Source organism: Spea bombifrons, chromosome 8, assembly GCF_027358695.1.
Source record: "Spea bombifrons isolate aSpeBom1 chromosome 8, aSpeBom1.2.pri, whole genome shotgun sequence".
NCBI classification, from domain to species: Eukaryota; Metazoa; Chordata; class Amphibia; order Anura; family Pelobatidae; genus Spea; species Spea bombifrons.
Window position 1 is genome coordinate 6,310,060 of NC_071094.1, and position 144,179 is coordinate 6,454,238.

At 42.4% G+C, this 144,179-nt stretch overlaps 5 protein-coding genes and 1 long non-coding RNA gene across 7 annotated transcripts; 4 read left to right on the plus strand and 2 right to left on the minus strand.

Annotated features, from left to right (window-relative positions):
* Positions 1 to 12,791: 12,791 nt before the first annotated feature.
* On the plus strand, positions 12,792 to 21,676 carry MIGA2 (mitoguardin 2). 2 transcript variants are annotated; one of them, XM_053472824.1, is made up of 16 exons: positions 12,792 to 12,875; positions 13,979 to 14,201; positions 15,320 to 15,530; positions 16,303 to 16,412; positions 16,864 to 16,975; positions 17,210 to 17,343; positions 17,490 to 17,604; positions 17,902 to 18,002; positions 18,271 to 18,386; positions 18,641 to 18,713; positions 18,807 to 18,893; positions 19,023 to 19,121; positions 19,252 to 19,386; positions 19,894 to 19,947; positions 20,216 to 20,332; positions 21,490 to 21,676. In XM_053472824.1, the coding sequence occupies exons 2-16, from the start codon at positions 14,106 to 14,108 to the stop codon at positions 21,490 to 21,492; spliced, it is 1,563 nt and encodes a 520-aa protein (XP_053328799.1). In that variant the 5' UTR covers positions 12,792 to 12,875; positions 13,979 to 14,105; the 3' UTR covers positions 21,493 to 21,676. The 2 variants fall into 2 exon arrangements, with proteins under 2 accessions (XP_053328799.1, XP_053328798.1); XM_053472823.1 differs by lacking the exon at positions 21,490 to 21,676 and adding an exon at positions 20,888 to 21,116.
* Positions 21,677 to 24,049: 2,373 nt separating this feature from the next.
* On the plus strand, positions 24,050 to 29,118 carry DOLPP1 (dolichyldiphosphatase 1). Its single transcript, XM_053472837.1, has 8 exons — positions 24,050 to 24,270; positions 26,563 to 26,663; positions 27,055 to 27,139; positions 27,361 to 27,460; positions 27,761 to 27,859; positions 27,943 to 28,071; positions 28,182 to 28,271; positions 28,801 to 29,118. Exons 1-8 carry the CDS (start codon positions 24,195 to 24,197, stop codon positions 28,835 to 28,837), a joined length of 717 nt encoding a protein of 238 aa, XP_053328812.1. The 5' UTR covers positions 24,050 to 24,194; the 3' UTR covers positions 28,838 to 29,118.
* Positions 29,119 to 30,872: 1,754 nt separating this feature from the next.
* Positions 30,873 to 41,836, minus strand: CRAT (carnitine O-acetyltransferase). The gene is made up of 14 exons (XM_053472822.1): positions 41,531 to 41,836; positions 39,205 to 39,465; positions 38,609 to 38,727; positions 36,873 to 36,926; positions 36,621 to 36,786; positions 36,192 to 36,366; positions 35,825 to 36,003; positions 35,280 to 35,380; positions 35,028 to 35,147; positions 34,681 to 34,803; positions 33,840 to 33,975; positions 33,685 to 33,747; positions 31,984 to 32,121; positions 30,873 to 31,891 (listed from the first exon to the last, which is right to left on the minus strand). The coding sequence occupies exons 1-14, from the start codon at positions 41,555 to 41,557 to the stop codon at positions 31,676 to 31,678; spliced, it is 1,878 nt and encodes a 625-aa protein (XP_053328797.1). The 5' UTR covers positions 41,558 to 41,836; the 3' UTR covers positions 30,873 to 31,675.
* Positions 41,837 to 42,200: 364 nt separating this feature from the next.
* PTPA (protein phosphatase 2 phosphatase activator) lies at positions 42,201 to 59,425 on the plus strand. The gene is made up of 10 exons (XM_053473290.1): positions 42,201 to 42,319; positions 43,370 to 43,479; positions 45,672 to 45,758; positions 48,741 to 48,866; positions 49,198 to 49,315; positions 51,371 to 51,470; positions 51,637 to 51,761; positions 52,164 to 52,264; positions 54,905 to 55,012; positions 58,707 to 59,425. Exons 1-10 carry the CDS (start codon positions 42,295 to 42,297, stop codon positions 58,779 to 58,781), a joined length of 975 nt encoding a protein of 324 aa, XP_053329265.1. The 5' UTR covers positions 42,201 to 42,294; the 3' UTR covers positions 58,782 to 59,425.
* A 16,290-nt stretch (positions 59,426 to 75,715) lies between these two features.
* Positions 75,716 to 77,374, minus strand: IER5L (immediate early response 5 like). Its single transcript, XM_053473638.1, has one exon. The coding sequence runs from the start codon at positions 77,257 to 77,259 to the stop codon at positions 76,345 to 76,347; it is 915 nt and encodes a 304-aa protein (XP_053329613.1). The 5' UTR covers positions 77,260 to 77,374; the 3' UTR covers positions 75,716 to 76,344.
* Positions 77,375 to 116,822: 39,448 nt separating this feature from the next.
* Positions 116,823 to 117,716, plus strand: LOC128503411 (uncharacterized). Its single transcript, XR_008355242.1, has 2 exons — positions 116,823 to 116,896; positions 117,327 to 117,716. It is a non-coding gene; the product is annotated as an uncharacterized LOC128503411 (long non-coding RNA).
* The last annotated feature ends 26,463 nt before the right edge of the window (positions 117,717 to 144,179 follow it).

Consider the following 144,179-nt stretch of genomic DNA (forward strand, 5'->3'; position numbering starts at 1 on the left):
TTATCGAATTTGATTACTTTGTGTATTTTTTCATTACTAATTACAATGTTACAAACATAGAATGTGACAGCACATCAGCCCGTTCGGCCCCATCTAGTCTGCCCGTGTCTGGCTGTAAAGACTCAGACCTTAATCAGTCGCTGGTCTCACCCTAGATTCCGGATATTTTTATGCCTATCCCATGAATGTTTAAATTCCCTCGCTCTATTTGCCTCCGCCACTTCTGTTGGGAGGCTGTTCCACTTATCTACCACCATGCTGACAAAAACAGTTACCATTTTTCAAGTAGAGCAGAAAATCTTTCATTAGAGGAAAACATTTAGAGTCGATTCTGAGAAATGGGAGTAATAGATATTGGTTTTTTGGGCAGTTAGATTATATTGGGAATACTAGCTTTAAATGATAAAATGAGGAGACAGGGCAAATTTCATACTCTCAGTATTTCTAGGGGTCCTGCATCCCTATAATTAGCTAATTACAGACTGCCTAAACCTTATGCCTTCTGTACATTTTATTTGTCATTATGTCCGATGTACATTCTATTTGTCCTTATGCCCTGTGTGCATTCTATTTGTCTCATGTCATATATACATTCTATTTTTCCTTATGTCCCGAGTACATTCTATTTGTCTTTATAATTACGTACATTCTATTTTTCCTTATGTCCAGTTTTCAATCTATTTCTCTTTATATACATTCGTTTTGTCCTTATGCCTTACCTACATTCTCTTGGTCATTATGTCCTATGTACATTCTATTTCTCCTTATGTCCTATGTACATTCTTTATGTTCTCATGTCTTATGTACATTCTATTCGTCCTTATGTCCTATGTACATTCTATTTCTCCTTCTGTCATATGTACATTCTTTATGTTCTCATGTCTTATGTACATTCTATTCGTCCTTATGCCCCATGTACATTCTATTTGTCCTTATCCCTTACCTACATTCTATTGGCCATTATGCCCCATGTACATTCTATTTGTCCTTATACGTACGTGCATTCTGTTTGTTAACATAAAGAAAACCCTTTGTCTACTATGGGGATACTTTTCACGTAACGGGATTATTCCCATCATTACAGAGATATGTGGTTTGGCAATACTAGTCGAAAAATCAGACCTCTGCAGGGGGCCTTCAGCTCCATTGTAAAACCCACAGGAAGGGTACCAAACCGCCTCCTTAACCCCTCGAGCACAGTTTCAGTGTCAAGAAATCAAACAGAAATAAGAAAGAAAAAAAAAGTAAACCTTTTTTAACTCTCGGCTATCAGGATCCTTTACACACCAGACGATTACATTAATAATAATAATAAGCGCGGCGCGGAGCCTGTACTGCATGACATCATAAACGTCCTAGATTAAAGATGTAATCCCAGGAATTTATTACCGATAATACGTCAGTAAATTGCCTTAACCCTTGCAGTGCCATCATTTTATGTAACCTAAACAGGGCTACAGAAAATACACTGACTTGGTTGCCGCATTCAGAGACTTAGTTACTAGTCCACTAAAAAACGTTTATCCTTTACTTGTCTGCCAGTCCTTTACCCTTTTTACTGCATACGTTACTGGACACTTTTATTTCATTTTATCTGAAATCAATGTGGCCGAATACCTGTGTAAGTATGACTTTAAAGATTAAAGTGTAGTTGAATGGTGGACTGGAATTTCAGTAGAGGTGGTAGGCTTTTTTTAATTTTAAAATAGCATGTGGTTTGTGAGATGTACGGAAAAATGGGCAGGCTGGGCGGGCCAATTCACTCGGAAAGTTACTGTGGGAAGGGACAGTCTGTAGAGGTATGGCTCAGTTCTAGCCGCCTAAGTGACTCCTTGACTGGGCGCCAGGTCAAGACCCCTGGGAAAACAGAACTCCTCTTAATGAGGTAATTAGGCCCTCTCTGCAGTTTAAAAACTCACGGTATGCATCCACCGAGAAGCCTCTATAATGAAAAACAGCCCGGCCCTGGGGTGGAGGGGGGGTAGAGCCTTCAATCTCTCTGTCTGTAGGTGAAAGTAGGGCCAAGATTATTGCTGTGAATAACCTCTGAGGTTCTATAAAAGCCAAGTAGACCCGGGGTAAAAAAAAATGCGGTTATATGGAATGATGGCACAAACGTATCAGATTTAAACTTTAAAGGCTGTTAAACCCCATTTTTAAGAAGAAATCTTGCGTTACTTTCAATTAAAGGTACCGTTCCTCGTAGATTTAGAAACCTAAAAACAACACAGAAACTTTTAAGAAGCCTTTTGTGCGTCTATGGCAATAGCCTATCAGTGTCTGCCTTTTGTGTGGCATGACAATTAAGCATTCCCTGCAAAAACGATGAACGAGGCATGATAAAAGAATTACTTTACGAAGGGTTTGAGCTTCCAAAAGCACAAGGAATGATGTTTTTGTTTCTTTTTTGTTATAAAAGTGGTGGGGTGGAACAGCACCTTTACCCAAGTATCCTACGAGGCCACGACGATGATGATGATGATGACTCCGTCTTCAGAATGGTCATTAAAATTAAGCGTTCTCCTCGCCATAGGAAGTGAGTGAGGATCTAAGGTCCTTGTGATCTGAGAGCCGCGGCCGCCTGCTCCAGTAATATGTGGTATGTATACACAGCGCTTCACAAAACAGACATTAAACAGCGGGGAGTCTTAGCAGGAAAGTACAATATAACTCAAGGAATTCCTGCTCAGAAGAGCTTATAAAATACCTTCAAAGCGCCCTTTAATAGCAGATCATATGTTGGAGAAAGCAGGCCCATCTCAGGTGACAAATGAACTGAACGAGTTGACTCCTCGCCACATTCCTCCACCTTAGAATAATCCCAGGTCATAAAATTAGTTAAACCAGGAGAACGTTTACATCCCTACATATGTCTGATCTGGACGAAAGTCTTCGCCCGATGGTAAGTTGGTTAAAAATGATCTCTCCGCTCATCGACTAATGAAGAGCCGAACCTACTGATTGGTTTCCCCTCGTGTGAAGAAGCAAGTTGGACCTCGAGATGGGGGTTTAAACCTCAAGAAACTCCACTGTTTTATTGAATAATTCCCACTTCCCGAAAAAGCTCATATTTATTAACAAAGTAGAGTTTCGGACCTTCCTATTTTTGCGGTTTCATATAAACACTGTCTGTCGAAACCTCCATGGTGCCTGTTGTTCTGCAGGAGCAACAGTCCCTTTTTGGGGATCCCAATCCAAGGGTCCCTTTTTCCTCCACTGATGCCCCTCTTTTTCCAGGAGCTCGGAATGTTTGCTGGGTATGAGGGTATCGCAGGGTTCTACAGGCCCCTTTTGTCCATTCATCCAGTAGAGCATTTGTGAGGTCAGGCACTGATGTTGGACGAGACGCCCGATTGTTCCAGTTCATCCCAAAGGTGTTCGATGGGGTTGAGGTCGGGGCTCTGGGCGGCCGGTCAAGTTCTTCCACCCAAACTCATCCAGCCATGAGTTTATGGGCTTTGCTTTGGTCTCTGGGCCACAGTCATGCTGGAATAGAAAAAGGACCTTCCCCAAATTGTTCCCACAAAGCTGGAAGCAGAGCCTTGTCCAGAATGTCTTCATATGTCCCCATTCCATGTACCAACACATTTTGGACAGTGCTACGCTATAGAATAATGAATCCCCAATCTGGAGTTAATTCAGAAAAGGGAAAGGAGAGTTTGTAGGAGAGCTGGTATGAAGGGCCAACACTGGCAGGTTTCTCAATCAAGAAGAGCTGAGTTGGCCCCTGTATAATTCAATTTGTATAGAGCCTCGCTGATTTAATGACACATTATACAGGGCCAGCCAAGCTTTTCTTGGAACAGAAGTTCACTGGGGTTGGATCTTCGTAATGTATAGCGAGGTCAAGGAGCTGAAATCACGACAGGGTATATGATATCTCTGTGTATGCAGCGGCTCTGTGTAGTCTTTCGGAAAATCTGCACTTAGCCCAGAACAGATGACTGGGCTTACACATTGTAATGACCGGGAACAGCAAGTTCAGGGTTGTTTCACATTTACACAGGGGGCTTAATAAGAACTATTTACAACCTCAGTCCCCCAGCCCGATCCGCATCATACATCAAATGTTTAATCTGCGTATGGCAGCTGCTCACTGCAAGCGCTGTGCGGTAATCTGACCGAGCTGATAATGACCGTGATAAAGTGGATTAGTCCCCTGGGAAGCCCTCTGCACGCTCCCCGGGGAGCCCATTATCTGCAATGAAACATAACCTTCCTGTCACTTGGACCTGGCATTCTATATTCTATCTAGATATGTGTAGCTATCTATCTATCTATCTAGCTATCTATCTATCTATCCATTCATATATGTGTGTGAGTGAATGAGTGTGAGCGTGTGAATATGTGTGAGTGGGTGTCCATATTATAGGGTGTTAATACCTCTACATACAGGAAATTTTTGGCTAATCTATCTTCTACAAGAGGTAAAGAGGGTAGTGCTCAAGCGAAAAGTTTAAGAGAGTTACCCATTATTTACTAAAAACTAATATGGAATTATGCCCCAGGAGGAGTCTTGGTGTTCCACTGGAAGGGGACTTCATCTGAAAGTCTACCTTGGACAAGCTGGACAATTCTGAATCCTCTGAGTCTTGCTATGTATTACTCACGTCCATCAAAAACCATACATTGGTTCAGAGATCACAAGAATAGCATTAGCCTACCGAAAGGTTCACTTTTTGCCCATTCTTTGTGACTATAAATATATCCTGCAGCTTATAGAACTATAAAACGTTATGAAATTGAATTGTCTTCCCTGATTTCAAACATTCATGGTATGGCCCATGATAAGGTTGACCTCTTCATCAACCAGTATGGTCATCGGAGTTCTTTGAGCCAACTTCATGGAGGTTTTTTTTTTTCCTGGGGTCCAAACCTACCTTGTATCTGCTCTCAATTGGTACTCACGGGTCCGGGCATGAGACTATCTGAGACTTTAGAACCTTAGAGATAATTTGTATCATTATTTCTGATTATCTCTGGCCGCTGTTGCTGGTAACAGTCACCCCCTTTAATCCCAGATCCTCTCTGTACCCCCTCTGCCTAACATCTTTCTTGATCCCCTCTTCCTGGAATGCCTCCCGCCCTTCGAAATCCTGATACCTTCCCCCCCAACGGGGAAACAGGAAAAAGTACAAGGATGAAGAAGAAGTTTTCTAAAAAAAAAAAAAGAAAGAATCAAAGCCGCACATATTGAATCCAGATGTTTTCTGTGCTCGCTGCACCCTCCACCCCCTTTCCTTGCAATTTAATTAAATTCCCCCAGACAGCCTGAAGTTTTTTTTTTTTTTTTGTTGAAATGATCAAATTTCCCTGGCTCCACTCCTGAAATGCCCCTTCTCCCCACCCTTCTGATAAATGGCCAACTGCATTCTTCCTGAAATCATTCCTGCCAAAGACCATTCCGTCCCAGAGTCCTCTGCTCCCGGCAAGAATTCTGAAGTTTGATGGCATATAGCTCCCAGTAGACATCCCTATGGAGCCTGGCGTTAACCCTTTCAACCTTTTTCTTCTAAGGCCAAGGAATCCTTTCCAAGGGAATGTCAAACTTCCATGAGTATCAACAATGTAGCAATTGGCCCATGATGGAAAGAAACCTTTCCCATCGCCTCGCAATCCATCTTCTTGCGTTGGGGAACGGCGGTCACCTGCATCATTAGTTCGGCAGAATAATGGGGTAATCAAAACATAGATACAAACACATATGTTGTGTTGAAATATTCCGATATTGCCTCAGGTTCATTGGAGGGTCAACAGAGGAACCGATGGCAGATGCAGACCGCCTGACCTACCACGTCTATAATAGAGCCATGGTTCGCTGCTAAAACCATCCTTTCAACCGGAGGGTTAAATATATTCCAACACGTGTCAGTCAAATGGTTAATAACGATTTTTTTTTCTTTCTAGAGGGGCCAAAGACACATTACAAGAGGTTGAGATCACTGCAACATTTATCTGGAACTGCAAGGGATCTGAGAGGGGTCCTCCCAGGTTTAAAGGGATGGGTAGAGTAATAGGATCCTTTGGTAGAAGTAGTTGATCTATGACAGCGGGGGGTTTCTGCACGACCCCCAACTACAGTGTAAATCCTACAAATTCAACTGTAATACACCATTCATCTAACGCAGTCCAGGAGAACCCCCCCCCATCCTCTGGTTCTAAATGATGTCTAAACCACCCATTGCAATTATGGACAATCCTTACGGATGACATCATCATGAAGCTGATGCGATGGAGGACCCAAAATTGTAAAAGCTTTACACTGGGGAAATCCCAAGGAAGCAGAGGTTTTTCTTCCTGGGAATAAATCCCAGCGCTGTATACAGTAATTACTCCCCAGCTCTGTATACAGTAATTACTCCCCAGCTCTGTATACTGTAATAACTACCCAGAGTAATAACCCCCAACACTGTATACAGTAATAACCGCAAGTGCTGTATACAGTAATAACCCCCAGCTCTATATACAGTAATAACCCCCAGGGCTGTATACAGTAATAACCGCCAGCGCTGTATACAGTAATGTAGGTCATTATTAACAAAAACCTGGTTTTATCTCATTTTGTCCCAATAAACCCCTTTTTTCTGTAGATCTGGAGGCTCCATTGTTGTCAGTCATGTGATATTTTGAGTGACCTCCCCTGATGAATCACCACACTGAGCTGATGCTTTACGGCAATGCTAATGAAGTCTGTTTCTCCATAGACTTTCATTAGTCAGGGTGTCTGGCTGGGTGACTAAGACTCCTCCATTCTATTTTTCCCACAGGCAGTATGATATGGAGTCGGGGTGTTTGTTTAGTAGATCGGGGCTCAGATAAGAAAGCGAGAATCATACAAATGGCTGATATGCAGCCGCCTGAATAAATTATGGAGCAAAAATTACTCCTGGCTTATAAAAGAAAACAGCGCAACTCGTTTGAAAATGTATTTTTATCTAATATTAGTAATACATATTTTTGGCTGAAGCTCCCCTTTAAATGCAATAGCTTTGTGTTCTTACACCAAGATACACCCTCATCTTTGGCTCCTGTCATCAAAGTCATTTGTAGAAAAAAAGGGCTGTGAGATTATTCCAAAATCTGGCTAGCGAGTTCTCTTTGCAAAAACAACCGGATCTGTCATCCACCAACTGCGCCCCCCCCCAAGTAAACATACCCCGGCTCCCCCCCCGTGGCTATGTGTAACAGTATGTCATCTGACACATCCCCGCCATACACAGAAAAATCATACCGCACCTCTATATAAGTCAGCCAACCCCTATTACTGCCGGCGCTCCATCGTTTCAGCTCCGCCGGTTATTGCTGTCTGACAGCCGCACGAGTTATTTCAGGGGTAAGAGAGCAGTTTGCGATTAGTTTTATTAAATTATCATAAAAGCCTTTTACTTTTACTGCCCCCTCCTCCTCCCCCAATTACTTTACTCGCTTGGTTTATGACTAAAACAGCATTCTATCAAATGATAGAATGGGATGCTGTCAGGATCTCCTTTAATGACAATGGAGGGCCTGCTGGCCAAGTAGTAGCGGCGGCATATAGGGCCAATCACCCAATGGTAGCGACACTGCTCAGCGGTCCGCTTGAAAGGGAGATCGCTATGGAGGATTGTGCCGAGCAGGCGGCGCACCTTTAACGGGATAAGGAGGGGCAGGAGAGGAAGTAGGAGGGAAAGTGGGAGGGGAAGTCGGTGGTGAGTGGGCGTGGCTCCACGGCTCTGAGAAGGTGGAAAGTGACCCGGAGACTCACGTAAAGCAATGCTTCACCCGGAGACTTTGAGTCAAACCCAGAGAGATAGGGTTAAATTAAAATGCACTCATTCTCACACCGCTGGTCGTTAGTAGGTTAGAAGGTGACCACATTAGTCTTTTTTTCAGGACACACAAAAACTTAACATGTTACCGATCAGTGCTCTCCTGCAGGATGCGGCATTTATAACTTATAATTACTCATCTGCTCATTCCCTGCTGTTTTTATACACATTATCGGGGCTTTTAGGGCCTGTAGAACCCTGCGATCCCCTCATACCCAGCAAACATTCTGAGCTCCTAGAAAAGAGGGGGCACCAGGGGAGGAAAGAGAGGCATCAGGGGAGGAAAGAGAGGCATCAGGGGAGGAAAGAGAGGCATCAGGGGAGGAAAGAGGGGCATCAGGGGAGGAAAGAGGGATACGCGGATTTGGGTGTTAAAGAGAGACTATCTATACTAAAGTGGGGTACACGGGAGGCATGGCTTTTGGTGATACTGAATGTTAGAAATTGGGTTCCGACACAATAGCTACTGAGTACAACCTGAGATTCGGTTTCAAAAAGTAAATGCTGGAGGTTAGAAAAAAGGTAATATTTTAAAACGAGTATGAAATGTTTGCCCCTCACAGGACTCCTGAAAATGTGATTCTTAATAGAAGTTTGTTATAGTTTGATAGGAGATAGGGGATATTTTCGCTCTGGGGATTACTACAAAATAAACATGGATGGTAACGGCGTACGGACAATCCAGGAAGGATGCCTGATTTTTTGGGCTACTACCAACAGGCATGAGATCCATTCACAAACATCCGCCTGAAATGCTCCCGGCGACTTTCCTGTTTGCGCGACCCCCTTCTTATGTTTTGTTTTCTTTTTCTAACTCGAAGTTCCCCTCCTTTCTCTCCTGGCTCCGGACCATGCGAGAGGTGGCAGGAGCCCAGCGAGGGAGGAGGACCACCAGAACCCACCCTGTATCCTCTGTGCTGCGTGCCCAGCATATGCATGAGACCCGTTGTACAGAGCTACGGAATATGCTGCCGCCATGCAAAGAATCATACAGAATAAAAATATTTTCTATGTAAGCTCTTGAATGGACAGTGGAGCCCATCTCTATGGGGGGGCGATAACTATGCATAAACCCCAAATCATCCCTTCAATCAGCGCCCTGTCTCCAATCGAATGCACCGACTACTGCAACGGGCCAATCAGTTGATTCGATCAATGATTTTTGTGATCAAAATTTAACGAGGGGGGGTTTATACCTTGTGTGAACAAGAGGTCATAATCTAAAACTAGTGTTTTAAGAATAATAGAAGAAAGTTTTACTTTACTAAGAGGGTGGTAGATAAGTGGAACAGCCTCCCGTCAGAAGTGGTAGAGGCTAATACAGTGAGGGGATTTAAACATGCATGGGATAGGCATCCGGCTCCTGAATATAAGACGAGACTGACGGCTAATTAAAGTTTGAGTCTCTACAGCGGGGGAAAAACGGGCAGACTAGATGGCGCCGAATGGGTCCGATCAGCCGTCATATTCTATGTTTCTTTTATGCCACCGCTAGTCTGTAGCCGCCCATATGGTACTCGCCGACCCCCCCCCCACACTCCAAACTTGCACATAACATTCTTTAATTTGTGGTTTTGTTCCGTAATGTAAATACATTCCCCGCCAAAGCATATCAGAACATATCTGAAATTATATTGGATGCCCCGGGACTTCTGGCACATGCTGTTCCGCTCCATCATAACCCTTTCACTGCCACTGGCCTATAAGCGGGGCAGCCGTCTCTGTTGGGTGCCGTGCGTTCTTACCCGCTGGAACGCAAAAAGTTAACAGGAACATTTTTCCTTCACTAAGGTTTTTGAAACACATAAGTAAAATATACACCCGAAATACATTTGTCTTGCAAGCCCAAAGTTGAACACTAGCGACCTCTACAGGCGGCCAAGCATAATATTTATTTTTAAATATATATCTTTTTTAATTATTAAGTTTGATTTTTTTTAAATAGATTTTTAAATATAACTTTTTGAGATACAAAGTATTACGGAGGAAAAAAAAGAATTTTTTTTTGTCTTTGGGTGACTGGGGTGTAAATCCAGAATTTGGACTAAAAATATATTCTAGATAAATAATCTGAGGCATTTAGAGTCATTGATATAAAAAGTGACTTTAGTGGAGAGTTTTAAATGCTCCATTCAGGAGGAACAATTAGTTGGTTTCCATGCTGATAAGAGCAGCGGTCATTTTTTTTATACATAAACCCAAAACCACACAGAAATGAGAGAATCGAGTATCGGATACTGTAGGTTGAATCACTTAAATACTCTAGATCGTAAGCTTTTTAGTTCATGAAGACAAAAACATACTTTTGGGGTTGTTGGCCTGCATCGTACGGCAGGCTAATACCTAATGCATCGGTTTGTGTTAGGCCGTCCGTTCTAGTTTTGTCAGATCCTTTGAATGTAGGCACTGTGAGAAGCGCTGCGGAAATTGTTGGCGCTATATACGTAAAATATAGCATTTTAGGTGGAAAAAAAATTAATTCTTTATTTTTCATATTTCGGAAGACTGTGCTGGGACACTACAGTTCCCCCAGATATTCACATTTCCTCCTCCCCACCTTTGCCTTTTCTGCATGGTTTGGGGAGAAGGAACAGATGAAGAGCAGAAGTTACTGATGGAGAGCGCCACCCAGTGGTCATTGCCAGTCATTGCTGGTAGTATATGTTTTCCCAAATCGTTTTTATATTTTTATACTGAATGAACCCATGTTATGGTGTTTACATATTAAAATAAATAAACATGCATTAGAGACCTTATGTGTGTACCACAGGAGCAGCTACCTTCCTGATCTCAGGATCTGTATGATTCTTCCTCCACATTATTATTGTTATTATTATTGTTGTTATTATTATTATTGTTATTATTATTATTGTTATTATTATCAGTGCCTATCCATAGACAAGCAGGACTTGGAGCGATATCGAAACATTCTTTTGCAATATTAACTATGCAGAACGAAGTGCTTTCTCAGAAGTGAAACTCATCAGAGACATTCTTAGACTCTGCGGAGTGTCTTTTACGGTAACAGGGGAGGCTTTATAAATGATAATGTGATTCTGGTACAAATTGTGAAAAGTGCTCATACCAGGAGGCGGTAGATAAGTGGAACGGCCTCCCAGCAGAAGTGGTAGATGGTAATACAGTGAGGGGATTTTACGTGCATGGGATAGACATATGGCTCCTGAATCTAAGAGAAGATTAACGATTAAGGTTTGAGTCTTTACAGCAGGAAAAATGGGCGACTAGATGGTCTGACGGGGTCTGATCTTCCAGCAGAATCTGCATTTGTTGCCATAGTAACCTGTGGTATGGTTGCTATCTGTACAAATAATGGAACTATTTTGGACCCAAAACGCTTTTAACTAATTAACATCCACCAAGAACTTCTGGTAATGGCTCCAACTGAGTTTGATTAAAAAGTTGGCGACGGGTTAATTCTGAAGAGAATCTCCAGGAGATATTGGAGTTTCAGTTAATAATGGATACATAATAGAGACCGAGAGAGCGTGAATCCCCAGCACAGAGCGAGTGACTCCGTCGCAGGAGCACGTCAAGAAAAGCTTACAATCTACAGAGAATACATAGCGGAGGCACCATCCACTTTATTACATGGATATATAGAGCGCCAGCAGATTCCGCAGCGCTGTTACAATAGGGGACAATTAAAATAAAGAACTTACAATCTATCGGGAGGTCGATGCTGAATGAGACTCCAGACAAACGCTTATTCTGTCTCATGGAGAATAGGAACCAGTTGGGTGCATAAGTATATTATGCCTCCCAAGTGTCCCTCTTTACGTGCGACAGTCTCAATTACTCTTTTTTCCTCCCCTGATGTCCCTCTTTTCTTTTGCCTCAGAATGTTTGGGGAAATGAGCTATCGTAGGATTCTACAGCATTAAAAGTAGCAATATTTTGTATAAAAACAATTGTTTCTATACCCCGTTGCCCACGGCAACCAGCAGGCTAAGTGGAAGGTAGAGGGCAATTTCCCCCCCCACCGGAGGCACTTAAAAAATTTCTCAAACTGCGCCGGTCCAAGTTGGACCACCTGACCCACAAGAAGCGGGGGCGCAGCGGAGTCACGTGACGTGATGTTACCACGGCAGCGGGGTGTGATGATATAGTGAGGAGGTTTTAATGCGAGTGCGTATGCATTAGTGTGTGTATGTGTGAATGTGTGTATGTGTGTGTGTATGTGTGGTAGTGTTTGTTAGTGTGTATGTGTGCGTGTTAGTGTATGTGTATTAGTGTGTATGTGTGAGTGTGTGTTAGTTTGTGTGTATTAGTGTGTGTGTGTATGTGTTAGTGTATCTGTGAGTGTGTTAGTGTGTGTATGTGTTATTGTGTATTAGTGTGTATGTGTGAATGTATATGTGTGTATGTGTGAGTGTGTGTATGTGTGTGTTAGCGTATATGTGTGTGTAAGGTGTTATTTTGTATGAGTGTGAGTTAGTGTATATGTGTGTATGTGTGTATGTGTGAGTGTGTGAGTGTGTGTATGTGTGAGTGTGTGTGTGTTAGCGTATATGTGTGTGTAAGGTGTTATTTTGTATGAGTGTGAGTTAGTGTATATGTGTGTATGTGTGTATGTGTGAGTGTGTGTATGTGTGAGTGTGTGTGTGTTAGCGTATATGTGTGTGTATGCGTGTTATTTTGTATGAGTGTGAGTTAGTGTATATGTGTGTATGTGTGTTAGTGTGTTAGTGTGTTAGTGTGTTAGTTTGTGTGTGTGTGAGACTGACAGGTTTGGCCAAGCTGTTGGTCCTATTGACCTTTTACCATCTTTGTGTCACTTTAAGAGTTGCCACGACCCCGCTCACTGACGCAGATCCGCAACCAATGAAAGAGCACACCATCCAGGAAGTCTTCACTGCCCTTCTAGCGCAAGTGCATGCGAAACCAAAGCTGTTCGTTGATTGGTCTACCTTGGAGCATGGGGATTCGGCAGCAATTTCTCATTGGCTGCCGGTCCTGACGCTCCTGGACAGTACCCGCCTCTCCTTGGCGGCAGCGTTCGGCTGCACGAAGCTGGAGGAGACGCTGCCCTTCGGGAGAGAGGAGTCGGTGAGTGACTGGATACGGACCAAGGGAAGTAAGGAGGCGCACAGGGCCGTCTGCTGGTTCCCATGGAAACAGAACACTGTGCAGCCAGTGGTTGTCATGGCGATTATTCCATGTGTTTGTGAATATGGTGCTTTATTAATGGCCCCTTAATAATCGCGGGGTTCATGGCTTCCTCCAGCCTGTTTTACCAGTGAACCAGCTGCTCGGGGATTGTCTCTGACAGCTGATCCATCTCCGTGGGGCGAGCATCGGATTTGAAGCACGGTGTAGTCATATAGCTCTGCTGTTTGAGCTTTCAGGCAATGGATGTATCCCAATGTAATGTAAACATGAACAGGATATAGAGGGTCAGAGGCTTAGATGGAATGTAAGGAAAGTTTACTTTACTGGGATGTAGTAGATAAATAGATCTACCTCCCAGCAGAAGTGGTAGAGGTTAATACAGTGAGGGGATTTAAACATGCATGGGATAGGCGTATGGCTCCCGAATCTAAGACGAGACCGAAGTCTGATTAAGGTTTGAGTCTTTACAGCAGGAGAAACAGGCGACTAGATGGGGGCCGAATGGGGCCGATCTGTTGTCAGATTCTGTTTCCGTGTACATGGAGAGGGCAGGAGGGTGAGGTAGTTCCGAAGCGTCCTCTTCTTGCCATCCGGTTCTTCATTTACTGGGTAATGTCAAAATGTTGCCTTGTGCTAACAATGTTTCTTTATTTGTACAGCGCTATAGCCTATGTTGGCACTTTCCCTTTCCATTATATATATATATATATATAATACACACATACATACAATTGGGATCATTACTATCAATCATACAGCGCTATGGTATTTGACAGCGCTATATAAAACAATAAATAATAATAATATAAGGTCCTGAGATGATGTCAGCGTTGTATTTTGGGTGGGCATTGGTCTATTTACACTTTAAATCTAGGGTTCTGCAGGGGCAGCCGACATGTATCGCTCCTGCCGGTGTCCCAAAGATCGCTCCTGCCGGTGTCCCGCTGATGCTCGTCCAAAGGCCCCGAACGTAGAGCCAATAATTTAGGGTGTCTATCGGGTGCGAATGCAAACCCCCAATCACGGTTATTCTTCTTTAGGTAGCGGAGATGGGACGCCCGAACCTCGTTATTGTATCGAATGCTCTGACTCGGACGGGCAGTAATCCACGCCTGCAGTAAATCCAAGCGTTCTCTTCTGAGTCTTCGGCCCCCCCGGCTGGTAACGATGGCGTTCCAGAGAGCGGAGGGGATGTCCATTATCCAGGCGCTCGCTATGACAGTGGCAGAAATCCCCGTGTTTCTCTACACAACCTTTGGACAGGTAAATACGTCTTATCTTCTCTGTATGTACGGGACGAATCTCGCTGTAAAGAACCATGAAACCTGTGCCTGGAACACTTAATAAAACGTAACCCGGGTTCTGTATGTCATACGTAACTAAAAAAAGGTAAAAGCGCCATTCGCTTTTTGGGGGAAAAGAACTAGAATTGTACAGCACTGTGGAATATGACGGCGCTACATAACACAATAATAATAATTTTATGTAGGAAATCAATACACATTATACACACGCTATTCCAGGAGGCGTTTGGATGCTCTCCAGATCACCTGTCTATATGCTAGAGAAGCTTGTGGTTCGGCTTTAATGAGCTTCTGTTGGAACACTTTGTTTACTTTGTTTCTGTAAATAAAAAGCCTAGTATTCGCCTAATAAAAATAACATGAAATGGATCAGAAATCCAGCGCAGATGGGGTTAATGTTTGAAATTACTGTTGTAGCTGGAAACGGCTGATTTTTAATGGAATCTCTCTCATCACTCCTTTGTCACTCTCATCACTCCTTTGTCACTCTCATCACTCCTTTGTCACTCTCATCACTCCTTTGTCACTCCCAAAGGAGTACATCAAGCATTGTTCTGATCTCCTTTTTCCCTTTGCTCTGCCTGATGCAGATGATGCTGTTGGCAAATATCCTGCGGTTAATGATTTGCATAACGCAACACGGTGAAGACTTTAAAATGTAAAATTAAAAATGAAGTTAATATTAATATAAACGTTGTGATAGAGTCTCATTAAATCAATCAAAAGGAAAAAGTACGGTTTGGAGTCTCCTATTAGCTTTCTATACGTCTTGTTTTCGCTCTGTTGGCGGCAGGAGCTGACTTATTGTTTTAATTGTTCAGTGAATACTGTTTTATGTTTATTGTGATGGTGATCTGGAGCAGCTTCCCAGCAGAGGTGGTAGAGGGTAACACAGTGAAGGGATTTAAACATGCATGGGATAGACATACGGCTCCTGAATCGAAGACGAGACCAACTACTGATTAAGGTTTGAGTCTTTACAGCAGGAGAAACGTGCAGACTAGACGGGGGCCGAATGGGGCCGATCTGCCGGCGGATTGAATGATTCTATTAACGTGGGGTTTCGTGTTATTGCAGTCCACGTTGTCCCAGCTCAGGCTGTCGCCAGGACTGCGGAAGGTCCTCTTTGCCACGGCGCTCGGTACGGTAGCGCTGGCTCTAGCTGCTCATCAGCTGAAGCGCCGAAAACACAAGAAGAAGCAGACGGCGGGCGACGGAGGCGGCTTGAAGCCGGGGAGCGTTCCGGCAGCCGTCTTGCCTGTCAGACGTGCCTCTTCCGTAAAGAAAGGTGAATCCTCCTTACACGCTGACCGTGCTTTTATTCATTCAGGAATCTCGCACCACCAGATCTGCACAAATAATCCAGAATCCGGTTTCTCTGGGCAGCGAGGAATGCGTTGATCCTAATAAACATTAATTCAGATTATAAGCAGGCGGATTTCGTTTTAACTACTAAACACAGTAACTGCAGAGCGTTCATCCTAAACCCAGTGCCGCAAAGCCATTTATTACTTAAAAAGCTCATTTCTTGAGTAGTCTGGGAGCTGGAGATGAACCCCCGATAGTTGGGAGGGGGGGGGGGTTGTAGCAAGCAAGGGGGCAAATGAATATGGTGGGATGCAGTTTAAAGGGGGTACAACACAAATTTCAAGGGACCCCTCAGCTGTCATATATATTAAAGTGCATATGATGGTTTGTGCCCATTAAATGTTAATTTATAAAACTGTATCCTTGTGTATCCAAATTAGAATGCTCTGTAGCCAATGGGAAGTAAGCAAGGCAGAGACGCCTCCTCTCATTGGCAGAATGCAGTTTCCCATAAAACTCCTTTTTATTTGGTGAAATACAGATGGGGGTATATAAAATATTAAGTTAAAAATATCTCTATATATTTATAGCTTTCACAAGCTTTTGCACATTTTTTTTTCTTGCGTTTTTATTAAAAGCCTCCGTTAAGAACTTATTTTTTCCATTTCCTTGCTTTGTTTCTCTGCCATCAGACATTCAGCTTGGCGCTCGTCCCAAATATCTCCGGTTATGACGCTTTATTTGATTTCCAGGTTACCCCCGCAGGGTGCAGAGTCCGGGCTGTAAGAGTAATGATACCCTGAGTGGCATTTCCTCCCTCGAGCCGAGCAAGCACTCGAGTTCCTCGCAGAGCCTTGCGTCGGTAAGACCCGTGGCACCGCATGCCGACATCTTTGTATAGTTACACATTCCCAAATCTGTACATTTTACAAGATAAAAAAGGGCACTAAATTCCTATAAGAGTTTGAGCCCCCCCCCCGTCTACTTCCCTGCTGATGCCCGCCGGCCGTCCAGAAGCTGGCTGTGTCCATTATTAATGAATCCCAATTTACTACTTAAGCTGCTCGTTACTTCCATGGCTCTTCCTTATGGAGGAAGCCCAGTGGCCGTGGAAACCTTTTAAAGGACGGGTGAAGGCAAGGGTGGTCGGTACAAGGAAGAAATGCGTTAAGCAGGTCGGGCCCTATAGAATGGTGACCTCTGACCTGCCGGAGGGAAAATAACTTAACTTAAAGGCAGCGATGGGACCTGTTACTGGTACCTACTTGGCCACGTTTTTGTGCTACTGTATCCTCTTCGGCTTTGACCGGTAGGTAGTGGCTGTGAACTCTTCCAATGCTACGGCCGAGGCGACGTGGGAGACCCGCGAAATGGATGAACCCTCGTTTGGGGAAGATGCCAATGCAGAAAATCTATACGTCCAAGGTCAGAAAACCTTTTTAAGGCTTATTCAGGGGTTATAGATTTTATAAGGAAGTGCTTTTAACGCCATAGCAGCCGGTGGAATGGGCTAAATCAGCAGGAATGTTACATTGGTTGCTATGGTGATAAGACCATTGTCTGAAAGTAACTAGCACTGTTTCTATGTGTGCCAACCATTGGTGGTGTTTCCATCTCGGCGGGGACCCGTTCCCCAGTAACTTTGTATTTGGTCTTCAGGGATGGAGCTGTTTGAGGAAGCGTTGCATAAGTGGCAACAGGCGCTACACATTGGGCAACGGTGCAGCTCAAATACCCCGACGGCTGAAACTAGCGAGATCCTCAACGAAAGCGCATCCATAGACATGACGGAGGTCGGTATTCAGAAGATCTGGGCGTCAGAACCAGTATGGTTTCAGCTTTATTAACAAGCAGTTAATGAGACATTTGCATGCGCGGGCCGTCACTTTAAATGCCAAATAGGGCAAATCATTTATTTAACCTGCCTTATTTCTTATAGGATTCCCAAAGCAGGGAATTCGCAGGCAGACTCGAGGCCCTTCTGCATCGTGCCTACAACCTGCAGGAAGAATTCGGAACAAATACCCCCCAAGACGGCCTGCTGATGGATTTGGGTAAACCTTAAAATCTTTCTGGTATCGGCTACCTGACCTAATTTGCATGGTTAGTCCTCCCCGTGACCCCGCACAGTTATGCTGAGATATAACGTAATTACGCTGTTTGAATATGATTTTAGGTCCATATATACATGTATTGTTGTTGTGGGGCTAGGAGTTTCTCAACCTGGCTAAAGTATTCATTGTTTTTATTAATTAATAATTACGGTACCGATAATAGCTGGATTGCTGCCACTGACTACGATGCGCTCGGCAGTGTAATGTCGCACCTGACGTTGTACTCTCCCAATCCAGAAGGAGCTCTGATGTTCCCCATTTCAGAGGGCAAGAGGCCGTTGCGCATGGATGATGAATGGAGTACCACATCCGATGAATCCTTTTTCTCTGCTGCCGAGGTGACTACCACGCAAGGTTTATTGGATTATCAAGACCAAGCGCACGCTGCATCTCTAGGGGCAGAGCTGGAGAACAGCGCAAAAACATTTGAAAGCAACAATACAACAGATTTTTTTTTTTTTTTTTTTTTCATAGAACATTTGGTCAAAAATAAAAATAAAGTGCATGCCTCTGGACCTAGTATTCATTGTTAAATTAGAAGATTAAACTCCCAAACCTGGCTACAGAAGAGTTAATGTCTTCGATCTCCCTTTTTTTTTCCGCCAGATCTTTAATCCTTCGCAAATCAATGACCTTCTGCCGTCGCCACCAAAGCCAGCAGCTGCTTATGAAGAAGCTCTGAAGTTGGTCACAGAAGGAGGAGTATCTTGCAGGACACTAAGGTAATGAATATATATGTATATATTGCAAGGAGCATATATGCAGGTTTTCAGACTAAGTGCCCTGGAAAATGTGTGTTTTAAAACTGATGACATAATTTGTGGGCTGAGGGGGACCCTCCCAATTGACTTTGATACTTGGGTTGACAAAGTTCCTCCTTTTCAACTCGCAAGACAGCTTTGTCTGTAAGAGCTTCTATCTAAAATGTACCTTGAAATCTTGTTAATGGTCTTGAATTTTGTGCTTTGTATTGTAGGACAGAGTTGCTGTGTTGCTACAACGACCATGATTTCCTGGCCAAGTTGCACTGCGTCCGTCAGGCGTTCAAGGTGACGGTGACCGCGCTTCCTCCGACCCCCAGCTCGCTGCTGTTTCTGTGTTTGTCACAAGCGTAAATGTTTGTTTTTGTTTCATAATTGCAGATTCTGCTTCAGGATGAAGGAAACCGGTTGTTTTTTGGTGAAGTCGGCAAGCAGATGGTCACGGGACTCATGATTAAAGCTGAGAAGGTATAAATGGGATCACGCGTGTCCTTCCCAAACTTCAAAAGCCTCCGTGGTGTATTTTATGCCCCGGAAAAGATTGTCGAATGTTCTCGTTGCCTAATAAACTTGTCATTGATGTTTTAAATCCTCCAGAACCCAAAGGGATTCCATGAAAACTATGAGGAGATGCTGCGTTATGCATTAAAGGAAGAAACATGGCCGACCACCCAAAAGGAACTTGAAGGACGTGGGGTAAGTAAAGCTGTCCATCACTGTCATGTGTATGTCCCGTCTGTGGGTTCTAAGATCCATTGTTCTGTGACGTATATATACAATGATATATATATATATATATAATTTCTTATTTGCGTTGCCTTCCCAGGTGGTCTGCATGAATTTCTTTGACATAGCGATGGATTTCATACTAATGGATGCCTTCGAAGACCTTGAGAACCCACCCTCCTCTGTCATTGCTGTGTTACGGAACCGTTGGCTTTCCGACAGCTTCAAGGAGACTGTGAGTGGAATACGTATTAGAAACGCAAAGCTTTGTCAGAAGCTACCAGAATATGTCACAGGCCAAGGTTTTTCTGGAATCCTTTAGTCAAAGTTTAGACTTTTTTGGGGCCAACATAGGAAAAGATGTGAGGTCTCCTTGACGTTTGGGACCTCAGAGGTCTCTTCTGCAGATGGATTCAAATCAAACCTATGAGACCGTTGCATCTAAGGAAATGTCCTAAACGTGCAAACAGGTCTAGTTTTTTACCATCTATAAAACCTTTGTCACTGGAAGTTAACCTATATCTTCATCATGCGATATTTTAAAGACATGTTTAGTAAAGTATTTCAAACTATTTTCCTTGCGTGCTCTCCTCTGAACGTTCCATTTTCTGAACTGTTATAACCAGATGTAAAAACCTGTTAATGTGCCGTTGAAAAGAGATGCCAATCGCGTGCCGGAACGGCGGAAAAATACATTTCCATTTTCTGCTACTTTTTGCCAGGTTTAACTTTTTTTTTGTAGGCATTGGCAACTGCCTGCTGGTCAGTCTTAAAAGCTAAAAGAAGGCTTCTAATGGTAAGTATATCTCCCATAGTGGTAAATAACAATTATTCATCAGTTGTCATATGCATGCAAATAATGCTTTGTGTTAAAGACAAACATGGGGCTAGAAATTATTTAAAAAGTGATCTTTTAGTATGGATAGCTTTTTTTTTTCTTCTCTTAAAGTACAATTTAAATAAAAACTAACTTTTTTTGTAAGTCATCTGATCTGTAAAACATAAGGGGTGATTTGCTTGAAATAAAGAATTTATTCTTTTACACAAACTTGTTTTTAACACAGGTTCCCGATGGATTCATATCCCATTTCTACTCCGTATCGGAGCATGTCAGCCCCATTCTGGCATTCGGTTTTCTGGGGCCTAAAGAGCAATTGACAGAAACCTGTAATTTCTTTAAGGTAAGCCGTTTGCTGATACTTCAGGCTTCTTGAATTCAAATCTATATCAAGAATCTTTTTATTTCTCGTCCTAACCTAAGCATTTAGTCTGGTGAATAACCGCGTTGTGTTAATCGTGCCCTTACAGAGAATATTTATTAGTTAATATTTATTTGTCCAGAAATAGCTGGCAAACCATTGTTCTGCCTCCAATGCCATCATCAACATCATCCCATGACATCATCCAAAATGCTTTGCTTAACTCTCGAGAAATGCGTCGGCGACTGATTCGTCCAATCAAATCGACCAAATCCGACATTTTACAGTTCGGAACGCTCCGTGCAGAATAAAAATCACAAGGAAATGTATGTTAACCCCTTCTTCTCTGCTTCTGCATTATTATTCCTTGTGATTAAGTTGCTGATCATCCCTTTCCATGTGTGGCCTGCAAGTAAACAAATAGCGTTGGAGATGTTCCTGAGCAGGGTGGCAATAGAGGGCTGGTTTAAATATCGGCGATAGGCAGTTTAAATATATTATGAGGTCTGATGGGTCCCCCCCCCCTTTTTTTAACAGCACCAGATTGTACAGTATTTAAAGGACATGTTTGACTTGGATAAAGTGAGATATACGTCGGTCCAGTCTCTGGCGGAAGACGTTCTCCACCTCTCCCGAAGACGGAGCGAAATTCTCTTGGGCTATCTGGGTGTAGATACTTTGCGTGAGGCAAACGGAGACGTAACCGCTGGAAATAGACTTCTAGAACATGGTGTTTGATTATTCTAACGCAAAAAAACTCCCAAAACTTTTAGAAAAACACCAGTTGAAACATGGAGATTGTGGGAAACCTTCCAACTTCTGGCCTTCAACTTAGATCAACAGATTGTACAATTCTTAAATGTTTGTTTTTTTTTATCGACTGGCCAACCTGATCGCTTGGCAAAAAAAAAAAAAAATTTGTAAAGTTCCGACGTTGGATTTAAAGCGAGACCACGAGGTTTGGGGGCTTCCCTTTGCACAAGCTTGCTCTATCCTCCTCCTGCCGTTCTCTGGATTCGATATGAAGCAAATCGTCATTCTTTTAAATCATCGTTTCAATCAGAAACTATTTTAAAACCAGACCTTTGCCAGCAGAGAAATCGAAGTCTTTTTAACCCACGTTTTGTTTTATCGCGCAGTGACTCGGCGGGAGCAAAATTGTAACCTGTACGTAAATGTCGCTTTAATTCTGCACCTAAAATGTGAATGGAATGTTTGATGGACTTTGAGCGAATTCATGTATTTAATGCACAATCTGCGCGTTATCGGCGCTTCTGGACACGTTCTAACCATGTCTTCTCACCAGTGTAGACGCCGGTTGGCCGTGTAATTAAAGCCGGGATTTGTCGTGAATGCACGCCTCCGACGGACCAGCCGGAGGTCTGTGTGTTGATCTGCGCTGTAGGCTGGTAATCTAAGATGAAGGATTTGTATTGTAAGCAACGTAACGTTAAGTGCAAGGAGTTTGAATCATGTACGGAGGCTCCTGGCTTTTTAAGGGCTTGTCTGACGGTGTCCGTGTTTTGTGTGCTCTTCTATCTTTGCTCCACGGTTCAAGAACCATTAATTCTCTCTGGTATGTTAAGCTAATAAATCCTTATCAGATGTGTTGGTTTATATGGCCTATCAGTGCATGCTTTCGTGTCACGTGATCATTTAAATGTCCCCCGGATAAATTATGAATGAGGAAGAATTTTACACAGTTAAAGAATTTATTGGGCGATCAGCAGTACTATGAATGGTGTTTCTAATGTCGCACTTAGTCACAAAAAATAGTATATTTATAGCAGCTTTAACGGCTGATTGTAAATGGAATCTCTTCATAGGCCCACAATGGCCCTTTTATCACTCCCATCACTCCTGTGTTCCAATGGCACATTGTGTTCGCTGATTTAATTTTAAAAGGCTAATTGATCGTTGGAAACTCTCTTGCAATTATGTTACAGCGAAAAATGTCCTTGTTTTCCATTAAAAAAAAGCTAAAAGACCCCAAACTTTTCATGGGATGCCGGAGTTCTTCTGGAATGATCGAGTTCATTGCTGAACCCCTGGATAGAGGAGGAGGCAGTAGAAACCATAGATGATGCTTAGAAATATTGGGAAGTTATTCACTTGTCGTCATAAAGAAGGACTTTACTGTTACTTTAAACCTTGAGGATACAGCAACATTTGTACTAAAATATTAATTTCCCAGGGGATCAAGTGCTGAGAATGTCTCTGTCTCTTTAAAGATGCCTAGCAACTATATAACATTTTAGTAAAAGAACAAAATATTATTGTGTAAAAATAACAATTATTTTGTTCAGGATGCTCTTAAGTTGCTCGATAGTGAATTTTATTTGCCCAAATAAAGTGTATCAAAACACCTTTTTAATGTAACAAAACCATATTGTTCTAAATTGGTGCTTTTTGGGCTGTAAATTTTCAGTGAATTACCGTGTTTTTAGAAAAAAAAATGATTTAATTATTATAATTCTCCTGCTGATTGGATCATACCATTGGTGGGTTTTTAGACATTTTTACATAATGTTCCCCATTGTTTCCCGGCATGGAGGACTCCACATGATCAGGAATAACTTTATTGACTACGGTAAAATAACAAATGGCAAGGTAGCTACCAACTCATTAAGACGTGCTGCATGTATGTTTTTGGAACGTGTCTCAGGAAAGTCTGTAACTGTTTAATTCGTCTGCTGGATGGATACTCGTTCGGAAAGGAATCCGTGTTCCTGAACATGTGAAACATTTTAAATTTGTATTTTTAATTTAAAATTTCTGGATCAATGATCATATTAATGTTTGTAATATGTAAAAACACATCTGTGTGAATGTCACTGTGTTCTACGTCACCTTCAAAAAAGATGGCGGGTAGAATGAATAAAGTAAAACTCTGACGTACAATATATCTTATTTATTCTGTCTATACGATATGTTTCACGTTCCGTTTTTACACAAATTTATGACTTAATTTTAAAAGCGTATTGTTAACTGTTCTTTTGCCCCAAAAATGCCTACGTTCCACACCTGCCAAGGTTTGAAATGGCCAAAGTTGGGGCACTTTTAGTTAAGGGGTATTGTTAGAGGGGTAACTACACGTTGGCGCTTTACAAAGACCTTTTTAATAGCTATTTATGTAAATAAGCGAGTTATTTAGAAGAATATTGTAATTTGATTTATTAACCCATTTCCTGCTGTTTCTATGCATGTTATTGGGGCTTTTGAGGCTGTAAAACCCTGTCATACCCTCATACATTCTGAGCTCCTAGAGAAAAGAGGTATCAGGGAGGAAAAAGGACAGGTTATTAATGATGTAATGCATGGAGAATATTGAAGCATAAAGCTTTATTTATATAGAATACAGTTAAGATGAAATGGCTGTGTTCTCAGGCTTCTGTCTTAATCTGAGGGAAATATGCTCACTAGTCCCTCATAGAAACGCAGATATGTGGTTGGGGAGCCTTGTAGAAACATGCAATTCCCGCCAGATTGTCCCTATTTTTCTCATTTGCTGAATACTGTTCAGTCTTTCCTTTCATTGGATGCTAATTACCCCGGTTATTGAAACCCACAACTCCTATTGCTGGAGTCTCCGAGCAATAAAGCCTTTTTCGGTTTATGATTGGGTAGTCAAATACACTGCCATGGGATTGGCTACGTATCTGGCGTATACGCACTGCCGTTGCGTGGCTCCCGTTCCTTCTTCTTATTGGTTGTGCTTAATACCTGCCCAGCTCTCGGATTGGCTTTGCTTGACGTATCACCTTACATTGTCCTCCCATTGGTTGGCACCTCCTCCTCGCTCTCTCGTTATTGGTAGTTTCCAAACGCCCGGTATCCGGGTAAGATGGCGGCCGTGGAACAGTGCTCGGTCTCAGCTCAATGGCGTCCGGTTTCTCTTACTCACGTAGAGTATCCTGCCGGTAAGAATTTCGCTTACGTTATCTCCCGCTTATACCTCGGGACTGTCGTTATATACATGGGAACTATCGAGGGAGGGGATGCAGCTGCGAAATAATGAACTCTGCGTGGGGATTATTGAGCAGTACGCATGCGCAATGCTGGTCGCTGCCAATAGTGAACCAACCTGTTACGCATGCGTGATATGTCAATGCAGGAGAATAGGTACCTGTGTTTCCTGGTGTGTGTCATTATATCTGTCTTAGTGTATAGATCCACATTATATATATATATATATATATATATATATATATATATATATATATATATATATATATATATATACACACACACACACACACGTTTAACTTTTTATTGAGATATTGTACATACACTCGGTTTAAATCTGTGCTGTATAGTTGAAAGAGGGTGGAAGAGAGAGAAACATATAAATAAATGAAGTACAGGGGGGAAGTTTAATGTTAGAACAAGAGCCCATGATCTAAAACAGGAGGTTCATAGGTTTAGATGGAAGGAAGTTTTAGTCTGTTTTACTGAGAAGGTTGTATATAAGTGGAACAGCCTCCCAGCAGAAGTGGTAGAGGGTAATACAGTGAGGGTATTAAACATGCAACGACTGATTAAGGCTTGAGTCTTTACAGCCGGGAAAATGGGCAACTAGATGTGATGACTGGATCCTTTTATGTTGCCAGCCTTCCACCTGGTAATGTACGGCAACCATTCATACTTAACCGAGAAAACTGCAGCGATCTCCATGAGACCGGGGTGGATTCCTTCAGATGGGCCCGACGGCTCCTTAACTTCTCGGGACATAAAGCGCAGTTTTGCAAAGATTGTGGCTCTGAAAAAAAGCTCCAACTCCTTCAACTCGAATACATCTAATTAGCCCAAAAGTTAAGCGCGGACGCCCGTGGGCAGCGGGGTTGTGCATGCGCCTTGCGCTCGTGTTCTGTAGCCACCTGCACTCTCCCTAACATATAAAAAAATTAAAGGCTTTTAAATTGTAGTTTTCTTCTTCTTCTTAAAGAAAACCAGGAGGTGGCTGCTGTCCTATAACCACAGAAAGTTATAATGCAACCCTCCTGCATTATAAAATATGTGTGTATATATATATAATTTTTCGTATGGTGGGTTTCTTTATTGCTGCCCGTGCAGATGTTCCGCTCCTGCAGCGTTAAGGTCGCTCGCAAGCAAATAGATTTTGTGGCAGATGAGGATCGCAGATACAGAAATTTGAATTGCAAATAGTGATGTCTGATATGAGCTTCCGTCAGGCTGTATGATCGCTGAAAAACTTGAGAAAACGCCCCAAATGGTTGTAACGCAGATCGTTGTTATTCTAGCCGTCTCGTGGCTTAGAAGTAAAGACGTATGTTTGTTCTTGTTAGATAGGAAAGGTGATCTGATGTTACGAGCCCGGTCACCTTTAGTGGCCTAAAGAGGTGAATCTCTTTTATGGGGAAAGTCCTATGGAGAGAGAAAAATATATATTGTGCGTGACCCTCAGAGACCCCTAGCGTGCAGCAGAGATCCCCCCCGGCGCATCTTATTTTGTTCCAATAAACTGCTACAGATATATCTAATCTGATATTACTTATAAAAACATTAAAGCTTCCTGCAACAGAGGTTTTTGACATCTTAGGGTCATGAGGGTCCCTTTAAGCTTGGCCGCTTCTCCTTTAGGTTTGCGAGCTCGGCGGTTTCCCTTTCTAATGGCGTGACTAAACTATCTCGTTAAATAATTCATAACGATGTTCTTATCTTTCCCGCAGCAAAGCGAGCCCCTCGCGCGTGCGGCAGAGCGAAGACTAAACTGTCTGAAGCAAAAAGCATTGGATCGTTAGCGGCGCAAGTCTGCTTAACTGTATCCTGATACGCACATGACTCACGCCGAACCAAATCTTATCTTATCAGCTTCTTTTCTGGCCTCTTGCATACATTCCTTTTGATAAACGCATCGTGATATCTGTAAAAAGTAGTTCTGGTGTAAACATTAGGAAAATTGGTCTTATCACCATAGTAACAAGTGGGACGTTCCTTTATTTGCAATGGTGATATGATCGTTTTCACACCGGAATCGCCTTATTCAGCCTTGGGTCTTTGCTTTTGTTTAGGATAGCCTCCTGCCTACCCCTTGAATGTGTACCCCATAATGTGTACGTATAGAATATATACGTTATGGAGTATATATATTCTATGTATGCATGTTTCTGCGTTAAGTTGTTTAGAACACGTTATTCTTTTCTAAAACAGGCACCAATATTCTGAATCCGCTACCGTTTTGTTCCTTACAGGAGATGTATACGGGCAGCTCTTAGCCTACCTCAGCTTAGGACCAATCTTCATTCTCATTAGTTTTGGCACGCTGATCATATTTAAGAGGGAGCTTCACACGGTGAGTCCTTTTTTTTTTTTTTTTTTTTTTTCTGCTCCCCTGATAATTTAGGTCATGATAAGACTGAGACTCATTCGGCTTTACGCATCGCATGACACGAAGTCAGATGATGTCACGGCTTCGTAACTTTAAGCCTATCGGAAATACAATCCCCGTTGGCTTTTTATTGGGATTTTACCCAGTGGAAACTCGGTCTAACAAAACTTGGCTGAGATTTTCCATATCTTCAGGTCAACTGTCAGCCCATTTTGCGTTGGTCTCCGGTCCATCTGGAGTAATCTGTCACCTGTGGGCCTGGGTAAATCTCAGTGATAATTACATCCATCACATCTCTACCTGGGCCAACTCCCACTTTAATCAATAAACCACTTTCTGACCTTTTCTGTTTCAGATTTCCTTTCTTGGAGGTCTGGTACTCAATGAAGGCGTAAACTGGATGATAAAGAACATAGTCCGAGAGCCGCGGCCGTGTGAAGGTACGTAAGAGCCTGGCTGTTGAAGCTGACCTTTAAATGGCACAGGAAGTACAACATGTCCCCTTTAATTTAACTATCTAGTCAAACATGGCTGACGTTTTCCAAAAGATAAATACAATTTTGGTGGTTATACGTTTTCGACTCCCAGGGATCTGAATAGTAATCATCTAGTTTGGACTAACATAATAATGTTGGTTTTTTTTTCTCTCCTCCTGTCCCAGGAACGCACGCAACAGTCACCACAGAGTATGGGTTACCCTCCAGCCATTCGCAATTCATGTGGTTTTTCTCTGTGTATTCATTCCTCTTCCTATACTTAAGGTAAATCTCTACTATAAAAAAGTTATCGCCGAGGAGCATTAAAGTAGGAAAAGTATCAAGGTAGCCGTGTTAGAACAAAACGCATTAGTTCTTTGTTTCTAACATGCAACAGTTAAAATGGCATCTACTAAACTACCTAAAATAGTAAATATATATAATTGGTGAATGGCCAGGGCTGACAGATTGTGGAGAAAATTATACGCACCCCTCAAATAGTAATAATTTTAGGATCTGTATGTTAAAAATGAGTATCTTATGAATACATGAATACATTTTTTTTTAAAATTTGTTTCTTTCTAGGATGCACCAGACAAACAATGCCCGTTTTCTTGATCTGCTCTGGCGACACATACTGTCCCTCTGCCTGCTAACGGCGGCCGGCCTAGTCTCATATAGTAGGTACGCGCCCCGTCCTTAATACTCAGCTTTTCTTGCATCTGAAGAGTTGCGGTTTGCACCCGCTGATGTCTCTTCTCTTGTAGGGTGTACCTGCTCTATCACAGCTGGAGCCAGGTGTTATATGGCGCTGTGGCCGGGGGTATCCTGGCCATCGGCTGGTTTGTCATCACGCAAGAAATCCTAACGCCGCTGTTCCCTCGCATTGCAGCATGGTAGGTTTCGCTGCTGGTTCTCAAATGTGTAAATGGCTGCATTTAAATGTTTCAATGTGTGACGGTAAGTAGTAGATGGCTTACTTTTCCATTTCCCCCTCTGCCCACAGGCCAATCTCTGAATTCTTCCTTATCCGTGATACCAGTCTCATCCCGAACATCTTATGGTTTGAGTACACCGTCACTCGAGCAGAAGCCAGGTAAGACTCCTCCATTTGTTTCTTAGCTTTAAAATCTTGCTGCTTTTCAGTGAAAATGTTTAAGGGTCTGTGAAGTTTTACAAAGGCTCCCACTGCCATAAAGAATCTAAGACGTCTCTTGAAACGAGGCTCCGAGCGGGCTTCTCGATTCCTTATGGCGGTGGCATCTTGAGGCTAGCTGTCTTGCTGCCATACTGCAGAGGTCAGAACAGCGAGAACCCGCTAAGGACCATGGGATTTCCAACATAACCGTTGGATAACCCCCTAAAGGTCGCTCCCAAACTACATGAGCAGCTTTGTGATGTTTAGATGACCCAAGAGATATATTCTCTGCAAAAGACTTGTATGTTAAAGCCATTACCTCTAAGTTGCTCTGTTAGGTTGGTTGTTGTAACGGCCACCTGTGCTCAAGTAGGTACTGTGCTGTTATAGCGAGTTCTAGTAAGTTTGCTCTGCAGTCTGAAGGTAATAAACCTTATGTTTTATCCGGCATCATGTTCCAAACCCTTTATTTTCTATACCTTTCTAGAAACAGACAGCGGAAACTTGGTACGAAGCTTCAGTGAGCCACAGACAAGACAACTGACGGGGTGGGGTGTAGCCAGTAGGATCCACGAAAAAACGGCAGCCGAAAGGAACCGATGCCAGTACAGCCCATGGCGTGGGGAGGAACATTAAAACTGACGGACCAAACGAGGGACTAACCTCCACTGGATTCGCCATGTGTACGGCTTGCTCACAGCTCTCCTCTGCATGTCAGATCTGGGGGCTAACGCTCTCACATGCACGCTATCCGAAGAACCTTCTCCAATCGCTCCACTAGAGACGAGGGAAACGGGGGGTGGGCGAGGGGGGGCTTCATTTTTTTATTTTTTTTTATTTTTTTTTTTTTTTTTTTTTATTTCTTCCAGATGATCAAATGAAATGCATTTCCCACAAGACATTTTTTAGCATGAAGATCTACCTTTATTTTATTTATTCACCTACGTAATTTGCTCTCTCAGTTGAAGTCCAATGGGTTGGGGTGGAAGATACTATGAATATCTAGCAGTGTTTTTTTTATATGCTTACGTTTTTTTTTTTTTTGTCCTGCCATCGGGATAACCGTTTTTGAAGTTTTACTTCTCCCGCCCCCCCCCCCATGACCAGGTGGCTGAGCCCTGGCAAATATTCTACACATGTGCTCTTAACAGCATGGGGCAGCCACCAAATGATTTTGCCCCTAGGGGCTTTTTCTATGCTCAAGGGTGACTGTTACTGATTGAGTGAGGAATGGAGGGCTTAAAGCAATTCCTTTTGCACTTTGTACAAGATTTCAAGGAAGAACTGACCTTTTTTAACACTAGTGATTCCCCCCCCGTTCTTGTGTGTGGAAACGTGAAATGGAGAGCAAGTTGTTTTTTCCCCTTTATTTCTACATTTTGTTACTTGTCCTTTTCTCCAATGATGAGCGAACCGACCATAATCTCTACCATCTTATGCGGATAAACCTTGGACCTTACAGTGATCATTCAGTAACCCCTTTGGTGCTGACCTTCATAGTACCGTCCAATCGGTGACTTTGAGCCAGCATTGCATGGATTTATATAAAGCGGACCCGTTTCTATCCTATTTACCGTTGCTGCTGCTGCCTCATCCGAGATCTGTAGAAAAAATATCCAAAACTACAGAACGATGATTCGAGAAGCTAACGCTCAGAAAGTCTCCTCATTTTGTGAGGTCCTTGAACTATTGCCCCTGCAAGGATCTGCGGCAAGAAGCAAAAGTGCTATTATAAGGTATATTCGTGTTCACTTGGCATTTCTTCTGTGCCCGAAAAAATCCAACTTTCACAACAAACTCCTTTCTGTATAAGTGTGTCTGTGTAAATGGGTAAAGCTTTGCAAACAGATCTGTCTTTACCAACTACCCGTTACAGCTCCTTGTACTTAATAAACCTATTTTAAGGGGTTTACAGATTAAAATAAGCAGCATAGATGATGTATTGGATCCTGCCGTACGCACCTGGCATGGATTTGGACGTAATTATTCATTCTATTATGTAAGAATGTCTCCAAATATTTTACAAGCTTAGCAAACGGATCGTACAGATTCCTCGAAGCCCCCCTGTGCATTCTGCAGGATACGGCCAGTACTTGACCAAACGCAGATGTGTTGAGCGGGTTCCAAGGGTCCACTCACCCTCGCTCTAGCAATCTCGCACCTGGATCAGCTCCCACCTGTACCGCGACCATTTTGCTTGTTCTGTGTTGTGACCTCATGTCGAATCTTCAGTGCTTCCCCCAAATGTTAGCATTTTACTCCTCTGTGGGGTTTTTTTATGCATTTGTTTATTGATCAGAATACATTTTTTTTTGTTCTTTTAAAATAAAAACCAATGCAAATAATGTGGCTTTTCATTGTGTATATGTGTGTAAATACAAGAAAGTCCCAAACAATAAATTTTTGTACCTCCTACTCAACCTCTTTAATTTTAGAAGCAAGATTACCTGGAAGCCGGTTTATTTTTTTATGACTATTCTACATTTTGGGTTTAAAAAATGCTACCTTCGGTTTGAATCCTGGCTGCGGACGTCATTTGGCTACCCCCAGATAAACAGGTTTTTTTTTTTCTGTAAGTGTCTGTTTATTAGAAATGATGGCATTTAGACATTTCAATCACAGTTTATAACAAAAGTAAACATTTTTAATTACAACAGGCAGAAAGTCCAAGGTTAACATTGCACTTACCATTTCGTAAAGGCCTCGATCATGTCTGCGTGAGCAAAGCTTACAGAGCACCGGTCGTGTAAAAGTGAGTCCCTTCCGTGATGAGACGAACGGGAGTGTGAACATTTAGGGGTGAACTCCATCACAAACCCCCCAAACGGCTGCACGTCTCAGTTGGTGACACTTTCGGATTACTTTAGATCTAGAATCTTGTGACTTCACCCCTGTGATCCAGAGTCCGCTTTGCGAAACTCGGCCCTTCACCTCTCGGGAACACAAAGCAGCTTCGAAGCCGACTGTGGCCACGCGGCACCAGAGGCAGTGAATAGACCCCTTCAAAAACTCCATCCAAAGCGTAACGTATCCGATAAACAAATGTTCGTTATGCTGCGTAGATATTTAGTGCGTTAAACAAATGTAAAATTTCACTTTTCCCAAAATTAAAATTAGGCAACTAAAAAATAAATCACGTTACAATTTAAACAAGTTAGAGACGTCGCGTCTTTCCCGTGTTCGGGGAGTTATGTTACTCCCCCTGCCGGTTGTTAGTATGCAAGTTCTCCCGTTAGACGGTGACAGCTCCTAGGCCGCTGTGGCCTAAAATCCTCTGTTATGATTGGAAAAAGTGTCCAAGTTACCATGTCGGATTGTGCTGTATTGGCAGCAGATTAGTACGACTGTCCCGAGCTCCGCGCTCAGAGTTTGGATTTGAGGGTGCGTTGCATTAGCTGCTGCATGTCGGAGAGCGCTCGCTCCAGGTAATGCGCCAGCCGCGCGGCGTTTGTTTCGGCGCAGCTGTTGAAAGCCGATACGGCGAAGTTGATGTGCTCGTCCATCGGGTTATAACAGACTCCGTAACCGTCCGGAACCACCGGTCCAAAGCACATCACGCAGTCTGTTTTGGCGGGAACCTGTGATTGCAACCAAACAGCAAGTTACAGGAATACAACGTGACGGGAGCTCGGCCGTCGTTACATAGCGCTACTCTCTGCCGTGCTCGTACCTGGCTAGTTGACAGGTTAAAATGCATCGCCATTGCATATGAGGTGTCCATGAAGATCTCTGGGATGCTGACCAAGTCTTCGATAGCTTGAAGCTTTAGTCCCAGGAGGTGCCGGTCTATTGCATTGCCGGCGATGGCCTGCGGTAGGATGGACATTGTTAGGGATATTAATGAGACAAAATAGGCAAAACCAATATTTTATCACATACGCAAAATAACGACGCTACCAAATATTGTAGTACCACATCCACAATATGAATTTAAGGAGATACCCTATATTTTATCTCCGATCCTAAATCCTTTCAGATCGCCGAAAATTATAATTCAAATCAGATAGATATCACCAAGATAGTCAATCAAAAATATTTATTGTAAATACAATTTATAAAATCTATATATGAGTCAAACAGTGCATAATATAAAACACAAAGTTCTTAAAACATGTCAAAAATGAATCAGTTCAAATACAGTATATTATCGATAGTTATCAATATGAGTTACTACTTTATGAGTCTAACACACAATTAATTTCCATCCCACTCAGCAACCAAAAATTGATAATAATCAGGGCAGTAATAAAAATATCACTATCCCTCTAATATTAGTTCAACTAATATATGTCTAAGAGTATTAGTGAAGTTCCTAATAGATACAAATAATGTCAAACTTCATCTATAGGTAAAAATACCTTTACATTATTGTTATTATCACGGGTTATAAGCTGCAGTCTCACAAGCCGTCATATACAATAATGCAATATAGTACTTCCCAGAAACAGGGAATTCTATTCGAAGAAGACAAAATTCATCTCTATTCAGAATAATAAAACAATTATAATTTCCACCACTTGTTGCTGTTGTCCCACCGGTCCTTGTAGAAATTAATCCAGGTTCATTGGCAAGAAATTAAGTGGAAAGAATATAACTTTCTACCAGTTATATAGGTTAGAACTCAAAGTAACTCCAAGAGTGAAATATGGTGCCAGAATCTTAAGATTCCAATTCTCTGGGGTAAATTTGGTGAATAAGTCCGTCAGGGTCTGTCCATTTCAGGGTGCGATCTTAAGGTCTTTTTTTTTTTTTTTTTTTTTTTATTAAAGACATAAGCTTTTAAAGACAGGGCTTATTATCATAGCCTCCACCTCTTGATTGGAATTCTCCAATCATAACGGTGGGTTTTACCCATTATAATTAGGATTTCTACTCATATTTACACCGTTGTAATTTCTTAATTTACCCGTGAGAGACGCTCTGGTCTAAGAATTAACTTAAAACCATTACATGTGTGTTTGGAATTTATCCTTGGTCACCCTAATCGCCAAATGTTACTTCCTAGATAGTAACTCAGGTCTTGGTAGTCTTCCTATGTATCCCCCATTCTAAATTACATTTCTCAGGATATGCAGTGTCTACTCCTTAACCTTCTCATGGAAGATAACATTAATTGTATCATATATACGCTGAAACATCATTATACGTGAATACTTCTTTGTTCTCAATTACAGAGGGAACAAGGACAAAAAGAAAATAATCACTACATGATTAAGTAAAATAAAATGGCTCTGACTCCATTTTGTGTTCATGTAAAGTACAGAATATATGGAATACATGTTTTCTATCATAAAATATCTGACAACATGAACATGTAATGATATCAAAGCAAGTAAACGGCGTGGGGTTCCTGATACATTACATTACTTACCATATCGGTATAAGCACGGTGAGCTTGTACGGCCCGTCTGAGCAGATCAACTTTTTCTTGGTTCTAAAAACAAAGTAACTATGGAGTAAGATGAACCGTACGGCATGATGACTACATGCAGACAAAACACTATGGTACCCGTGCCGTGTTATCACCTGTACTCCAGCGTCTTCCATGCCCTGAACAAACTTCAGAGAGTCCACAGAAGCGGAGCGAATGGTATCCGTCCTCCCCAAGCGGAACATTCGGAGCGAGGCACTTTCATACGTGGCGCATGGCCTTCCGTACATCCTTCAAAAAAGAAAATTTATGTATGTTGTAATCGTTCGCACGCGTGCATATCGGGACTTTAGGGTGTTGGATTAGGTAGACGTGGGCTTTAAAGAGCTCTTACAGACTGGTCAATGCCTCCTGGTCCACCTCCGTTACCCAGTCTGAGAACAGCCACTAAACCATCAAGTTATAAGACTAAATACTAAATAAGGAGGTGCACACAAGCAAAGACAACCAAACAAAATAAAAACAAGCAAAATAAAATAAAAAAATACAAGACTTCATACAAAAGAGCAAAAAAATATTCTCACAAAAATACAAATAAATATAGGACATTTAAAAAATGGACAACTCTGGCCTAGAAGAAATCTAACCATTCACCAAAATGTTTTTTTTTTTTTAAAAAAGCACATTTTTTTTATAGAGCGTCAGCAGTTTCCGTAGCGCTGTATTTACTTAATCATTTTAATGAAACTTCTTTTTTAATATCCAGAATAATATGAAAATAGAAGTTTCATTAAAATGCTTGTTAAGTAAATACAGCGCTACGGAATCTGCTGACGCTCTATAAAAAAAAATGTGCTTTTAAAAAAAAAAAAAAAAAAAAAAAAAAAAAAAAAAAAATCAAAAAAATCACAATGTCCTTGCCAGTGTTATAACAAAAGCTATATCAACAACATGTTGGGGACGGCAATAAAGCTCCCAAGAGCTAGCAATTCTTACCTATAGTAGGCCAGCTGAAGTGCTACCTGAATAAACGCGTCTGGGCTTAGCTTCTCCGATTTGGGGACGTTTTTTCCAAACTTGTTGAAAATGAAGACTTTCACGTCCAAATCATGAACCATTCTATTAAAAAATAAATACAGAAAACATGTATATGAGGGGCTAATTTGTCTAAATTGCTTCCATGACCTGTTTGGCCAAGGCCTTAATGCCCCCCCAGACCCCAGCTCTCATCCATCTGTATGTTGGGGCAATTGTTTTGGCAACTGTAGCTGCACAATGGCTTGGGGGTCTATGTGTTGGCTATCTGTGTTTTACCCTCTCGGCCCATCGTTATTTGCACTGACATGTTAAGATTCTGCTTGGCTTTCTCAATGTCATTCTTGACTTCAGGAGTGATGTTAAACCGCAGCTTCTTAGGCATTGGCAGAGGGATCATGGGTGATCTCACCAGCTCCGGCTTCCTCCTGCGTTCAAACAAATACACCCGGGTTACAGACTTGTATGAAAAGAATAGAAATATTCCACATATACATTTTTATATACACTCTATAGCTTAATATAAAAAGTTGTTTTTACTATAAAAACGAGCTACGTACGTGAATTCAACGACGTGATCCAACAAGGCAGCGATGGGGGGTCCTTCAGCAGGCGCATGTTCATACACCAGGCCACACGAACCATCCTCGGCTACTATAAACTGGCAAGGTAAGGAGTATAAAAAAAAAAACATATAATTCAAGGATATACATTTGAGAGATACAGCAAATATATCGGAGAAATTACCTGCAGGACTAGGCTGGGGGTTAAATGGCCAGATTAACGTCAATGGGTTTGGTCACGTTAGATACACGTAGCCGCGCACTACATTCTTCCATCGGTGTAGATGTAGCGTGGTAGTGGCTGGTGTCCAGTAGGAGGCTGCCCCTACATTACTACATTAGCCGAGGGTTGGAGGTGTTATCAGGCATCAGCCCACCCAGGCATTTGCCTAGTACACCAGATAACTAACCTTTATCCACAGGTGCATGAATGACAAGGTACCCCCTTCATACCTCAGCCCTTATGCAAGTGTGTGGATCAAAATTTGAGGTCCTCGTCAAAGACATCACAAGTTTTCCTAGTAAACCTTTTCTCCACGAACCTGAAGGGTTTTGTCAAACCACCGGTTTCCGCTGTTCCACCGGCTGCCTCCCCCATGCAGCATCTGAGCTGCGACTCGGCTCCTGTAGAGCTCGTCGGACACCCTGGGCATGGGCGCATCCAGACAGACCGTGAAGATGCTTTTCTGGATTGATCGTACAGACTCCTTATTGATTTTATCTAGAGAGAGGGAAATCACCATCAGCTTCAGGAAAGATCGAAGAACCAGACATTAACCAGCGACGAGAGGACGCCACCGCGATATTATAAAACTTTTAGCGTCTTTTAAGGGACAGCATGGTGCCACCCAGCAAAAGATGCATGGAATTTATTTTTAGGTTTCAAATCAGGGGTCCTTTCCGCCCTACCTTTAATTAAGTTGTTGTAGGCCTTGGCCCAGCTGTTCCGGTGGTTGGTTGTCAGGATGCCGATGGGCTCCTTATTCGTTTGCAGGGAAGTTCCCCAAATTTTCTCCAGCTGAATGAAGATCTGATCGGAGGTGAGAGGCGTCCTGTCGCTGTTATACACGTCCAGCTCAAAGAACTGCCAGAATACAGAATAAGAGGTTTATTAACAGGTACAGAAAGACAGAGACCCCACCAGTAGGTTTGATCCATGCATTTGCTGGCAGGTATGCTAGGACAATGTATAGACATTCTTGCCCGTTTCAAGGGCACCTTTGTGATTTGTGATTCTATCCGAACAGTTCCGGGTAGAACCGATTCTGTTACATTTGGATTCTTATGTTGTGTTCGACTTGAATGACCAGGTCACTGTCCAGGTATATAGAACCTTACCTGGAAGTTGTGGACAACAGTGATATGAGTTGGAGGCTTTTTCACTTGACTGTAGTTGACGACAGAGTCGTGTTTTGGCCCCGGAATCCGACAAGAAGATAAAATCTGGTAATACTGATTCATGCAGAGCTGTTTTCCTCCAAGGTATTCCACGGGCAGAGTTTCGCTGCGGGTACGGAGAAAACCCATTTCAGACACAGCAGTGGAAGACGGACGTGTAAAAACCTGCGGATGAGGTACCACTCAACTCACTTATCTATCATCGACTTGAAGTCCAGGACACCTTCGATCAGCTTGGCTGCGAATCTGGGAAGGTCAAACATCCATAGTTAGACACTGAAATATGTAAGGAACGAGAAATCAGCAAGTCAGCCATAACTCATAAATCAGAATGAGCTGGAGAGGTACAGAGGTATGAGCCAACGGCACCTAAACATGTTAAACACTCCGGTATGAAGAATGGAGCGGTGGTCCAGATTCTGATTATGCCACAGTTACTTCTCACTCTTCATGCGATCCCAGACAGACTCCAGGACTCCTTGTTCTTCTTTATGCTGAAGATAGTTCTTAATGACTTTGGCTGTACGTTTGGCTCGTTGTCATCATGCAGAATACATTTGGTTTTGCATGATGGATAAGTATCTGCCTGTACCTCTCAGCAACGAGATCATTAATCCCGATGAAATCTCCAACCTATTTGCATAAATGCCACCCCAAACTTGCAAGGAGCCTCCACCATGCATCACTGTTGCCTGCAAACACTCATTCTTGTTCGCTCTCCAGCCCTTCAGCGAACAAACTTAAACATTTGGACTCACCAGTCCAGAGCATCTGCTGCCATTTTTCTTCACACAAGTTCCTGTGTTTTTGTTAATAGTTGAGTTGCTTGGCCTTGTTTTCACACCAAAGGTATGGCTTTTTGTCCAGAAGATGTAGATGGGTGATGGCAGTAGAGGGGTTTATTGTTTTCTGCCAGTGTTTAGCTGATGGTACTGCTGGACATCTTCTGAAACCGAAGGGAAGTAAGCACGATGTGTCTTTTTATCTGCTTCACTAAGTTTCCTTGGATGACCACTGCGAATATGGTCCTCAGCATCGTCGGTTTCTTTGTGCTTCTTCTAAAGCAGGGGTTCTCAAACTGCGGCCCTCCAGCTGCTGCAGGACTACATGTCCCATACTCCTCAGCCAGCCCCTTAGCTGAAGGAGCATTATGGGAGATGTAGTCCTGCAGCAGCTGGAGGGCCGCAGTTTGAGAACCCCTGTTCTAAAGAGCTTGGACAGAACATCTGGAAACCCCTGTCTGGCTTGCTGATGCAGTGTAGCTACCCTGTGAGTTGTTGCTGTGCTGGGTGTTGCCATGGTCTGTAGCTTTTGACATTAAACGGTCTTCAGCAATGTCACCTTGTTAAAGTTTGGCCGTTCCTCACCCAGTTTTATTCCTCCTACACAGCTGTTTCTGTTTCAGTTCATTATTGTGTTTCAACCTACATATTACATTTATGATCACAAGCATCTGTTTGGTATAATTGTTTAATCATACTCCTGACTATATTCCCTCTCTTTGAATTTTGTTACATGATAAAAAAATGTCTATTTTTGAAAACATTCTAACTTTACAGCAAATTTTACTAATAAAAATAAATAAATACACACACACACACACACACACACACACAAGTCAATGGGTGTTTCTTTCATGTGATAAGAGGGTTATGAGGCGTGTGTACTGCTGGTCTAAGGCCATTTGGAAGCGGGCCATGTGACGCCAAGGTCTGGAGAAGGGAGGTGTGGTTGGGGTTTGTTCCTCGATCCGTGTTAAGAAGTGCCGTTGGAGGGTATAATTAGCTGACCCACCCTCCAGCCAAGCTTTGGAACGAGTATGGGAAAGGTTACCCTGAGCAAAGTTCTCACAAATCAACCGCCTACCGTTACGTTACCAGCCAAAGGTCCTGTGCAGAGTACACAGGGGTAACTCGCAGACACTTTACCTGAGCTGGCCCTGTCGATCCAAAAAGTCTTGTTTCGGCAAAACCACACCAGGACTGGAATGGACCACCACGGGCATACGGTATTCCAAGTAGGCTGTCTGCAGCCACCACTCAGAAAGCTGCCGAGAACAATAATAATAATCGTTACACCGAATAGTTAACCAAAGACCCTCAAGTACATCTGCAAGGTCAAATCACCCAACGTGGGCACATTCAACGAGGGGATTCAGCCCCGAACTCACTAAACTTCCTCAAATTCTATTTATAACTGGTTTATTAAACTCAAGCACTGTTTAACGTTCTTCTTCCATACTACAAACAAAAAATTTAATAAATAAATACATTTACCAGTAAACTTTAAAACTAGATACTCAGATGTAACATAAGGGAATGTTACTTGACTGACAGTGTAGTAGATAAGTGGTACAGCCTCCCAGTAGAAGTGGTAGTGGTTGATACATGCATGGGGTAGAGATGAGGCTATCCTTAATATAAATCACATCCCCAATGTTGTTTGAGAAGAAGCCAAAACTTGTGCTTAAAGGGATAACAACCGCCCCCCACTGGTATTGGTGGCCCTCTACTTCTGGCATTACCCAGTTTTCGGTCTTCCTGGCCCTTCTCTCCAGACCCTTCTGCAGCCTCTCGCCAACTCCAGACGTCTGGAAGTCCTCCACCAGCTGGTTGGTGTTATTCCATTCCTCATGGCTGACCAGAGGCTTCAGGGCCACCAAGTACCGGTCCAGGGTCTGCTTTAGCGGAGGTACCGGCAGACGGGGCAATCCTTCCTGGTGTGCCAAGTACCTGCCCGGCAGCTTCACCGACGACACGGGCTTCACCAATCGAACCGGTCGAGCCTGGAAAACAAAGTCCTGTCGCTTAAACGGAGTACAGATCACACACACAAATCTCTGAAAATAAATGAATTAAAAAACTTCTTGCCCACACAGCTTACAATCAGAACTCAGAGTTTGTACCGCAGAGAGGTAACGTTATATGTAGGACTGGTTTTAGAATTCCGGAGGCTAATGGCACATTATAAAAAGCAGTACCAAAATCCAACCGACCCACAGGTGTCCCCAAAAAGGTTTCCTGCGTGGGGTGCGGCATTAGAGGGATACGTCCTCCTCTTGATTTATATGTAGACAAAAAATACGAACAAAACCTCTACCCTACACAACCAAACAGCCCACCCAAACCATTAACGGTTATTGGGGTCCCCAATTTGACAAAGTCAACTCGACTCCTGACCCAAAATGCCAATAAAGCCAAACAGATTGACAGGACACACTCAAACCCCGAGCCGACTGACAAACTTGATTGACAGGAGACACTCTAACCCCGAGCCGACTGACAAACTTGATTGACAGGAGACACTCAAACCCCGAGCCGACTGACAAACTTGATTGACAGGACACACTCAAACCCCGAGCCGACTGACAAACTTGATTGACAGGAGACACTCAAACCCCGAGCCGACTGACAAACTTGATTGACAGGAGACACTCATACCCCGAGCCGACTGAAAAACTTCGGCAACTTGGCCTGATAGGAAACTTGTGATGTCCAACATCATGGAACTGAACACCAACTCAGCTCGATGCGAATAGATGATCAGCTCAGTTGGCTCTGTAGTCCGATCGAGTGATCCCTGCATCTCGACCCGTTAGCGAGCGGGTACACATTATACACAGGCACAAAATAACAACCTATACATGAAAACTGTCCTGTGACGTGATAAGGCATTCACGCTTCCCACGCTGCGTGTGTATCGAGATTTAATCTATAGATTGTAAGCTCTGTTGATCACAAGCTGATCTCTAAGTCTAATCGTTATGTTATATACTACTTGTCTTGTCCTGTTCACCTATTGTACAGCGCTGCGGAATATGTAGGCGCTATAAAATACAACACACAATAATAAAAATAAATCGTGACTCCGCCGTTTGATGTTTTTGCTCCGTCTCGGCTCAGATCTCCGACCGTCGCTCAAGGGTACGGGGAAAAAAATAAAAATTGTAACACAATACATCGGGAGAATCTCTGCTATTCGGCAGTAACATAACACAACAGATGTACAGCACCCCCCTAGGACAGGCTGTGCCTGCGCGCCATGCTATTCCAACTCACTGTCAACTCCATGTAATCCTTCAAACAAGCAAGAAGAGTAACGACGGCTTTCCTTACGGACCCCACTTAACAATACGCGACCCCCCCCCCCGTGATGTATCGTGAAGGTCCCATTTAAGAATTAACCTCCTCAGCACCAGTAAGGTGGTCACAACGCGTCTATAACTCCTCTGTGCAACTGTCTCTCCGGGTCTACGATATTTTAACCCCCGCAAAACTTCTTACTTGGTTACCGTAAAAACAAATAAATAAAATAATGATAATAAAACAAACAAAAAATAATAAAAATATATATATATATATATATATACACATACACACACATTTAACCCTTAAGTGCCACAATTGGTGTAAACACATTACAAATAATTCAAAACATTCCATGCATACCTCTCTAGTCTGAAAAGGTTTAACGGCACGTGAGTATGCGTTCAAACGCTCATAATAATAATAATAATAATAATAATAATAATAATATTATATATATATATATATATAGATAGATAGATAGATAGATAGATAAATATATAGGTACAAACACGCTAACGTATTATTAGACTTTTGACATCATTGTCAACATGTTTACAACATAAAAAGGTTTCTCCGGCGATCACATAAAGCCGCCAGCTCCCTGCAGACCCTCCAGGTGAGATCATCCAGGTGCTCAGCTTTAAGCAATGGAGGAGGGAAAGCCAGGCCCTGCATGCATGTCATGGGGGACCCCAATAATAACCCCCCCATTATATAATAACCCCCCCAACCCCACAAAGAGAGGCAGCTCTCTGCACTCACCATGCTTTTTGCAATGAAAGCCAACATATCTCCTGTGGGGAGAAGCTTGCCCAGAGCCCCAGTCCAAAGTCCCTCTGTGAGTTGGGAGCTGTCACTGTTGTGTTGATATGTCAGTCACAAGGACAGTGTTACATCGGGTGCACAGTAACTTCATTCCTGCCCTATCAACACAACTGTGTGCGTTGCCCTGAGAGGCCAGGGAGGGGCGCAGCGGCCATCTTTGAGAAGGGTGCAGTTCCTCATTCTTTTCAATAATATCGTTACGTAGTCACCTCACGGAGCTGAAGAGGTTACAGGTTTGTGTTTCACGCTTCACATGACAGGAAACATTGCGTAGAAATATGAAATATTAGAAAGGAAAGGACAGGTGCCAGTAGCAAACATGGCGGAAATTCGGAACACGGCCGCCATGTTTGCTGAGGGCAAGCATGCAGCTTCCTCATATATTGACTGCGCGGGGGGGTCCTAGCTGACGTTACAGACTCGATGTAGAAGTGGAATTGCCCTTTTAGCTATTGAAGACGCGATGTTCAGTGGGCGCCATCTTGGTAACTGGCAGATGAATGGGCATAGCGTATTAGAGATTTTCATTATTTTTCCGGGGTATATGAGTGTCTCTATGGAAGTTTCTAGCCACCCAGAGGCAATTTTTATGGTATTTTCAGGGACTCGGTAGTTGAATTCCAGGCCGAGGGGGCGTGGCTGCCCGGAGAAGGGGGTGAAAGGTTAGAGGTAAAAGGTGAAGAGATCCCGGCTGCAGGAAGATGGCTGAGAGGGAGCTGCAGACAGGTCTGTCACGGTGGGGGGGAGTCAGGACCCCCCAGCTACAATTAAATATATGTGGGGGGGTCATTACTGTAGAAATTGCCCCATGACAGGGTTTATGTAATTCTACCCACAGAGCACACTGGGTTCGTGTTCTTGTGATAGAAAAGCATTGAATGTCTCTGAAGGTGTGTGATCATCACTAATAGGCTGCAGCAGCCATGGCTGGACAGCTGAGCTTGCAATCTAAGTGAATTTAGGAACCAGGGCTTGGCTGAGCCCAGACCTGAAATATGATTGATTTACTCACTTTGCCGATCCTTTAATACCTGACAGGGGTGTAAATAATGCTCATTAATGCCTTAATTCCCTTAAATTATATGATGATTCCGCGTGTCGCTGCTCAGCCTGCGCGTTAAATACTCTCCGGTGATCCTTCTTATCCCGGATTTCTCCAATTAATCTATTCTTCCCAATTAATATATTGAAATGAGTTAATAAATTGCCCCCGGAGTACAGAAATCTCTAGTTTCCTAAAGATCCCATCATCCGACCCCGCGTTATGCTTTTACAATAAAACATAAAACACAAAGTCTTCTGAGCTGTTCTGCCCCACGGTGCTGAAATACCCGGCGTGGGGGGCATTAACCACCCGATTTATTCCAGTCTATAGACTTCGTCGTACGGTCTATTCACTAAAGTGCTTGACTTCACTATACATTATGAAGGTCCATCATCAATATACCTCAGCTGCGGAAAGAGCCTGGCTGGCCCTGTACAATGCATACTTAAATATGAGAGATCTTTAACGTCTCCTCGCTTATTAAATTATACATTATACAGGACCAGCTCTACTCTATTTGCCTACGAGTTGAATGGAGTTGAAGCTACAGCTCTTCTGCAACCCTTCTGCCCAAGCATGGTGTAAAACACGTTGGGGTAAATTTGTTTCTTTGGGAGCCGGTGATCTCCCCCATCCTACACGGGAATGCAGCATACGTGTCACGTGTTCCCTCATGTTCTGCCTTCGATGTCTGGTTATTTAGAGCTCTGACTCTCTCTCCTGTCCTGCAGCTTCCCGTTCTGAGGATGAGATGCCTCCATCTCTTGTCGGCCATTGCTTCATCATCCCAAAGAAGGAGATCAGCACGGTCCCTGACATGGCAAAGTGGAAGCGTTCACAGGTATGGAGGCAAAAAAAGTTACACATCTGTTAACTGGATTCTAATCTAACGTATCCATCCGCCGCGTTTCACATTTGTTACGGGGTTTATGGGGTTTTATTTGACTGTTTATCCTCGTTAATTTTCCGGGCAGCATGCAGTCTGCGTCGCTGACTTTCCTGAGCGCTGGATGATCCTTCTGGGAATCTTTACTTGTCTCTGTAGATTATCTGCTTGTCTATGTCGGTGTGAGAAGAGACAGAGGTGGACAGGGGCGTCCTTTGTAGAGGATAAACGAGAGCAGTCAGCCCAAGCGTTGTGTGTAGGATGGTAACCTATACTACGTTTCAAAGGTTTGGGGTCACTGAGCTTTTTTCATGGATACAAGGAAAGCTGTAACATAATTACAAAAGGGTTTCTAACCATGAATTATCCTTTTAAACTTAAACTTGGATCAGCGAACGCAACGTGCCATTGGAACACAGGTGTGATGGGAGTGATAAAGGGCCATTGGAACACAGGAGTGATGGGAGTGATAAAGGGCCATTGGAACACAGGAGTGATGGGAGTGATAAAGGGCCATTGGAACACAGGAGTGATGGGAGTGATAAAGGGCCATTGGAACACAGGAGTGATAAAGGGCCATTGGAACACAGGAGTGATGGGAGTGATAAAGGGCCATTGGAATACAGGAGTGATGGGAGTGATAAAGGGCCATTGGAACACAGGAGTGATGGGAGTGATAAAGAGTGATGAGTGTCTATGAAGAGATTACATTAAAAATCAGCAGTTTCCAGCTACAATAGTCATTTACAACATTAACCCCGTCTGTGCTGTGTTTCTGTTCCATTTCATATTATTTTAATGGACCAAAAAGTGCCCCCCAAACTTTTGAACAGTAGTGTGTGTGTGTATATACGGCATCTGTGAGGAGTGAAGAGTAAGTGAAGACATTTTTAAGTGATCCCAGACTTTTGAACGGTTGTGTATATTATACAGTAGTTGGTTTTAGTGTCAGGAAAAGCGCTTTATCGCTGGACTGTAGAAAATCGGTCACATTAAAATAAAATGACTTGTTTAAGGTTGCTTTTTTTTCCCTGGATAAGGCAGGGTGTATAATATGCGTAGGTATCTCCTGCGTTCACCTGGCGTTGGAATTTCATGCCGCTGGAACTATAACTAGAATAATCTCCGTACGTTTTGGGGGCCGGCTGGCGAATGCGATCTGATTTTGGGATGCTTGAGGCTCCCTCTTATGGCAATTAGAGGTATTGCTTGAGGCTCCCTCTGGTGGCGAGTAGAGGTATTGCTTGAGGCTCCCTCTGGTGGCGAGTAGAGGTATTGCTTGAGGCTCCCTCTGGTGGCCAGTAGAGGTATTGCTTGAGGCTCCCTCTTGTGGCGAGTAGAGGTATTGCACGGCACGAAGCACACTGCATTCTCTGTGTTCACGATTCTCTGTTTTCTCCCGTCAGCAGATAGCTGCTAATAGCATGCCCTTGAGTTCGTTTCACAGCACGTAGCTGGACACTGAGCTCCTTGTAATATATTTTCTCCACCCCTGGTCCATGTGAGGGTCTGAAATGTAGGAAAGCAGCCGCAGAACGCGCGGTTGTATAAAGTGAATGTGATTCTTAATTTATTATATATACGATTTTGATTCTAAATACCGAAATTACGGCTGGGGGGAGTTCACTGAAAATCATTAGTTAGTTAATTAATCTGGGATATGTCTCCTACCTGTGTAGTCACACAGACCCTTTTTTGTGTCTACGGCAACAACCTATCAGTGCCTGCTTTTCTGTCACATGACTTTTAAGTCTTCCAGGCAAAAAGTATGAATGAAGCACAATTTAACATGAATAAAGAATTATTTCTGGGGAGCGATTCTAATGCTAAATGTTTCTAATGCTGCATTTAGTATTGAATGGCGATACGTTTTGTAGGGTAGGTGGAACAGTCCATACTGTATTAACCTGTACCACCTCTGCAGGGAGACTGTTCCACGTATATCTACCGCCCATTCAGTAAAGTAAAACTTCATTGCATTACATGCTGTATAAGCCTCTGGCTCTCTCGCTTAAGATTATGGCCTCTTAATTTTTTTCCTTACTCATCGCTTTTGCTTTATTGGGATTCTGCGTGTGATTTTGCCATTAAAGGGATAATTCTTGTTTTCGTGAGATCATTAATTAAGCTTTTTGTTCGCCCCGCAGGCCTACGCTGATTACATGGGCTTCATCCTGGCCTTAAACGAAGCTGTTAAAGGGAAGAAGCTGACCAGTCCATACAAAGTCTCCGAGGTGGGCATTGCCGCGGTGCCGTTCTGTCTGTTCCGAAGGTCTGTCGTTTGTTTGCTTGCTTCATTCACTTACATCAGCGACTAACGTTCCGAGTATCCCCTCGGTTTGACAGCCGCTGTACGCATGGAGACATCGTGGTAGCGGGATGGTATAGACACGGTATATACCGCACCGGAACGAAACAGCCGCTCTTACGGCTTCATATAACACGAGATGCTCTTGTATGTAGACACATCGCTCAGCTGTGGTTTGGGAAAGGAGAGAGGGGGTAGAAATGACAGAGCCAGATGACTGGGGGGGGAGACGGGTGATTAAAGTGTGAAGAAGAGGAGGGGGATTGTGACACTCTCCCATGTGATTCGGAGAGAAGCGCATTCCTGCTGGAGATGCTATGGAGTATAAGACTGCAAGAATTACCCAGAATCATTTAATTGACGATTTCTGGTTTATTACAATTTTAATACATACATTTTTAACTGCTGCGTTTCTTGATAACGTCCCTTAATTATTCTTACATCTCTAAAAAAAAGAGAGAGAAAATAAAATAGTGAATAGAGAAGATTATGGGGAGATATTTAATATTCCCTGTAAACTGTCCCCCTCCTCCGCTCCAGTAGCGTGGCCTCACTTTATGGCCTCCGGTAGCGTGGCCTCACTTTATGGCTTCCGGTAGCGTGGCCTCACTTTATAGCCTCCGGTAGCGTGGCCTCACTTTATAGCCTTGCCTGCTGGCCAGATCTTCAGAGGAATACGACGATAGTGGGGATTGAGCAAATCGGGCTAGTGACGCACACCGTGACTTACTCCACACGCGAGTCTATGTGCATGTATATGCTGCTGCAGTGCGCACGGGGTTAAAGGGGCTCCGTGCAGCATGCTAGTCCTGACACGTGGATTACACGATCTATCGGGTCTGTCTAACGCTCTAAGGTCTTGAGATGCGCAGGGGGGAAACAATAGCCGGCTTTATGCCTCTTGTGTTGTTGAATTCCGGTTCTCGTTCAAAAGGGGCGACGGGGCAAAAAAAAAAAAAAGGATTTTGTTTGTTGATGTGCTGTATCACGTTTAACCACAGGGGGGCAGTGTGACGCATAACGGCTAGAAACCCAATACCAGATCATTTGATAGGAGCAGCTAAGACTTGTTTGGCCCGTCCAGTCTATTCATTTTCCATGCTAAAGGACCCCACTGCTCATCCTATGTTTAGACTTTTGCCCCTCCTCGGTGTATTAACCTCTACCTCCTCAACAACAGTTCAGTTACCCACCAGCCTTCAACATAAGACATTTTCTTAATTTTATCCTCTTGCTCTGGCGTTTGTTATCCGGAATGGATATATATATATTTACTTCCTATACCGAGGTGAGATGATAAAAGGTATTCTATCATTATTATAACTTGCCGGACTGTTTGAAACCTACAAGCGCTGTCCTCTGGGGCTGTAGGTGGATCCTAAATCTCCGGCAGGTTCATAGCTCCTTGGGGTCCCTGGTCTGGGGCAGGGAAGTTGAACTTGATGCCCCCCGAGAGTGGATTGTGACCCTCCAATCGGGGGGCCATGGTTTTGCCCCCACAAAACGACGGGGCATCATGTTCTAAAGCATTGTTTATTGTGATGGCCGTTTCCAATGCAGGATAAAGACCAACACGGTGGTATAAAGTAATTTTCTGCCCTTAATCGTTTGATTTTTTTTTTTTTTCTTATCTCTGCCGACCTATTTGGCACGCTGGCCAAAAAATCCATTGGGGGAGAACCATTGATCATCAGCCAATTCTGTGATTTCCAAATGATTGTGAGAAAATATATAATATTATATAATAGAATAATAAATACGTGTGATCCATAGCGTGTTTATATTAGAAAAACAAGAGGCTATTAATCTATAAAAATGTATTTTTTTTTTTGCTCTACGAACGGTTGTCAGGTAGGGTATTATCCCTATTGACGCGTCCTGGCCGGCTGCTGTCGCTGATGACCCCGGCTACGCGGGGCACACACCCTATCGCTTCCGTTGCAATATTAATTTAGCTGGACAATAGCGAGCAGCCTGCGCCTCCGCACTGCCTTTCAAAGAGATCCAGACACCAGCGAACCCTTGTGTCTCTTTAATTATGTATTAGGCTGCCCGGGCTGGCAGCTGGGGCCCCGCTCCGTGCGTACGGCTCTCCTGTTTTTAATCCTTTTTAAAAGGCAGCAGAAAGCGGTGGATGCGTGACTTGTCTTCCCCTCCCCTCCCCCGCCTTCTCTTTCCCCAGCTCCCGAGCCTAGAGGTACAGCATCCCCTGCCAGCCATTACTCAGCCAGCCGCCGCTCAGCCGAGAGGGTCGGAGCGGGCTGGATTGCCCGTAATGAGCTGCCTACGGCTGGGAGGCTGGTAGCCGCGTAAATCACCCGTACTGTTTAACAAAAGCCTCTCTCTCCGTGACTCTTAATTACAATGTGAATCTGCGGCATCTTCCGCTGGGTCACTTCGGCGTAATCAGAAATCGGCATAAATAATTTGCCAGGCTGGCGCCGCGTTCGAGCCGGTTAACCCTATGAGCTCCAGCGATGATGCTCAGTGAGTTGGCTTCCAGCTGGTTAACCTGTTACAATAATTGCCCCTTGAAACATCGGTTAAATGTAAACCTTGAACGCTACGTTAAAATAATTCCTGCCGTCTGGTTACCGTCGGTAAGCGGAAAAAGGTTTCGGGTAACGGCGTGATGATAATGTACATGGCTGGTAGGATGGCAGCTTTACTCTTACTCTGGGCGTCGGATTAAATAAGCTATACGAAGGTCCTATATGTACTTCGCATCATCTGTCATTCATGCAGGTGCTCCCCCTGCTGGTCGTCGGAAGCCGGACCTAAACAATAACATTAATTTGTAAACCAATGGATATCAAGCATATTCTCCACCACTTGTGGGTCACTTGGGTTGGGTTCCAAGGATCTGTTGTTAAGAAACCTCTTGATTTTGTTGTTGGCATCCATGCAGGCCATCGAGAAGCTCATCTCTTTACTGGATGTCTTGGATCGTTGGATTGATGAAACCCCCCCAGTGGATCAGCCATCGCGCTTCGGCAACAAGGCGTTTCGCACCTGGTACGGCAAGCTGGATCAGGTGGGAACCACAAGAGAACTTCACAGGCGGCCAATTATTTGGTGGTAGCGGCAGCAGAGGCCAAGACGAGGCAGGGGGGACACTTAAAATCATAACTGGCCGCACGTTAAAGGAGTCACCCCCATGTTCACCCAAAAGGTGCTGGTATGGACCATACCAAGTAACAGAAATCAGCGGGTGCTCACCTGCAGTACCCTGTACAATGCAGTTTTCATAAGGAGCCCTCTTTTAACTGTTTCCGTGCCGGTCTGCTCTGGTTAGCAGGGAGCATCGTATACTATGCCGAATAAGTGTTAAGCACACGTTTTATTCTCGGGTCTTGTTCAAATAGGAAGCAGAAAATCTGGTTTCCACGGTGATCCCTCCACCGCTAAGCGCGGCCGTACCAGAAGTTGCCGTGTATCTCAAGGAATCGGTGGGGAACGCCACCCGTATCGACTATGGCACAGGTAATTTAAAGGGACACTGTCACCTAAACAGAGTGATGCGTGCTGACACATGACACTAATGTTACTATTTAGCCGCCTGCTACCCATGTCTCTTTATGGATGGATCTAGACCAGCAAAGCAATTGAGACGATAGTTTGCTAGCAGAGTATAGAATAAATAAGGTTAATCTGAAAGGCGACATTTAAGAAATTAATGTGTTAATACCTATAGGATAGAAAATATAAAGCAACATAAAGCCCCCACACCTAGCAGCGGTAGCCCGATGGCTATGTGATTATGGAATGCAGTGCTTGAAAGTTTTGGAAACCTGTGGTCAAGACATTTATTTTTACACCCGTTCGTTTGACTCGCAGAACAGCAGTATAGATTCAGGCCATTGTTAAAGAGAAAGAAGTTAAAGTTTAAGGACCTCATCGGTGGTATAAAGAAGCAGAGTCAATAATCTATAAAGCAGGTCACTGACAATGATAATGGGATGGAGAGAGAGAATATGTTGCGTGCCATTCCGAGTGTCACCACTAGGTGGCCCTGTTGCTGCAGAGGCTTTCAGCTCAGCGCTGCAGCCCACTTCTTCCTGCGCTCAGTCAGTTTTTTTTACCCTCTTTCCCTCCTTTACATCATTTCTGGTTCTCGGTTTGTCACTCTCAAACCTTTTTTTACCTTGTTACTCCGCGGGGTGACCGCTTCAGTCACGTGTTTGAACGAACCACTGATAGGCAGGCGACATGTTCTATAAACACGGAACAGATCTCACGCACATAGCACTCCGCGGGCGTGCAAACATCTCGCTCGTGTAACGCAGCAGGAGGGATCGCAGGTTATTCTGGCTTCCACCCCTCATAGAAGCTTTACTTATATTGCCGGTCTCTCCTCGCTTTAAAGGGTTAATTTGAGTCTTTTTCAAGCGATACACGGAGAGGACACAGGAATCAAATCCGTTTGTACGGCGAGTTTGCTTCCTCTTCGCTCCTCTCTGTCTTCCTGCTAATGGCCCTTTATCACTCCCATCACTCCCGCGTTCCAATGGCCCTTTATCACTCCCATCACTCCTGCGTTCCAATGGCCCTTTATCACTCCCATCACTCCTGTGTTCCAATGGAACTTTATCACTCCCATCACTCCTGTGTTCCAACGGCCCTTTATCACTCCCATCACTCCTGTGTTCCAATGGAACTTTATCACTCCCATTACTCCTGTGTTCCAACGGCCCTTTATCGCTCCCATCACTCCTGTGTTCCAATGGCACGTTGTGTTCGCTGATCCAAGTTTAAGTTTAAAAGGATAATTGATGGTCAGAAAACCCTTTTTGTAATTAAGTTACAGCCAGAAATGTCCTTGTTTTCCATGAAAACAGCTGAGTGACCCCAAACTTTTGAACGGTTGTGTACAGCTACGCTCAGCCTATTGAATGCATTGTTAAAGGAAATGTAACACTAATTTACATAATTAGTTGGTTTAAAGGGGCAAAAAAATATTTTAGGGAATTTAAATGCTTTTATTGTGAAAAAAATTAGGGATTTTTTGCTTGTATTACGCATCTCACTGGCATACAAGTGAATCAGGTAAGCGGTATGTGATAACTCTCAGAGAATGATCTAACGAGTCTGGTCTGTTGAGTGGAGGAACTCTTGAAGAGCTTTTCTCTTGCCGCAGCGAGAGAACGGTTTACTTTTTATAACAGGATTATCCATCGTCACAGAGAACATTTTAAATACGTGTCATTTTCCCAAAAGGTCAACGCTATCCTAAATAAAGTCCCCTAAAAATGGAGCGTCGGGGACAGCACGGCCGAGTTTGTAAACCCCAAACAAACCATTCAAAATGGCGTACGTGATACCCGGTATTTGCTAAATACTAAATTTTAACGGAAACAAAGCCGGTTCTCCCAGTATCTGAATGCCCGGTTCAGTCCTGGAGGGAGATGCCGTTTGTAGGACTCATCGTAGGGTGTCACTTGGTGTCGTCAATAGGGCCACCTCACCATAATATCAAAGTCTTCTCCTACACCCTTCTTGGTTCTCGCTCGCCATAAACCCAGTTTTGTTTCTTTACAGGTCATGAGGCAGCGTTTGCCGCGTTCCTCTGTTGCCTTTGTAAAATTGAGGTCCTCAAGGTGGACGACCAGCTCGCCATCGTCTTCCGAGTTTTCAACCGGTAAGAACAAGGAAGGGACATCTGGATGGAGAACAAAACGTCTCTCTCTCTCCAACAATACTTATAGTCTTGGCCATCTCTCGTGGATCGTATGTTGGGGCAACAACCAGAGATGACTTTGGGTCCGGTGTCCATGCTCATCTTTTGTCTTTCTTCATCGTCACAGCTACCTCGAGGTCATGAGGAAGCTTCAGAAAACGTACAGAATGGAACCAGCCGGGAGCCAAGGAGTCTGGGGGCTGGACGACTTCCAGTTTCTTCCTTTTATATGGGGCAGTTCTCAGCTTGTAGGTAAAGATTAGATCAGCCCTCGCTTTCCATGCCATACAACCACCAGTCCCATCCTACAACCACCAGTCCCATCCTACAACCACCAGTCCCATCCTACAACCACCAGTCCCATCCTACAACCACCAGTCCCATCCTACAACCACCAGTCCCATCCAGTAACCCGTCGTAGATCCAGCGAGCCGGGACTAAGCACAGAGCGTTGTTGCTGGCCAAAACAAGGTTAACGTATGGACCCAAAACCCCATTTAAGGGACCACCACATTTTATATGTCAGAAATACCCATTCATTCCCATTTCTTATGCAATCGTCTCTTCCTCGACAGAATTATTAAATCGGTCAATAATGGGATTTTTTTAATGATCGTTACATTTTTTGTCGCTGTTTTTTCTCTCTCTCCATAGATCATTCCATCTTGGAGCCCAGACACTTTGTAGATGAGAAGGTGGTGAATGAAAATCATAAGGATTATATGTTCTTGGAATGCATCTTGTTTATCACCCAGGCAAGTCATGCAGCGTTAACTATTTATATATCGTTTGGAAGTACCCTAAATTTATTAGGTGGGGGGTAATTAATTTTACATACACAATACAAAAGTGTGTGTAGTCAACTAATATATTTGTTTTTTCGGTTTGATCTCTACATTCGCTTGGCGTATATAAATAGTGTTTATCTTCACACCGGATACACTATGGGGGTCGCAAAGTTTATTGAGGATATAGATGGACGGGGCAGTTTCCTGCAAAACGTTCCATTTTAAGGTTTCTTTACCGTAAAGACATGTTTTCTTCCGCTGGGGCGTATGGAAAGTAAGAGGACCGGTTTACGCTCCGGATTTAGTTGCGGAGGTAAGATGATTTGGTTTAGTCTTCAGAGTCGGGGGGGGGGCTTTAGGTTTTACGGCAAAAGACGCCAACCAACTCAGCGGGACTGGCGTGAGGCAAAGTGTTACTATTATCTTCCTTTTATTTACAGAGCGGCGACCTACGATGCAACGCAAACGCGGGAAGGGCGCGGGTTTTGCCATCTAAGATTCTAGAATGAGATCGAAAAGTTATTTTTAGCGGGTCTTTAAATATGCCCGGTATTGGTAAAGAGGGGCTATCGCTACCGGTGTCTGACGGGTACGGGGCCGCTTCTCTTGTTGCCCTACGATGTAGTTCAAAGCTGGCGGTCTCCCCGGGATCTGTATGCGGACACGCGCGTGTAGCGTGTGCTATCGGGGGGCCGCAGAATCATTGGTATTGGCGAGAGCGTCTCTTTGATCGCTAAAAGGCTGGGTAACCCCTTAAGAGCCAAAGCGTTGCGGATTCCCCAATGGGTTAAACTGGTACGGTTTAAATATACGGATAATTGGCGTTATGAATGAGCAGCGGGGCGAGTGAATGAGCAGCGGGGCGTCGGGTGCGCGCTCTCCGCTTCTGCCCTCCTAAATTTGGAGGAGATTTTGCTCTGGCTTTCTTTGTAGCGGCGGAGGTCTCGGGTTTCTGCTGGAAGGGAAGGAGCTGACAGGAAGGGGTTGTTCTCATCTATTCCTCATCTCTCTCTCCCCCCCCTCCACCACCTCCTCCTCTTACTGACTGTGGAACCATTTACAAAAGGCTCATTCTCTGGGGAGGGTAGAGTCAGGAACGCAGAGCCTGTGAGTAATTTCCTGCTCAATATGGCTTCTCTGACTCATAGCATTCCCCCCGGGGTTACTGAGAGATCGGCTGTCTCTCATCTCTCTCTCCGTCATGTGATGTCTCTCTCGCTCCGGCCCCATCGCTCGCACTCTTTCCCTGCGTGACATTTAACCGCTTTCTTTCTATACCTTTTTTTAAAAAAATATTTTTAAACCCACAATCTCTTTCTTTAGTTTCCTATCCATTTTTAAAGTGCTATTTTTTTACGCCGTTACTTATCTTCGAGGGAAAAAAAACCCAGCGCTTTAGACTCTTTAAAGAAAAGGAAAAAAAAATTACTAAAATTTTTAAAGCCTAAGAAAAATCGCCTTCCAAAAATATTTTTTTTTGTAAAGGCCAAGTAAATTTAAAATATGACTTTTAATGCCAGAAAAAAAGCATATTGGGTTATGCATAAAAGTGATATTTTTATGAGCAGCCGGCCTGTATGTTTTGGGCAGAATAATCAAAGGTTTAAGAAAATCTGCTCTAGCGACAAAGGGGTTAATCCTGGACCTACAGTAGGTTTGCCGTTAACCGGTTAAGGCTGACTGGCGTCTCTCGGGCACCGGAGCGTTTATCCGGCGGCTCTGGGAAAGGCCCGGTTAGGGAAATGCTGGCGGGGCGTTCAACGAAGGCGCTATTGGCCTTGGTGACATCATAGAGACGCCCCGACCCTCATAGTGCGTGGCCCCTTTACTTGTGCTGTAAATGATTGGGGGGGGGGTCCTGCAGAATCCCCCTCATATGCGTCTGCCCCCCCAGGTATTCTCCGTGTTCGGCAGATCACGTATCCCCGCACATCGTATACTTAGCGCCAGTCAGCTCCAGCGCCGGCTCAGCGGATGCTGCAGGAGGGGGTCTGTGGAGACCCCGTGTGCATGCGCAGAAAGCGCTCCCGCTGACAGAGTACTTTAATATGCATTCTGCTTTCGCGGGGCTGTCACGGACAGTAAATTGCCCCTTTAACGATTGTTTCTACGTAGCTTTGGGGAACGCGCTCTGCTAAAAAACAGATGCCTCTCTAGCCTTCTCCGTTGTATCTGTCAGTAAACGTTACCGAGATCGCAGAACACTGTTTGTTTGTTGTTTGTTTACAGCGCTGCGGGATATGACGGCGCTATATATATATATATATAGATATATCAATAATAACCTGCTCGTCATTCATATCGCCCCCTAAAAAGGGGTCTTGGTGATGGGGCTGGGGGTATGTTTATAGCCCGTCATGTATGTTGCAGGGATTATCGCTGTATTGTGTTATGAAGCCTGTCTGTTACTAACCTCGTACAAGAGTTTTATTATATCTTTTATTTCTATAGCGCCAACAACATCCGTGGCGCTTCTTACAGTCCCTACATTCCAAGGGCCTGATGGACTAAGTCGAGCCGATAGGTTGGGTACGGGGGTCGGGCTCGCAGGCTGTGGGGTATACACGGACCGTACTGACGGCTTCGCATTCTCTTGTGTTGACCCAGATGAAGACCGGCCCGTTCGCAGAACACTCCAACCAGCTGTGGAACATCAGCGCCGTCCCCACCTGGTCCAAAGTGAATCAAGGTCTCATCCGCATGTACAAAGCAGAGGTGAGGCGGGGGCGCTGGGGGGACCCCCGAAATATCAATGCTATATATATCATTTAAATGACCCCAGTCCTACAACCCCTACAATGCTCAGCCGAAGATATATTGCCAAACCCAACTGCAAGAGATGGGTTTTGTTCCTATAAGCTTATGTTAAGCAGCACCAAATATACCCCCGGCTCTTACGCTGTGGTCTTTTCCCGATATCATGGGGGGGGGCAGAATGCCCCAGAGCGGGGTACACATGAGCGGCAGTGAGGGTAACGATTAACTTTTCTTGGTGCCATAAAAGAGTTTGTTTAACTGAGGAGTTAAAGCTGTCCCTAGTAGGGGGCAGGGTGCTCTATCACAGTATATCCCCCCCCCTGTCATCAAGAGGTTAATGGCAAAGTGTTAGCTTCTGTTACCCTTCAGCTAGCGTTAACCCCCATTGCGCCAGAGGCTAACTTTATCCGTGAATAGGATTAAAGAGGTTAAAAGTTCCTGCAGCTCTGAACGGGCCCTTCCTCCACATCCTGTGTGCGGTTCCACCCTCATACCTCTGTAATCTGGGAGGCGTCTGCTGGGAGTCCGCTCTGTCTCCTTCCTGTACCCAGGCTTTGTCTGCCGATCCGCACGCTGACCAGGTGCCGGTCCCAGCGCTTTAATCGAGACTGGCAAGCTTCAGCTTATAGAAACCGTATCCCGCAGAGCTTCTTTAACATCGCTACTGCCCTGCAAGCACCCCGGCTTACGGGGACATCCACCACCTCCTACTTTAAATCTATTTTTCATGAAGCTCACAATTTTCAGAAGTAATAGTCCCAAAAGCTTGCAATCTGTTATACAATAGATAGCCAATAAAGGTGTGTGTATATATATATATTCTTTTTTTTATTAAGTTTTTTTACTTTTTTTTTTTTTTTTTTTTTTTTTTTTTTTTTTTTTACCAAATCTGCCCTTTCAGTAAGTGTCAGAACGTGTCAGACACCCCCCTTTAAGTGAATTCTGTAGATAAGTGGAACAGCGCCCCAGAAGAAGTGGTAGAGTTTAGCTATACGTGCAGTTTTTACACAACTAGGCTCGTGGTAATTTGCTGATGAGAGCCCAAATTACCCCAATTTTTAGCCAAGTCCACGGGCAAAAATCTGATTTGATAAATAGGTCACTATTTTTTATTGAACATGTGTATGTATGTGTATATTATATATATATATTTTTTTATTTTTTTTTGCCCCCAATGACTCTTGGCTTTATGAAAACGTACATTTCTGGTCCATAAAAAAAAAAAAGTCAAAAAATATTTAAAGCCCTTGCCGTTCAGCCCTTTGGATCTTGTCTCGGGGCGCGTAGCCGCTCTGCGTTTGGATGCGCGGCGGCCGCGCTGTTTCCGCGTTTCTCGTCTCGTGACTCCCCGATTCCGAACCGATCCTTTTCTCCCTTGAATGTGTTCTGTGTTTCCCCTTCGCGCTCCAGCTGCGCAGCCCGCGTGTCGGTTTAGAACCCGATCTGTTGTTTGCTCAGTCTCTTTACGGGCCCCGTAGTCTCTGGGAAGCGAAGTGAACTCTCACCCTGGCTGGAATTCCACGCGGTCTGAACTTTAAACTCCCCCAGCCTCCCGCATGACATCAGCCGGCTCCGGCAGCTGCACCGCCTGTTACTAAAAGCCCCGGCTTGGGAGATCCGGGGCCCTTTCAGCCCCTAGGACCCAGATCTCCTGCCCCAGCATTGATTAGATACCCTCAGCAGGGGCAAAATTGAACACTTTCAAAGCCATGTGCATACGTGATGAGATCACTCATCGCTACCCGCCTATGGCACTTAGGGGGTATTTATAGGAAAAAAAAAAACATGCATAATATCAGATATATTTCCCCCCAAATATATTTACTGCCGAATTAGCAAATCAGCGCAGCCAAATCGGGTTTCAATTAACCGCCAGGTTCATTGCGGGGTCTCCCATTAATCTCAGCCGAGCGAGGCCACCAAATTATCTATTGAGTTCATTAGTATTAATTGCCAAAACGAGCTTATTCTTGTTCGTTTAAAATTATGGAGTAAATCTGCTGTCAGTGAGGCCGCGCGCGCAGATTAGGAGACGATTTTGGGGGTTCTGTAACCAGAGGCCTGTGGAACGTTGGCCGATAATTCATTAAAACGCCAGCGAAATATCCCGATGGAGACGTGGATGTGAGTTAAAGGGGAAATTCTGCCTCCCCTTTTAAGGATAAAACTTTGCCGTTCTAACGGAGGACGTTCTCGGAATGCTGCGTCTGTTGTCTGCAAAAAGAAAATCTGGAATCGTTTCCTGAACTCTCAGAAAAAGTAAAGCCGGTCGGGCATCATGGGAGTTGTAGTTCAGCTGCACCTATACACATGCTGTATGTCAACCAAGTTTTACTTTACTTTATCAGCACAAACTTAGGTTTCATGTGGAAGACTCGGGTCCTCGGTGTCTTGTGAGAGAAGGAAACGGCTAGTGAGTTAATCGTTAAGCTATGTACTTCCTGCATTGTACAAGCAGTGGGTGCCAGGGCACGGGAAGGGTTAACACCGCTTGCTGGACTGTTTGCCTGCGAGGCCAGCTGCAGCTTCCCACACACGCAAACTTCCTTACTGGTAAACTTCCTGCGGAGACAGAGCGCTCGCGCGGCCCTCCCTCCGACCCCAACGCCAACAGCACACGCCGGCAGCTCAAACAGTAAAGAGGATTCCACCGACGGAACTAGAACCTTCGGTCGGACGCGATCCAGAACCTCGGCACCCGGATGAGCGCCTTTCATAAGCCATAGTTTATAAGGCAGTATAGAAGACCTTTGCCTAAAGAGCTTTCACTCTAAACAGTGTCTTGCGGCTCTGGCGCTTTAAGGCCGGCAGCCTCTTCATGACATCTCTTCCGTTGCGTTATTACGCGGCACATCCAGCCAGCGTTCGCACCTCGCAGCACTCCATCTGCCGCTGTAGGGGCAGATCGGGTAAGTGCGGGGCGGCGTCTAGGACATGTCTTACCCCATGTGCCAGCTCGGCGTTCGCAGAATACGTAAAGTGATTGCTAAAACTCTTAACCTCTTCCATACTATGTTAAACATATACCAGGAGGAACGTTGTAGCCGAGCACGACATAGAAATGGCATTGTCTTCCTAGAAGAATGCTTCTCGTGAAAGCACCGCGACAAAGTCGTTATATCGGTAAATATTTGAGTCACGGAGTGAGTCAGAGGTTGTAAACCCATTACTGATATCGACGCGCAGATTTACAGCGGACGGGAAGATTGTAGAGAAACTTACTGAGCAGAATAGGTAGAGAACTGCCAACTCTGCAAAATATGTGATTATTGTTATTATTATTATTTTTGTCAGTGAAAACCTTAGGGTTGTATGTAAATTTACTCCAATATACAACGGAAATCAACGCTACTTATAGCTGAGTCTTATAGAAGGTGCTTGGAATTCTAACCGTTGGGTTCCTCCGGTTCCACATAATTGTTCCTTCAAGGTTCTGAGTCTGTTTGTTTTTTATTTGTTTGTATTATTATTATTATTATTATTTATCGAAAGGGGGTAATAAAACTACCCATCGCTTTTTCCTCGTTTTACCAAGCGTCTTAAAATTAGGATCCACCGTGGACCTCTTCACTTGTGTTCTCCATAAAGTCCTCACTTGCTGTGTGTTAGAAGGTCTAAGCCTTTCTTCTTCTTCTCTTTTTTTCCCCCCCAGTGTTTGGAAAAATTTCCAGTGATTCAGCACTTCAAATTTGGCAGCTTGCTTCCCATTCAACCCGTCAAGCCGTAAGGAGCCAGGAAAAGCGATCCCCTCGTGCCTCTTGCAACAAGGCGCTGCTTCTTGAACGTTCCTCCTCTGATCTCCACCCTGACTGCAAAGCGACCTCTGCTCCCCGCTCCACGTCCGTGATCCTGACTCCCATAGTGGATGACGGCAGCGCTGAGACTTTCACTCACAGAGGTCCATTGGTGTACTTGAATGTCATGGATTTTGCCCCAAATATAATTTAAGGCCCCCTGTAAGTTAACCGAGCACACAGCACAGAGCTTCGTTACCCCATACACAGAATCACTTATGTTCTTCTTCTTCATAGTCCTCCATGGCGTCTACAGCAAGACGGCAAGCGGTGTCTCGCCGAGCGAAACTCTCTGCATAAAGACAGCTAAAATTGCACAATCAAGAAGCGTCTCCTTATGGGGCATTCCATTTATTAGCTTTGGCTCCCGCAATGAATGAGAGTTTGTACTTTATTCATGTTTTCCCCGTCTGTGTCTATATTGTTAGGAACCGGTTACGAGGAGACGTCGATCCGCACAGATAATCGCCTCGATGTCCTCCTCCAACGAGTGGTTTCCAGACCGCCGCTTTCCCGTGCAGTTTGTAGGTCTTGTTAGAAAACGATTCTAATAAAAACCTCAGGATCCCGCTGGTTACTTTGTAAGACGTGTTTGTCGTCGTTAAAATGAGTATAAAAAAAATAAGCCTCAAACATGGGTCGGTCCAAAAAAGACCAGGAATGGTATCTAGAAGTCCAACTTGAACTTGGCTGGGTCAAGATGGAGAATGGCTCAGAATCAATACAACGATTGACTCATCTAGACGAGGAAGGGTAACCCAGAAATAGCGAACTTTTCGGCCAACTCCGCTAATGTATGTCTGGTCAGCTGTTGAGTGTACCTCAACACAACTCAACTGGAAACACCATTTCAATGGCTAAAGCACTTGACTCAACTCGGCAACATCTGATCCTTGAGCGACCAGAAAAGTTGCTGTTCGGGGTTGCTTTGCCAAGTTGGTTCTTGATTGACAATGTCCTCAAAAATCAGTTCCCGAGGTGAGATTGAGAACGAATCGGCCAAGTGATGTAGCTCAGAACTTGTAGAAACATGGAGATCCGTTGCTAGCAGAGCGATGAAGCTCATGGTTGCTACAAGTTGATGTAAGTTAGCGCGAGATTTTAGGGTATCGAGCGATGGTGGCAGAACAGAAACAATGTGTGTCCTCTAAACTACACAATGACGTAAATTCCAAAAAAAAAAAAGATATATTGGATTTACAGCCCGTCTGCCTTCATGGAGGAGACGCGTTATTTATGGTTGCCGCATGGGTTTCTCAGAGGACATCGAAGACTACAGTGCAGGAATCCTCACAACTGATATAGTTAAAAGTCATTGCTTCCCAGAAGGATGTATTTTAGATGAGAGAGTCTCTCGCATCCCGAATAATCACGCAGATTTGGTCACACAGCGGTCCAAACACTTCATCAGCTTAATTAATTGGAATAAAGACATGAAGACCAATGTCGTCCAGTCCAGCTTAATGTAGCACGCATGGTAGGCATGGTGGGGGGAACACAATTATAATAAAGAGCCGTTTACCTCTACAGTGCGTTACATCCAACGCCGTCCGGGTCTCCAGTACTTTTTATGTTGGATTCGGCTGATGGGGGGATCTTTATGGGTTTTTAAAAACATTTCTTGCCCTGTTGCCACCAGCTCACAAACGAACCTCTTCTCAGAATACAGTTGTGCCCCATCCTTACCTTCTGGTTAATCATTCCCAGGGAAGCTGCAGTATAAGCGTTGAGAGCCCTTTCTTAGCCCGACAGCCAACTGAAGCTTCCCAAGCGCTGCAGCTGCATGAAAAAAGCTGAAGAGAACCGAATACGGCAGCCTGAGGTTTTGCTGTAGATACAACGCCAGGCTTCCAAAAATGCCTGAAATGCGTATTGTTCTACTGGAAGGGCAATTGTCACCGATTATCATCACACCTGCTTCTTATACCTGTATATATATATATATATTTGCCTACAACAATCAGGTAGGGTCCAAGAAGGAGGATTACAACAAGCTACGAGCTAACTAGGATTCCCATGCGCAGAGATATCGTGGGAAATCAGGGAGAATGCCTGGCTATGGAGGCAGGTGTGATGAGAATAGCAAAAGCGATGGTGTCAGAGGTGAGAGTTCTTTAAGCAGACACTCCAGCTACCATATGCACTTTAATGAGCTGAGCGGTCTCTTTAAATTTACATGCTGGCCCCCTTGCAAATGCATGGGGGGGGATTCTTGCCCCTTTCCCCGCTCCCTGGCTATTCTCCGCGCAGGAGACGTGTTTGGCCAAACAATAAACACTATATAGACAAAAGTATTTGGACGCCTGACCGTTACACCAACAGGGACGTTGATGACGTTGCATTCTAAATACCCAGACATTAATATGAAATTACCCCCAGCAGATATAACAGCTCCTGCTCTTTAATATGCTGGGGCTGTCTGGGACGTTAAACTGTCCCCTTAAACCAGCCTTACCATAGCTCTTTCATAATGATTTGTAGCAAACGACGCTCGTACGTAACACACCGGTGACCTGATCTCCACTTTGGCCGAGAAATGTTATGGAAAATGCGCGATGTCGCCGTGCGTTTAAGTCTTTGGGTTTCGTGATGGGGAACCTTTCGCGGGACGGTTTGGTGGGAACCATTCAATGTTTGGGAACTGAGTTTAGTTTATACCGGTGTAGGGTTTCAGTGGTTCCCGTAGGTCCCTAAAGAAAGCTCTCCTCCACCAGTAGAAGCTCTCGGCTGTTTCCTAATACAACGAGCTCCGTGGTTTCCAACACGTGGTGCCCTTCCCCCAGCAGGATCTCGCTCCCACTACTCCTGGGCTAATTAGGCATTTCCCAGTCCGCTGCTGTTTTTGCACGGCGCGGTTAGATGTTACATTATATATATATATATATATATATATATATATATATATATACGTGATGTTATAATGTAGTCTGTTTCGCAGCACATGTGCCACGTACATCGCGAGGCTCGCTTTGCTTCCAGATTCTTCATTTCTATCGTCAGGGGCTGCAGAATTTTTGGATTCCTTTGCTTCAGTCAAACAATATAATTCATAACATTTCCCGGGAACTCGGTGGTTTTCCTGCGAAGTCGTTGAGAGTTTACAGCCGTGTCTCGCTGTGCTCGTTACGCTGTTCTGCCTGTTTCCAGGGCCTTAAACCCCCCTACCCAGAACCCTATAATACCCCCCGAGACCTGTCCGGCCATGATAGGGAGTGGGTATCCTGGGGCATTCCCAATGGCGTCATGGCGTGGGTATACAACAGGGAAAACGGGGTGCTACGTAGGGTGTACGTAAAGTATAGTGATTTAGGTAACGCTGTTAGTGTAATAACACATATTGATACAATTATAGGGTTACTCTAGATCTTCATCTTTTCTTAATCGACCCAAAAACCTGTTTCCATGCAGCCCTCGCAGTCCTCGGGTCAGGGTAAACGGACCCAATCTCAGATATACCATTTGAGATGCCAAAGAGGGGCGCTTTTGTCTAGGGGGTGTGGTTAGGGTGTGGCAGAGGGCAGGGCGTGACCAAGACTTTTTATGGAACTCTGCCCCCCATTGATAGAAATTGATGTAAGTGCTTAAAGGCGTTTAGAGGATGAATATTGTATTTTATTTACATAATTTATGTTATTTACAGAATGTTGTCCTCTCAGGGGGGGGATCGCTGCTCCTCTTGTCCCCGGAGTCACCGTGCTCTGTCTTCGGGTCACAGTAGCGGCGTTTAGACACGCCCTTTCCCCGCCCTATTGCCATCCCACTGCTATGACGTTATATAGCTATCTAGGGCTAGCCTCTCCCTCGTTGATGGCTAGCCCAGCCCCTTGCATAGCAAACCCCACCCCTTTATATATATATATATATAGCGTCCCTCCCCAAAGAGAGAGGGGTCTGAGGTAGCCTGACCCAGGAAGTACCCAAGTATGTTCATCTGCAACCCTAGCCAGGTTGTCCTGACGAGTACGGTTGGTTAAATGGCAAGTCAGCTCGCTGCGCATGCACAACCGGTCAGGCTGATTCCATTGCTCCGTAAAAGCAGGGTCACCAGTCAGAGCATCGACATTCGGATCTCAAATCAGGACAGTCGAGTCAAATTGGGACACTTGGAACGCCTGCCCCGCAGAAGCTTTGCCATAAACAGAGTCTTTGCTGGGAGACAAACAGCAGTCACATGACCTTCTAGCAAACGTGCAAAGGATTAAAACATTAAAAGTTCTAGTTTTTGCCTAAAAGTTCTGTTTTCAGGCAGCTGCATATCAGCCATTTGAGTTCTCGCTCTGTTATCTGATCCCCGATCTACTAGACAAACACCCCGACTCCTTATTATACTGCCTGTGGGAAATGGTAGAATGCCTCGGTCTTAATCACACACTCATACACTCTGACTAATGAAAGTCTATGGAGGAACAGACTTCATTAGCATTGCCATAAAGCATAAGCTCAGTGTGGTGTTTTGAGCCGGGAAAGTCACTGTATACAGTATTTACACACACTATAACACTTACACACTCATGCTAACATGAACACACACTCTTGCACTAACACACACTTATGCTAACACATAAACATTCATGCTAACACGCACTTAGCAGCCTCGCTTGTACCGTGGGGTTGCGTAACATCATGTCATGTGACCCCTGCCGCTCCCCTGCCTCCTCGAGTGTCCCGCTCCAGGTGAGGAATCTTGCCCCCCGCCCCGGACCATGTTTAATATGTTCACTATGATCAAACAAGCTTTCTTGCCACGACATCCTCCTAGACATCTTCTAAAAGGATCGATTTTTGTTTTCCCATCGATATTTTTCCTCCTCAGCCCGTCGGATGATTCCGTAAAGCGGCCGGACATTCTATAGAACGCCAGGGCGAGGCGCACAATGGATTCTTTGTAACGCCGGAGAATTTCCTTCGTAACAAAAAAACCGCTAAGAGATTTTATTTTTTTCTTACTTTTTTTTTTTACCCTTTTCCAGTGCCAGAGGGAGTCTGGAATGCTACTCATTTATTTACCCCCCTGGCATTTCGAGGGTTAAACTCTCTGACCCTCCATAAGGACACTGGGGCGAGCGCTCGGAAGATGTCGCCGTGACCGGGAGAGACGATCTCCTGCCGTCGGGTCCGTCCCCAGACGGTTATTTCTGTCCTGTCAGGATTATCGCAAGCGGCTGTGTCACTCGGCGACTTCGGCTTTTGTTGTAGCGGGAAATTGGCTGCAAGCGGCACACAATGCGGGCGTCCTGTGCAGAAAGCAAACCATTGAACGCGCGTCTGTGCGGAGTATTACGGGGATTAAACGCGCACCAAAACACGCTTATTCTGACATGACTTATTCCTCGGCATTTTATCTTGTCTGGGAGAATTCCCCGGACGCGGCAGGCATTCTACGTGAGAGAGCAACATGGCGGCCTCGTTCCCTTTCTGAAAGGCCTGATTTGTACCCCATGAAGGCCATCTCTGTTCTGAGGCCGGCCTCCGTCGCTCGAGGCTCTTGCCCTTTCCAGACAGGTCACCGGCAGGCACCGGCAGCAGTATGAACACTTTGGACAGAGACGCTTCTGTTAGGGTTCAGGAGGACTCGCCAAAAAAAAAAAAAGCTTTCGGTCTCCTTACTGACCTCGTTGGTCTCCTTATGTCAAGAATGTCTTGCCCCACAAGATGATCGAGACAAGGCCCCTGACAGGCTCTGTGGTCCTCCTCGGCTCGGTTAGTCTGGAAGTTCTAGATATTAAAGCTTTAGTGAATGACTCTATGCTGATAAACCAGCGCTTATTATGGACAACCTGGCAAGGGCTGCAATCATTGTCTTCGTCACTGAAGCCCAGCTAGAGTTTCAAGAGAGCTCCTCGGCACCCATCGGGATGTCAGACATCGTCGGTCGGGAAGCCTTTACTGGGTTGTCGAGTCTTCTTTCTAAATGAGCCGACCCTTTAATATCCCTTCAAAAAGTGTTACCCAAACGGCTCTAATACCGGCCCTCGTGGAAACCTTGACTTGTCAGATGCACTTAATTGAGTCACCTGCATTCAAGCAGGGATATCAACCATAACATACTGGCAGCAAAAGCACCAGCTGGGAGTCTTATAAATGATCCCAGCGGGGTGGAATAGGAAGGGGTCGGCTCCAGACTGTGTGACCCTGAGATTGGGGCAAAACGCCTGAGAATCGGGGTCAAACCCAGAAATGATCTTCTCTAGTTAGAACTTCTAATATTCCAGATTTTTTAATCTGTCTCTGAAATATTTCTTTTTGAAGGTTTGGGACTGTTGTTATTTTCTAAGATCCGGGGCTAATGGTGGCAAAACGAGCATATCTAATTCATCTCTGATATATATATTTACAGAATTGGCCGGCACAAGCCTTCCTAGAGGCGGCCACGAGATCCCCCCCCCCAGTGTTCTGCGCTCCTCGTCTCCCCGCCGCACAGCTGTCACTTCTTGTGATGTCATTAGAAGGGGTTCTTAGACAAACCATTTGGTAACGGCAGGGGGGCCGCGTTCCGGACAGAATGAGACGTCAGCATGAAGTTAGCGCTCTGATCGTCCGTGAATGTTGTCGACGGATTCTTAGGGGTATCGAGGTTTCACAACCCACCGTACATTCCTGTCCCCGACAGCGAGATCTCTCACACGGCAATGTGGATGGAAAAAATCTGCAGATATGGCAACCTTACTTAACCTTGCCTACCAATACAGATTTTAGAGAATTTGCATTTCGCTTTCCTGGCTCTTCAAAGCAAGATCCTTATTGAACGACACCCTACTAAGGCTTAGATGTAATGTAAGGAGGTGTTACCAACTGAGAGGGTGGTAGATACGTTAAACAGCCTCCCAGCAGAAGAGGTTAATACAGTAAGGGGATGCAAACATGCATGGGATAGACATACGGCTCCTGAATCTAACGGGAGACCAGTGACTGATGTTACCCTGGTTTGGGTAACAAGCTGAAAAATTCCACCAAAATCTGTGAAGCACTTTAGTGAATATCACTACTGATGGTCGCTGTATAGAGCAAGCCGCAGGGGGTCATAGATATCTACGGGGTGGTGGGGATTCCAGTTACATTCTTAATCTAGGAATGATACGTTTTACAAAGGGTTAATCCATGTATAGGTGCTGTAAGTCGAGGCATGATGTGAATTGGCAGGGAGTCCGGACTCTCCTCTCTGCCAGCGCCGGTGATTAGAGAGAGCAGCCGGAGACACGCAAGGACATTGTGCGCGTCGGAGGCTCGATGAAAGGCATCAGAAAAGTCATCTGCGTCTCTGCTGATCTCCCACCCGAGTGTAGCCGCCGTAAACGTGTTCCTCATCGTGGCGGTTTCACGCGCACGTCCTCCGACCGGCTGCCGCGGGGACTCGTGTTGAGTCTTTATTTTGGGGGTTGAGCTCCTGGATATCCGTACTGTTGGCTTCCTCGCGTCTATCTCCATTGGCATAGACAATGAGGTCCGCTTGGTGCCCCTCGAGACATCTGGACTATGCTTTCGGTGAGGTTTGAAGGTGTCTCCCAAAGGGTCATCGTCACGCGGACGGCTCCCTCGGTATCTTTTTGAGATACTGACCGCTTGCCGCTCACGAGACCCAGGAACGAAATGTATGTCGTGAGGTCCGGTTTTCCTCTTGGACTCTGGTTGCGCTCGGGCTGGCGCTATCTCCACGACTCAGATACTGATATTTGGCATTAGCCAACTGACCTCGTGTTGTATTTGGACAGCCGGCACTGAGACATGGTTTACCATTAACCAGCCTACAAGGTGTTACGTTCTCACCTTAGAACAGAATCTGCCGGCAGATCGGCCCCCATTCGGCCCGCTATCCCTGCTGTAAAGACTCATAACCTTAATCAGTCGTTGGTCTCGTCTTAGATTCAGGAGCCGTATGTCTATCCCATGCATGTTTAATGCCTTCACTGTATTACCCTCTACCGCTTCTGCTGGGAGGCTGTCTTACTCGGATTCAGGACAATATATGCTTATCCCGTGCATCGTTACCATACATACCACGCAGAAAGCTACACACTATACCCCCGCTTGTAGCATGGCTTTAAAATGCTCCATAAATGGTTGCCGCGTGTCACCGATATCCGCCATTCTGGCTTATTTCTAAACATTTTTTGTAAGGTTTCTTGAGGTTTTATCATCGCACAGAACCCGGGGCTGCTCTTTTTCTCATGTTCAGCAATCCGGAATTAACCCTTTAGAACATCGGACGAGTTAACAATACTCTGTGTTACACTCGCTACTGCTGTGTTAGAGATATTGTGGCACTCAATGGATTACGAGTTACAGACCTGAATCAACAGACAAGCCCAGTTGTTTAGCCGGCATTCTGCGCATGGCACGTTAGCCGGGATCCTGCGCATGTTAGCCGGATCTGCGCGTGGCATGTTAGCCGGGATCCTCTGTGACATGTTAGCCGGGATCCTGTGTGGCATGTTAGCCGGGATCCTGTGTGGCATGTTAGCCCGGGATCCTGTGTATGTTAGCCGGGATACTGCGCATGTTAGCCGGATCTGCGCGTGGCATGTTAGCCGGGATCCTGTGTGGCATGTTAGCCAGGATCCTGCGCATGTTAGCCGGGATCCTGCGCATGTTAGCCGGATCTGCACGTGGCATGTTAGCCGGGATCCTGTGTGGCATGTTAGCCGGATCTGCGCGTGGCATGTTAGCCAGGATCCTGCGCATGTTAGTCGGATCTGCGCGTGGCGGGTTCTCTCTGCAGCCTCGCTGCTCGCATCATGATTAATTTATCAGGGTCTTATGAATATGCAGATAAGGCCGCTTCGCTTCCATGTTCGGCTCTCCTTTAAAGGGCCAGCATTGGCCGTAGCCGCGTATCTCGGGGACATGGGCTGTGTGTCCTGGGGGTTGGTGTGTGCCGAGCGTGTGCATTGTGTGTGTGTCTGTTGTTGGATTGAGCGCTGTGTGTTTGTCTGGTTGGGGTGTTGTTGTGTCTGTAGCATTGTGTAGGAGTGCAAATGATCAGGGATCTGCGAGAGGCAATGACTCTACTCACAAATAAGTGAACATGTGTTAGGTGTATGTTGTCATATGTGCAGAGTATGTGTGGTATATTGTGTGGCTGTACAGTGTATGTGGCTTCAGTGGTGTGTGTTGCGGTGTGTGTTGTAGTGTGGCTGTAAATGTGTGTTAAATGCAATATTGTAGGGAGGGTTGCAAGTGTATCGGCTTAATGTGTACGTTGTTAATACGTTGTATTAATATGTGTGAGATGTGTGACTGCAGATTGTGTAGAACACGCTGTGTGTCCTTGTGTTGTTGTGTGCAGGGTGTGTATCTGTTTTGTATGCTGTGCAGATTGTGTGAACATATGAGTATGTTGCGTTATTGGAGATGTGTGTTGTGTGAGTACAGTATACAATGACTTTAGTGTGTGTGTGTGTGTGTTTGTGTATATGGTATACAGTGTGATATGCGGAGCGTGTATTATATATTATGTCGTTTTTCTGAGGGCTTGCAGTGTATGTATACTATGTGTATTGGTGTAAGCGTGTGTAATATATATATATATGATGTTGTGTGTCTGTGTGGTGTGTGCAGGGGGTGCACGGTGGGCTCCATTCCGTGGGCCCTATTGGGGTGGTTAGAATGTGTGCGGTGTGTTGTGAGCTTGCTGTGTTGTATGGCATGTTGTGTAGCTTGACAGGGCCAGAGAAGTGTGTTCATGGTGTATTCTGAAAGCAGGGAGAGCTGTATGTGTGTTCTGTGTCAGTACACAATAGTGTGTGTCTGCGTGTGCATGCGTGTGCGTGGTATCATGTGCATCAGTGTGTGCTGTATGTTGTATAACCGTGTGCATTGTACACTATAAGCATTAGCGTGTGTTGCATGTTGTGTACCCATATGTTGTATGTTGTGTGTCCCACGGGTTAATGAGACCTGTGTGCCTGCGCTGCCACTCCTTACACTCTGCTCCTTGGAGCTGCCAAGCCAGACAAACCAGTTCAAGGGAAAACATTTCAGTAAATGTCTCTCCGCCGAGCGCTACCGTCCTGCCCTACTCACATCCCCCACCCGAGCCTCTCTCTGTACTGAGCCTGCTGTCTCTTTCTGCCCTCTCCTCTTGTCCTGTGTCTCATTTTCATTCCTCTTCTCTATCTTGTTTTTCTCTCTCCCCTCTCTAATCCCCACAGTTTCTTTCTCGCATCTCTCGCTTGTCTATTTTACTCTATTCTCGTCTTTCCCTCCCCACTTCCCTGATTCTTTCTCCCATCTCTTTCCTCTCTCTCTCTCTCTCTCTCTCGTCTCTTTCCTCTCTCTCTCTCTCTCTCTCGTCTCTTTCCTCTCTCTCTCTCTCTCTCTCTCTCTCTCTCGTCTCTTTCCTCTCTCTCTCTCTCTCTCTCTCTCTCGTCTCTTTCCTCTCTCTCTCTCTCTCTCTCTCTCGTCTCTTTCCTCTCTCTCTCTCGTCTCTTTCTTCTCTCTCTCTGGCATGTCCTCCCTCACTCTCCTGTTTCTTTCTCCCATCTTTCTCTGTCTCTCTTGTTTCTTTCACTTTTGTTGCCTTTTCTCTTTCTCCTGCCCCCCGTCTCTCAATCCTTACTCTCTGTTTCTTCCTTCCATCTTTCTCCTCTCTCTCTCTCTCTCTCGCCTTTTTCTATCTTTTTTCTTTCTCTCTTGCTCTCTGTCTCTCTGGTCTTCCCCTCTTCACTCTCCTGTTTATTTCTCATATCTTTCTCTTTTGGCTTTGCTCTCATCTCTCACTTGTTTCTCTTTCTGCCCCCCCCTCTTTTCTCTTTTATTTCCCTTACTGTTTCCCAGCGCTCTCATTCCTGACTCTCTTGTCTCTGCCTGCCTCTCTCTCTCACTCTTCTCTCTGCTCTCTGTCCTCCTACCTTACTCATTCTGTTCTCTTTTACTGCCTCTGCACATTGATGTCTCTTTCTGGCCTCTCATTCTCACCATATAATCTATTTCTCTAACAGACTGCTCTCTCCTAGCTCGCTCTAATCATTGCACTCTATTGGTTTTCTCTCTCTCTTCCTCTTTCCTTGTGTGTCTCTTGTGTCTCATTACCTCTCCTTCTGTCTCTCCCCTTTCTCTTTCGTTCCTCGCATCTACCTCTCACCATGTTTAAATCCCATGTCTTGTACCTCTCTCTTCTCTCTCTAAGTCTGTCCCTTGTATCCTTTCTCTTCTAAGGCTGTCTCTCTCCTCTTTTTTCTTACCAACTGCTCATGCCTTGACTATGACAAGTTATTCTCTTCCCATTCCTGGGCAGCCTTCCCCCTCTCTCTTTGTCTCTTCACCCTCTCTCTAGGTCTCACCCTCCTGTCTGTCTCTCTTAGGCTCCCTCCCTTTCCCTTGCTGTCTCTACTTTTCATATTCTCTTACACGTCCAATTCTCTCTCATAATTACCCCTCACCAATCTCACTCTCGGTAAGCCTTACAAACTCTCATTAAAACCCATGAGCTTTGTCTTCATTCCTGATTCTCTCTCTCACTATTCTGACACCAATCCCTATCATCCCTAAAATGGGAGAGAGCCCTGGATCTCCTGATGAAGCCTCTGCTCTAATTTCTGTATTCTGTTCCTCACACCCCTTCTGTCTCCGAGGTTTTCTCTTATTAGCATACAGCTTTCAAGCTATCTGGTCTCTCGCAGAACAATGTCTATGCCCTGTATGCAGCTGTCTCTTCCTAGCCGGCTGAAGAGGGGCTGCTGATCTATACAGCTCTGGGCTCTGCTATGCTGTATATTCCATATATCTTTCTACCGGCCCTTATATAATTACCTTTTATTTCTATAGCGCCAGCAATTTCCGCAGCGCTTCCTACAGTCCCTACATGCAAAGGGTCCGAGATGGTCTAAGACAGGCATGTCCAAACTTTTTTCGAAGAGTGCCAGATTTGATGAAGTGAACATGTGCGAGGGCCGACCATTTTGCCTGACATTTTCTGAACCATTAAAATTAAATGCAAATTAACTATTTTATGCAAAGTTTATTGAAAACGGCATACCACATCTATCCCTTTCTCACTATCTCCCCTCCCTACCCCCCTTCTCACAATCTCCCCTCTCCCTCCCTACCCCCCCTTCTCACAATCTCCCCTCTCCCTCCCTACCCCCCTTCTCACAATCTCCCCTCTCCCTCCCTACCCCCTTCTCACAATCTCCCCTCTTCCTCCCTACCCCTCCTTCTCACAATCTCCCCTCTTCCTCCCTACCCCTCCTTCTCACAATCTCCCCTCTTCCTCCCTACCCCTCCTTCTCACAATCTCCCCTATTCCTCCCTACCCCCCTTCTCACAATTTCCCCTCTCCCTCCCTACCCTTCTCACGATCTACCCTCTCCCTCCCTACCCCCTTCTAACGATCTACCCTCTCCCTCCCTACCCCCTTCTCACGATCTACCCTCTCCCTCCCTCCCTACCCCCCCTTCTCACGATCTACCCACTCCCTCCCTACTCCCCTTTGTAGGTCACTTACCGTCAACTCCTGTGTTGGGAGCGTGAGGCGTTTGTCTCGGGTGCCGGCGCTTCACTGCTGAGTGCCGTCATATGCCAGCGCTCATCGTGAAGCGCCGGCACCCGAGACAAACACCTCACACTTCCAACACGGCACTCTGGGCAGCGCAGAGGCAGGCGGCAGCGGCGAGCAGAGGAGTCCTGGATTTCTGTCAGTCAGGGGGGCCCAAGAGGTGCCGAGCGGTCGTTTTCAGCAACCGCTCGGCACCCCTTGGGCCCCACTGACTGGCAGAACTCCAGGGCCCGGTCGCAGTCGCGACCCCGGTAGTTCCGCCACTGCCTACAAATTTCTTCATCAGATGCCCTTGTGGCTGTGTGTGCCGGCGCAGGGAGAAGGAAAGCCCAAATCTAGCGACGTCCGAGATCGCAAGATTTGGGCTTTCCTTCTCCCTGCGCCGGCACACACAGCCACAAGGGCATCTGATGAAGAAATTGTGTAGGGGAGGGCAGGGGCGTACCTAGAGTATTTGGCACCCGGGGCGGATCCTGTATGTGGCACCCCCCCCACACACACACTTCAAAACTACCTGGCCGAAACTGAATATGACCCCCCCACACACACACCATAAAAAAAATCTAACACTTATTTAAAGTAAGTAACACACCAAAATAGGACAAAACAATTAAATAACAATATATATATATAATTGTTAACAGCAATCACATTCCTATCATGCCCAGGCATACCCAGATTCCAGGAGGCACTCGCAGACTTGGCATGATAGGAGTATGATTGGCCTATCTACCCCTTCTCGCTCCCTTCTGCCCTATCTACCCCTTCTCGCTTCCTTCTGCCCTATCTACCCCTCCTAACTATCTACCCTCTCCCTCTTTGAAGTTCACTTACCTTTCAGGAGTCCTGCGGTGGGGGTGCAAGGCCTCTGTCTCCCAGCTCTGCCACTGTATGGAACAGTATAGAGTGATGGGAGTTATGATGTACTTTAGAGCATAATTATATAATGAAAAATACATTGGAAATGGTACAGCATAACACCCATCACTCTCACACACTTACCAATCCACACGCATACCAATCCACACGCATACCAATCCACACACATACACCAATCCACACACACATACCAATCCACACACACATACCAATCCACACATATACTAATCCACACACATACACCAATCCACACACATACCAATCCACACACATACCAATCCACACATATACCAATCCACACACATACCAATCCACACACATACACCAATCCACACATATACTAATCCACACACATATACTAATCCACACACATATACTAATCCACACACATACACCAATCCACACACATACACCAATCCACACACATACCAATCCACACACATACACCAATCCACACACATACACCAATCCACTCTCACTGTATGCTTTCTTACCTTTCCTCTTTTCTGTTACAGCTCCTTTTCCTGCTCTTCGCTCCTCTTCTTCTTCAGTTCTTCTGTCTTCTTCTGAGGGCACGGGGTTCAGAGGGCACGGACAGCGGTGGGCGCGGCTTCAGTGTTGTGCGCCGGGATCTGACAACAAACCCCGGCGCACAACAGCTGTTGCCGCGCGGATCGCAAGGGAGCGGTATCGGAGGTCTTTAACAGACCTCCGGCTCCCTTGAGTGATTTTAAGCCGGGTTCAAGGGAGATCCTTGAACCGGCTTAAAATCACTCAAGGGAGCCGGTGGTCTGTTAAAGACCTCCGATACCGCTCCCTTGCGAGCCTGCTCCTCCAGCGGCGGACATTACTGTCCGTCTCTGGAGGGGTGCCGGCAAGTTGCCACCCCTCTGATGAGCGGCACCCGGTGCGGACCGCCCCCCACTCGGTACGCTACTGAGGGCTGTGTGCCGGCGCAGGGAGAAGGAAAGCCCAAATCTCGCGCTTTCCTTCTCCCTGCGCCGGCTGATGACGCCAAGTCCCGTGGCTCACTTGGGGGCCGTATCAGTCCGGAACGCGGGCCGCAATTGGCCCGCGGGCCGGACTTTGGACATGCCTGGTCTAAGACGAACCGATACATTTGGTAAAGAGGGTCCGGCTCACAGGCTTACACCGAGAAATATATGCCCCCTCTTTATGCTGTAAATGCAATATGGCACCAGCTTCATTATATACCGTACAGACCAAAAACCATTCTTACCGGAAGCATGAAATGAATTTGCAGAGCGGCTAACAAGCTGGCAATAGGTTATTATTATAATAAATTTGTGTAGACAATTGCATGTAAAGGATATTGAGTGTCCTTGATTAATATTACACAGAATTCCCTGCTTTAAATTCAAATATAATAGTGGATGGGAATTAACGCAAATAACGATTTCAAGTAGTAATTATTTTTGGGGGCATTGAACCAGGCTGATCTATGGTAAAACAAATAAGCAAAAAGAAAAAAAAAATCCCACATTTATTTGGGTTGTAAGAGTCTTAATACTAGGTTAGTTCTTGCAATGACATTTGTTTTCTAGACCTTTTTTGTATTTTTTTTATTATTTTGACAAAATTTGCATTAGTTTGGGAATTGCTTGCACCAGCTCCACTTTACAATGTAAGCAAGTGAACTAAGTTGAGCTCTGAAGCTTTGAAGAAGTTTGAAAAATCACAGCAATCCCGCCACGGTGTGTCAAGGGACAAGAACTGCTGCTGATAATCTGTTTTCTGCAAAGATTTGGAAATATTGGTAAGAGAATCACACCTTTAAGAAAGCGCAGGCTGCAATTCCCACACGCTGCCGCTAGGAGGAGCTCCGGCAACTGCTTACAGGCAGCCACAGAGGCTCACACGCTCAGCTTTATACCCATTTTTTCTCTATATTTTCGCAAAAACACAACCAAATTGCATTTGGAAGACTAAAACTTCAACAGCTATCCACAGATCTACTGAGGGAACTAAATATTTTACTGCCTCTGATTCCATAAAGCCCTCTCCTTCTTTAAAAAATATAAAATCTTCTGCAGTATAGGATTGTTGCAACTAAACTGCCTTTTATAATAATAATAATAATAAACATAAGTACCAGTGATGTGGTTTATGTTCCTTCCAAAAGTTGAAGAATTCCATCTTTCAGATTCTTAAAATCAAATAGTCATCGAAATATGGGGGGGTGTTGATTTTTTCTTATGAAAATGCATTTACACATCTGTTTTGGGGTGTGCAAGGGCATAAAGGGGTAGTTATTGCAATAGGCTCTGAATATACAGAATAGACTCCAGCCTTTCTATGGGATTTCTAAATTCTCTGATTCTGAGGTCATCCTATAGGCTGGTCAGATAGGCTTATATTACCTTCATTCAATTGGTTTAAAAAAAAAAAATACACCACCAAGTGGCACACAGCAGTGATAACAGACCCAAAAATTAAATAAAAAAATATATAAAAGTTTATTCTAAGGACAGAAGAGGAAAAGAGGGGTGGGGATGTGTCAATTATAATTGCCCCGTCCTGGGGATCAGAGCTTTGTATACAAACACAACCTACCCCTAGCTAACCCATGTGTCTAATTAGATTGCTGCAGAAGACTTTAAAATGTTGATCATTCTTCCTTTTTATTTCCTTAAAATGTTGCAATATTTAAAGGACCCTGATCAACCTTTTCATAGGATGAATGAAAAGCCCATCCAGGATTTTCTTCTGGATATCTTGTTAACTTATGGTGTCCATAAAATATTAAATATTCATATTTTTTCCCAACACCAAGGGTTTAATTTCTTGATTATATATATATTGTTTTAGTTCATAACACAAGTGATCAGTCCAGGAGCTTCTGAATAAAGTTTTCATTTTTATTAAGATTATAAATTTAAACAAATAAATTTGAACAGTTTACCCGGTGATATACAGTTCAATTTACACAAAATTACATGAATTAAAAAAAAATATATAGAAAAATGTTTGGCAATGTATTTAATACACATAGTGCTTGTACGGTGGAGGTTGGCATGGAAGGTTTTCAAAGAAACCACCTTTTTACAACAAAAGGTTTTTAAATGCCAAATAAAAATTAAAATACATGGACAATTGTATCACAAGACCAAACAATGCTGGTTCCATGAATTCAGTTGAAGGCTGAAACTACAACAAATGAACTTTCTTATATAAAAAAAAGACAAGAGCCTTTAAAAAGTAGTGTTTTCACAACTGCTATAACCAGCCAAGTAGGTTGTGTTTTGAGGGGCTGGTTGTGTGTATTCTGTACTGCCCCAGGGCATCTAATGGAGACTTAAGACCCCCCATTTGTGGCTTGCATCTACTTGAACAGAATTCACAACACAAACATTTCCAAAGAACAAAATAAAGTTAAAATGTCATTTTTCCTGCCTTCGCCTTGAAATCCCTCCATTCACACACAAAAGGACAAAGGTTAACCAGAGAAGGGGTATTTAAAAAAAAAAGGTACATTATACTTTTAGGGGCTTGTCTGTATTAAAACCCCTCTTTGCTATGCTCAGCCTCCACCAGTAGATACCTTCAAGAATGTCTGAAGGCTGGAGAAGATTGAGGCATACAAGGGGTATGATCCATGTGTTCTTGGATTTAACCCACTATGCTGGAGTCCATCCAGCAGGTAATAGGTTAAAGCCCCACCAACTTAGTTACCCCCACCTCACTGGAGATGGTCACATCACCTTCTCCCCCAGAAGGTAAGGATGGGATTGAGGTGGGTCTCCAGATCTTCCAACCCCCAGCCACCACAATGGCACAGAGAAGATACCCCACATACAAAAGTAGCCCACCCATGGAATTTGCCTCCTACCCCTAAGTCTCATCAGCCTTTGCCTTGTGTGACAGATTTGCCTTTAGAAATTAAAATTTAAAAAAACTCAGTTAAATAGGTGCTTTCTTTCATTTCAAAAATAAAGTCCAGGATCTGTAGAATTCTGTACAGTTTTTTTTATAAAACCTTTTTTGATTATTTTTCAAGTCCTGAATTCAGTGTCCATCTCCAGACACCACCCCACCTCCCACCTTGCAGTAACCCCCACACTGTCCACTGACATTTGCCCACCCCAGAAACTGCCCCCTTAGCGCTAGAAAGCCACTATTGCCCTAGTCCAGGCTCCCAGGCTGGCCAGCGCCTGCTTGCCACATAAGTGTCCGTTTAGAGTCTGCTCTGACTCGGCTTGCCTGCTCATCAGCCCCGAGAAGCCAGAGCCGAAGATGGAGATCAGGTTGGAGATGTTGGAAGAGTCACTGTGCTCAGGGGGTCCCATCTGTGGGCAAAAGTCTTCATACCTGCCCCTCTTACAGGGCACAAAGTGGGGCTCCAAGTCCTCCTCCTCCCCCTGCCCAGCGTAAGTGTACCCCACCTGGGGGTATCTGCGCTTGGGGGCAGCGGGGAGCTGGTTGGGAGCAGCCGGGCACTGTGCGCCCTGGCACAGGCACTGAGAGGCGCAGCAGTCCTGGTGCAGGTAGCCGTTCTCTACCGTGGTCACCACGTGAGTGTCCAGGTCCAGCACGGTGGTCTGAGTGCAGTGGCTCAGCCCGGCTCCCGGCTCTACCGAGCAGCAGCTCCTGGGGTAGAAGCCGGCAGCGGAGGAGTCCTTGGCCGGGTGCGGGGTGTGCGCGCAGGGGGGCAGCTCCAGGGGCTCCTGCGGGTGGACGAGCAGGGCTGGGGAGCAGACGGGCTCCAGTAAGTCGGCTCCGCTCTGGATTCTGGGCAGCTGATGGTGCATTTCGTCCTCGCCTTCCTCCGGTATCTGCAGGGGGCTGAGCTCCGGGATCTCCTCCATGGCCGAGACGCAGTCCATGGGCTGCTGCGGGAAGGGCTGCCGGCGGTACAGCTCGGCGTAGCGCTCGCTCAGGTACAGTTGCCGGGCGTTGCGCAGCACGTAGGACACCAGCAGGTTCTTATGCAGCTTGATGCCCCCTCGCTGGGTGCGGGAGCTGTGGATCTTCCTCAGGGACAGGCTGATCAGGCTCTGCGCGTCCAGGGCGCACTCCATGCTGTACCGGCCTCCAGCAGCCTCGGGTTCCCGGGAGCTCTCACTCAATCACAGGGAAGCTCGCCCGCTTCGCGCAGCTCGGTACGGCCTCTCCGCCAGCCTTCTCGAGCTGACTCACAAACTGCTTGCGCTTAGCTTCTCGAGCCAACTGCCTTATAAGTACTCCAGTTCTATGCCCGCCCATAACTCGGCGCAGCCTATCCGATGCCGGTGTTGGCAATGATAGACAGCTGCCGCCCGCCCCTCCGAAGACCTTTCAGCCAATGGGAGGAAGGCGGTTCCTTTGTGCTATTCAAATACCAAAGTGATCTTTGCTGCCGGGAATAAGACAAACCTGGGAAGAGAGGGGCTACAGAGGGGCAAGTGGGCATGGGGCACATAGGGGCAAAAGTGTGCAGGGGACTTTAAGGAAGGAGTTTATTGTAAGACAGCACAATATAGTTTATGGATCCTTCCAAAATTACACTAGAAAGAAGGGAAAGTTTAATACATCGGAGTATTAATGGGGTTGTTAATCGGGGTATTAATGCAAAACGATAAAAAGATTATTAGAAAAAAATTCTATTTGTATTTAATTTGAGACCCTTTTTATTTTACCAGAAATGTACATTTCACCCCTATAAAAAGAAACACTGTGGCTTTAAATATACCACCCGTGTTATATTGCTAATTAAAATGAAGCCTATATTGATGTTAATATCTTCAGTTTTATGTGATTTCCAGCGCTTTTCAATTTATATACCCTTCCCAAAAATATGGCTTATTTAATCACTTAGAAGCAGGCACTGATAGGTTGTTGCCATAGAAACAGAAAAAAACTTCTTAAAAGTTTCTGTCTTGCTCTTTATAAGATTAAAACTTCACAGGAAAGAATAAATGGCAGATCTGCCATGGGGTGGTTGATTAACATACTGGAAAGTGCAGTTAATGGTTTGTCTAAGTGGGACTGCAGCTTTAGTGCTGTATAAAACATGTACATTATGGTGGATTTTCCCACGTAAAAGAATACTGGCATTGCCCGACAATGGGGTGATCATAGCCTCACCTATAGATTCAACTACATTAGCTACCTACCTCTATGGTACATGAAATAGTGCCCCAGACAAGAAGCCCCTTTGGAGTCCCACGCCAGTACACTCCATTGTAGGCAAAGATCACTTGTGCATGCCATCTGCAAGTTATGGAGGCTTTTACATTGGGTTTTCTATATTAGGGGTTGTTTCTAGGATGACTGTCAGTGCCCCCCAGTCCACAAACCCCGGGCAACTGCCTGACCCGCCTGGCACTATGACTGCCCCTGCCTACCTCACCAATTCCTCATCTGCCCAACCTACACAGCACCATCAACATAAGTTTATCATACCTAGAACAAAATCAAACTACCCCATGTGTATAACAGGATCTAAATAACTACACCACCTACCCAACCTATAGCATTCATATCACATCCTTTACTGCACACTGATTGAGGACGTCTCTCTGTTTGTTGGGGTCCAAATTAATAAAAACATGGAATAAACACACAGCATGTGATCTCATTTACCCTTTACCCATGTATACACACAAAGCACTTTATATAGCATGTGTACATGTTTACATGATGGTATACTCCATACATTGCATACATATCAGTTTACATGTCTATCTATCGATCTATCTGTATCTAAATGTATCCATCTATCTATATTTTTCTATCTGTTGTCAATCTATCTAAATATAGATTATCTAATAACTATTATCTATCTACCCATCGATTATTTATTTTTCTGTCTATTACCTATCTGTATATCTATCTATCTATCTATCTATCTATCCATCCATCTATCTATCCATCCATCTATCTATCTATCTATTATCTATCTATTATCTATCTATCTATCCATCCATCTATCTATCTATCTATTATCTATCTATTATCTATCTATCCATCCATCTATCTATCTATCTATTATCTATCTATCTATCTATCTATCTATCTATCTATCTATCTATCTATTATCTATCTATCTATCTATCTATCTATCTATCTATCTATCTATCTATCTATCTATCTATCCATCTATCTATCTATCTATCTATCTATCTATCTATCTATCTATCTATCTATCTATCTACCTATCTATCTATCTATCTATCTATCTATCTATCTATCTATCTATCTATCTATCTATCTATCTATCTATCTATCTATCTATCTATCTATCTATCTATCTATCTATCTCTCACACACACTGTATGATATACACAGATATCTCTGCTCCGACTGGCTGCACTCCCTCCATCCCTTTATCTTGCCATTATCCCTTCAATAGATCAGTTAACTCTAAGTGTGCCAGTCTGCTGATCAGTGCCCCGTACCCCCTCCCAGGGACCCCCAGGTTCTGTTGACAGCTCCTCCCACATCTCCCCCTAGTGTCAGGTCTGGGCCCCTCCCCCGGTCACCTTCACAACCCGAATACGGCAAAAAGTTTCTGCCGGGAGCATAAACGTCCTCTGACCTGCAGGCAGACGTTATGGCACCGGGTACCTGCCACCCTGGGGCAAAACACCCACCCAGGGGTATTAATCTGCCATCACTCCAACCAGTTCACCCTTTGCTTCTTACAAGATGCGTTTCCCGGACTGCAGTTTATTCCTAATATTTGATGAATGGGTCAACAGGGTGTATATATCATATGCCACGCATGGGGGTTAATGGGGTACCCCTTGTTTTGTTTCATGCCCGGCTAGGCGCCTTTTAACCCATTCATTGCTACTATAGAATTGACATCCATGGTAATGTGATTATTTAGAACCTTCAATTCCCTTCTACAGACTGCAGAGAACCCCAGTTACTAAATACTGTTCATTTACTTAACTGGCTGTAATCTGCACCCAGTGCACCCCAGAATGCTTGGATTGCTTAGCTGAGCATAATGGGAGTCACAGTCCACAGAAGGCTTTCTTTCTGGTGTCTCTGTTTTCTTTGTTGATACACTATTCCCAATGGACAGAACCTACTAAAATCCTCGTGGCAGCTCGGGGGTTAATCAATGCATTGCCCTGGTGTGAATCGACCGATCATTCTCTTATGGACCAGAACAAGCACCGTTAGTCTATGGAGGTGGTAGATAGGGCGATGCTATCAGGGCGATCACTGCCAAGCTATAGTGGGGTCTTCAATGAGCTGAAATGCTGCAGACCGCCAGTATACTGTATGACGATACAAAGTATCCAAAGAACAACAGAGCTGTCTGATTAACTCTACACGGGCCAGATGGGTGCTTTGTGTCGGGGGAGAGCTGAAATCATCCTGTTCAATGACAGGGCATGCTGATGACGTGGGGGACCCGAGGCTATGCATATGATGCTTAGTGCTCTGCACCTGCAGTGCATACACAGGGTTAATGGGTGTGGGTACCAGTGATGGTGAGGAGACACAGTCCCCTAATAATTCTCCAGTCCTGTTACCATTCCTGAGCTTCTGTTACATTTTGGATCTATCTCACCTGGTGTTTGTCACTCTTATCTCCCCAGTATTCATCTTCCCAACCTTTTTTGGGGTTGTTCTTTTTACAGTTAAAGCACGCTATCTACACCCCATGCTGCCAATGGACCTCTTTCTAAAGGCGTCTTTCAGACAAGAATAATTCATTTCAATGCGTAGAACCATTTTGGTTATTAGTCAAAATTCATATATATATATAATGCCATTTTAGATATCATTTGGGATACCCCACAACCAGATAACAGGTAAGGTTCTTGGGAGCCGCCTCATTGACAAAGAATGTTTATTGAGGCACTTTGTAAATTCTTTAAATGAAATCACTTACCCCTCCATGGTTCTCCGCAGACCCCCTCCCCCCAACCGTCGCTGAGCCAGCGTTCGATGAGTATAAAACGTGGCAGTTGATGCGTTCGGAGGAATACATCTCCTCCAAGTCAAATAGCTGGTGGGGGCAACTTCATATGAGGGGCTTCTGCAGAATCATAACATGCGGTTGCAATGGGGACCACTCTAAAAGTTAAAGGGACCATACAGCTGTCATATGCATTAAAGTGCATGATGGATGGGGGGGTCTCTTTGAGATCCCTTTCCCCGTGGTGTATACATGGATTTGGTCTTTATCGTGCTTTGCGTATTTTAATCTGTAAATCCAGTTACATGAGTTTATTGCGTGATTAGAAGTGTAAAACGTAGGACTTGGGAGACGCGACAGATCTGCTTTAGCTTCTTACTCTTTTCAAGCAGGGGTACTCGGCACATTCACGCATCTTTTCAGATGCTCTGATTGGCTGTATTATAGTTGATGATATATTTCAAAGCAGGGAAATCCAGCCATCTATGCACTTTAATGCAAATGATAGCTGAGGGGTCACTTTAAATTTACATACCCCCACATTGCAAATGCATGGGGAAGCTGCAGAATCAGCCCATACGCATTTGCCCTTTTGCGCCCCCCCAATAGGAGCACTGATTAGCTGCTTTGTCCGACCACGGATGAGGAGGGAAGCTGCAGCTTCTCCCTAGGAAAGGTGCCTTTTTTTTTATTTGAATGATTCTTGAAATACTTTGCGGCCACCTGGGGCATTATACCTGTACCTTTAAGGTAGCTCTTTAGTATCTCAAGTCGGAAACAAATCCGTTATTCTTTTTTGCGTAATTTTACTTTTAAACAGAGACCAAGCGTTACCACTTTTTACATCACTTTACATTCTCTGTTATCACGAAGGCTGCCTCATGGGAGGTCTGCTTAAAAAGGCAGATGGCTGCTCCCTAAAGTCTCATCTTGCCAATGTTACAATTACACATCGAAAACTGCAAAAATCATATTAAAAAGTATAATTCTTCTTTTAAACAAGGATTTCCAGTGATGCAGATCAGCTGACGAAATACTAAAAAAACCCTGCAAATTAACAAAGATAAATATAAATAAATAATAATATTAATAATAATAAAAAACACAACAAAAATATTGTTTTCTGTGATTTTTAGAGCTACTACAAACAAAAAGTATTATTCGTGATTATTGATGTATTTTATTCATATTATGATTTGAATGTATATTTCCACTTTTTATGTTTTCGGCTGTCTCGGAAGATACTGGTGGGGAAGCGACAGAAATGCCTATTGGGAACCCTTGCTCCAAAATATATATATTTGTCATACATTTGTGCCGAGGGGAGCCATTAGTCTGAGACCGATTGTAAGCCCAAAAGGTTATATTACAGAGCACTGGTTTAAAGTAAAGCTGCTGTTCCACCTACTCTCCTGAATCTAACACATTTGTAACTAAATTCAACATTAGACATAAATATGGCTCCCAGTGCTGTTTAATATCCGAAACCCTTTTTAGACAGAATTTTGGGAACTATTATTTAATTCACAAATCTTGCCTTATGGCACAAAAGCAGGCTCTGATAGGCTATTGAAACTTCGTAAACGTTTCAGTGGTGTGTCTATATGATCTGCTAAGGTGTATTTGCTTAACATACTATAGAGGGCAACAGATGTTTTTTCGAGGTGGAACAGCACATTTCAATTGTTCTTTCAACAAGATCCCACTCAATGTGCTCATGGAAGCTTTGCACTCAAATCGGTTTTTTTATATAATATGCCTGAAGAAGACCTAGACTTAGACCTAGTCTTGAAAGCTTGCAAACCATTATACATCGGTATAATGGAACTGTGCTTTCTCTCTTTCTATGGCTAACACGTTACAAGTCTACACCTATTTTTATATACAAAGCACATGGCTAGTATCGCCCCTGAGGTGTGAAGACGGGTGCGGAGAAAGGATTCCTTAGAAAACCACACGCTGCAGTTTGCATAAGGAACAATAGGTGCCGATAGCTAAACAATACATATTGTACTAAGTCTCCTTTTAAGCGAATCTAAACTGAAATTCCCACCTTGTAAAAAAGAATCCATGAGGCATTTAACAATTTGTCCATCTCACCTTAAAGAGACAGTATATAATGTCCCAGACTGCCACAGCAATAAATAATAAAGTATTAAAAAATAACACAGAATAAGAGCTTATCTTAGGGAGAAGCTGCAGATTCAGAGCTGCAGCTATCATCCTTCGCTGTGGTTCAATAGTTCTCGGCACTGATAGGCTGCTTAAAGCATCTTATCGGGGCAGGAAAGTGCTCCCGTTTAAATCAATGGAAACGCTTTCTACAGAAGGACATGGGGGGTCTCATTACACCCCCCGCGATGTTCAGCACTGGACCTGGAGAGTGGTGGTAGGTATTTCACACGGCAGGAGAAGCGTGCAGCTGAACACGTCTGCACGGAAAACAGCAGGGAGGTAGGGAAAAGAGCAAATGCGTATTGGGGGGATTCTGCGGAACACCATGAAAATGTAATGAGACCTCTCAGCGATCGTATGCATTTAAGTGCATATGATGGCTGTAGTGTCCCTTCAACTTGTTTCCACTCAAAGATTCTCCATCGCAAAGAGAGCAGGGTTACAGCAATTTATTAGATGAAGGAAACTCGTAGGTGCGGAGATTAAATTAAGGTGAAATGTGAAATTTTGTAGGGCTCCTGTATGCAAGCATTTTCTAGGGATCACTCACGAAAGACATGCAGCGGGGTTGCAATCACTACAACTGATTATTCTCAAGAGTTCCATTAAGGCAGACACGTCAAACCCCGAGCTAAGACCCCTTGACTGCTCCGGATTGAGTGACTCCCACGTATGAATACATGAATATTACAAATGCATACATGCAGTTTGATATGAAGAACATATATGAGCACAGATCTTCATGTACTAAGACAAATAAATACACATTAAGGAAATATTATGGTGAAGGAAACAGAACCTTTAGGTTGTTAGTGTTTCAAATGGTTGAGAACTAACTGCTCACTGAAATGTAGCTGTTTTTGCTACGTTCCCAACCAAAAAATATCTGATTTTGATACATACTATAGAATATAAATCTCAACTAAAAACCCAGATACCTACTGCACATGACTCACAGTCCCAGCCACATTTGGCAGCAATTCTACCTAAAGTTTACCTGGAACCCTGGCCACAGTGCCAGTTTATCCTCTAGACTAGCATTGGACACGGCCATAAAGGTAACGGAGTAACAGGAGACAATGGATGACCTTCAAGACCAAGGAACCATTGGTAAGACCATCTCAACCATGACGCGACTGTATTTAAATGTAGAGGGTCCCTGTTAAATATAGCTGAGACTTAGTTCTGACCTCTGTAAATACTTAAGATGAATATTTCCAGGTTTTTTAATAAGGACTAGCTAGCAAAGCCTTTTTTTTTAATTGTAGCTAGGGTTAGGATTCCCTTTATGGGATCCTGTGTGTGGCTGTCCAGGTTGTGAATCCTAAGCGTGCCCATGGTATTAGACAGTAAAACAGACATGGACCTAGACAGATTGTATTGAGATAACCTTATAATCATCTCACACACAGTGTCCATTTATCTGTCACAACTTGAAGAAACCCTGAAGACAATTTCATACCAATATTGCGTGAGATTATTAGTGGTAGGGCATTTCTAAAGATGTGTGTTCATACGGTCTATCAGGTGATTGCCTTGGAAGGTTGACACAGGGGCTCACATACCTTCTCAGTGGTGTATGTTGTCCTATCCTCTTCTTCTCTGATGAGTCACAAGGGTCAATAAGATCTAGCTTTCCTCCAGCACTGATCTCTTTCGCACAGCTGATGTACAGCTTGGGGATATTGCGTAATTTGAGCTTTTTCATGCTCTTGTCGTGTGAGCTAGCAGTGCCAGAGAGATTCCTACCCTCAATGGAACAGATCTCATATTCCCTCACCACTAGACCACCATGGATGAGCCCCTCCTGTTCGAGAAAAGGTTGGCAGATGGGAGTGGGGCAGGGTGGGCATTCGACTGCTGCTCAAACACACCTCTACTAGCCCTTTAAACACAGGTTTATGGATCATTCGCATGACTAGGTTATATGCCATAAAAAGGGGAATTTATGTATTATAGCTTTAAATTATATTCATAATCAAATCATTGACTGCTTTTCTCCTGGGGCAATGCCGTGTCTCCAAGCTGTTCCTACGAGCCAGGTATTATTATCTAAATATAGAAGAGTCAAACGCATAATAGCAGGTCCCATTTGCCCCGTAAAATACCCCAATGTTCGTCTCATGGACTGTGCTCCAATATAAGAAAAACTTTAGTTAAAATACATGCATGTAGGAAACATTCGAATACAAACATTTCTTGACCCCGGAGAACATAGAGGTAAGGAAAGTATTTAGGTGACTGCAAAATGTATTCAGAAAGGAAATGTGGCCTATGAGACCTTTAAATTAATCAATATAATGTCTATTTTTAAGATATTTTAATAACAGATATCTGTGTAGAACATACAAATTCTCATCACACATCAGTTATTCTATAGATCTTTGGTCTGTGTGCTTTTTCAATACCTTGTTATAAAGAGGTCTTTAGCAGGCCTTTGAAAATGTATATAAAATATCATAGAAACAATTTATATTTTAAACAAAATGTTAACACAACATAGAGACAGCTGTTTTTTTTTTTTTTTTACTAATGGTTAAGATTCTCATAGGTGACAGCTCTATTTTAAGTGCAAAAACTACATACCAGCCATTACTCCTGAGATAGTTAGGAAAGTCTTGACAGGTGTTACAACACATTTGGGGAAAGAAAGGTGTGGGTGTGACAAGTATGTTACATCAGAGGAGCATGACATCACAACAAAGCCAGGTAATATGGGCAGAATGTGAAACCACTCCTGGTCTTTCTATGACCTATCCAAATTTACCAGGTCAGAAGTAATGTACCTGAGATGCCTTCTTAAAATCACTGGGTGGTAATGGCACTTCCGCTGTCACCTGCGTGGGTCGGGAATGGAAGCCTCCTCCTCCTTCTAAGATTCACTGGCTTTTCGCCTTTTTCTCACCGTCTTTTTGTGATACGGCTTTCAACTGTTTGATGAAACAAGAAGAAAAGAAAACATTCTTGAATTAAATAATCTCTCAACAAAAGCAAACGTCCGGGAACTCTGGCAGGCCTATGAATAATCCCAGCAAAACAACTGAAAAATCTGCCATAGCCATGTAAACTCCAGAGGTGCCCCCTATCTAACACGTCAGACACTCTAATCTCTATATTTTGACAATTTTGCACAGAGATACTCGGTCTTACTAACAAGTTCAGACTCTGATCAATTTGCATTGGCATTAAAGCGGATTTAACCGATCTGCAGGAGGCATGTTTAAAATATAAGTGAAAGCAGTGTAATTCCTTGTAATTAATTGCTCAATTTTACTATTCATAGTTATTATTGGCCAAAATCTATTTTTCCAGGCATGAGGGTAAAACAGATGAAAATCCCTTTTGGAAACTACCGGTGCTGAATACAGAGGGCTCTGTAACCTGGACAGTTAAACATAATGCCTGATCGGAATTCCTCTGTGTTCCAAAACATGAACTATTAAGCTTCTGAGCACAAGGATATTACAATTATGGCAATGTGTACTCTTTTTGCAGATTACGTCTTATTTATACAGCGCCAGCATATTCCGTTGCGCTGTACAATGGGCAATTAGTGACATAAGGGGTAATACAGATAACAATTTGGATTTCCAGAAACAAAAGATGTTTTTATAATCTATGATCTGCAATATTTCCTTTACACACAGTGAGTGGGTGAATTCCACAAACACACACATTATATATATATATATATAGATATAGATATACCTTCAATAACTTCATATCTACACAAATATACATTTAAAATAACACAATAACGTGTTTCTAAATGTAAACCCTTACAGCCTGGTTATTACAAGGATACGTGACAGTTCCGGGCTCTGAGTAGCTGAATTGGTTAATTAAATCCCCACACGTGCGTTTGCTGGAGTCACGTGACCCCCGCAGCCCGGAGCTGTCTTTCTGACACATCAAACGGATGCTGTTCCTGTGCGCCTCAGCCCTCACTGTGATAACATCGCATGAAAAGGGCGGTGACCCCCGAGCCAAAGCGAGGCTTGAAACCCAAGAGATAACGGCAGTGGTTGGAATAGACCAAATAAAAGTCTGTATAGGGGGAGGGAGGCGCGCTAGTCTTAACCTGCTCATAAATCTGTCAAAAATATGACCTGTTCAAAAATATTTGTGTAATAAATATATATATGTTTAACTATTCCGTGCAAGAGTGAAACATCTTTTATTTGTTTTATTCTTCTTTGGATCGGCCCTGATGTAAAGGCGGGAATAGGAGCTCGCGCGGTGCCACGTGACCAGTCCTGGCTCTGAAGTAGGTCGGGTGGTGGACTGTGAAAAAGGGCGGGAAGTGTCAGGGAGCCGGCTTTGCAGTTCACTGGTACATGAAAGTGATGGGAATTATGAGGTAAAAAATACTTCATAAAAGGAGATGTTTAAAAATAATAAAGTTTCTGCTTAGATAAAACTTCAGGGCTGCATAACTGGGAAACTAGAACTGTCTACTTATTTCACTAAAAAGCCTGTGGTAAAAGTATCTGGTAAGGGCATTGTCACATCTTAAATGAAACCACAGTAGGATCTAGCTCTGAAAACCGGTGCTATTGGTGTTTTTGTTAAACTTTACAATTCACACTTAAGAAAATGATAATCCAAACTTTATTTTATATGAAAAATAAGATTTACATAATCTGCATCTTAAAAACGACACCCCAACCCTCATATGCTCTTTAATGCATACGATTGCTGCGTTGGCCACCTCAAATTTATGTGTTGTCTGTTTTGCAAATGTATAATTCAAATGCATTTGTCCCTTCCCTCACCCACTCGCTAAATGCCATCCAGGAGTGCTGCTCGGCTGAAGATATACTCACCGCCAGTAAGCTCCAGAGCTGGCTCAGGGAATGCCGCGGGTGGTAGTCTACCCAGACCGCCGTGCGCATGCATAGTTATTGCTGTCATTGATTTCCATAAGCCAGTCAGTGACAAAGGAGAAGGGCAGCTGCTGCTGCAGGGCTACCCTTTTCTGTGTCCGATAGGTACTTTAATATCTCTTTTCATTTTGGTAGAATGCATATCACTCACTGAGGTTCACTCACTGAGGGTCACTCACAGAGCACTTTAATATGCATTCTTCTATAGTGGGGGTATCAGGGGGGCAACAGACTGTCCCTTTAATCATAAAGATAACTCAGTGGTTCCATCTCAAAGAGCGGGTATTCTGTCGGGACTGTTTGGAACACCTGGCCTCCTCTTGGGTCAGTTTTAGAGATTTCTAGAAAATAAAGACATCTTTTGAAAATATCCGTTTGCCTTGAAATACTTTTCCATTGTTTCTCTCCAGGTTGCGCCGAGTTCATGGCTTGACAAAACTATTACAAGGTTCCAGCAAATGGCAATGTCAGCTCAAATGAAGTAAGTTGATTGAGATTTTTATTTACAAGTAAAGACACTTCAGTATTCTGGTTGAGCGTGATGGGAGTGGTAGCCCAAAAATTCCCGTCGGCGCTTTTTTAATTGAAAATAAAGGTGCATATAAATTAATTTGTCTTTTTTTTTATTTTACTTGTTTGTATTGGGGTGTTTGGATGTCCCAATCACCGATGTTGCATGTCAACAGGAATCAGGGATTTTCTAGCCATCTGGCCATGCTGGCCATCTGATCTTACAGCAGAACAGCTGGCAGTATCCCACAGCATTGGTTACAATGGTAGCAAGCAGCCATATTGGTCTCCTGCTTCATGGGTCAGACAATGCCTAAAACCTTTTTTTGTTACAACTTAATCTCGCCTACAGGAAAGTTGCCAGTTGGTCTCAATCTTCGTTCCTCCATATGCAGAGTCCTTAAACGTGCAAGAATTCCGCTGCTGGAGGTAAGGGTAGGTTGATGGGCAGCCCTGCTACACCACAGCCCAGTTTTCCTTATGCGCATCTCCTACGTAGCTGGCACTCAAGTAATGGTTCTTGCCAATTCTGCTGCGATTATACTTTGCCTTGCAACAGTAATTAATATTTTCCGTTTGCTGAACACTTTTGAAGAAATGCACATAAGATATTTTAGAATTTTGAGTTGAAAGTCTTTATGTTGTACGCAGCCCCGCTGCTACATTGAGTAAAGTGTATACAGTTAAAAGGATTAGTAAGTTATTAGTGGCAATTACTGTGATTCATTGCAGTGATTTTCACTATTGGCACGGATAACAGAATTAACAGTGCTTCATTAATTGAAATCTACAGCTAAAGATTTACCTGTCTGTCCTCAGACCTTATTAACGACTCTATGTTTAATAACACGACTCCAAAGACAAACTGCCTTCACAGAGCATACCTATTCATAGAAGTATTTCCCTCTGTATTAGGTATTCAGATACACAGCACATCTTGTTTTATGAAAAGCAAATAGATGTTCTAGGCGTATTAGAATTGTGTAGCTGGCAACTGGGATCCAACGCTAGCACACTGGTGCTTTTACATTTGGAGTGTGAATTATAAGGCATTGTTGATATGAACAAAGAATAATAGTTAAATAATCCCGTTATATGGTTATATTTGCTCAACGTCTCTGCATTAAAGGACATCCAAACACCGGCAAAATGAAAAGGGGCATATGTGTGTTTCATAGTTGTTTCCACATTCTTCCATTATGTTAAGTTACATTTACTTATATAGCGCCAGCAGATTCTGTAACGCTGTTACAATAGGGTATATTAAAAATAAACAAAATAATTGATATATCATTAGCAGACATTAATCGTACTGGTGCTGGAGAAGGCCTGGTCCTGCAAGCTTACAATCTATTTGGTGGTGGAGGGGTGAGGAAGACAATAGAAGAGGACTGCTTGAGTGAGATTAATTAATTGTAGAAATATGGAGAACTTTGTTGATTTTTTTGGTGGACGTGGCAAATGGTTCCCATGGTTGCGGGCTAACTTGGGTCCTAATAGGCATAGAATTCAATGTGAAATCGCTTTATTCATAAGAGAAATTTACTTTACTGCTCTTTAGGTGTACAGTCCTAGCTGTGAGATGCCCAGCAGGGTTTGAAAAATACTGCTGTAACTTAGCTCTTGGAGGAAGCTTTACATTTAAATCTCTTTTTTCTCCTCTAATGTAATAGACCCCATAGTGTGAATTACAATGGTGCTGAGAAAGCGAAGGCTATCGGGGCTATCACCTTGGACTTCAAAGCTAGCAAAGTGTACAGTCTGCTATTTACCTTTAAAGTGTTTGCCATGTGAAAACAACAAACTTTTGTAGTTTTGATTGTGTGTAAACACAGTAACTTTCACTGCATTTAGCTGTGCATTTACATTGTCTTGTAGCTGTTTGTTAGCACTGCGTGTGTCAGTAGGGAGTACACGCTGTTTACCGGCAAGCCGTGTTTTGCTGGCGGAAACTATGAGCTGTATTTCTTTTGCATTGTACATAAAGATCAGAAATCGTCTTCCTGTTCCGTATCACACAGAAAACAGGCTCTTCCAATTTCTAGAAAACTCATTGTGAGATACTTGCAGAAGCATGGATTATGGGGCTCTGAGAACATCATCACAGTTATGTTTCTGTTACATTAGCTAAAGCAGCAAACAACAAAATTGGCAACATATCTGAGACAAACATATTGAGTGTAATTTAACTTACGTTAAAGGGTCACCCCAATGCAGCTTCACTTTAAGCAGAGTCCGACATTTGACTTTGAATAACGCTGTTTCTTTTTTTTTTGTTGTGTCTGTTTCAAATCGCGCCCATCCAGTTTTCATTTCACACTTTGCCTGAAACGGCGAGCTATTCTGTGGAATCTACAAAGTTTGTATGTATTAACAGCATTGGCCCTTCAACCCGTATCATATTTATGCGAACAAGAGGACAAAATATTGATTAGAAAGAAATACCGTATGTTTAAAATATAGTTTGTTTTGTGTGCAGTGGAAGTTAGATAGAGCTTGGTTTGTACAAACTGTTAACCTGTTGGCTATTCTGCTACCTGGTTCCTGAAGAAACCCTCGGCACCAGCACTGGATCACAAACACCACCAAAGTGGGGCAAAGGCCTTTGGTAGTCTTTTTAGTGGCATGTTGAAAAAAACTACACAGTAAAATTAGTTGGTAGCTTCGGGAGCACAAGTTCTACAGACATCAATAGAAAACAGAACAAAAAGTTTCTTATTATCTGATAAGTGCGGAGTCGGGTCCTGGAAACCTAGGGAACGCAGCACCAAACACAATGTAAGTGTAACACTACGACTGTTTTACTGGTCTAATTGTACCTGCTTTATGAAGCCTACAGAAGTGCAGCAGCTGTAGTAGGAACATGTCGTAAATCGAAAAGGCTTCAAGGCGGATCAAAGACGGCAGATGATGTCTGTAATGTGAAGAGCATGTCTTCTGAAGAAACCGGATTGCCAGGCATTTAACTTGGACGGAAACGGAGCATGGAGTAGAGAACTTTGCTGTAGAGATATAGGAGACCGCTCTTACAAACGAGTAGCCGTGTGTGATGGGGTAACGTTTTGTGATTACTTTCTCCAAAGCCAATCTCTGCTTTTGCCTGTTCTGTATTGGCCAAAACCAAACACTTCTATTTCCTGGACAACCACAGAGAAATAAATTCACAGTGAAAAAATGTAGCGTCTTGAAGAATGACGTTATATTTTTGGGATTATTATTTGTTGATGTATATAGCGCCATCATATCCCACAGAGCTGTACAACGGTATGGAAAAATGCCAAAAAGCTTTCGAAGCAATTTGGGCATGAATATTTATTCTTATATGTATAGTAAGAATTTTTCACCTGTTTTACCTGCATTACCTAAGTGCTCGTGTATTAGGGATAGTAATATTGAACAGTCAACATAAAAGAGAAGTATAAATGTTTCTTGTTTTATTTTCTTTTTAGGTTTTATTTGCAAACAACATAGTAAAACATTTTGATTGGCTATGAAGACTCTATAAGTAATCTGTAACCTTGAGTTTCCAAACTAGTGTCCTAGGAGCATCCTCAATGTTTCTTTTTCTCTTTGTGTAAAGTTTCAGGATTTTGAAACAACAAAGATACTCCGTATTAGATTATTTTTTATGTAAATAAGGCTACAATTTTTATTCAAAATAATTAGATAAATTATATTTGAGACCAATTAAAATTCTAGATTGTCTATTAGGTTCCTTTTTGGATATAAACATATTAATGGAAATAATACAAAAACTAATGCATTTATGGGATTATGTAAATTTAAAGAAAAAAACCCCCAGCAATTTGATGTAATATTGTGGTCTGGCTCAAGAAATAGGAATATACTGCTGGAGGAGATCTACTATTGTTGATTGTATTGAATATTCAGCTGCTGAAATATTATACACTTTTACATCTAGGTGTGTGATAGAACACATATGCACCAACACTGCCTTTGATATATATATATATATATATATATATATATATATATATATATATATATATAATAGCATTATACATTAAATAAAAATAATTTATGTAAATAAAAAAAGGAATTAAAACTTTTTTATTTTACATTTTTTATTCCATGTTCATTTACTGAAGAACTGTAATTATAAAATCATCATAACTTAACCCAAGGAAAAGAATTTAGGACTAGCTAAATTCTATCATAGCAGTAGGAAAAAAAAATCTACTTCCTCCATATATCCGAAGCTATTCCTTGGGTTACTTTTATTACATTTGTACCTAGACAGGGCAAATGGATTTTCAAATGAAAGAAATGTATATTTGCTTTTAATATTGAAGGTTGCTGGAGTAATTTAGAAAGAGTACAGCACCTTCCTTTCTAGTCTGACAAGTCCGCACGGCTTCTCGCACCGTTTAAAAAGCAGCATGTTTTTGGGTGTGGGTGCTTTAGAAGTCTGTGGTTAAGCTGCAAGTTCAACATGAATGCAATGTGAACTCAGGATTTCCTTTGAAGTTTCACACCAGGGATTTTCCCCGCCTACTAGGGGGACTTTTTTTTTTCTTTAAAAAAAAAAAGCTTTAAACTTCTCCAAGCACTATACAGCCAGGAAAAAAAATTCGGAAGAAAATTGCCTGTGTTTGAAGAGTTAGTTTGAGCGTGGATCACGTTCTTCTAACCTTATCTTTTTTGTTAGCGGAAGTGTACTGGACATAAAGGGAATGTTTGAACACCTTTAACTTTACAGCGGTGGAGATATCGCAGCTAAAATGTTATATATAGATTTAAAGAATCAGAAAAAGTCACAATTATATAGGAATTATTTTCTAGTCATTATTTTTTGTAATAATACGTATTTTTTGATGAGTGGGTAAGCTTCAGTAGGTATATATCAGTATCGCTTTTCTTTTGGAAGCTACTTACCTATTTGTGCTATGCTTTTAGGTTTATTTTATGATCCGCTTTATGGAAGATTCAACCTAAAATGTGTATTTATTTTATAGATGCTGTAGACCCCTTCCGTGTATCCTTGGCAGAGAAGCCAAGTCCCTCTTGGTGACCCCAGCTTGTTTTACAGGGTGCGACTAGGTTCATCAACATGCGATCAATGCATGGCCACATGCGACAGCACAATCACATGCGCAGATGTGCAATGTTGTTAAGTGATTAATATCAGGAAGCAGCCAGCAGGTAAATGAACAAGCGGAGCTTCTAACGGAACCCTTCTTGGTAAAGATGATACCGCTATTGGCCAACTGATCGATAATAGATTGCAGAATATGCCTAAAGAAGAGACCTACATAGTCTCCAAAGCTTGCAATCTATTAAACATCAGTTAGCTAATAGTAGGTATCATTTTTAACATATTTGCTCTTTTTCTTTCTATGGTCCAACCCTATAGATGTTAGATATAGAAAGTTAGCAATAATCAGTTAAATATTATTGATTAAGAATGGATTCCCTTTTTTAAGATATTTTTAGAGTAGCACATTTCAGCCTCCTTGCTCAGTGTTGCTGCATAAAACATGTGTACTTTAAGTGGCATCGAACCACATTGTTTACGATAGATTTACTATAAAATAGATTAGCACTTAAGAATTCATCCAATATGGTCAAACTGGCCATTACTTTTAACTAAGACTCCCTCAGGTCCGGTCTGGTCATCTGGCAAATCGGGCACAGGGCACGGCACAGTATATGGGCATAGATCGTACTCTTCAGCGCGTGGCCGCCGGCTGGATACACACAGATGCTTGCTGAGAGAGTGTAGTGTAGGGCCGCGAGTATCCAACCTGCGGCTGCATGTGCATTGTTTAGTGGCCCGCTGGCCTTAAAGTGGCTGGGATTCTTTTTACAGTCCTGTCCTGAACGCCACCTGAAAGTACATTTTTCACACTTTTCACCGCATCCAGTGGCAAACAAAAAAGTTCTCATTCTAAAGTAGCTAAAGTGGTGGCGCTGGACTAGTAGTCAAAAAGCAGAAGACTATGGATTAGGGAAACAACAAAAGTAAAAGCACTTCTAGGCATAAGTACATGATTCACATAATGGAAGTAAAAGCAAAACGAGCAATGAAAAGACTAGACCTTCAAGTACAACTGTTAATGAGAAGGAAACAGCTGGAAGGACAGTCTCCTGTGACATTCTGTGTCTTGGTACTTTATAATGTCACAGAGAACGGGCAGTAAGAGATTTGTTTGGAAGTTGTATAAAACCTTCTTATTGAATAAGAATTCATTCGTTAAAGTGGGCAGAAGCGTCCTAAACCAAATTAAAAGCTATGGTAATGTATGTGCATTTTAATGCATAGAAACCGTCATTTTAACCCTGTAATCTTTATTTCTGTAATATAACACGCCTATATGTGATACAATTTATCTTAAGTCTTACACTGGGCAAAACTTGGAATCAAAAACTGTTCTCAAGGAGAAAACACATAGATATTAAGGACGCCTGTTAGAGACTAACTTATCCTTCACCTTATGTACGGCTAAACTGAGCAGTTAATGAAAGCACACACCGTGATTTCATTTAGATGGGTCAGAACTACGGCAGAATTATGCATCACAAAAAAGTATCTAATTTTATCTGTTGGCATGCGACTCATTACTTCGGATATACTGAGCTGCAAGAAGGCTGTGCTCGCTCTCCCGATCCTTGCCTTGATGTCTACATCAGCGCCATCATGCCCTCCATGGATCACTCTGCTAGAAAAAAAAATCGTAAGAGTTCCTGATCAAGCTTCCAGAGGGTCTCTACCTGCTCTTAAATGCCTTCTAATAGTTGACAAAGTTGATGTACAACGTGGAGTTCCACTCCAAGGACTGCTCGACTATGATGTGGATCATTGGTATCTGGTCTGTGCACGATCTGTTTTCCTGGAAGCTTGCCTGTCCATCTTGTAGCTGTGGATCGATGGCATCCTTCATTCTCTCTGGGAGGACCTGGATGAAGACTCTCCCTGGCATCAACAGGAACATGATTCCTCTGCAATGTTGCTGAGGTTCCCCTTTCTTCTGATCTTGATGAGGCTTCCCTCCTTCCAGTCTTCCCATATCTTCCCAAAGTAGGGGTACATCATTTGCACTGAAGAATCTAGATTTGCTTTCAGGTTTTCTGCTGGAATGTCATCAGGTGTAGCCGACTTCCTCTTCTCTAGCAGAGTGATGGCTTTCTCAATCTCATCTCTGGTTGGCTTGTCGCACTTGATCGAGAGGTCCTCATCGTCTGGGTCAGTCTCTGGTGGATTTGGCTGTGCTTGCACGTTCAGGTTCCTCAAAGTGCTCCTTCCATCTCTTCATCTGATGTTCCATGCACAACATGAAGCCCACTCCCTGTGTGCAAGGTGCTTCACTATCTTCATGTCTGGAGTACAGCAGCAGCTTTTCTGTCATCAGTTGTCTCTGTCCAGTTTGCATCCATCTTGTCTCATTAATGCCTAGTAGGCTCCTCATGTCCGCTGCCGCCTCCTCCATCTTTCATAAACTCTTACATGATTCCGGCGTTCCATGCGCTGATGGTGATCCTTTTGGTTGAAAGAAAGATCTCAACTTAGTGGCTTCCTCATGTGTTTTCAAGTTGAAAATCCTTCTTCTTCCAGGCTAAAAGTGTCTGTTATGTCTGTCGTCGATGTTCCTGTAGCATTGGCAGCACCAGAAATGTATGCATCACCGGTCTACGGCCACCTTTAAAATCCCAATATGTAAACATACTGGAATTGCAGTCTTGCTCTACAATAGTGGATATTAACAGGACATCTGATACAGTTTCAGTAGTAGCAGTAAAACGAACTAAGCCCATACCCTTAAAAAACCTTTTCGCCAATCTTCCAGCAGAAGCTTTTCAGCTTGTTAGAGAAGCTAAAACATGTACAAGTACTTCTTATAAAACACAGATATGTGATCATTATTAATCCCACATAAAATAACTCGGGAAAAATAATATCCATTGTTACGGGAAAGAAGCAGAGCGCTGCATTTAACTTTTTATATTCTTGCTGTTAATCTCGGAGGTTGGCGTTTGTGTGAGAAGCGATTTGCTCCTCAGAAACCAATGGAAAAGATAGCACGAGGAAACCGGTCTATCTGCGTGTGTGCAGGGGGGAGATTGGAGAACTAACGTATCTTGACATTTGCTCGTTGAGCGAGCTTGTGACTCAGATCTCCTCTTGGAGCTTCAGCCCACAGACTGCAGCCTACAGACTGCAAAATGAACAGCGGAGAAAGCAAATGCGTTCACAATCGCACCGCAGCGACAAACAGGAGCCCAGCTCCAGATTCCTAACTCTGTCTGAGAATCCCAGTAGAACTCCGCTGTGATTGTTCTGACAGTTACAAACAACGTTTCCTTACGGACTCGTTTCTTTTTGAACACCATGGCGCCTCTGCTAAGATTCCATTAAGAGCCTTGCTACATATGTAAGTTTCTGTTCGCTCTTTCTGCGGATACTTAGTCAAACCCATGATGGCCACTGAGCTGATACATTTAACCCTTCTGATAATCTGCTCAACCATAATAGTGGGAAAAACACAAAAAGCTTACTATTGAAACAATGAAATTATATATTTATCATATATATATATATATATATATACACACACACACACATCAAAAAAAAAACCCCAATTGCATCTTCTCTCCCCTCGGTTTGGGCTTCTGTTAGGTATTAATACTGGCATCTTTTGGCTTAATTTACAACATGATTTAAACGAGTAAGAAAAGTGAAAATCCTACATATAATTATTTTAAAAGATAAAAAAGTGTTAAATCGTCTTTCTCCTTTCTTCTCCCTTCTTTGTTCTACTGATCATCTGTAACATAGTAACATAGAGGGCTGTCCTTCCTAAATTATTATAGCGGTATACCAGATCAACTAACGACTTGCGATGAATCGTAACATTGCTGAATGATACAATTAGTGTCAAATACACGGCTAACCCCAGTTGTCATGGATTTTATTTAAATGCCGTACAAAGTCCCCAGGCCTTACATTGACATCCTATAAATTAGACAATTTCTTAAAATACAGAATTCTATCCTAGCCCGTAGTCATTTTATGTGACCTTACCTACACATGATTTAATTTCTATCATTTAAATATAACATGGTCAACACTATTTGAAATCCAAAATTAGAAAGCCAAACAATATCAAATATTAATGTCCCCTCTTCCGGCTGATTTTACCATTGCAATATACGTAAAGGTGCTTGTATATGTGTGAGTAACACCGACAGAAGTGATACTAGCTCTGTTGCTTTTCCCCAGATCATTAATATTAACAAAACAACACAATCTACATCAGTCTGCTGTCTCATAGCATCAGGATAACCCTACTAAGTATCTTTTTCATTTTTATGGACCCTTACATAGCTCTATTACAGAAGGGGGGGATACACAATCACAAATAGAATTAAATCAACAATTATTATTATTATTTTTTTTTCTTTTTATATATAGCGCCATCAAATTCCGTAGAAAAGTATATATAACAACAACAATACAATGTAACAAAGTTGCTTTAGTGTTCAGGGAAAACCCTTTTACGTTGCAGAAACCTCATAAAGTTGCAATGGTCTTTTGATCCTCGAGATCACAACGAATCAGGACTGCAGATCACTTCTCTAGTGATCGTCTTTAGTGTAACCCTTTGGTGAAATCTGTACCACCTGGTACCACCTGCAGCATCATCCGCCGCCCGTCAAAATCACTGCGCCCCAAAATGGAAACATGCCTCGCTTTTAATGTTTCTCTTGGACTTAAACAGGCAACTAGCGGATCACTAGTCATTAAAATTCTCCCGGTGCGCACGGGATTACCCCTGTCCCCGTTTTAAGAAGCAGCGATGTATTGTTTACTTTTCCATCTGCTGTCCAATTAGACAGTTTCCAAAAACAGCAAGGGACTACCTTTATATTGCCGACAACCCACCCAGAGCTTAACGCGGGGTAGGATATACTCAAAATGAGGACAAATTGGTACATAATGCGAAGAGGGTCCTGCTTGCAAGCTGAGAGGGGGAGTACAGGAGAAACACAAGGATTGACAGATGCGCATGAAAGATTCTGGATGTCACCTAGTAAGATGCTGTCAACGGAGGAATACTAGTTTGTAGACTTTGTTGAAGTTGCAGGCTTTTTCTTGGATATTGACAAAGACAGAAATCTGTTACGCGTGTAAACGACAAGGTGATGAAGGGAAAGGAGAGCCATAGTCCACAATTAGAGCATAGGGGCTATGTGGGTGAAATCAGAAGTGCATTGATGAGCTGAATCATGGGGGGCTTTTTTAGGATCATGCAAGAAGAATAGTAGCATTGAGACAGTCCTACTATATAGTATAATATAAAGCAGACCTACTATATAGTATCATATAAAGCAGACCTACTATATACTATATATAGTATGACAATGGATCTTTTAAGGTACGGCCTGTGAGTGTGAGCGAAGATCCTCTATGATGCTGCTCTACTTATCCTCTCAGCTCACTGTCCAGCGAACACATATATACATTCTTATATAAAAATCTATAAGTCCTGCATTTAGAAAGGCCAACGTGTCAGTATTTGTGGCTGGAACTCCCCTATATATTGATTTTTTTGTGCACTATAACCATACAGACACAAAAGAATGCGGTGGTCCTAATGATACCAAAATATGTGACTGTTCTTGACCATTTCAGAAGCCAGTTAAACACTTTTAGGTTTTTAGGTTGCCAGGAGATAGCATAGCAACTATTATAATAGACAAAGAAATAATATTCAATCTGTATAGATCCGTATAATCACTTCTTTCTCAATGTTCTTATGGTTTTAATGATTGGCTATTAATCATGAAATCCTCACAAACTCCTGTTTTTCTTCTTACGCTTGTAGTGTAACATAGCATATTTTTAAAAGCACAATTAGAATGATTTCTCTTGGAACATTTGAACATCTCTTTGGCCCGTGCAGAAATAAAAAAAAAACAACAACAAAAAACATATTAGCACGACACGAAGAGTCTAAATAAATTTTGCCCAAAAATTGTAAATATACAGTATTTATACTACTATTATATTGTCCTTGTTGTTGCATTTTATTTGCTCCAGCGGTTTAAACCATGACCCCCTATCCCCCCCCCCAAATAATTCCACAAGGCCAGATTTCTACTCTTAACAAGTCAGACCCCCCCCCCAGTTTTCTACTGTTGTCCCACTTGCTCGTAAAGCGCTTCATTTTATGAATCAGCATCACCATGAACGTTACAGCTGATCCCAAGACGGGAACAATAGAGCCATTGAGTATCGGAGCCAGGGGTTAGACCAGCTCCCCATATGTGGTTTGCAGACTGAAAGAACAGATGAACGTTTCTTATTCATTTCCATCCCAATGAGAACCAGAAAGGGAATTTGATGGAGCTAAGAGAACACACTTATCAAATACATTGATATCATGTTTCTTTATGTCACTGAAAATTAAGAAATATTGTACCCAAAGTAAAATATTGATAACTTTTAGTTTAACCCTATTTAAAAAAAATATTAGTATATATATATATATATATATATATATATATTATGCACACTAGTGGCTGTTCCCTGTTGTAATGAGCTTCAGCTGTGGCACCGACTTACAGTATCATAAATTAAAAGGGTTCCTATGATGATTTTATCATTTGAGCAGTTAGCTTTATGATCCACGCCAGGGGGGTTGAATTGCTTACTTGTGAGTATGAATGTCTCACCTCATCACTAGCAGCGGAATAAATCATTTTGTGGTCTTCACCGATGCACACACAACTGATGAACAAGCATACAAACTTCAACGGTGTCCGCCATGCTGTTTCTGCATTTAAGAAAACATTCAGACGTGATTGGAATCGTGTTCATTATATAGAACAATAACAGAAGCAATAATCTATAGAATGGCGCGGGGATCCCAGCACATAAAATAGCCCAGAAAAGGTTAATCTTTAGATCATATCATATTTTTAACTCTTTGGGGTCTTACCCATGTGTTGATCATCCCTCTAACAGCAAAGGAGTCTTTATACAAAGAAGAGACGTAATAAACAAATAAAAACAAAGTAAGCGATCCATTTTTATCGGTAGAAAAAATATCATGAATTTTGGCCTTGTCTCCGTTATGCGCTGATATATTTTATTTTACACCAGCAAATCCAGTAGATTTTAACCTTTTTAGGACCACAGAGTAACCAATTTTAGTCATTATGTTTTTCCCACATATAGAACACGCGTAAAACATTATCGTCAAACGAACGGACTCTATGAATGCTGTTATTTTATTTTTTTAAGGACACAAGTTCATAAAGGCATTGTTTAAAGATAATTTTTGGGAGAATTATAGCAGGAAGGGGACCTATTGAAAAGTGCTTTTTTTCTTTCTTTTTTTTTCTTCTCCGGGAACAGTTTCATTAGGTTGTCGGAAAGAACATAGCTGTTACCCCGATCTACCTGTGCATCAATGCTTCGTCCATGCCCCTGTTGTGCTCGAGCCCTGCAATTGGTTAGAGTTTCCATAGTTACGACAGGTCCTGGGGGGAGCCAAGGACAGCTATTGGTTAGCCGAGCCGGCTGCAGCGGCAGACTTCAACCTGTGTCCCTCCGGATCAGTGAGGAACTTGAGCAGAAGGCAGTGTACAAATGAGAGAGACAAATAGATGTGGATCTACCATTCTACATACACCAGGCAAACATGCTTTTCTAAGCCGGCCGAAAATTACAATTCTTACATGGGAAAAATGTTTTTTTTTAGCGAACAATACGTGGCTTTAGGTACTGAGACGAAAATATGCTTTTATATTTAATTGTGTGTCGGGAACAGACGTCATATTCCTTATTTGGCTTCAAGCTGCTCTTGCGCAAACATTCCTATTTCACTTTAACCAAATCTAGAAAAGGTAGATTTTTATTTTTTGTTTTGTATATAGTCTGTTATGGATTTCTTTTTTTGGTTCTGGTGAGAAAACTGAATTTTGATTTCAAAACTATTAATTTTCTATACAGCACATGGATTTTTTTTTGACAGTCAGAATGTATATATATATATATATATATATTAAATATATATATATATATATAATGTTTTTTTCCATGAGAAGTCTCTAAATTTCTTATAAAAACAAAACTATATGCTCTGCTAATTATTTAGTATTTCGTAAAATGTATAAATATACATTTAAAAACACATTTTCACCATCATCACCCGTCTCTTGAACAGAATCATTCCCAGCATGTTTCTGAGCGGCCGGTCCTTTCGTGTCTTATATTTGTTGTCTGCTTTAATAGTCGCAAAGATCAGGAGCGGAAGGGGTTAGATATGAGGCCAAACATCGCTTATATCATTTATTCCATGCCAGATAGGTTGAAACCTCTTTTAAAATCTAGTTACAAACTGTAGAACTCTTTTAGTGAACGCTTAAGGGACCGTGCCAGGCAAACAGAATAATGTACATGGATAGAGAACTGCTTAAATATATATCATCTGTGTTACTTTGATAAATTGAATGTGGCAAGATCAGGAATTCTGTCTGAAACTGCACTTTTAGTGACATCACAGTTTTTGTTTCGGTGCCACGGCCCACCTGGACTCAGATGAACATTGTCATGTTCATGATATCTGGATAAGGTCTCTATATATTAGGGTTTGGAAGGGCTACGTATATAAAATATATATATATATTTATAGTTGTCTCGCAGTATTTTTAAAAAACCCAATCCTTGATGTTATCTTAAAAGGACACTTCAGCCATCCGATGCACTTTAAAGCTGCTGCGTGTTCCCTTTAAATATTTGTGTCGTCCCCCTTGCAAATGTATGGGGTGATGTGTAGAATCCCCCATATGCATTTGCCCCTTCCCATGCCTCACCACTATTTTCCGTGCGAGAGATGAACGCATTTGCTGCCGTGTGATGTTCTTACCGTGTAACAGTTACAGTTTGTTAAACACGGTACTTTCATACACATTCTCCTAAAAACAAAAAATAATTATTCTATTTAATATGCATTCTTCATTGGTGGGTCTGTGGGGCAGCAAACAGTCCCTTTAACTGTATTCAAAAGCCTCTTCATGAGAATAAAAACCACGCAATGTGAGAAGAAACACACTTAGATTTTTATATCTACCATGCAGGTACCGGGGCAACAATAAGACAATAGGGATAATGAATAGACACTGAAATTACTACTCGATACAGTTCTTCATATGTTAAGCATGGTGTTATCAATTTGTTTTCTGGATGCTTGCGTGAGTATTCCATATCCGGGCTCTCTATGTCAGTAGCACAGTATATGATGTCATCAGATGCGCTTACATACATTATTATTATTATTATTATTATTATTATACAAAATAACTTAAGGGTTACTTTGTAGTGTTAATGTAATGACACCTTTCACATATGTTTTTTCTCATTCCCGAGTAATTAATGTGGATTTTTTTTGGTGAAAGGTCCACTTTCAAGCTTTTAATGCCAAAGGGACTTACATTCTGATGCGAAGTAAAACCCCTTCTGTCAGAGAAAGGATTAAGCTCCATTCCTTTGCCCTTCATTTTCTTCTCGGCTTTCTTCAAGTTCTGTACATTAGGGAAGAGTTAAGTTTATCGCAGACAAGTAGGTGCAGGTGTTCCTTCTACCTGAGCCGGTGATGTTATTGTCTTCGGCTTCATAGGCTGTAAAGATGTGTACGGTACGGACCTACGGGATGATTAATACCGCCTTTCCTCTGAGAAAATTCCCGCAGAAATGTGCAAAATGCGCCCTGGGATTTCCCCGACTATTTTTCCCACTCGCTGAAAATATCAGCTCAGCCCCGTAAGTTGGTAACACATGGTGTTTACTATTCACACCTTGAACGTTCAGCTGCTCCGTGTAGAACTTCCATGGTTATTATAACAAAAATGTACATAAATAATCCATATCGAAACACGCCAATATTTATAGTTTCATTTACCCCAGACGCAAATTATTCAAATGCCCCCATCAAAAACACAAATCTATCCAGAGACAGACAAATCCCAGGAGTTATGGTTACTAAATCCCGCGGCTGGCATGGAGCTTTTGTGCCATTTTGTACTGATCGGTATCGATAAACAACAACAAAAAATAAATAATAATAATCTGGCTCCTCAAAATGAAATTTTCTCCTAAAAAATGACAAGGTTCTCCAAAGTAACCTGGCATCCAAGAAATTGGCTCTTCAAGAAACGAATAGAACTTATAAACGCGAGTAATTGCCTGGGGACTAAATAAAATACACCGCTCTCAAAACCATGTAAAAATATCCCGAAAAAAAGTTTAAAAATATATTCAGAAAACAGCGTGCTTTATAAATGCTATGAAAGATGATGGATTCTAAGAAAAAAAGATGGTGCTACAAATATAATACACACATTATTATTATTATTATCTTTTATTTATATAGCGCCAACAATTTACCCAGCGATTCTTACAATACATATGTTCAAGGGGGCCGACAAGACGAGAATTGACAGACCGACACATTAGGTGGAGAGAGCCCGGCTCGCAAGCTTTCTATCATGATATATATATATATATGTATCACTGTATATCCATCTTTTTAAACCGATATTAGGTATAATCTCTGTATTTGCCTGTGTGTAATCTGTCTACATTTTGCCCAAAAGACACCAACGGGCCCTGGCCGAGTATTTTAATCAGTGCCTCTTATCTTAAATATTCTTTCCCATATTTACAACAGTATCAAAGTGGTATAAACATTTCTGTAAAACAAACAAACAAACAAAACCCCCCCCCAAACTATAAAAACAACATTTTTGGTTCAGCCATAATAACCTACAGCCTGGACCATCATCCTAAGAAACGGCATAGCGTGGTCCCCTGTAATGATGTCACTTGAGCACATTGTGACTTAGCTCACTGGATAAAGTGTATTTCTTTATATTTTCTAAATATTTTTGCCCGTTTTCTGTTGCGGAGCGATTCTTGTGCTGTTCTTTCCGTTGCAGGGAAGCCTTCAGCCTGTGATGCCTCCGAGCTGTAAGACGAGCGAATTCCTCTCTCCTCCCAGTTCTCCCCCTGCTGCTAGTCGGCCTCCCTCATGTTTTAATTGTTATAAATACTGTAAGGCTCTGAAAACTGATTTGGGTATACAATGACACCTTGTGTTATTAGTGAGCACAGGACACATTTCCCATCCGCTCCACTTATTTCCCTCTGCCTGCGCAGTTAATGATCACATGCTTCCTATAGCTCTGTGATCAAACAGCCCTGAATATAAAGACAAACCTCTAAATACCTACAAAAAAATGAACATAAAATTCTCGCGCTTTGTGTTGTGATTTTTCTCAAATCAGCTGTATATTAAAGTAATTCATATTTTGTCCATTAAATATTTTTTTTTTAATTAAAAATAAAAACATGAAAAATTATTAAATATATATTTATACTTAGAATTTTTTTTATTAGGAACTGGGTATTATTTTAGTTACTCCGACCACAAACTTCTTTCGTAATGGCGGTTAGTTTTTTGGGGGGGGGTTTTAATATGATTTCCATGTAAAAATGAGCATATCATTGAGGACGTGGAATTCTTACATAAGTCAACGTGTTTTATTTTACATTTAACATATAGTTTTAGCAGTAATGGTACAGATAACTTCACGTGGAATGCAGTCGGGACAGCAGTATCAGCATCCCCCCCCCCAATAAAAATAGCCAATGAGGTCGATAGGAAGACTGGGAGTTTTGCCTGGGTGGACACCCGGGGAGGGGGGCTTGTTGCTGTCATTATTTTTGTTCAGTACTTTTGATTGGAGGAAAATCAGGAAAATGCAATATTTTTCTTTCGTCATATAGTGCCTGTTTCTTTTACGAAGTGCTTCGATACGATATGGATCCCATGTTTTAATGTATATAACCCTGACTTTTGACTGTTTAACATTACAGATAACGCCTACTATGTATTGCATTAGTACCGTATATGTTATCGGCACCTAATAATAACATTCTACCTTATCGTATCTAATAACGAGGGAAACGTTTTTGGGGGGCAGGGACGAGGGCCATTACAAGGACTTGGTGACCCTGTGTTATTTATATATTTGAGTAAGGCCTTTGGGCTATAAAACACTGTGATATCCTCATTCCCCAGCAAAACATTCTGAGCTCCTAGAAAAGAGGGGCATCACGGGAGGAAAGAAGGAAGAGCGGTTGGGTTTGATTGGTTGAGAGGTCTGATATTATATTAAAGGTTGGGGTAACAATAGAAGTAATGGGGTGCAGCTTTCATTAGCCCCATTTCATGGTGAAAAAGGAGAAGCCTGCGGCCTCACACAACAGGCAATGCGCCCCAGGTGGAGGGGGTGCCCAGATTAGGACCCTATAACTCTCAAGCTTGAGAGCATTAAAACTTATACAAGTCTTAGCTACTTTTGGAAGAAGACCTTCAGGCACAAGGAGCTTCCATGCCGTTCAAAGTAGGGCTGTAATATTTACTATTTTATTGTTCTACAAATTAGTTTTTTAAGTGTTCTATATAATCCGCGTGATCTAGTATCGCATACCTAAGCCAGCGTAAAACCAAGCCACAGCGTTCATTCAGCTAACTGCTAAGCGCTGGAAGGAATGATGCACTCTGAGATATAATAAATCACTGACTACTTGAAACAAACAAAAAAACCCCATAGTTTTCATGATTAAACTCTTAGCAATTGGATTTTTGTTTCTTTTTTTAATATATTTATATTTTTAAAAAATGTAATCAAGAGTGCAGTGTGCTCAGCATGCAGAAATTAAATTACCCTTTTCTATTTGATAAAAGTAAACGGGGAAAGGGGGCTTACGCCTGGCCATAGGTGATCGGGACAGAACATGGCTGCCTAGTGATGTCATATCACGCTGTGTTTACGTCATGGTAAAAAAAAACAAGGGCAGCGTACCGTAACAAGATGATAAACAGAGATCCTGTATTGGAATTCAATTGACCAAAATTGTATTTCATTTCTTCATCCACGAAAAAAAATCAAACTATTATGTAAAAACACTTTTTTTTACATGTTTTTTGTTACCTAAAATAACCACAACTCCATGTTCGCGTCATTTTTCTAGTGTTTTGTTTTGGGCTCATCCATTATTACTCTGTCTTTGCCATCGTCTCTTTTCTTTCTGAAATTGGTTGTGTATTATAGGTGTCTTTAATGCTCCAAATAACACAGAAGGAGCGTGCGCGCGTGCACAGGGTCAGGTGACGTTACTTTTTGGTTGGTGATAGCTGCAGGTTTGTGTTTGCAGCTGTGTGTCTCTAGCTGGCAGACACTCATTATGTGGCGAGATCTGAAGTCTGCTGTTGGCAATACGGGCATGTAGGGGGTTCCATTGTGCCCCTGCCCACCAGGCATTTGCCCCTTTTGGTTGATGGCCAGCCTGAGCCTGATTAGTGGCGACAGTGTTTTTTTGTATTTAGTTGTGTAGATGACATAAGTCTGACTTGGGTTGGGATAATGTAATGGTACCGTGCTGGCCCATGCATTATAGTCTCACCTGTAAACGCCGTAGTCACTATATGATATAGACTGAGCCTCCATAGTTGATTTAAATCCCTATCACTGAATGTTTCTGCGTTTGTTATAAGTCAAACCTAGCAGTTATACGAAGCCTGATCATCCATGAACCTAATAAAGATCTCTTTTAATCCAGCGATCTGGCTAAATAGTTCCCGCAGTGAAAGAAATGAAGCTTTTAGGATGCCTGCTAGGGACAAACTTCTTCAGGTTTCTCTTAATAGAAGGCGTGGATTTTCATGCCGGTTCCCTTGACATTCATACAAAGAACAGGTCTAACCAGATGAGTTTCGCAAACTGAGTCACAGGAGAACTTTACGCAGTAGAGAACAGCAAACTACATCCTACATGAAACAAAATGTAACAACAGCTAACAGAAATATTATTTAGGTTTTTGGCGGTAGTCTGTAACTGGCCTTAGTTAGTCTATCCATTATCTATCTATCTATCTATCTATCTATCTATCTATCTATCTATCTATCTATCTATCTATCTATCCATCTATCCATCTATCCATCCATCTATCTATCTATCTATCTATCTATCTATCTATCTATCTATCTATCATCTATCCATTATCTATCTATCCATTATCTATCTATCTATCTATCTATCTATCTATCTATCTATCTATCTATCTATCTATCTATCTATCCATTATCTATCCATCTATCTATCTATTTATCTGTCTATCTATCTATCTATCTATCTATCTATCTATCCATTATTCATCTATCTGTCTATCTATCTGTCTATCTATTCATCTATCTATCTATCTATCTATCTATCAATCCATTATCTATCTATCTATTCATCTATCTATCTATCTATCCTTTATCTATCTATCTATCTATCTATCTATCTATCTATCTATCTATCTATCTATCTATCTATCTATCTATCTATCTATCTATCCATCCATCCACATATTGCAGAGAACAGCTTACTAGGATAGCATTATAAGAATGAATGCGATACTATGTTGTTGCCAATGTTTCTTTATTATTTACCAGTATTGAAACCGTGTAACTTGCTGCGTTCGAAGCTTTCCGCGCGCATGCGAAAGAGTTCAGTGCCGGGAAGAGCTGTGCTCAGCCGGGGTACTGCAAACGGAACAAACACAATTTTTTTGCATCTAGAGGGGGAAGCACAGAGCTAAAAATAAAAAAGAGAAGATCAGTATCTGTCAGCCTGACAGCTGATTGGATGTCTGGAAATGCATATAATTACTCGGAGCTCGCACTAGGTAGATGTATGCATTGAGATCTGCGAACAGCGACGGCAAGGCTACATTATCACCTCTACGGTCCGAACAGAAGAAAAGGAAAAGGAAAAAAAATATATGAGCAAAGGTTTCAAATCATTAGCGGGTATTCTACAAGTGTTTGATAATGCAGGCTACATGAAAGCGTGGTACAGGGCTTTACAATACCCCTTTCTCAACCAGAGGGAGTCCTACTTCAGAGTTTTCATCCTTTGACTCTATCGCAATCAGATTACAATTTGAACTTGAAAGTTGTGAACATTTGGGTCCGCTCCCCCAAACCAGGTGCATTTCTTAATACCATCTGCTTCTTAAGATAAATTTACATTCTCTTTCACGTGAACCGCTTTGTTGATGTTTTTTTATTGACAGCGAGGATGATGTATTTAGGGACTGTTAAAGTACGGTATGGATTTAAAATGCATACCGACATACAATTACTTTTATACAATCTGGTGCTCGACTAGCTCATTGTGTTCATCTCTGTAAAACTCATTGGTTTAACTACATGCGTTGCAGGGGCTGCGAGATGCCTCATCCCAATGGGACACAGAAGCCCTGTACCTTCTGATACTTCTCTCCTTGTAGAGGGGACATAAATCTCTTTTACCTGCTCCCTTGTGGGCCACTCAGTCTGTCCCCTGAGGGTAGGGCATATTTAATACAAGGGGCGCATTGAGCAGCCTTCAAAGGAGAGAGCATTGAAGGCACCCAGTAGACATCAGGGCCAATGCGGAAGATCTCCAGCTGTTGCCCTTGATGTCAGGACACCGCATCATACTAGAGATGGGCAGACTAGATGGGCCGAATGGTTCTTATCCTCTATTTCTATGTTTCTATGACATTGTAAAGGCTCGTGCTCAAATTCCTTGGTTTTAGTTTGGTCCGGTTATAGAGGTGAATCTTCAGGAGGTTCTTTTTTGTGTCCATTTTCTGAAGAATGATTGTGCTGTGCAACGTCAGCCTCGGTAGCCGGCCCGTGTGGAACATCGCAAAATAACATAAAACACCTTTTGCAGAAGAGTTATATATATATATATATATATATATACATCAGCAGGGATGAAAAGGGCTAATCCAGTCGGGGAGTTCAAGAAACATAGTCCTTGGTCTCATCTTATATTCAGGAGCCATATGCCACATAAACCTTTACCACTTCTGCTGAGAGGCTGTTTAATTTATTCAGCCACCCTCTTGATAAAGTAAAACTTATAAATTATAGCCTCTTGTTCTAACAATGTTTCACCTTTAAAACTCTTGTACTTTGTTAGATCGCTAAGCGTTTAAATGTTTGTCACATCCCCTCTCTCTTCTCTCCTCCAAGCTGTACATACTGACTTAAGGCTGGGATTTTCTTTTGGGGGGGGGGTTTGGGCAGATTAGGGTGTCTATCGGGCTCTTTTTATATTCTGTTTCACTGAGGTTGTGTACTGCACAGCGGAGCTCTGTTAGCTCATATGTCTAGCAAAGCGTTAATTCTGGTCGATGTGTTTTTTCCACGCTCTGTTTCAGTTCCCCATTTCATGGGCTGAACTCCGAGGCCGGGACGGAATGTATGTAATGCTGAGAGACTGTGGGAGGTAGGGCCAGCTCTACAGCAACTCCTAATACGTGACACTCCGAGTTGAGCAATGCACCAGTAGAACAGGAACATTGTTTGCTCACGTAGCTGTGTGCACTTCTATCTTCCGCTTATTTCGGTTTTGAACAAAGCGACCGTGCACAATATGTCCGAGGCATTAAAAGAAAAAGATTTGCATTTGGGCAAATACTAAATGGCATATCTAGCACGGTGCAGTTACACACGAGATTAAGTTACAAAAAAACAAAAATTCTACAGAACGAGCCTCGTGGTCTTACAAATAGATAAAAGGCAGATAGGGCAGATTGCTTTTTGGCGTATATGAAACTATTCACCAAACTGTGAAACAATGTAACAGCAAATACTCTGTTTAATATGTTTGTTCTGTTTGTCTGAGAACTTAAATGTTACTGATCTGTACCCCAGTCTCTCTTACCCCACTGTTACACCGTGTTAAGTGTGTTCGCTGCCTAGACTTTAACCAACATCAGCAGTGGCTGTAACTGTCTTTCAACCCACCATGGAAATCTCAAGCTTAACCTACTGGAAGTCACCAAACACCCAGGACATTCTGGACTCTTTCCCTTAACCCCAATGCTTCAGTTAGGTTTCTAGGTCCAAGCTGTTTGGTTTCTACTCAAGAGGAACTCTGGAGGTATAACCCGGCCAATTTTCTGTTCGCAAAACCCATCCCTTTTTTAAACTATGTGATAAAGCAAGAGTTTCTCAGCCTGTTGTTTGTGTTCCCATTTGGGGCAATTCTGAAGTAGAGCTGCCGACGGCAGGATACACCCTATATAGCTGTATGGGGCACAACTACTGGGGGGATATTGGGGCTTCCAACAGTAACCCCCCACACACCCCACATCCCTACTTTGAATACTGATCCATTGTTTTTAAGGTAGGTAGGTATAGCATAGGGAACAAGAACAGTTCTTTAGCCACGGGAGGCCCTGGAACAAGTTTTTTTTGTTAAAATTAAGGAGCTTGAGGAAATGAGGGTTTATTTAAAAAAGAGGACCCTGGGAATAGATACGCCTGCTTTGTGTAACCATGAGAGTCACAGGAAAATAATCAGACATTTTTTTCTTAACATGGAGGAATCTAGGGAAGAGAAGGTTTGGGTTTTTTCTAAAATAGAGGGCATCTCAAGGATTTTCATGATAAGCCATGACAGGGGGTTCTGAGGTTCATAATACAATGGTGTGTGGTGGGTGACTGCTGTTAATTGACTACCTATATGGCTAAAGGTTGGTGTTGGGCACACTTGGTGCACAGAACTCTTACTAGTATTATTCACCTGGAAAACAGTTTAAGAAACTTTGTAATTCAGTGACATAAGAGGTGTCATGGGGGTTTCAATGGAAAATAGATCCCTTAATTGCTCTTTCTCTGCTTCTTCGCGTGGATTGGTGGCAGTGATGTCAAGATACGACCTCCTCCTGCAATAGTGTGATTGTAGGCATGTATATGGATTTAGAAGTCCTATGCAAAAAGACTTGGCATATATTGGTGTTTTAATACATTATAATGATATAGACATTCAGACATTATATATATATACATATATACACTCACTGGCCACTTTATTAGGTACACCTTGCTAGTACAGGATTGGACCCCATTTTGCCTTCAGAACGGCCTTCATTCTTCGTGGCATACTTTCTACAAGGTGCTGGAGACATTCCTCAGAGATCTTGGGGCCCAAAAGTGTGCCAAGGAAATGTCCCCCACACCATTACACCACCAGCAGCCTGAACTGTTGATACAAGGCAGGATGGATCCATACTTTCATGTTGTTTACGCCAAAGTTTGGCCCTGCCATCTGAATGTCGCGGCTGGAATCGAGACTCATCAGACCAGGCAACGTTCTTCCAGTCTTCCATTGTCCAATTTTGGTGATTTTGTGCGAACAAAGCATTTTCGTCACACAACTGCCGCTCGCTGGATATTTTTTCTTTTTCGGACCATTCTCTGTAAACCCTAGAGATGGTTGTGCGTGAAAATCCCAGCAGATCAGCAGTTTCTGCAATACTCAAACCAGCCCGTCTGGCACCAACAACCAACATGCCACGTTCAAAGTCACTGAAATCCTCTTTCTTCCCCATTCTGACGCTCGGTTTGAACTTCAGCAAGTTTTCTTGACCCCGTCTACATGCCTAAATGCATTGAGTTGCTGCAATGTGATTGGCTGATTAGCTATTTATGTTAATAAGCAATTGAACAGGTGTACCTAATATAGTGGCCAGTGAGTATATATATATATATATATATATATATATATATGGTCTGTGCCACAGATCTGAGAGGATTTAAAGACACAGTTGGAACATATAAAACAGAATTTTTTGCTAAAAATACCCAACAAAAAAAACGCAAAATGCTGGCTAAACCGATATCAATGCTAAATGGGAAATGACACCATGTATACATCATACAAACACACACGAGTCTATTCGTACTTATTTAAAAGGCTGGCCATTAGCATCTGGGAGATAACCAGGTTACTGGAGCTAATAAACATGTAAAATTTGCTTTCTGCTTCTCATAAATGTAATATTTTGATATAGGATTATCAGAAGGAATTATATATAAATAGAATTCATAAAGTGGGGCTATCCAGCTATTGAATCCCTTCCCCAGAGAACGCCTGTTTTTATTTTCTCCTTTCCGCGGTGGGCTTCCTTTTACAGAGAAGAAGATTGATTCCCCGGCAGGCGCGTTACTGAGGCGAGCCCCATCCAAGTGCTTTGCATGTATGCATTTTTACTGCTCCCGTTTAATATGTATGCAAATGCGGCAGATCCCGTCCTAGCTCGCTGTGGCACTGCACAGTCAGGAGCAAATTTCCATTAAACCCCACGTCTTCTTCTCCAAAGTACATTCGACTTGACTTGCCTTTAAACTCTGATAGATGGGGGTGCGAGGGAAAAAAAAAAGAGAGAGAGAAGACTGATTTGTGTAATTTATTCGGTGTAAGGATTGATATTGGGTTTAGAGTAGAAAGAGAGGAAAAAAAAATATGTTCTGGAATTTAAATATATGCAAAATTGTTTATAGAAAAAATATGATACCAGCAGAATTCATATGTTCTCCGCTTATTAAATCGAGCCAGAAAGCGCTAAGTACATCCGCCGAAAGTCACAATAAAATACAGCAGCCCTCGATTACCTGAATTAATTGTTAACGAAGCGGCTTTCTTAAATGCGGCGTCTGTGAAATGTAAACACACGACGTCCTCGGCAAAACTGATATCTTTTATATTATTTCGATAGTGGACGTTTTCTGATCCGCCTTGAAATATAATGTGTCTGGTAAAAGTGGCTCTTTAAGGGAAAGCAAATGTTTAGTTGTTACTTAAATAAAAAAAATATGCATAATTTATTCATCATATCCTGGTAGTATATATACGGTATATATTTATATATATATACATATATATATATATATTTACTAAATAAATTACAGGTTTTAATGTTCCTTTTAAAACATATTTTATAATATCATACTATTTTATGTTGACTATTTAAACCTAAAATTTGTATCCTACAGATCTATGCATTTATTTAGTGAATCCCTGGAAACAGGTTTGTCTTGTGATGGTATTGGCTACTTCTGCCTGTTCTGGAATGGCAATAAAGGCGAGGGAATGTAAGAATGCATGGGATAGATATACGGCTCCTGAATCTAAGACGAGACCGACGTCTGATTAAGGTCTGAGGCTGAAAATCTGTGTTTAGCCTGATAGTGACGGATGCTGATTTCCTTGGAAAGATTGTGGCAAAAAGGCCGTCACCTGTCTGTACATTAGTGTCATGACGTTACAGAAGATAAAAGTAGGTGTCTTCAGGAAGCAAGCATCTGTGGACCTTTCATGAGACAACGCTGGAAACCTGTCACTTTAGAGACAATCTGTATCCATACATGTAGGAATTCCAGGATAATACATTCAGACACGATTCTCCCGTGACATTGATACATGTAAACACATGTTACGCCGTAGTGCGCATTTCTGTGCCTTGTAAAATATATGGTCTTTTTAATGCATAAAAAAAACTTAACATATTAAAAAGACAATGAAAATGTGCATTTTTAGGGATTCTAAGAAAAACATGGCTTAGATGTAATAAAGAACCCCATAAGATGGGAGCATAATTTATGCATCACTCATTCCGATTATCAAAGTTTATCTTATTTAGTAAATATTCTGAATTTCTTTCCTACATATTGACTTCTGTCAAACCTAAAATATTTACCCTCTGTGTCGCTGTTGTCCAACCAACGGTCCGAACGCAGCCTCTAAAGGTGTCCGTCGAACTCTCATACGTTTTATTCCAAGTTTTGATTTACCCTACCAACCCATAGATGAATGGTCCTCGCCACTGAAGAGTTATCCAACCCTGATCTCTGTATTAAACAAGTACCGCCGATGCCCCTTTGCTGCGTCTCAATCGTTTTTTACAGGAACGCATAACGGAAAAGATTTATATTCGTTTGCAGAGAAGGTAGACAAAGAGCGTTACAAAATTCAAGGCTGTGTTTAGTGATTTGAACTCTCAACTCCATCGTATTACATAGGTGTAAGTTTATCATTAAAATACACGCAACACCCGCAGGATCAAGAGCAAACCTTGAGGTGTCTACTCGAGAAGGATGATTCTGGACCGGCGCAAGGTCTCGTGGATATTGTATCCGCTACATAATAATGAATATGGTTTATAGAGTGAAGGAACATCACCCTCTCGGCTTTAACAAACACCTATTCCATATAAAAGAAACAGAGCATTTTTAGAGTAAGGTTAATTTGAAATTTCCAATAATAGTTTGTATTTATACCACTTATTCTCTTGTGTTTAGAACATAGTATTTCCCATTGCACATTTTGTTTCAGCGTTTAGCATGGCTGACGCTTTTCAGATATTTGTAAGATGCCTCCATCATGACGCTTCCAACCTTTTATTTCTGAGAGTTATGCGATGCGCTACCTGCTATGTTCCGTTTGCCCGTTGTATAGCACCGCAGAATGGGATGGCGCTAAATTAATGAATACGTAATTATAATTACACACGGAGAAATTAAAAGAGGGTTAAGCAGGTTCCCCAGGTTGGCTGTTTAATATGAGTGTCCATAACACAGTTGATTCCATGGCGGGTTGGTTTAACATTATTTTAAAAATAATCCTAAAATATCCTAAATTTTTTAGATGGAATCTAAGGAAATTTTACTTTACCGAGAAATTGGAACCACCTCCCATTAGAAGTGGTAGCGGGTAATACAGTGAAGGAATTTAATCATGTATGGGATAGGCATATGGCTCCTGAATCTAAGACGAGACCAACGAGTTTGAGTCTTTACAGCAGGAGAAACAGGCAGACTAGACGGGGGCCGAATGGGGCCGGTCTCCCGTCAAATTCTAGGTTTCTAAACAAATAGCATCGATTCTCTAACTGTGCATCTCCATAATTGAAGGAGACTTGTTTTAGAAGATCGGGGAGGTATACACATAAACCAGTATATCTGAGGCAGGGGATACGAGGCAACAGGATAGCCCCGAGGACAGAAATGTTTGGGTTATAAATGTAGAGCTCTTCCAGTCGGTGGATATTCAGAGTTTGGATTTAATTTTATTACGCAGGGACCTTTTTTTCTTGTAATGTAAGGAAGGTTAAATGGTACCTTTAAGCCTTCAATCTGAAGGTTATGTATACAGTGTTTCAGTCAAGGGTGGGTCACAGGCAAATGTTGACCCCTTAATTTAATACAATTTAACCCACATTTTTAGAATCTCATTGGATACCGAGCTCAACCGCAGATCCACAGCATAGAGGGCCGACGGTCAATACCCTCATATCCTTAAAGTCTCTAATAGTCTGCTTCCAGCACTCCAAAAGCCAGCCGTGGATATTCCGCCTCTTCCCTGAATATGACCGCGTACAACCGAATGTCAATTAGATGTCCCGCACATCCTCGTAGTAACCAGGCACGCTACTAATGCAAAGCACATACATACATATAAACAGGGGTTACACAACATACGGGGCAAAAAAGACACGGGAGGTTTATTTTTTAAGAATCGGAAAAGGATACATTTACAAAAAAATAAACACATGAAAATAAAGGACAAAAATGATAATGGCATTTACCCTGCTCCAACAAGACATTTACGACTGAGTGCATATAGGTACCAGCGAATATAAAAGAGTGTAATTCTGAGTGGCGATGTCTTGAGGACTTTACAAACTAGTATGTTAATAACAAAGAGCTCTATTCACTAAAGACAGAGTTTGCAGGGGAGGTGAGTGCTTTAGCTTTCTGATATTATTATGCATTTGCAAGGGCAAACCCCGGTCAGGAGGATCTTAGTTGGCCCCACATAATGCATGGGTAATTGGCATTCTTGGGAACTCTCCAGGTTTGGCCCGAACACCCGGGCTGCGGGAGGGGGTTCCTGACACGCACCACTCCCCACCCATTTCCCCTTTAAATGGGGGTGTTTTCCATGATGTCAGCAGGAACGCCCACTGATGTTGGCTGAAACGCCCACTGCCATCAGCGGCACCGCCCACCGATGTCAGCGGAGATTTCTTAATACTCTCCTCACTCTCCTCAGCCCTTCTCATAAGAGGAGCTCGCTGATGGTTGAGCTTCATAACGCACAGTGATATCAGAGAGCTGAAATATTCAACTCACCTGCACACTTCCTCTTTAGTGAATAGACCCAAAAAGTATACTTTTTTTCTTATTAATTTGTGGGATCAATAAGCAGCGACGTATGTACCGTTTACCCCAGCCGCCTTTAACCCCTTCCGTACCGGGACGTACCTGGTACTTCCTGGTTAACAGTCACCGGTAGACCGGGACGTACCAGGTACGTCTCCTCCAAAAAACGCCCCCACATCACCACAATCGCGGTGATCGCGGGGGCGCTGCTGCTGCCGTCTGCCCAGGAGTCCTGGGCAGACAGCACAGCCTGTCTAAGCCCTCCCCCAAGCCTACGATCACTCCCACGGAGTGATTCTCTAGGCAGAAACAGCGATTGCAGAAAAATCTGCAATCGCTGTTTCAGCTGCCACAGGCAGCTAAAGGGAAGGGGTGGGGGTGTTGAATGGGTCCCCACACAAGTGTGGGGGCCTGATCCAACACCCCCCTGCTGCCTGATCGCTCCATGAGAGCATCAGTGCAGCGTTAACCCCTTCAATGCCGCGATCGCTGCATTCAATGCCGCGATCGCGGCATTGAAGGGGTTAATTCCCGTTTTTTAGGGGGTTCTGCTACTGGTGGTCTGCCTGGAAGCCCAGGCAGACCTCCAGCAGCAAAAACGAACCCCCAGAAGTCCTCTGATCAGCCCTGTAGGGCTGATCAGAGAGACTCCTCTCCCACAATCTCCAGTCCACTGGAGATTGTGTCCCAGCTGCCAGAGGCAGCTTCAGGGACAGGGAGACAGGGCTCTTTGGTCTCCACATTAGTGTGGAGACCAGCCCCCCCACCCCCACCCCCCATAGTTAACCCCTACCCCCCCTCTTCCTCAATTAACCCCTTCAATGCTGCGATTGTTTATGACCCCCATCGCAGCATTGCAGGGGTTAATATTAGTCCCCACAAGCTTGTGGGGACTAAATATCAATCAATGCTGTGCTTCAATGGAGCATCAGCATTGAAAGAGTTAAAAAAAAAAAATTAAAAAATAATTTTTTTAAAAAAAATACTAATAAAATAATAAATAAAAAAAATAATAAAAAAAAATAATAAAAATAATAATAAAAAAAATACCAGCACTGACCTGAAAGTCCAGGGTGCTTCCAGGTCAAATGCTGGGCTGATCAGATCGCTCCTGGCCAATAGGAGTGATCGGATCATTATGGCAGCCCACGGATGACCCTGCTCTACAAAGAGAGAGGGGTCATCTAGGGTAATTATGAAAAAACACAAATTATTAATAAATGAAATAATCATAATTATTACCTGATCACTTGTCGGTGACATTTTAAGTCGCTGATTATTGATCGGTCTCCCTGATTGATGTCAGCGGCCTAAACCTGTCACTTACAAGTAATCTGATGAAAAAAATATTTTAAAAAATGTAAATGCACATGTTCCAGTTTTGCCCTCATAGCTTCCTCAAAAAATGAACCATGCATGTGAGGTCTTGTTGGAATCAGGGGATCTTGGTGAACAAAATGTGGTGTTTTCTTCCACTGTTGCACTTATGGTGTGCAAGAAATTCAGTGCAACATTGAAATGTATGCGTTAAAAACGCAATAAAATAATTTCCCTGTGAAGTTTGGCAGAAACGAGTGAAGAAATGGCTAGCTGAAAACTGTCAAAACTACCCTAGTTGAACACCTTGACTTGTCTACTGTTCATAAATATATACTTTTATGGGGTAATTTACAGCGGGGGGCTTCCAAAATGTCCCAAATGGGATATGGGCCCAGGAAACCAATTTCTGAAAATTCCAAATGTGAAAACGAAAATGCGCATGTTCCAGTTTTGCCCTCATAGCTTCCTCAAAAAATGCATGAACCATGCATGTGAGGCCTTGTTGGAACCGGGGGATGTTGGTGAACACAATTTGGTGTTTTTTTCTGCAGTTGCACAAATTCTATACAAAATATAATATAAAATCTAAAGCAACATTGCAACATATGCAAAAAAAACCCAAAAAATATAAAAATACCTCAAAATTTGGCAGCAACTGGCGATAAAATCCCTGTTTGAAAAGTGTCAAAATGACCCTAGTTGTACACCTTGACTTATCTACTTTTCATAAACATATAATTTTGGGGGGATAATCAGTATCTGTGACAACTATTGCAGTTATTAGACTACCATGCCAAATTTGCAAAAAATTACATTTCAAAAACACGATGCATGCCTAGCAATATTTGCCCTATACTGGTCAAAATAGATGAAAATCCTGGCCATGTTGGGTGGTTTCCAAATCAGGACAACTCAATGAATATATTTGGGATAATTTTTTCCCATTGGTTCAATGTGTGTACAATTTGTATGTATACAAAACTGTAAAAAAATGCGTTTTTTTCATTTTTTCACCACTTTTTCCAGTTTATTTCAAACAAAACAATGTACTACCCAGCTTAATATGGTTTCAAATGAAAGCCCTACTTGTCCTAAAAAAAACAATATATGATTTGTGTGGGTGCACCAATTAATAAGAGAGAAATTACAGTTGAAGAAAGACATGGCAAAAACACAAAAACGGCTCCGGTCCTTTAGCGACACGTTAGTATCAAAATCCCGGTCCTGAAGGGGTTAAGACACAGAGCACCAGCATATAACGTCAGGGTATATAATGTAATGTGCCAGTTGGGGAGATCAAAGATCTCCTCTCTAACCGGCCCATTGGGTAGCGGGACACTGTGGGGGAACTGACTACCCATTAGGGCGATCTGCCCCCGCTTTGTCGGCACTGCTACGAAGTCCATCTAGCATTCGATAACTGGCTTATTTATAAACCATGTGAGATAACGAGCGTGAAATGTGAATATAGCCTTATATTTGCTGTGTTCTAAATGGAACATTGGTTAGTCCCAGTCTTCCTTCACCAGCACTGCCTGCGTAAAACGCGTGGAAACTATTCGTACGTATTTTTAGCTACTTACCAGACACTGTAGAACAGTATCAACGAGGCACAGTACGACCCTATTAAATACTCTATCATAACGAGTGTAGATGATGTAGGTACCCCATACTTCTTCTACAATAATGCCCATTGTACAGCGCTATGGAATTTGATGGCCCTATATAAAATGCTAAATAATATTAAAAATAATAATGCTGTAAAATCCCATAGATAAAGAATTTGTTTGATAGCCGCACCCCCTTTACCTAATGTATCGCTTATTTCTAGTTCTGTCAGACCCTTTGTATGTATGGACTATAAGAAGCGCTGCGTAAAATGCTGGCGCTAAATAAATAAGTTAGATTATATATAATCAAATATAAAGTATAAATAAATAAATTAGTATAAAAATACTTTGTGTAATTGTATCACCAGTATATAAACATATAAAAAATAAATTCAAATATTAATTATAGAGACTATACTTCTCTTTGAATTTAGCATAAATGTAACGATTAAAGCCTGTATTTTTTTTGCTTCTCTATATTGTCTTTTACGCTACTCTTGTAAGCCTTACTGGTCTTTAAAAATCATCCCGCAGCATCTTTTGACCTTATTTGTTTCCCTCCGGAGCGTATTGATCGATAGTTCCCTTTTTCCTCTTCCAAACAGGACCCGCACACAATTTTACACTGTCTAGAAGATGATGCACAACGACAAGAAGCTAGCGAACAAATAAAAGCGAATTTTAAAAACAGAATTCTGCTAATACATACAGTATCAGTCAGAAGATTTTATAAAGCATAGCATTAACAAACATAAATCTATTTTTTTAAATAAAAAAAAATATATAAATATATCCTGCTCAATGCGTTCCTTTAAATTTATTTTTAAAAGAAGCTCTTTTTTGTAAATTTCTTTTTTTTAATCCGCTAGTGTTGTGCCATTGCGATTGGACTTGTTATTTTGATAATCATCCTCCTCCTCCTTCCCTTTCTCTTTCACATATGAGCCTGCCAATGATTCCCGGAAAAAAAAACAGAAATAAAAAAAAAAAAATCTATGAAGCCTTTCAAGGTTAAAGGTCGTCCCTGTGGTAACAGCTCTGTGATTGGCTAATGGGATGCAGGGGCTTTCTTTCTGTGGAAGTGCCGAGTGATTAATGAGCCGTCCTTGTGAGCAGAGAGACAGCAGAGTTTCTGCAGCTTGAAAATCCGGTATTTCTACAATGCTGATGAACCTTTTTTTTTTTTCCCTTCCCTCTGCTTTTTATTTTTTTAAACTCAGGCAAAACTAGCCAGGCTTTTTTTATTTTATTTTATTTTTTATTTATTTTTTTTTTACTCCAATTTTTTTTTAATAGTATATAATAAGGAAAAAAAATGTCACAAAATAAAAAAAAACTAAATTATTATTACCTTTTATTTATTAAGCGCCAACAAATTACGCAGCGCTGTGCAATTTAATTGGGGCAATTAGCACACACATAACAAATATACTTTAATACATACAGAGGCACCAGGAGTTGAAAACTAAATATTTAATGTTACAATTTATTGGACACGCTTTCTCCTTTACGGCTACAAATCCTACTAAAATCTTAAGATCTATATGTCTACAATTCTATCCCTAACAACTTTCTTTTTATGCTACACTAGCGCAGCATCTTGTACCTATGTGCAACATCTCTAACCGTTTGTATTTAGTATTATTACCATACAGAATATTTTATTTTCGCTTTTCTAAATATCGTTGTTCTCTATTAAGACAGAATAAAGCAGGAGAGAAGACGCGGCTCTGTACAGGCGCATACTCATTAGGGTTCCGGTAAAGCAAGTTGCTATTTATACACAGCATTCTCTTTAAGCCAGAGTGACTACAGCCCTTAGCATGCTTTATGCTTCCTCGTCAACTGCCTTTTGAAGCCTGTAGCTTTAATCCACAAACTGTTCACGACGCTGCCGAGACCAACCATCTAAAAAAAAGAAAAAAAAAAGTGGGACTTGCCATATCTTGCTTTCTGTTTCTTTTCAACTTTCCCTCTTCATGTTAGAAAGTCTGTTTAAAGATAGGATGGAAATGTCATATTTTCAGCTGAGGCTTATCTGGGGCAGGTTGTGTTTCCCACCCTCTCCTGCGTTCTGCATGCAAATGTGCAGTGTAAATATTCACGCATGGTAAAGAGAATCAATGAGATCTCGTATACGGGTAACCGATCTTTGGAGCCATCGTTTTGAGATTAAGGAGGGAATGGTCCCCCTAACTTTGGTTGGTGGCAAGTCCTAGGCAGATGATAGGGTAGACTGAACTACTGGATTAACGCATGATGTCACCCAAACAACCAATGAGGAGAAATATTGAGTTGATCGAAAAAATTAAAAGATCAATTCTGGCCATGTTTGGCCTCGGAGGTCACTAAAACAAAAAAAAACTTGAGTGCAGTCAAGCAGGACCCAATGAATTCAATTACTGGGCTTTTCCGAGCTCTTCCAAGATCAACCAAGTTGAATCTCCAGCGAGTGAATTGTTCTCAAAAACAAAAAAACTATTTAACAATTAGCATTATTTTTAAATATAAAAATCAGGGCTGTCTATTTGCTAATTTTGGGGGTTTTTAGACCAACATATTTTATTTAACACAACTGTATATTTTCATATCCAAAAGCTGGTCTCCGAACACCAGATTCCCACAATACTTCATTCAAATTCAGTTTCATTTCCATCGCAGGTGAAGTGGCATCGGGTTCGTGTGATAGAAAACATGTGAAGGAGTGAAGTGGTTTATCAAACTAAGTGCTTGTTTTCAAATATCAAAAGTCACTTCAGATGAACGGAAAAGACTATCCTGTTTAATATTGTCCAACTTGCTAATGCTTCTGAAATTTCCATGGCAGCTTTAAATGTACAAATTAGTATTCCTAGAGTCATTAACAATAGTGTAACCCAGTACATCTGGCCGTTTCAGACTTCTGCAAGTTTTACAGCTTAAAAGTATTCACAGTCCAGGGTCCTTCCATTAGACATTGCGTTTCCGACAGAAGGACTATGGTCTGTTGCCACACATTTCCCCCAAATATAAGTGTTTTCAGTCTGGAGATGTTTGTTGTCTGGTCACCCCTGGATCATTCACGACTTACTAAGACTTTAGTTTCAAAGAAATCAACCGGCTAGGAAACAACAAATAGTCCCCCCCCCTTAGATTATTCTTCCTATTTTATACTTATGAAAAAGGGGTAATGTAGTTACAATCTTCCCAATCCACTGCTTTTTCCAGACTCAACTGCGATAGTCACCAGGTTGGGCGATAAAAACTGGACTTCTCCAACATCCAGAAGGATACTGCTTCATTGTTAAAATTCAGCAATCGTTTGTGTATAATGTATCCTAATTCTAATACCTACAACCATTTTTATACTCTAAGAATGACCTTCTCCTGGAAAACTTTTCAAGAACAAAATTCCACATCTAGAGGCTCGGCGTAAATGAAGTTGAATTAATTATGTGCTTCTTCTATGGGCTTCATGTTTGGTGAATGTTGTTGTACCTTGGACTGGACTGTCCATTGTATACTGAATTAATTAGATTTTTTTGGAGCTTATCATTACTTGACCGCTTGGTTTGTGCTAGCCTGGACTCGTACAACAACAGCATACTTTGGCTACCAGAGCCACCATGACAGGAATAAGACATTTGTCTAAACTGTCTAAGCTTTAATCTTATTTTTAGAATCATTTTTATTGCATCTTTAATTAAGGTGGATTCTTTTCACTGTATATGCCTTAATTTAAACAAACAAACCCCACTTGTTGGACATTTACACCACCAAATATGATTGAGCTACAACGTTATTATACCACGGAATCTGTAATGAAAGAATCAAGCCGTACCTAAAATTAGTTGACAACATGAGTACCTTTTCACATACATGCTCTGTAAGTAAAATGTTTGTATTGTATTTCCTAACATGCATGTTATTTTGTACTTTACGATAAGAGCGGATATTGGTAATCATCTATACCTGTGATTGAAGAATTCTATCGTCTGTTTCCCACATACATCTTTCTGTATGATCTATTTCTAGAACCAGGATGTAGCTAGCAATCGCGAATGTCTGAGATCAACTTCATCGAGAATAGGTAAAGCTTAACAGCCCTACTTTGGAGTGCCTGGGGCATTTTACTTGGTCGGGCTGCATATTTACATGTTTATAGACACCAAGGGGTTCTACGTGAGCATAAATAGGACCCATTGTTGTGAATCCATTGTTGGGCTACTTGGCAACCCATACCCACAAGACTTCAGTGGCTCAAATCTGAATACTTTCATTGTGGAAACAGAGGAGAAGCTGATGGTACGACCGCTTTAAAGCGCAGACCTAAATTGATTTCACCCCTCAGTGGGCTGCTCAGGGGAGATCCTCTTATCTCCCAAACGGGTTTATGCAGGACAGTAGGGCATCATGGTCTGATTGTACCTCTTAAATTGGCAACCATCAAAAAAGTCAAGAGAAGAAAAGGTCCCCATCGAAGCCAGCCAGGAAGCCCAAAGTTTCACATTTTGCAGCGTCTACTCGCATCAGCGGATACAAATCTCCAGGTGCTGCCTCTCACATCACTGGCTCAACGCAATCAATATTCAAAGATAGAAGAAGAAGAGGCACTCCGGAGTTGCTTTCCAATTCATAAAGTATTTCTTTTGGAAAAATAAATCTGTATTCGTTCAATCGCGGGGAGTTCACAGCAAACAACGCGTTTCGCACCTCACTTGGCGCTTAGTCATAAGTGGCCTACATCCATCACAAAAGCCCATGAGAGGCTATGACATATGTTTGTGGCTGTTAGTTCTCTCTTGTAGACAAAGTTTGATTTGTGTTATTGGTCTTCTTGCTTTTATAAGTGGGATCAGTGTGATATACATTATTTTACTTATTTGTTCGTCTCCTAGCAAGAGGCTGTTTATGTATTTTTTAATATTGGTAACTGGTGCTCTAAGCTTTAAGATTGTGGAATTCACTCACGATAAAAAATTGCACAATGAGAGATGCTCTGGCATGTATGTAAAAAGTATGGAAATCGCCTATTTTGCCTGTTAGTGATGCAAGCAGTGTCTCCTCCTAGGTACGCAGCCCAACGTGGAAACCATAGGGCATTTAGGAACAAACCTATTATAAGAAAACACATCTTTTTGGTTTGCATAGGAACAAAGAGTGGTAAATGCCACCCCACACGATGCACACCCCCCTAAACTATTCCATGCTGAGAGATTCATCTGACATTTGCGCCAAGAAGTCCTAAACTTAGAGAACACAGACATGGGAATTGCAGAGAGACCCCATTCTGAAGCACAGCGTTGTGGTCATTGAACACGTTGGATGTTTGATTCATTTATTTTGTTTAATAATTTTGTGTACTAATATGTAGGACGTCTTTGGTGGGTCCCTTGTGGATCTGCCTCCAACTGTCCTCTTAAACCGGCACAGGAAGCATTTAATTCATAATAATAGTTTTAAAATACATGATAACATAGGACACGTGTGAGGTGTGTAATCCTTCTAAGCAAAGATTCTCACTCGAGTACTTCTCTGTCCCTCCATTGAAGCAACATCAGCTCAAATATCACAGCCTATCTCATTAAAGGTTGGAGTTCACTGAAATACCTGCTTAGCTGGTTATTCCTATAACATGACCCGACTCTGGGGAGGGGTGAGAAACAACCCCGTCTGTTACGCAACTGCTTAAAACCATGAACTGGATTGGCAAGGAACAGAGCTCTGTATTCTAAGAAGGGTGTGTTCTGGCATATAGAGGGTTAAGTAGTGCCGGGAGTGTGTATAATACGAGCCCTAGCTGCCTGAAAATAGGCTGGAAACACGACTGACCCCTGAACAATTATATGGGGTTAATTGCAAAAAGGATAACTGTAGACAAACTTAACTGCTAGAAATTGGGTACATTGTCCATTCCTTAGGAATGCTGGCGAACATCTATAGAAAGTGACGAATAAATGCCAGTACCAAAGGTCCGCAGAATCAAAGTACTCTTTATTTCCCAAGGAATCCATTTATAGAAGTCAGTAATTGAGTGATGAATGTTGTGGATCTCTGACATTGAGTTCACATAGTTTGAACTACAATGTTAGGCAAAACACCCAAGGCTGTCACCGAGGAGATAATGGTTCTGGATATATAAAAACCCAGCGGGGTATAGAGGAGAAAGTGATGAATATATATAAAGGATTCTGTAGGAACAAAGTTCCATACATTTTAATTTTCTTTGAGTCAGGAATGATACCTGGGAACATTCTCTGAAGTTCTGGAAGTCCTCACCTTCTGCTTCATATGGTTTAGAGAAATGGGGCAAGCCACACTGGACACATGGCTACCCCAAAGTGTGACAAACAGGGGCCAAAAGTGGAAATAGACATGTACCTAAGTCCTCATAATCACAATTGGATCCCCAGAGCCTCCAGGACAAGTCAGTGGGTATAGAGACTCAAAACAAAGCATCAAGATGAAGCTATTTCTTCACATCGGCCAAGCTCCAGTCTAACTAGCTATTTTAAATTACTAACATATTAGAAATGAATGTAACAATTGTATGAGTTATACATCTATGCCATTCCTATCGATACGTTGTTTCTCTTTGGATGGCAAATTTAAATAGAATTCCTTTAGGCAAAACTGAAAAGATACAACGCGATTTCTCGTCCACCAACCCACAAGACGAAAGCTGGAGTCAATAGCCACATGGACATCATAATGATCCTTGTGTGAAAGTCTGGCTTCAGTATTAGTGTTCCTCCAGGGTAGGATTTGCAGCTCGGTTAATGAGCCTCCATTGACTCGGACGCCCGCTTCCTCTTCAGATGCTTTCTCACTATGTTCCATTTTTAAAAACTCTCTGGCGCTCTTCTGTGAAAAAAAAAATTGATTTTTCTATCCATCAGAGGAACACATCAAGAAAATGAAAGTGCCTCTTCAGTATTGATTATATAAATCTGCACACTGGGGTCAGCACGGGTGTGAATTGAAAGCCATATTTCTGCTCCCCCCTGCTTCGAAACAGAGTCTTGATTTCAAAATTTTGGAGAGGCGCGACTGTACGAGGCGTCGGAATTAACAAACTTCCTATGCAGAGCAGCTTGCAGGATTTTACGTAGGAATGAAACACCATGGTCAACATTAGGAAATACGTGAAGTCTCTTTCCAGTTACAGCTCCTTTTTTTTTTTGCGGCTTCTGGAAATTTACCTTCCTAAATAATTTTCCAACCAGTTAGAGCCGGGTTATTTCATTTATGTGGTTAATACGGTATGCTTTTTGTTTAATTGTAGAATGATTTTTCCTTAGGTTGGCCCATCCCTGTATATTACCAGGAGAATCTTATCTGTACCAGCCTGCGGATTCATAGAGATAACTATGTATTTAAATGGAATTAACAAAAGCACGTGCTTCTTCCAGAATTTGGAAGGACTCAGCCCTTCCATGTCCTTGTAATCTGGTGCGACTGCTTGTGGACTTTTTCCTCCTTCTCGGCATGAGGGTTGGTGTCATGTTATACTCCTAGACACATTGTTTGCTGTGACATGGATTATTCCCCGTAGACAGTATCTATGTTTGTTTCAGCTGCATCAAACATAGGCTGAAAACACAGGAAAACAAGCTATCCCTTTAGAGTTGTGTCTCGTTTATGAAAGCTGCCTACTTAGGAAGAAGAGACAAGTGATGATGGTAATAAGATATACCCATGTCATTGGTTATATGAGAAGACAACACCGTGCTAACCCCGCAGGTATATAAATATTATACACTGGGCATTAAACATGGCTGAAGGCCCATCTACTTTCCGTCCAGAAGGGGCTTTTTCCATAGCCCACCACCCATACTGAAGGGGTATCGTTCGTTACTTACGACTTAGAGACCATGGGCCACCGCACAGTCCAGCTACTCCGGCTTAACATAAAATGTGTTCATTTGACCACTAGTTAAAAGGGAATACCCACCAAAGTCTGGAAGAAGCACGTGCTTTTGTTAATTCCATTTAAATACATAGTTATCTCTATGAATCCGCAGGCTGGTACAGATAAGATTCTCCTGGTAATACACAGAGATGGGCCAACAAAAGGAAAAATCATTCTACAATTAAAAAAGCATACCGTATTAACCACATAAATGAAATAACCCGGCTCTAACTGGTTGGAAAATTATTTAGGAAGGTAAATTTCCAGACGCCGCATAAAAAAGGAGCTGTAACTGGAAAGAGACTTCACGTCTTTCCTAATGTTGACCATGGTGTTTCATTCCTACGTAAAATCCTGCAAGCTGCTCTGCATAGGAAGTTTGTAATTAATAGTATCAGATTAAAAACACATTTTAAAATATACGATGCTATTTTCTTTTTTAAAATAGTTCTAGTTGTTGTATAACATCATGTTATCCAGCAGCTGCATATTGTATGAGTTCTCACTCTGTTATCTGAAACCATAGAACGGCTCAGTCTTAATCACCCAGTCGGACACTCAGACTAATGAAAGTCTATAGAGGCACGGACTTCATTAGCATTGCCATAAAGCATCATCTCAGTGTGGTGTTTGAGCTGGGAAAGTCACCCAAACTATCACATGACTGACAACAATGGCTGCCTCCTTATTGGGGCTTATTGCTGTATACAGCACAGGGTGGGGGTTATTACTGTATACAGCACAGGGTGGGGGTTATTACTGTATACAGCACAGGGTGGGGGTTATTGCTGTATACAGCACTGGGTGTTATTTATGAAATATTATGTATATGGGACTTCAGTTTTAAGGAGCAAGGTGTCAGTTTAGATCACTTTTGATTTGTAGCTTTTAAGGACTTCATTGGACTTGCCAAGGTAAAATCTTCTTATACCCGGAGTGCCAGGCCTTTGAGATCCCCTGCACCCCCCGTAGACCCCTTTTCATCTGGCTCTGTTGGAAGATTTGTATAGCTATGCTACCAACACAAGGAAAAAGTATCTATTTTTTCAACAGTTATGACAAAAATGCCTGTTTTGGAACCGTTTGACACATCTGGCTTACGGTAAAACAGCTTGGGAGGTTTTTAATGTGTCAATATTTTAAAATTTTGGAATGCCAACCAATATTAAAGGAAGTGCAAGAAAACTGCTCTCCTTCGACGTGTAACATGACAGGGTGGCAAGAATGCTGCAGGTGGTGGAGACGGTGACAGATGACAGACGCTTGTGAACTACGTGTATAAATTACTGCCAGTTAACATTTTTGTTTCGGAAATCAGCATCTTTCACTACTACCAAATAAAGCTTTCAGCCCCAAAAAATATAATAATAGTTAAATGTCATGCTGGGCCTTTAAACCTGCGGATTCATTTATTTAAATGTTCCTATTGGGGAAATATTTTAGTTATTTGGGTTATTCCATTGTTGTCCATTCTTTTAAGGTGGAAGGCTACAGTTTCCGTTGAGGGACGGATGAGTAGGAACGAGAAAAGATGAAACTCTGCTCTGGATAGAGTTCTTTCTTCTTCTTTAATAAACAAGGAGCCACACTGAAGCAAGTGTGCATAGAATGTTGGCAAGATAAATCCAGAAGTCCAATACAAACAAATCAATAGAATGTCCGCTCTACGCATTTCACCCTCAAGAATAGGCTTCTTCAGGAGAAACTGTACTAGTTATATATTAATTTACCAGAATTTACTAGAAATTTTACAGGCATACCTTTTAGCATATCTAAATGAATTTATGAAAACCACCTATAGCTTGTCCTCCGCGTTTGTCAAACAATGGGATTGTAGATATTTAGTTTAAAAATTCAAATCATTAAAGCTAAGAACAGTGGCAACAAGTGGCAAAGCTAGATCATTTAATCGATTTCCCGTTGAGAGGTTCTCTCCAATCTCTCATCACCCTGAACATCAAGCAGATACAATAGAGGGAGATAATCGTGTGGATTCTAAGAACAGGACGTAAAGATGGCTGCTTCCATGACATATATATTATTTTGATTCGTTAACACAATTACACAGCCATACGTGGGAATTCTCTGGGTCTGACCTGGAATCTCTGGGTAAAGTCCTGCTTTGCCGAGGTATTCGGGTCAGTTTCTTCTTCCTCATGGCAGGGGAGCGCCATGTGACCACACCCACTCCATGACCATGTTCCTCCTTCTCCCCACCTACTTTACCCTTAGCTCCACCCACATTCACAGAATGATTATTATTGCTTTATATAGCATCATTACATTACGCAGTGCTATACAATAGTTGCCCTTTCCAGCTATCAGTGGTGCAGATTTTCTTGTCTACTTCAGTGCTGCAGAATATTCTCAAGTTCTCAAGAGCAATATATCATTTAAATAATCATTTAACAGCACTAAGCAGCATTTGTTCTACAGATTTCTCTTTAAGCATCACGATGTGGTGATCAGGGCAGTAGAGCAGTACAACACATTGCGGAACCAGAAACAACAGGAACAGACAAATCTGCCCCAAAACTGAGCGGCTGAACAGGGGATTTAACTCACTGCAAGCCAGACCGTTTGCTAGCTTGACAACGGTGCCCTATCACACATACTTATTCCAAAACGCGTCCGCAAAATCTGTTGGATTATGCGTTTTCACCAAATGACCTAGGAGGCAGCGAATGCCCCGATCTATTGCGAAACACGGAACGTCCAGATGTTCCGCAGCTCTCAGAATTCTGTTCTAAAGCTGGAAGAATTTTCTTCTCTCGCTGAATGTATCCCACAGGATCCATCAGAAAAAAGCACGCAACTTCCTTTTAATGGATTTAAAACAAAAGAGAAAAAAAAAATATCCGTAAACAACAATGCGGATATGAAGATGATTGGAGAATTTCAACTTTCGGGTGGCAAGAATGAAACTGTTTTCAGAACAGGTGGCATGGTCTTAAAAACCAAGTGATTCCCTTATCATCCTGGTACTATTCTTAAGTCTTCAGTTTTAAAAAGTAAACTTAAAAAAAAAAATAATAATTTAAAAACACTAAACCTCACATGATTTTTAATTCTCATATATAATGTATATATATATATATGTATATATATATGTGTATATATATGCATTTATCTTTAGGATAGAAAAGACAGGTAGATGTCGGAGGTTTGCAGGCAGCTTCTCAGGAACAAGTGTTTTCATATCCATAGATTCCGCGTAGAAATCCGAAGCCCGTGTTTTTGTCCGTTTTTTTCACTAGAGGTTGCTCACTTTCACTTCTTGATTTGTTCAGTGTAGTTCAACCAACGTGACTAGCTCGCATTCAACAGCATGGCACGGAGCACAGAGACAAGAGATCAAGAGATGGCTTGGCTGATTTTTGATTAAACACCGTCTCTAAGTAACAGCACTCCCCTAACGGTCTGGGAGTGTATCAGCTGTCTAAACACACGCTACGAGCATCCATACAGCAAGAAAATAATAATCATTAAGCCTGCTCAGAAAATATATCGGTGAAATAATACGAGGAAGGGATCTAACAAGCGCATTTGCAACTCAGACATCTTCATTACGCCTCATTTAAAGGGGCTGTTCCACTTTACCACAACTTGATTAAAACAATTGCTTAAGGAATTATACCTGGGAAGGGCTTGTTCAATCAGCAGTATTAAGAATGATGTTTCTAATTTTGTGTTAAGGTCTAAAAAGTATCAGCGGGATCGGTGACCTCCACCATATAAATTGCGTAGGGACAGGTCATACCAAAGGCTAGTTAAGATTGTTTTTATGTTCTGTGTACATTAATTATAATAATGAATTATAATATTTTATACCATTGTACAGAGCTAATGGTGCTATATATATTTATTATTATTATTATTATTATTCATAAGAAAATAAAATTAATAATAATAATAATATTACAAAGTTTATTCTTATGATTTCTGTTAAATTATCATTAGATAAAATAATGTTGTATGTATACTTATATCTGCATATCAATAGTCTTATTTTAATGTCATTTGGAAGTGGGAAGAATTATTTGCCCAACATAAAAACGGTTGTAACTGGAATGATGGCCACAGCATGCACAATATTAAAATATAAAAAAAGTATTTTTGTGTGATGTATAGATCTCAAAAGTTGTGTAGCTACATGGCTGGGTGCCTCATGCATATTTTTTGTCCGATACCATAATTCACAACAGCACCACGTTTGCCTGAACAGACCCAACAACGGTTCATCAGATTTGAATGTGCGGATGGATAACCCAACATTTCGGTTGTCCAAATCAAGACACCTGTGTTGGGGTGTTTGGCTAGATTAGGGAATCAGTGGGGCCCAAGGCAGGAGTAGGTAGGGCTATTGGTGTGGCCACTTACCTACCTCACTCGACAAGCCACCTTGGAGAGCTTTATTGCTTTTACAGCTCCATAGGGTGGTCAGAGGAAGGAATCCCCCCAACTGGCCAATTATCCCCACTGCTCGCAAAAAGCGACTACGCAGGACAGTTCCTGGAAATTAGGTGTTCTATGGGAAGAACAAATGGCAACCTCACAATCATACCTGCACAATGCACAAGCATTTGGTGGATAAACATTTGGTCAGTTTGTAGATACGTCCCCATATGTGCCTTACCGATAAAGTATAAGCGTGACAGTCTCGTATTTTTCATACAGCGCTATGGAATCTGCTGGCGCTATATAAATAAATGTAATGTGATAACATAATGTAATAAAGATTGGTAAAGCCATCTCAATGATTATTGGAAAAAAGACAATTTAATGGCACCCTCTACGCTGACGTGTTACTAAAAGCATTTTCTATTTTTGTACATTTGGTACAGGAGTCATATGCCTATCCCATGCATGTTTAAATTCCCTTCTAATGGGAGGCTGTTCCATCTATCTACCACCCCCTCAGTCTAAAATAAATTTGGCTTCCACTAGAAAAGCCAAAAAGATCTTAAATGTTTATCCCCTGGTAAGAATAAACAAAACAAATATAAATTCCAGTTATTGGCTGTGGGGGTGTAGTATATGTATCTGTGCCACAAATCCATCTCCACAAGCTCAGCATCTCCTGCTTTGTTCTCCGATGTGATCATGGTACCCGTTAGTGGAATATTCTAAGACATCTAAACTGGCTGATTCTATGAGCACCCTTCATCTTTCCTGCCAAGCGCACAAGCACTACCTCCCTGCCCGCTTACCCCAGCTCTCCACACCTCCTACCACCTTCAGTCCACAACGACCTTCTCATGGTCCCAGACTACAAAGACGAGAGATCTGAACCGCCATCTTCAGAGCTCCCCAAACAATCATTCAAGAAAACCTCAAATCGCCCACCTCCGTGAAGGCAAACAAGAGAAATCTCGCTGTGTTCTTCCTGGTAAAATATTTTCTACTTAAAGACTTCACGTTACATAGTGATGCCCCTTTGCTTTTAGTTTTACTTTTTTTAGGTGTTTCCCACAAAAACCAAAGATTATGGCACAAAAAGGTTCAGTTTCTGCTCGTCATCCTCAGAATGTGTAACCAAGACACAACAATATGGGAAAAATGAACGTGTATCATGTTATCATTCACATGCGTGTGAATATTAATATGTAGTAATATGTATATTACCCCTACACATTATATACTGTGCCAAGCAACACTGCCATCTCTAAAAATACTGCCTTCCCCCATTTAACATCCTTATTCCATATGTATTCTTTTTATACATGTGCATAATTATACTGTTATACTCGCCATTCCACAACGGGGGTCTCCGTTGCCCACGTGTTTCTTTTTTACTTTCAATGTTTTTTTTAACCCTTCGCTATTCTCCACGCTCATCCCTGGGACCCCTTATTTTTCTATTTATTCGTCCCATGGGAGACATGAAGATAATCTTTTTACTCGAACAGCTACCTATAGAATATAGGAAGTATCTCAATACTATACATTCTATAAGTGACCTTGATACGCCCCTCATCGAAAACCCCCCAAAGTGCAAATTACATTCCAAGGTCATTGGTGAACATAGACTAGTCCTGTATTTGGTTGAGAAGCCTTAATATAAGCGGTATTTTTTTCTGCTGTATAATGAGCATAATTGGGGCTGAGATTCTCAGCCTGAAGCACTTCTTTTTGCCACTAAGTTCAGATTGCAGTCTCTCGGGTGGACGTGGGAGATTTAAAGACTGCTGCTAAGCTTTTGTGAATATTTAAAGAGATCTGCTCAACGTAATGCAATGTGTTCATGATATGCTTTGTGACTTGATAAGCTTTTATAAAGACCTTTGCATCTCTTGCAAAAGTTTTCCCGTTGCAGGGTTCGGTTTAAAAATTTATACGGCTGAGCAAACCAACAAAGGCGCCGATATTGTATTTGAAGTATAATTGTAGAAGCGCTAACTACTACCGCTGATTGCCGAGTTAGAAAAATATATATTATTGATTTCCATAAAAATAGAATTTTTAAGGTTGTACAAAATGCTAGTGGGGGGACGTTCAGTGATCTGGACAGTGATCGTAACGGTGGGACTTCCACTGTGCAAGTCGGTCCCACAAGCCGCCATAATGCATATGTATGGGCAAGGCTCGTTACAAGATTAAAACAAAGTGCGCAGAGAGCGATGTGATGCCACCGTAATAAAACATGAGTGGAGGCTGGATATGACTCGGAGGCAGCAGCTTGCGTGTTGCAGACCACGTGTGCTTTGCTTGGCACCCAGTGTGGTATGTGTAGGACATGCAGCACCAAGAGGAGGAGACCCGGATGCAGGTAGGCTATAGGGTTTGCCCCAGAGTCTCAGGGTTTTTGCCCCTGTTTTAGAGTCTCGGGGCGTTGGGACACATTCTCAGCATCACACAGTCTGGAAATGACTCCTTCCTATTGCACGCTGCTGCGATCATGCACAAGACATTCCTGGCAAGAATGATGGGCCTTACCGGTGAGCTAACAATCTATGGCCAAGCCTCTCTCTCCCAGCTGGCCTTTGAACCCAAAAGTGGATTGAGTGCTGGTGGGACTGATACCTGGGAACTTTCCCCAATCTCAGGGTAAATGGGGCAGATTCTCAGGGTCACAAAGTCTGGAACTGACTGCCTCCAACCCTACATCATATCTAAGACCCCCAATTGGTGATTTTGCTAACAGTACGTAATGGTAGATACCCCTGCTTGAACGCAAGTGACTCAATTAAGTGTCACTGCTATTAGAGCGATTTTGGTAACACGTTTGACGAGTCACTATATAGAATCATCACGATTGGCTATTAAAGTATTAACATTTCAAGACTCTCAGGGTCACCCAGGTTATAGTTATGGGGTTTTTACCCACCTGCGTCAAAGCAGAGCCGCGAACTTAAAGGTGAACACGGCTTATTGAAAAACGGTATAAAAGTGTCGCTAGTTCATTAAACACAGCTGGCATTATCGGTGCCGTTTATCTTTACACAAGAGCCACAATTCTATTTTCAATGCATCTTTTTTTTTAAATTAAATCACATTTAGTAAGCCCGATCTCATCAGCGCTCAACGTCTCCGTTTACAGATCCCCGCTTTAGTTGGGGGTTATAACATATTGCCATCGACTGGGTTGCCTGGATTTTATTTACGTGGCCCAGTGACTTTCTTTTCCTGGCTGTGGCCTTTTTAGAGTCGGAGGAGCAAAGGCCACGTACTTACCAATGTCAATGCCAGAAAAAGCAGCTGTCTCCTCTGAATTAATAGGAGGCTGTGTGCCGCGGACGGCAGCGAGAGAGAGCGAGAGAGAGGGGGCCGGTTTCGAATTGGCCTCAGCCTCCCGTGAGCAAGAACTTGATTAGAATCTCCTGAGCTCTCAGCTCGACGCGCTTGCTTGTAGCTAGGACTCGGGAGATGGTAGCCATAGCAACCGCAGCCACTCACTCCCCATCTCGGATGTAAATTAGTAACAATTTTATTAGTGTGTAGAATTTCAAGAGACCGTAGTGTACCTCCGATGGAAACAGACTTTTGACATTCATTGCGGGGAGATAGATTTCGTCTATGTGCTTCTAACCGATCTGGTCCAGGAAATGGAATGCCGGGAAAAAAAAAAAAATAGGAAAGAGAAAGATCGCTGTGATCTGATAGGTGGCTTTTTCTCGGAAGGCAGTAAAATATTAAATGCCAAAGGATCGTAGCGTTTTTCAGCCAATAGTGGAGCTGAAGCTTCGTTTCAAGAAGAGCGTAGTTGCGATTGTAGTTGCCGTTATACCCTGATCTTCCAGCCACACAGCCAGGGATGCCATCAGAAACTTTCGGACCCTATATCGCCTTGTTTGCGAATGCCCCAAAATTCCAAATTTAGCAACCTGCGATAATTCTTTGCGAATGCCAAAAATTTGTTAACACTTTCAATGTTCCTTATGTTTAAGTTGCTTGATGGTACGTTAGAGTGGGAATTTACTTGGGAATCCATCTACGGTACAGTACTTCTGATCGACCCTCTTTTCTGTGATCTGACCAAAGATACGAATGGAAAAAAACCCTCAGCCGTAAAGTATGATGAACGGCGAACTAGTCATTTAAAGGAAATCATTTAACATCGCTCCTTGCTTAAGGAATGAGTTATCTTTATAGCTTTGCTAGGTGGCTTACAGCTCAACATGCCGATGGAAACTTAAGAAAATGACTTTGCTCATGTTATTCTCAGAAAATGTCTTCTGACCAAACGCATTTTGCTTGTATCATCTGATTACCTCTTCCGTGTTTGGGGTATTTCCAATGAAGGATCCAATATTATCCCAGATGCCCCTAGGCAGAAGGACTATCTTTCTTCCTCTATTACCCAATCGGTCCCCTGTTATGCAATTGCTTAAGGGGGTTTTGGTGAACCAAAACAAAGCAAGAATTCTGTGTATATCCAGCGAATGCCATTAAAAAAAACACCCATCAAAGGCATAAATATTGGGGATTCGGCCATATATTGCTTCACCCGCCACTACATCAAAATACCCCAAGTCTAATTTTTCATGGCTATATTGCTTACCAAAGAGCTAAATCAGTGGGGCTGCACTACCTTGTAACCCAAAAAGACAATCTCAAGCAATATAAAGCCTTCTCTGGAATGATAGTCTTACAGTAAGATAGAGAGTCACATAATCCGTTAAGTTGATCCAAGGAGAGATCTGACTGCCATTATGGAGTCAAGAAGGAATTTTTCCCCTAGTTTGATGGAAAATCAGAAAGAGCTTCTTTTGGATCAACAGCAGTGGTAGGAAAGGCTGAACTTGATGGACGCATGGTCTTGGACATGACCATACCCTACTTATAGTGTTATCTTCTGACCCCAATACGTGTTAATGGGGTACACAAAGTGTTTACTGCCTCGCTGCCAATGATGGTCTAGAGGGAAATATTCTAGATATGTTAAAAGGGAATTAACAAGTGGAAAAGCTTTTCTTTTGCTTAGAGGCAATAGGTAAATATTTCTGGACCTGCTTCTGAGTTGTAAAGAAAGTAGTTTAGGTGAATGTAAGGATCTTCTACAGCTGCCTTCCCTTCTAGACTAAACACAGATCAGAGTTCAGAGGGCCGGCCGGTGACAGCTGTGTTTTTCTACCAATGAACTTGAAAATTATCTGCTGCGGGCACACAAATTTAGTGCTTACGTTCCACTTTCGTATTTGAAACCCTGTAAATTTCTGTTTACTGCTTACTGATTCCTCGCGGAATGCATGCATCCAAGATTCAGGAAGATTCCTTCATTTAAGATTTTATTTAACCCTTTTATTTTATATGCAATTTCTGGCTCGCTTCTGGTTTGAAAGACAAAATAACTGTGTTGAATGTGAATATTCACCAATATATGGAATATGCTCCATTGGGTGAATTGGATGAGCCAGTGTATGATTTCACACGCTTGCAAATGTCCGAAAGATTGTCAGCTTACGAGCCGGGCTCTCTCCACCTAATGTATCGGTTTGTCTTAGTCTGTCAGTTCTCGTCTTGTCAGACCCCTTGAATATATGAATTGCGTGAAGCGCTGCGTTAATTGTTGGCGCTATAGAAATAAATTATTCTCCCATATATTTTCAAGCAAGGAGAGTATTATTGAGGCTAGTTGCCCAGAAACTCCACGACGGGAACTGCTTATTAAGTTAACTCTCCAGATCTCTTACAGAGGCCATGGATATGACATCTGACTACTGGGACACTCTTTTTATCTCCAAGTATGGAGAATAGTAAGTAACTCAGTCCATTCCCTATCGCGTTCTGCCCCTGTATAACTAGTCCCACCAACTCCCAGCCCCCATATTGCAGGAAGTGGGAGTCATCCATACGCTGATATGCTAGTCATTATTATTATTATTAATTTATAGAGTGCCATCATAGGATAGTACGATAGCTAAAGAGGACATAACAAGCAGCTCCTTTCTGAAGGAGCTTACAATCTAGAAGGGGGTGAGGGTATCACACAAGAAGTGAAAGCGCGAATGTTTGACTTGGACCAACCATACATGCAAATCTCAGTGTAGACAGTGATTCATTAAATAAAATTAGCATCTTGTATTTAAAAAAAATTAATAAACTCTCCTTAAATACAAAATCTAAAATAACGCCTGCTAAATGTATCTAAAGAAATCCATATTTCTGCAAGAAAAGCTGTTCCTCTGTTTTTTAAAATCTTTTTGGAAATCGCTCGGGGAAACCAATATATCATTATAAACAATACTGTGTTTTTGCTGTCCTTATCATGTTTTAGAAGAACACAGTAAGATGTTAAATAGCAAGACAACCAGGAACAATAACGCCAGTGTTGTATCTTTTCCTTTTTTACGTCAGTAGAAATTAGTCTAGCTTAAATATTTCTGACTAATGTTGTGTATCGAATGTAAGAGTCTTAATTAAGGAGAGTTTTAAATTGGGTTTATCTACAAGAAAGAAAAAAAAACCCGCATCGAAGGACGTTTTTTCCCCTGAATTAATACTCCATCCCTTATATTCTTCACGTGTTAGCCTGGCAAGTTCGCAAAAGAGCCTTCGTTCTGTTAAGTTTGATGAACAGGAGCGCTTAGCGTGTATAATGAGCAGCATTTCCGCTGTGCTGTGTTGTATCAGCAGTTTGAAGCCTAATTCAGCAATGGATCTGATTGTAAGGGTATGGAAAAAAACCCCTATGGCCCTTAGAAATACTCTGTATCAAAATGGCGTGAAACAAAACAGCGAATGCAAGCGCAGAATCAAGACCGCTGCGTGGTAATAGTCTATCGTTTTTCTTATTAAAAATATAACTAGAAATGCCTAATTTTTTTTAATAGAAGCGTGTGCTGCTGGTTACAGACGGTACTCATTTGAGCCAATCGTTGATCAGGTAGAAAAAAAAGATGGCTGCCACCTAAGTTTGCTGAGATATTTCAGATTATTCAAGCAGAATACATTCGGAAGGTCAGCGTCCCTACGGTCTGATCATATTTTAGCCTCTACATACAGTACTATACTCATTACTGTTCAAAAGTTTGGGGTCAATTTGCTGTTTTCATGGAAACCAAGGACATTTCTTGCCGTACCATGATTGCAAAAGGGTTTTTCTAACGATTAGCCTTTTAAACGTAAATTTGGATCAGAGAACACAGCGTGCCATTGGAACACAGGAGTGATGGGAGTGATAAAGGGCCATTGGAACACAGGAGTGATGGGAGTGATAAAGAGTGATGAACGCCTATGAAGATATTCCATAAAAAATCAGCTGTTTCCAGCTACAATAGTCATTTACAACATTAACCCCCTCTGCGCTGGATTTCTGACCCATTTCATGTTATTTTAATGGACGGAATTTGCTTTTCTTTGAAAAACAAGGACATTTCTAAGTGACCCCAAACTTTTGGACGGTAGCCTACATGTTACTCCCTGAGTGTCTCTTTCACACTCAAGACTGTATCCAGGGAGCATTTTTATTTCAAAGAATATTTTCGGCGAACCCTCACTGCCATACACGCATCAAGTCCTACAACACTACTACAAGATTAAACATAATGCAAAACTGACTTGCGGCTCTTTGCGTTACGTCCTATAATACATTTCTATTTTTTTTTATTTGAAAAAGTGATCATAAGAAACCTTAAACCCGACACGAGAAAATAATCCTCTGCTTTTCTTAAGTAATAAAAAATAATCCCTAAATGTAAGACTTTGTTTGAAATAGAAAAAAAAAGGCATGAACGAGTGGGTATCATAACTCTGTTAAAGTTTATGGACGGTCGGTACAAGGAATGTTCTGGGGAAAGAAGTTGGTTTTAAGAAAGAAATGTTGAAAGAGCTCCAATTAGTTTTTTTTCTTCTTCTTTTCACTTGTGCTCCACCAACAGCAAAAGAAAAAGGGGTTTGTGAAAAGTTGAACGTGATATGTCTTTATTCAACGTCAATTAACATCTTACTATGCATGGAGTAAATACAATAGAAAACAAGACCCCCTATTGAGAAAGTTGACTTGTTTTGTGTCAAGAACTGATCGGAGCTTCTGTTGTGGCATTTTCAGGTTTTTTAAAAGAAAAATCTGGTGTGACTAACAAATAACTAATGTCACTTCCAACAATGATCTTTGGCCTACTGTCCAGTTCTTTCATTTTTTTTCCCCATATAGGCCCAGCCAATGATGGGCTGGATGATAATCTTCTAATCCTCGTTTTATTGCTTTGAAGAAGAGTCAGGGGAAAAGTCGATAGCCCGTACACAGAGTCACCTGTAAAGAAAAACAAAAGTGGCATCTTGCAAATCAACAACGGCAAAGACACAAGAGCGGAGAACACTCTTTGTATTTTTATTGCTTTTTATGGAATATGAGAATTAACGTCTTTAAGAGACGTTAATATGTCAGCCCTAGATCTGGGCCATCATGCCTGTTGAAAGTGAAAACTGAGTTATTGATGTTAAGATGTTAGTGTTAGATGAAGCCTTCTTCATACCATGTGGTACCAAGTTGGTCTTACTTTACTCACCTGTATGTAGCCTTAAAATTACCTTCTGGTGCTGGTGACTGGGTCTAGTATGATTCGTGAGTTACAAAAGTTATATACAACTAATTTATCATTAAATAAATAGATAAATAAATAGGTAGGGCAGGTACATCGTGGAATATTTTACGCACATGAGGTATTGGTAGTCCAACTAGGCTATCAGAAGATGTCTTGAAACCATTCATCGGCATCCACAGTGACACCAGTACAGATACCCTGAAAAATCAAGTTTGGTGGCACTCGTCAACAGGACACCGGGTAGAGACGGCTTAACTCCCGCCGGGATCCAGCCAGGTTCACAGAGGATTCTCTAAACAGCTGGAAGTAGGAGGTGATCTTGGAAGGAACACATGGTGAACTATCTCATAGCCATTTGCTCCAATTGTAATGGTAGACGTGCACCATCCTGTTGAAGTTCATTGGCATCCACCTTGGCTGTGAGCAATTAGTTGAACTTGGAAGATAAACAACTAGTGGAAAGACCCATGGGAAGATGTGCCCTGCACTATGTATATTAATGCCTCACCTATTGTGTTATTATAACCGTTCAGTACAAAAGGACATGCAAAAGAACCCAGTTTGTATATTGCTTGACATCTAATATAATACAACCGAATCAAACCCCACTCTGATGAAGAGGCCACTGAGTCACGCAGCTGTTAATACAGAACCTTAGCGAAGGACTCATTACACAAATCATATCGTATTTTATTATATTTTATTGGGGATCGTGCTCAACGTCCACTGATAACCCTACCTACCCTAATAATCTTATCTAATAAGTTCAATTTATCCATAGCTGACTTCGCTGATACCCTAATTTACACTGAGATTTAATATGGACGGGTATTAAAGTGAGTGTAGGGTAAATTTTAGTTTTTTTAGGTATTATAATGTTAATTGTTGAGTGTTGAATGTTGGTACATGAAACATTAATCTCTAATATATATATTCTATAATACAGGCTAAAAAAGAAATACATTAATTATGAACATTTTATACAGACCCCCCAGTAGTTTTTAAATATTGAAACACCTTGATAGATTTACTCAAACTTGAGTCCTCAAGGGTCATAAGCCCACCAGGACAGGGGTATAGGAAGCGGGAAAGATTAATTAACCCCCTTTCAACCCAGGGGTACCATTCAATTGTGAGATGGGTAAAGAATACCCTCGTGCACCAGTTTACCATAATACATAAAACATGGTTAATTGGAGAAATTCTAGAACCCTGGCAAGGTTATAATACTCTAGATCCAAGCTTGACACGGCCGAGAAGAGAGAAGGACATTATCGAACTGTCTCCGAAACAGCTGCTGCAAACAATAAACCGAAAATCAATGCTCCTCGGATGGAAAAAAAAAAAATAAAAAAAGTTCAGTGTGAATATCAAGGATTTCTTTATGAGCAAAAAAAAAAAATCTCCAATCAGCGCTATAACCCTCTCTGCCTGATAAGCCCCTTTGCACCGTGTTTCTATAGCCACAGAAAATAAGCCTGAAAGAATATAATAAGCTGGAAGAGGCGGACGGCAGAATTGCAAGGAGCAGAAAAGAAACGGAGCTAGCGAGAAAGAAAGGAAAAAAAAAAACAAGAGAGACGGCCAAGGAAGCAACTCTCCTTGAGCTAACACGGTTGCTATGACGACATGCCAAAGAGGAACAGGAAGCAGCAGAAAATAGAATCCTTTCTGCTGAGGCTTGCAATAGCTCTGCGGAGCGCAGTTCCCCGCAGGAGGTTACCACGGATACACTGATGAAAGGGAGGCTGCGGCATTTTCTTTTTTGTTTTTTTTCCCTCCGTTCATTAAAATCTGCTGGCTGCTGCACCTTTGCAGGTAGCGGAGTCGGGCGAGAGGAAGAAGAGAGGCGACAAGCAAAATAAAAATCACATTTAGAAAGACAGAAATAGTTTGCCTACCATTATCAGCTAACGAGCGTCTTCACGAACGCAAGATGCCTTTTTGGATTTAACCCCTTTTTCATAGGTGTAGTCACATGATCTGTCTTTAACCCGTTGCGTGCCGGACAGCGAATCATGGGGTTAGGAAGATAAATGGCCGGGGTAGACTGGCAATTGAACATAGTCTGAGATCTAATAAACATGGAATATACTTTTTTTTCTAGAATGTTAAGAACGTGTGCATTTGCTGTTTGAAATGTTTAGTTTCAACAGGTTCGGGGCCATTTGGAAGCATAGAAAAGGAATTTCAAAGTGTTTTTCTCCTCTAGTGGAAAAAGTAACCAGGCTAATTAAACAAGATTTAAGCAATATGTCAGCCAGCCATTCCATATGTACACTACTCGGGTGTCTACAGGGCTGAGACACCTCATCTGGATAGAACCTAGTGCTAATTTTTGGGTGTGAAGGGGGATTGGGAGACCCCGAATGTATCTGTGCTATTCTCAAATAGGCAACTGGGTCATAAATGCTTCTTAAAAGGATGATATAATACCTCTGATAGCCTGATAAAAGAGGAATGCATATTAAAGTACTTTGTCAGTACTTTAATATGCATTCTATAACAATTAAACAAATAAAAAACAGTACCTTAGGGAGAAGCTGCAGCTACAGAGCTGTTGCTACTGAGCTGCAGATCCCCACCCTCTCCGTGATCCTTGCCACTGATTGGCTGCTTGAAATCAATGGGGGCAATTTCTGTGCAACCGCCGCTGGAGCTGACTGGCAGTATGTATATCATATGGCAGGAGATGTCTTCAGAGGCATGGATAATAGTGGGGGGCAAGTGGACTTAGGGAAAGGGGTAAATGCTATGGGGGCTTTCAGCAGAATCCCCCTATGCCTTTGTAAGGGGGATACTATGGTAAGATAAAGATACTTCTCAGCAATTACAGTTATAGTGCATGTGATGACATATTAATGTTATTAAGATGAGACAAACATACATAAATCACAAAACCTGTATGGTACAAGTTTTAAAAAGTAAAAAAAAAACAATTCCCACAACAATCTAGCCGCAGCTACTTTCAAATCTCGTTAATCTTTCTTCACTTTATCTGGGTAAATATCACAGGGTAATCACAACACCCCAAGGCAATTCCTGGTGTGCCGTGAGATAACACATGTTGGAATTCTAGCCGTTTGGTTTAATTCTTTACCAACGACCTACAACACCTAAACCATGGGTTCTCAAACTGCTTTCCCTAGGAACTCTCAAAGTGGTCAACCAGATATAAAGCATGTGCCAATTTCTTACTTAGAACTTTTAGGGTATTGGATTTGTTTTAGTGGATTGCCCACAGTAGGGAGAACTATCTGGCGTCCATTGTCCACAGTGGGGCATCTACCCTTCCAAATGCTGGGACAAGTGTTAGATTCACTTATGATGTCATTCCAATACACAAATGGGGTTTTGTAAGAACTTGGAAGCGTTGCCACAGTTTTAGTCCCTTGCTACAGGTACACTTGGTTGTGTTGAACTAGTGGAAACCCCATGCGGTGCACTTTGCAATTATCACTCCAACTCTCTTAGGTAAATTACGCTGGAGCCTTAGAAGGAGAGGTACTGAGACGGGATGCATTACGATCAGCATAACACTAGTAAGTATTAACAGCAGGTAACTAGGAGCCCTTCTTTCCTGCATGAACTACTCAAACAGATGAGTGGAGGGTTAGGAGGAAT

Coding starts and splice junctions, on each gene's coding strand:
- MIGA2 (XM_053472823.1), top strand. CDS start 14,106: ATGGCGTTCCAGAGAGCGGAGGGGATGTCCATTATCCAGGCGCTCGCT. Junction 17,344..17,489: donor CATCCATAGACATGACGGAG/GTCGGTATTCAG, acceptor TATTTCTTATAG/GATTCCCAAAGCAGGGAATT. Junction 19,387..19,893: donor CCGACAGCTTCAAGGAGACT/GTGAGTGGAATA, acceptor TTTTTTTTGTAG/GCATTGGCAACTGCCTGCTG.
- CRAT (XM_053472822.1), bottom strand. CDS start 41,557: ATGTTGGCTTTCATTGCAAAAAGCATG. Junction 39,466..41,530: donor CTTTCATTGCAAAAAGCATG/GTGAGTGCAGAG, acceptor TTTGTTTTCCAG/GCTCGACCGGTTCGATTGGT. Junction 32,122..33,684: donor ACCGTGCTTATACCGATATG/GTAAGTAATGTA, acceptor ATCCTACCGCAG/GCCATCGCCGGCAATGCAAT.
- PTPA (XM_053473290.1), top strand. CDS start 42,295: ATGGCTGAGAGGGAGCTGCAGACAG. Junction 49,316..51,370: donor CCGTATCGACTATGGCACAG/GTAATTTAAAGG, acceptor GTTTCTTTACAG/GTCATGAGGCAGCGTTTGCC. Junction 55,013..58,706: donor TCCGCATGTACAAAGCAGAG/GTGAGGCGGGGG, acceptor TTTCCCCCCCAG/TGTTTGGAAAAATTTCCAGT.
- IER5L (XM_053473638.1), bottom strand. CDS start 77,259: ATGGAGTGCGCCCTGGACGCGCAGAGCCTGATCAGCCTGTCCCTGAGG.
- DOLPP1 (XM_053472837.1), top strand. CDS start 24,195: ATGGCGGCCGTGGAACAGTGCTCGGTCTCAGCTCAATGGCGTCCGGTT. Junction 26,664..27,054: donor TTAAGAGGGAGCTTCACACG/GTGAGTCCTTTT, acceptor TTTCTGTTTCAG/ATTTCCTTTCTTGGAGGTCT. Junction 28,072..28,181: donor TTCCCTCGCATTGCAGCATG/GTAGGTTTCGCT, acceptor CTCTGCCCACAG/GCCAATCTCTGAATTCTTCC.